Source organism: Melanaphis sacchari, unplaced genomic scaffold (genome assembly GCF_002803265.2).
Source record: "Melanaphis sacchari strain LSU unplaced genomic scaffold, SCAv2.0 Contig85_pilon_pilon, whole genome shotgun sequence".
Taxonomy (NCBI): Eukaryota; Metazoa; Arthropoda; class Insecta; order Hemiptera; family Aphididae; genus Melanaphis; species Melanaphis sacchari.
The window spans coordinates 1,683,234-1,827,412 of record NW_020271605.1 but is presented as its reverse complement, the minus strand read 5'-3'; the positions used below and the strand labels follow the sequence as shown (position 1 = coordinate 1,827,412).

The 144,179-nt window shown below is 25.7% G+C and overlaps 5 protein-coding genes across 11 annotated transcripts; 3 read left to right on the top strand and 2 right to left on the bottom strand.

Moving 5' to 3' along the window:
* The first annotated feature begins 38,534 nt into the window (after nt 1–38,534).
* Nucleotides 38,535–42,521, top strand: LOC112602224 (protein SDA1 homolog). Its single transcript, XM_025350181.1, has 13 exons — nt 38,535–38,807; nt 38,880–39,083; nt 39,162–39,344; nt 39,417–39,482; nt 39,554–39,730; nt 39,798–39,896; nt 39,983–40,217; nt 40,509–40,644; nt 40,714–40,888; nt 40,962–41,485; nt 41,546–41,630; nt 41,688–41,843; nt 42,435–42,521. The coding sequence occupies exons 1-13, from the start codon at nt 38,721–38,723 to the stop codon at nt 42,477–42,479; spliced, it is 2,172 nt and encodes a 723-aa protein (XP_025205966.1). The 5' UTR covers nt 38,535–38,720; the 3' UTR covers nt 42,480–42,521.
* Nucleotides 42,522–43,918: 1,397 nt separating this feature from the next.
* Nucleotides 43,919–56,883, bottom strand: LOC112602279 (protein FAM151B). Of its 4 annotated transcripts, none has more exons than XM_025350269.1 (5): nt 56,709–56,883; nt 56,484–56,555; nt 48,560–48,798; nt 44,493–44,658; nt 43,919–44,338 (listed from the first exon to the last, which is right to left on the bottom strand). In XM_025350269.1, the coding sequence occupies exons 1-5, from the start codon at nt 56,773–56,775 to the stop codon at nt 43,956–43,958; spliced, it is 927 nt and encodes a 308-aa protein (XP_025206054.1). In that variant the 5' UTR covers nt 56,776–56,883; the 3' UTR covers nt 43,919–43,955. The 4 variants fall into 4 exon arrangements, with proteins under 4 accessions (XP_025206054.1, XP_025206057.1, XP_025206053.1 ...); XM_025350272.1 differs by lacking the exons at nt 56,484–56,555; nt 56,709–56,883 and adding exons at nt 52,764–52,841; nt 52,940–53,013; XM_025350268.1 differs by lacking the exons at nt 56,484–56,555; nt 56,709–56,883 and adding an exon at nt 52,940–53,206.
* An 8,762-nt stretch (nt 56,884–65,645) lies between these two features.
* On the top strand, nt 65,646–77,161 carry LOC112602241 (lipase 1-like). The gene is made up of 8 exons (XM_025350205.1): nt 65,646–65,806; nt 66,933–67,113; nt 67,191–67,305; nt 69,621–69,867; nt 70,945–71,103; nt 73,560–73,644; nt 75,859–76,001; nt 76,914–77,161. Exons 1-8 carry the CDS (start codon nt 65,711–65,713, stop codon nt 77,106–77,108), a joined length of 1,221 nt encoding a protein of 406 aa, XP_025205990.1. The 5' UTR covers nt 65,646–65,710; the 3' UTR covers nt 77,109–77,161.
* Nucleotides 77,162–77,667: 506 nt separating this feature from the next.
* LOC112602237 (protein cereblon-like) lies at nt 77,668–87,262 on the bottom strand. The gene is made up of 11 exons (XM_025350201.1): nt 86,810–87,262; nt 86,604–86,736; nt 85,494–85,546; nt 85,337–85,383; nt 83,891–84,090; nt 83,690–83,830; nt 79,999–80,115; nt 79,813–79,919; nt 78,411–78,562; nt 78,147–78,355; nt 77,668–78,074 (listed from the first exon to the last, which is right to left on the bottom strand). The coding sequence occupies exons 2-11, from the start codon at nt 86,723–86,725 to the stop codon at nt 77,870–77,872; spliced, it is 1,353 nt and encodes a 450-aa protein (XP_025205986.1). The 5' UTR covers nt 86,726–86,736; nt 86,810–87,262; the 3' UTR covers nt 77,668–77,869.
* Nucleotides 87,263–87,622: 360 nt separating this feature from the next.
* LOC112602289 (nurim) lies at nt 87,623–97,631 on the top strand. Of its 4 annotated transcripts, none has more exons than XM_025350288.1 (6): nt 87,623–88,088; nt 88,234–88,477; nt 94,264–94,400; nt 94,533–94,673; nt 97,131–97,264; nt 97,352–97,631. In XM_025350288.1, exons 2-6 carry the CDS (start codon nt 88,288–88,290, stop codon nt 97,506–97,508), a joined length of 759 nt encoding a protein of 252 aa, XP_025206073.1. In that variant the 5' UTR covers nt 87,623–88,088; nt 88,234–88,287; the 3' UTR covers nt 97,509–97,631. The 4 variants fall into 4 exon arrangements, with proteins under 4 accessions (XP_025206073.1, XP_025206071.1, XP_025206072.1 ...); XM_025350286.1 differs by having other exon boundaries at nt 87,624–87,807; nt 94,264–94,424; nt 94,512–94,673; XM_025350287.1 differs by having other exon boundaries at nt 87,624–88,088; nt 94,264–94,424.
* Nucleotides 97,632–144,179: the final 46,548 nt, after the last annotated feature.

Here is a 144,179-nt window from a genome sequence, read left to right as displayed (position 1 = left end):
ATCTGTAACACTATGTATATTTTAATTTATAATGCTGCTTACATAATATAGAAGTCAGTGTCGAGCTGAGAGCGGTTTAAATAGACATCCGAGGGTTTACCCACTATGAATATCTATAGAAACTTTTTAATTGAATTAACGATTTATTACTCCAATTTTATTATTCGGTTACCGCTTACTAATGTTCAGTTTATTTTCGGGAAATTGACTTTTCAATTAGTTTACTTTGCAATAAAACGCATTAAACAAGGAAATGTTTAAATTGAATTAAAATGGAGCTTAGGACAGTTCAATTAAAATACAAAAATATGGTACTCATTTTATGCACGAGTATACTATAAAATACCTACCACATATGATCCATGAATTAAAAAAGCTATTATTTTAAGCGGTTAAAACTTATATTGATTTTATAAGTAAAGCATCAAAAAATAATTCATCGTATTTATTGTTATTCATTATCTGAAAATTCAAATTCAAATTTTTTCTGTAGGTTCTAGGTTACATTTTTTTTAAAAATAACAAAAATACTTGTATATTACATAAACCATTAATGTATTTTCTATTGCCAATAATTTTAATTTATTGATAAGTATAACTTATCTTACGTTTTATTTTCTATATATTCTGAATTCTTATGTATTATAAATATTTACTACCTATACATCAAATTTCAAAATATGTATTCATAAAATAGCCGATTGGCGTTTATAAATAAATAAATAATCATTAATAAAAACAATAATTATATTTTTAATGATTATAATATTCACGTTAATTAGTTTAAGATACACGTGCTACATTTTTCATAAATTTAATTATTTACGTAATTTTACATAAATATATTTTTAATTCTGAAAAACTTTTTTTTTTTAATTTATGCAATTTGAAACTTTTTGAGATTCATTACTAACCTAAAAACGTTAATTGCATTTTGTCTAATTAGTATCTAGGTAGCATTAAATATGCTATTCATAATTTGTTCTAATTAACATAAAAAATCAAATTAAAATAATAATCTTAATGAATAAATACACACTACATTTTATATTTCTAAAAAAAGTAGAATATGATGTTTTTATTTTTTTCATAAAAACTGATGGAAATAAAAGTGAAATTTTATGTCTTTGAACTTAAAACTATTGATATTGCCGCATTGATTAAAATATTACTTATAAATTATTAAAATAAAACAATCATAACTTTAAAATAAGTTTAAAAAAAAATAGTTCATGAAAGGTTTAAATAATGTTTTTATCTACACATATTTACGTACCTACTTACATACCTACTGTAATAACTAAATTATTAACATTAAAATCTTATTTTTACATGGTACATCTTATTTTTTGTTATGATATTTTTTTTTTACCAAACAACTATCACCCCTTCTTTTTTTGAAACGACCACCAAGGACGATCACGTAAATAGACGCTTTTAACAAATTCAAATTATTAGGGTGCTGTGCATACAGGACCACCCCTGTGGATTTACCAAGCAATACTTTTAAGCAGAATTTGCTAAAAAAAAAAAAAAAAATAATAAGCCACCAATAACCACTGTATGCATTACTTAGGCAATAACTATATATGTTTAGTCAACGACATTTTTCGATTTAAAAAATAATAAAAAGTAATAATTACCAGAAATAAAAAAATAAGCCATTAAATACATAATAACATAGTAGATGATTGGGTCCTATATACTTTGGTTATGTTGAATCAGCAGCTGACTAGAAAATTGAACTGTTCCTGTCTATAATTTATTATTAATACTGAATTGTATATTATGTAATATGTATAATACGAAATACAAAACGTTTTTCTAAACGGCCGCATTACTTGATACAATTGTGAAGTAAGTATTTTGTTAAAGGAATCCGTTGATTCAACAAGTATCAAGTATCAATAAACATTGTATTACATTAAACTTTAAGAGTTGTATCACTTATGTAATTAATGAATGTCAAATATAATTATATTAAAAACGAAATTTAAGGTGCTCATAAGTCATATTTAATGCATTAAATATGTGTTTTTAATATTAAAATATAAATAATAAATTTGAATTCATCTATGACTATGATTAATACTTAAGTAATTTAGCCAATTTGTTTAAGTTATTATTTTTAACACGTATAAAGCAAACTCATAATATTTCTCGCAGACTATATCATTAAATAAATTTATCTTAAACAATAATTTTTAAAACAGTTTTTGTTCATACTGTTTTATAAAATATTTCATATGTCTATTATTTATTTAACAAACATATTATTATTTTATTAGCTATTACTAATCTAAATCAGTGAATAATTCTATGTGTTTAACATTTTATTAACGTATAATTAATCATAATTTAGAATTTAACAAGCATGAAAAAATATTTAAAATTATTTTATGAATGGCAAATTTATTATCCAATTAATAATAATATCATAAAAAATTCAAAAATAACCATAATTTAATCTAACTATATCTGACTTATATAAATATATTTACATGTAATATGAACATTTATCTAATTCACTTTTAATTTGCAAACATAGTATTACAAAGAATATTTGTTAATTCCTTACATTCATATTTATTATAAGTTAATATACCAGCTATTATTATAATTACTTATTTTACCCTATTATAATATAATTTAAATTTATTTATTTTTAAGTATTCTGATAAAATAATCTTGCCAACCTTGGTACATAATTAAATATTTATAATCGCTTAAATTTGATGATTAATAGCATTTAATTAATAATTTAACGCAAATATATACGATGATCAATATCATGCATTATAAGTTATACCTAACATTAATAATAATAATGGTTATAGCAATGTATAAATGTATGCGATTACATTGACTGAAGTATAAAATATAAATATCGTTTGATTGCCATTTGCCATTCCCTTTTGTACAATTTATTATTTTTTTTTCGTATTCCTGTTATTAGCTATCTTCACCCAATATCAAATTTGAAACTTCTTCAATACTGCTCGCTAACTTTCATTATAAATATATTTAACTCCTAATTTGTTTTATTATAAATGATAAACTCTTTTCTGACAATCATACTACATTGTAAATATTTGGTGAATAATTTATTGTACATTTTCAATCTTCAATTTACGAGTCGTAAGATATATCAATATCAATACAGACCTATAATATATAAATATAATGTTGTGATTATTAAATTCATTTTAATTTAATTAAAATGTTATGCTCAGTGATTATATAATCATTATTTTATTAGAAAATATTAGATTTAATAATGTTAACTAAATAATATGAACAGGTATATTTTATTATTTTAAAATCTAATTTAATAATAATTATAAGATTTTATTGTGTGATTTTTGTTTTCAGCAATTATTATTTACTTATTTTTAACGGCTTAATCTAATGGATCATATTGTATTACAAATTTATGCTTTATCAATTATTATCAATATTGGATAAATGCATTTTTTTTCATATAACAATATAAATAAGTAAACAATATGTTACAATTTATTAATATTTTTCAAACTAGTATCATTATCGTTTTTTGCTGATTTGGTAGTCATTTTACTGTACCTATCTGTTCAACATGCCCACTGAATTATTTGATTATAGCTATAATAGGTAGTGATAGTATACAACTACGGCGTACAAAACTACAAAGTTCGTTTGCCGTATATTATTTTGCAGTCCTGGAATTTATGTTGTACCTAAATGATTTTGAATACGATTTCTAATATTTTTTTATATTTAAATATATTTTTGTAATATGGTGGCGTAAAATTAATACCATAAAACGTATCCAACTATTATAATTTATACCTATTGACGTTATGTATTGATTAATATAATATCAAGGGAAATACTTAAATAAAAATATTTGGATGCGAATATTTTTCATAACATTAACTGACAAAATTAAGAGTAAGTATTCGAGTATACTGGTAAATAATTACTTACTTAGATTTCGTTTAAATTTTTACTTTATCACGGAAAAAAAATTATAGTTGTTACAACCACATAAATGATTAACCCAACCATAATCTCAGGTTAATATAGTGACACAATAAATGTATAGTTGGAAATACTAAAATGAATTAGTTGAATCTACATGGTTGGAATAACTATAAAATAGTAGTTAAAAATGCAACTATAAAATTATAGTTAAAATTTTAACTATAATGAATAGTAGAATTAACCAGTTATTATAGTTAAAATAACTATATTTTTGTGGTTAAAAAGTATCTGCAAAAATATGAAAAAAATGCAAAAACTAAACTGTTTCGAGTTTGGGAATTGAACTTGGACTAGGTGTCCCTAAACCCTATAAGAGTCCTACGCCTTAACCTACCTAACTACCTATCAGATTAGTCAGATAGGGCGAAATTAATTATTTAAGCAAATTAATTTTTTTTTTAAATCTTAATATTTTTATTTTATCATTCAACTTTTAATTTGTTTTTGTGTTTAAGATTAAACAAATAATTAAAAATATAAATAGTACATATTAGGTAGTTGATTTAGCATCAAATGTATTAATAATAAAATATTCAAAAAAAATAATAAAAATACAAATCATACATTTACACATCTGATCGCAAAAGCAGATGCAGACGCAAACACAGGTCACAAACGAATGACGATGACAATATTGTAAACTTATAATAATGCTTATAAGTTGTAATAATAATGTAGCAAGTCCTGGAACTTCTTTAAACACGTCATGTATATGTTTATACAAAATCAAAAATCACGATTATTGGGAAGATTGTAAAATCATGGAATTCGATTTAATAGCGAGTACTCTAGATTATTTGAAATTACATATCCGTACGTGTAAACGATTAACCCTTTTTTACGAATATCGTTTAATTGGAACTATATAAGTAGGCATTAGATATAAACACGCAAATTCACTATAATATGCCATTTAGATACTAAAATATATAATAATAATTAATAATACATCATGAAGTACCTATGCAAGCTATCTTTCCTTGAATTAGCTATCACATGTGTAACGTGACAAAAGTTATTCGAAATGTTCAAATGTTTTTAATTGTATTTAAACCAAATTTTAATCATTTGACATTTCATAAGTCTTATTATTATTTGTACAAAATTCTAACTTTTGAATTAGGCGGGAAAGTTGCGCCATGGTTATGGTTACTATAACTGTTTAATATTTGTACACCAACCATTTCATATGGTTATATTTGAATTACTAGTTTATATAGTTGCAATAACTATAAAGCAAGTTGGTTTGACTATAATTGTTCAACTAATTCATTTTAGTATTTTTAACTAAACATATTGTTTGACACAACTAAATTATTTATTACACCAACTAGAAACTATCTAACTATTTACTATAACTAAATTTTTTTTTTCCGTGATGATATGGCGTCAACAAAATTGTTTTCATATGATAATATCTTATACTATGCAAGGAATTTGTGTTATTTTTTTTTTTTTTGATTTATGAGCTGTCATATCTTACCATATTTCGAATTTCAAAGGCGAAATACTTCTGCGTTCATTATTAAACACCATACGTCTTGGTGTACGAGTACGAACTATTTTCTACAATGTATTTACTATCTTGTGTTATTCCCATTATATACATGACAATCAACAAAAAGGGAACGATCGATACAGGAAATGAATCTGACACTACTCTAGTACTGTACGCGCATAACCTTTTGGATTTTTATTTTTTATAGTTCATTTATATTCACATAGGTAATGTATAATTAATTTTATATTTATAAAATTAATTTATTGATACGTTATATTAATAAATTTTAACCAGAATTTTGGTTATATTCTTATAAATTATACCGAATAAAATATGTATAATATTAATATATTCCAAACAATTGAATAATAAAAACAAAATTGTAACGATATTTGAATCTGTATCCCGGAAGGCGGAATACTTCATGCATCACACACATTACATGTTATATACAAATACATAATGTATGTATATGCGTTAATAGTTTGCTTTGTTTATTCGTCATTCATTATTTGATACAGAAAACCGTCATACTGCTGGAGACCCCGTAGTGCCTTAAGATTACATCAGTTAAAACATAAACAGACAAATACAATATCATATAAAATGTAGTATAGGTTATCAATATTACGCTGTCGGTCATACACAATGCACGTTAAGGTACCGACCGATTTAGATGTGGGTTTACATATCATCTTGGCCGCCAGGTAACATTTCTTACCCGTTGTAAGTAATTATCATCTTTATTTCGGTAAAGGATCGAAATGAATTTTTTGGGTTACGACATGATGGCAATTTAGAGCTTCTAACCAGCTCTGGCCGGTAGTCAGCCACCGCCGCGAGGGCTCTACAATATCTATAAATTGCATTGAAAATAAATTGCACCTCGTTAAATGATTTTTAAACGGACTCAGTGTGCGGCGGTGGTACGGTGTATAATCATCGGTGTTTATTGTTATTAACCGGACGTATTACACGATGCTCCCGGTTTCTAATAACAAGCTTTGTATAATTGAAACATATATATATGTTTAAGAGAAAAATTAGTGTCTTGTTAAAAAACGTTTAGCGCAGAAAATCCCTGTGTGCGTCGGCTGTAATATTAAACCACGTAGGATACTGCAATTACGGTTGCAGGTCATAAAATAATAGGTTACAAAAATTAACTTTCTTCCTCTGTAATAGGTATAAAATATGTACAGTAGGTATACATTCGTGTGCAGTAGTAATGTGCGTCTGTGTCCGCGGTATGTTTGTGATGGCGTGTCTCTCTGTTTATAATAATATATATTTGCTAGTGAGTTTCTCTCAATAACAATTTTTCCGACACACCTGGTATCGCGGAGACACACATATTGCTATTCAAAACGTTTTTCTTATTATTATATAGAAAAATATGCGCGCAAAGCAATAAATAACATTATGTCTGCGCGCGACAATACACCCCTCAAGCGGTATCAATGACGATGGTGGTTTGAAAAATCAATTTTTATATTATTTTACAAATATACGCCTTCCCTTTAGTTGTTGTGGTTTTTTTATGTATATAATATAGCACGTATTGAACAATCGAATTGTCACGCCACCCTCGTCGAAGAATTCCGTACATAAAATCACGATACGCATAAATTATATTTTATGTATTATATTATAATATAAGAAATAAGCAGCATTATTGGCACCGAAGATAACCTTATTTGGTACACGAAGAATCGAGTTTTCGAAAAATAGCTTTTTAAAATTTTCATGGGTTATTTGAAAAACTAACCACTCATACATAGAATATAAATTGAAAAAATAAGTAACCTGTTCTCGCATCAAATCGTTATTTTTTAATAGGAAAAACTAAAACATAAACATGATTAAAATATCATAGACAATATTATAATATACATGATATGTTTAATATCATTAATATCTATGTATAAAAATGTATATAATTAATTTAATTGATTTGTTTATGGGTTACCTAATGCTAATCTGCATATAATCATAGATAGCTAATCGTTATTTATTTTAAATATAAAAAATAAAATCATTAATTAAGGATGCACGTTTATATGACAAAATGTACGATATGTAATATTTTATGTCTACACATATCTTAAAAATCTTAAACTCTGAGCTCCAGTTTAATTGTTATATATATTATTTCAATGGTAAAAATATAATAATTTACTAATTTTTCATAGAATTACCTGTGGCTCGCGGGATTTTTAAATCATTGCACTTATGTAGGTAATATTGTGTATGTTATGCTCCCGTCATTTATACATACGATCTAATTTATATTGAATACACCGATTTCATTCTTACTCGTACATGAGTCAGAACCATGGACGGATTAAAAGTATGTCCATTATCTATCGATGGACATAATATATTGTACGAGGTCGATACATATGGTGCAGATTCGTTAAAACACGCGCGATGGCGTAAATATTATAATAATTTATAATATACAATCGTGAAATCTCACAGTCGTCTAGTTGAAACGAACGAAAGGACACGACGGCGGTGTGCCCACAACAAATACTATGATTGCTGAGACAGGTGACGCGCGCGCGCGTAGTTATTAAAACACTAATATTATTTGTCACGCAGAACACAGAGGTCGCCATCGAGAAATAAAGACATGATGTTATTTGATAGGGTCCCGCCCGATGTCCGACTATACTATAATAGTGGTGACAGTGTGTCACACACTGTTGTGCAAGTTTTACATTCGCGGTCCTGCGATATTAATATGCGACGGAAAAAAATAAATAAAAACGAGTAAATCCGGTAAACGTGCTGGCAACGAATACGTCGTAAATCGTCGTGGACACCAATCGCCGTGCACCAGTCAAGTTGTAAATATTATTTATTTTTTTTTTCTTGTCCTCGTATTGCGGTCGATTGATTAAGTCATTTGAATGAAATTCGATTATTATGACTTAATTCGATCGTTGGCACAAAGCCCTGCCCACGCTCACACCGTTTACTGCGAGATTATTGTAATCAGCCGAAAAATATTCAAACACATAGGTAGGTACTCACCTGTCAATAATATTTTTTTGGCTATTGCGTTCAGACAACTGTCCGCAGCAACTTTATCGATACACACATAGAATTATTATCATTTAACGTGTACAATAGACGTACGAACTTGATTTTTAATACGTTATGCTTTAAGCCACATTAAATAATATTAAAATATTTGCCGGTTTATTTTCAAATCGTATCGTGTGTTCCACCAAACAGTAATAATACGTATAAACACACATTAGGTTAGATAATTTTCCATAGTTATTATTGTGTGATAGTGATGCAACTATAACACACCCTTCAAATAATTTATAAAAATGTAACATAAACCTATAATCTATGTAAAAGCATATTACTACAACCCTAGTACATTTATTAATGTATCACTTTACAGTATACATATAGATATTTATAGAATAAACATCCGTTGAATAGTGGCATAGTATTATGGTTACATACTTCGAGTATACTTGTTTCTATATATATAAAAATGGAGCCAAAAATGTATAACAATTCATCAATTGAGAACGGCTGGGCCGATTTGGCTCAAATTTTTTTTAAGTTATTCGTAATTAATTACCAGGGGAAGGTTTTTACGGAAAAAATTTTGGAAAGTCTGTGGGATCAATTTAGAATTTTCATGTTTTTCGCACGGTCAGCTGTACGTTGCCAGTTCGCGTGTTGGCAAACCGTCTTTGTTGTTTGTGCCAGAAAACAAAACGAAAAACATTGTTTATCATATTGCACTCAACTGATTTCTGTTTCAATTCAAAAAAATCAATAAATAAATTCTTGAACTATATGTTTTATTACCACTCTAAAGTTTATCAGAAGGCGTTAAGTTCGCCGGGTCCACTTAATATTTAAAATAAAATTTTGACAAAACAACGTTTTCCGGGTCAGCTAGTATCCTATAAATGTTCAACCATATAACTATCACAATTAATTATAATTTATAATACAAGTATTAGCCATTTAGATGATATAATATTAATATGATCATTATCAATTCTAATCTATGAGAATATCTATTTTACATTAAATGAATAAAATTACAAGTTATAACCGTGAAGCATTTAGAATTTCCTCATCGACGATCTTCCGTTCAAAGCGATTTTTTTTTTTATTTTTGTGTTCATATAGGGGTAAACTAATTACTTATTTGCAATGCCAAATACATATTTATGTATATAATATTACACATTTTCTGTGGTAGTGAAACGCAAAGACGGAAAACGGCTGAGAAAAATTGGAGTGAATTAATTACTTACACTCGATGGTTTTGTACAGTTTTTAATCGTCGTTAACAAAATATACATATAATATACGAGAAACGACTTGGCTCGTGTCACCGCACGCAGTCATAATATTGTGATTAATGCTCGAGCATACGACGTTTCCGTGCATTATTTCTTGCGGCACTCGTTAATATAAACTGCTTCACTGTTGTTCCAAGAAATGTCAAAAATTATCTTTAGTAGCTCTTTGGCATTATATTACTACACAAGACTGAAGACAGAAAACTTGTCAGCACTGTTCTCTTGTTCCGGAAAATAGCGGAAGCCTAATTAACGTTGGCCGCAACTCAAAGGATAATAAATATTAATCAATCTATTTTTTTCCAAATAATTCTAGTTTTATTTTGTACTTATATTTTTAATAAAATATTGTTAATAATAACGCTTTAAAACATTTTCATTGGATAAACATAATTAATTTAAAATAAATATAAACATTCTTTTAAAATCAATATCGGTGGAAAATTATTTCGCAATATATTCTCAATTTAAATTGATTAGTATACTTGTAAAAATGGTACTATTCAATTTCAAAAATATTAATATTTTGTAACATTAAATGTCTAACAGATGACCCAAAAACGTATTTTGATTATGTATAAATAAAAAAAATATTTCAATTAGCAGTATACAGATTTATTTAATATAATAAAAGTAAGTTATGAAAGAAAATTGTATTAAGGTCTCTGAATAAAGTTTAAAATACATAAAAGTTGTAAATTATACTTCAAATAAATAATAGCGTTGATAAAATACTTTAACAAATTGTATATACAACAAAAGCTGCTTTCATTTCATTCTGCAAAACCACTTAGGAACATTATAAAAGTTTAGTAAATAATCGCATTTGACATAATTTAAAAATAAAATACTACCTATACACTTTAATACAAATCTAATAATAAATAATACATTTACTGCCATTTGGTTTTCTTATTTCTGTGTTGTTTTATTTTTTCACTTTCAATATTTCCTTAATTTTATTTATGTGTTATATAGAATAAAATATACGTATTTTTAAACACGTTTTTATTTGCCATAATTCAAAGTCGTAATAAAAAATATTTTATCTCAAAGAAAATGTGCTTCTTTTATGGTCTCACGTATTGTACCTACGTATAATGCGTATCTCCAATATAATAATAAAAGATAAAGCTTTTCTTGGAAACCTTTGGAAAATAATAAAATGTATTTATTAATATAGAAAGATACTTACTAGCTGTATCTTGTTATAATTTAGTAGGGATTGTGGCATCGTTCCAAACAGCTTTCTGTGACGTTTAATTTTAACTTTTAAGTTTTGCGTCTATACACAATATACCTACATAAATTATATATGATGTATATTATATACACACACTAAAGTGTAATTATTTAAATAATATTCTAATATATATACATTTCATAGAATAAGCGTAACCAATATCTAACGATATAAAATTTAAACATTTAAAGGCATTGAAAATAATAATAAAATATAAAAATATAATAGTTTTTGATAATATCGTTTCATAAGGGTTAAAAAAGACATTTTTCACACGTTTTAAACCATTTATTTTATACCTACGATATTCGAATAGAAAATAAAAACTGATAAGAAACCGCATCATGCGATATTTCAATGTCATGTTATTTTATTACGATGATATTATCAGCTGCGATTATAAATTACCTACATACCTAGTTTAATGCGTTATAAAATGACAACATTTCATAATCATGTGTACCTATCGCTCAAATATCCACATTGACTGTATAATATAGATTATCACTGTTTAACATCGGCTTTGAAACAATAATAAATTATTATATTTATGTGAATGAACGACAAAATGTAATGAAAATCGGATAATACCCAAATCGGTTGATTGAATCGGTAAACGGTGAAGTCCAGCGTGGATGAGCGATACGATATGACGCCGTGTCGTCGTTTCGGGAGCGCCCAAATAACCACCGCCGAACATGACGTACACATATAAATATAACATCTACTTAATACTTGTGCTAGCTATAAAATTATACATCAAGTGTATAATGTAACATTGCCGCCGTCGCCGCCACATCCACTCGGACGTTCCACGCAATTACACCCGAAAACTGGCGCAGCCTAAATACGATTATTATTATAACGCCGTCGGTATATAATGTATATTTTAATACGACGGTGATGTCGGCGAAGGTGTGAAAACCAGCCTAATAAAATAGGAAAATAATAAGAGAAGACGAAAAAAAAATAACACTTCAGATAATGATTATTATCGCTTCGCGGAGATGGCATGTACATTGTACATATATTATTATATTATATAAATAGGTGTGTACATATATATATATATATATATTATATAAAACACATATCATACAGCCTATATAATATAATAATATACGATAGAGTGGATAATTACTGTTGTTATGTGCGCGTCGTTGTTTTTCGACAGAGATTGTGTAGGAGGTGTGGTGGCCGCGGCAGTGGCGCGTCTGCAACGGGCCTAGTTATATTGTTTTTATTAGTCTTTGGCGTTAAGGTGTGAAATAATGGGTGTCGGGCTAGTTGTAAACCTATACATAACAACGGCACACAAATTATTGTGAATCTCGTTTGTCCGTGTGGTGCACACCGACAGCGCTCGTTGATCTGCTAACGAGATCTCTATATAAATACACGTAGCCACGTAGGTATACACTCGTACGTAATATAATATTATACACAGGTGCAAACACAAAATCTGTACTGACCTAACCTGTAATTCGTATTGTATGCTGCGACCATCCCTGCTCGTCGCCACCCACGCCTACATTGGGAATGAATATAAAATATTGTTTTACCTCCGATATAATATCTACTTTAATGCGACTGTTGTAGTACTTAGTAATATTATTTATTAACTACGATGATAATAATAATAGTAATACAGTACTCAATTTAGAATACGTCAATACTTGGATACTTGGTCCAAATAAAGGCTCGTTGAAAACACATCTCATTGTTACTACACAAACACATTTTTTTACGTTATTGTTAGCACATCATACTAATTAAACACCGTTTACAACTCCCTAGACATATTGTATACTTAAAGTTCAACACTAATTTTTGTTACCAATTTTTGACTACCAAGATGCAAAATTTTTCAATTCCTCAAGTAGAAAAATTAAAGTTGAAATATTATGATTGTGACTCGTGGTATTCACAGGAATATTAAAATGTATCCATGCACTGTTAAATTATATTATAACAAATTATAGCATGAATACTATGCTGCTGATACACGATCAGCAGTTGTTGTCCTGATAACAATGGTAGTTATTAATTATACACCTTTTGTTCAAACTTCAATTACAAGTTAACAATGATGAATATTTGGTATTGAATATCACTTGTTTTAGTGTGTGACATTTAATGTGCTTTAAAAAAAAAAAAAAAAAAAAATAATAAAAAATTGAGTAACAATGGCGAACGGTAATAGTGTTTTGATATTTTGGTGTCAAAGCGCATTTATGAATAAATGTTTATTTATTTTATAGACTTACAGTCATCATTAATTAATTCTTGAAATATTTTTTTATAGATAAATATAAAATAAATTCCAATTAAAATAATATATTATTATTATTTATGAGTCATAGTTACCTTGTACAGTTTTATTATTTTATAAATATATGAGTAATTACATTGTATAATCTATAACCAACCACATTTATTTCATAAATAAAATTAACAAACAACAGTAATACAATGACGCAAATATATTATACAATAACGCACTTTATTATTTATTAATAAGTAATAACACTAAAAATAATTATAATTATCCTAATCTAATGCATAAATGATAAACATTGAACTAAATGTAGTTTTAGTACCAATATAAATACACCTCATCAATACTATCTGCATAAATTACCAATTATTCACCTCTTACTAGTTCTATCTTTCAGAGTATCCATTTAGAAATTTTAAATCCAATAATATTATGTTTTTATGTTTATAAATTATTGGTAATACATATATAAACAAAATAAGTTAGTATTTTAAATATTTTAGTAAAGTATTGTATTTTATTGTGATTATACAATATTATAAAATAATAAAGTTGACAGTATTAAGATTAAATTGTAAATGTTCTAAAAATTATTTATTATTCTTACTTAAATAATAATTATTCAAACTTCTGGATTTTTTTAGTTTTTTAATTACCTGAGAAATATTATTTTGTCATAAAATGAGATCTACGTATAAATGTACAACATTTCAAATATCTTTGTTATTACTATCCAAAATTAGATTAATAAATAAATAATATTTTTGTTACTAAATTAATATTACCCAATATAAAATTTATAACCACAATAATAATAATTAGGTATTGTTAAAAATGTGTAATATTCACGGTTTAAGATTCAAGAAAATAGTAATAAAATATAGCTATCGATTTTTTTGTTAGTGCTTTGTTTTTTTATTATTATAAATATCATAAATTTTATTTATAGTCAAAAGATTTTAAATGTACTAATAAAAATGTATAGGTTATCTATAAAATAATATATGGCATATACACTATAGTATTTAAACATACATATAAGTAAATATTTGTTATACTTACTATAAACAACAGTGTTAGATTTAAATTTTTTTTTTAAATTTTGTTTTTACCATGATTTATCTTTGCTTTTAAATGTATACCGTTCTTACTTTCTTACCCGTACGGGTCGATCGAAACAAATAAGACCGCCCGCAGGGAGAACCAAAAGGAACCTTGCACCGCCCTGTGATTTAAAAAATATACATGTGATACATATATCACATATTTAATAAAAAAATAAAAAATATTCTCAAGATTTGATTTAAACTGATGTAGAATAAAGCATAAATTTCAAATTAAAATTGAGAATCAAAATAAGATCACAGTGATTATAATTTATAACGATAAATATGAATTTTGATCTTGCCCCGGAAGATGTGAACCCAAGGAAACAAGGCAAACACCTAAAACAGGATTTTTAAATTTTGTGTTTTTTTTTTTAATCTATTTTCTACAGTGAAACATAATATTATATAATAAAATATCAAAAGTAGATCTTATAATAACACGATGAATGTGTAATTATAAAATAGAGCACATAACACATTTAAATTAAATACACGCTCCCAGCATTTTCAAAACGAGTTTTGTAGAATTTTCATTTTTTTCCTCTTGCCCTAAAAATAACTACATGAACAATTACATTTTTAAGGTAATACATCAATATAGAAGATATTATGTGTCATTTTATATGGATACTCATATTTTGTGTATACCTTATATTATGCAGTTCATATAGCATATAGTATATTATTTATTATTTAGTTATTCTTATGTCGTATACACAAGGTTATAACAATACATCATAGATAAAATGATAGAAAAAATCCGTGCAATTTACTTTGAAGGTAATATCTATAATATTAGCAATATTACATACGTATATTATATTACATATCTATTACATATCAAGAAAATTAATTAACTGTTCAAATAAATATCAGCCACCCATAATGTGATTTCGATATTTGTGCTTTGGACCGTCTATAGATAACTCGTATTAATACCTTCCTCAAATACTCCATGTTCATAATATATTATTTAAATTTATTTATACATGTTGTGTATATTACGTATTTCGTTACGTACAAATGGTCGATTTTTGTTGAAGAGACGACTGATTTTGCTTTGACAGCACCATCATAGGACAACCGAGCTAACAGAACTATAGTATGAAAATAACTATTATTATTGTTATAATTCAGATTATACGTCACTGTGGTTATTGGTCAGCTATAATGGCAAACACCATTGATGAAATTTCATCTGGATGATTCGACGTCGGTCATTGAAAAATGTAATCGTGTATCAACGGCCGTGGCAAACGATCGTTTAACTACATTTTTTATAGCTAATTTTTGTGATGTCATAAGGCTGCAATAGTGTAACAAAACGACGATGCCGACAAAAGGACAGATATATAGATATTGCCGGTAATCAGGTACATAATATTAAAAGCGTAATATAAAACGATAATTTCGTTTGAAAAAAATACCTAGAACGGGAGTACAACGAATGTTTCAGTATGTGTATAAATTAATTTAATTCTGCCAAAGTTGATTTTTACGCGTTTATAATTTTTTTTTTCTCGTATATAAATTGTTACAAACACGCATGTTAGCCGGGTGGCAAACGAAAAAAAAATTTATATACAAAAATGTTCACCAAAACAAATAGCTAATGGCTAATAAATTTGTTGCATAAACCGTTGAGTTAAGCCAATTGAGTGGAACCGAATACCTATTGCGATTTTCCTTGAACATTCAGTGCGGCATACTGTGTCATGTGTGTCTGCGCGTGCCGCGTAGGTACTACGTACACTTTATGATATGCTGCTACAGTATACGTATAGATATTATAATATACATTTTATGTAGTATGTAGTTATAGGTATATAATACATTATACGCGCATTGGTGCAATCGCGGTCTCCCCAAAACTGATCCGGTTTGGCGAACGACAACATTTTATATAATAAAAAATCCGTATGGGCCGTACAGAAAACAGTATATTAATATATATTCTCAAAATTGTACTAGTTTTACAGCCGCGCATTTCATTGACATTTTATTAGAGACGGATTTCTTTTATACGGGGTAACGATGATTATGTTCCTGAGAAACGAGTTGTAAAACTATAAAAGCATTTTTCAAGTGTTGCATTTGGAATCGTCTCATTATAATAACAATATAATATTATCGTGAAGGCGTCTGTATAATATGAGAGAATTGAAAATTAATTGAGTGTTACACTATAGTTGTGTTAGCCGAGAACCGAGGGGCACGACAAATAATGGACTATACGGAGAGGATTTGGTTAATTTTAAAGTTTGAAACCCTATAGTGACTGCAGCTGAAACATGTTTCGAAAAATAATTTCACGCTGAGAGTTGAACCAGAAGTGTATTTATTTAGTAGAATAGTAAGGGTGACAAATTTGAACGATTTTTATTTAGTTGTGTTATAAATTAAAATTAGAATCTGAAGGCACTTAAAAAAAAAATGTATAATAGTAATATTATGTAACGAAAATACGAGTAACGTATTTATATTTTGCACCTTAGATCATTCGTATATATCACATTATTACGGGAGGTGAAATACCTTAATTTCACCTTAGTCTAACTTTAATCTTAGTCTTCAAACTTTGACCACTCTAAAAGTTTCAACTTGCCCTTCCACCATTTCATATGATTATATATTTACAACGACATGAAGATGTAATAAACCAGTGTATAAATTATATTATGTTCATTGTATATAAAGTATATATAGTCTTATACAAGGCTAGCAAACGTTATAATAACGTTATATTTGACAAAAAACAATTGAGATTTGTAAAATAATTATAACAAAAAACGAAAAACATAAATAATTAAGTAATACAAAACAAAAAATAACGATTAAAAAAATGTATAATATATCATCAAACAAAACATAACACGAAACGTTATACATAGTATATCATTAATTATTGGAATTTTTTAAGAATTCTCTTATAAAATAATTAATTAATTTCCTATTATTTAATAGTTATAATTTATAAAATATATAAAAAATTGTAATTCTGAATAACGATAAACGCAAACGTTGAATAACGTTTAAATTCTGAATAACGATAAACTCAAAATTTGTATAACGTTTTAATTTATTGTAAATAACGTAAAACAAATTTTTTTTTCAAATGGAAGCCCTTGTCTTATATTATATTATTAACTTACTATTAATGTATTATACTATAAAAACAATCGACTTTAATATAAATAATTATTTAGATTATTCTATTTATTAATAATTACAGTAATTACACTATTTAGACCATATATAATAATCAATAAACATAAAATAACAATACGAAATCAAAATATCAATAGTTATAATGAGATAAGAAAAAAATTAAGTACGTTTTAATGTTTTATCCAATACATATTGGTTTTATTTATATATTTTCAATTCTCAGTAAATAATTTCATTAAGACACTATACGTTTTTTTTCGATTTAAAACTTAACCATGAAAACGAAGTATAGGTACCTAAAAGTATAAAGTATAAATTATTGGGATGTATACAATAATATTTTATAGATATTTTTTAGATTTATTCTTTAATAGGTAACCAGATTACAATGATCTACGAATTCCTACGACTAATCCCATATAAATGATAAATATACGTCCTTTTACGAAGCCCAATATAATAGACACAAATATTTTTAACAGGCCTTTTACTTGATTTTTTTATATATAAGGAACTATAGGTAGTAAATAATAAATTATATTAATTTCTCGTTAACTCGGAATTCGTTTTTATATGTGAACACAATCATTTTATCTTGAATTAAATAAAAGGAGAAAGAGGTGGTGAAAGAAAGATGGCTGTTAATCATATTATTTTATTTACCCTAGTCGGAATTTAATCCAATATAGTATTTTAAGCGTATTTAAAATGTAAATATAATATTTCATCCCAGAAGGATCTCCGTTAACTTAAACACTACTTCCTCCGGCTATATGTTTATGACGGAGATTGCGTTGAACTTTAAGTGACTGTATACGGTGTGTACGCGACAAGTAGTGGAGTAAGTATAATATTACATGTTTTTCATACCTATTTATCGTCATTCATCAATAACGTAATTATTTTATAAAACAGTTAACAGTTTATTGGTGTATAGATATACTATGGATGATTTTATAATTGTTATTTGTTTGAAATTTATTTGTTAATCGATAAGGAGTTAAAAAATATCATATCTAAGTAGAATCAGCATTTGTAAGTCTATTTATTATAATTTATATTTATGTGGAAAAATATAAATTATTTTTAATTTTATTTATAGTGAAAACTGAAAAGTAAAAAATTTGAAATTAATAATGAAATATACTTCATTTTTGTTATTATTGGTTATAAAATGCTTCTATTAAAACTATATAAGTCAGATAATCTATACATTTCTCTCTAGCTGCAATATTTCTTCAAGGTTTTATTCTACCGGCTAATGTGCGCATTATTCGGAAATCGTGCACGATAACCGATTCTAACTTAAGCCAAAACAAAGGTACACGAATCACAATTTATACATTCGATTTATGACTGCAATTACACATGCTTCAAGAAACTTTTAAGCCAAGTTTACTACCATAAAAGTTTTTCTTTTTCTGGTAACAAAAAAAGCGTATATTTTGGTTTCACTTGATAGTGTTTAACTTTGCTTAAAAATAAAATATTTTACAAGACAATATTAAATAAACCTATTCTTACTAATCTGATCATCATTTAAATATCTAATACCTCATTCGTGGTTTTACAATTGTATCTTATATTACTGTCAAAACACTAGTACTTTATTCATAGATCATAATTAATTATTGATAATATTTAAACTATTTAATAAAATTAACTGTTCCTATATGATTTTAATTATTTTTAAATATATAGGTTATTTAATGTATAGTTAATTAATAATTTGTTTAAATAATAAATGTTGTAACTCTTTTTATAGGATTTGCAAGTTGTAACAGTAAACTTAAAAATATATTTAGTATACATTTTATGTTTAAGTTGAATTATATTTGATTTAATAATCTAAAAAACATTTATAAATTATCCACATATTTTTGTGAATATGCATCTCAATTCGAGCAAAATAAAACATTCCAATTATACTTTAATATATTCTATCTCTAATATCCATTAACAATCAAAATTGTTAAATCGTAGAGCACAAAAGGAAGTAGCTAACACGTCAAAACTATTTCACATACAATGGCATGATAAAGCACTTAACTGTTCCTTAATGAGAAAATTGAATAATGGGCGTACAAATGTTTTGTCCAAGTTACTTTCACAAAAGATATTCATGTCAACAGAACACTTAGCAGTTGTATTGTTGAGTGGGTTGAATTTCAAACTTTCTGACGATTGTTTTTAATTTCAGCATTAAATTCAAGTAAACATGAATAGAGCCAAAGCTAAGTGTCAGTATCAATAAATATAAGTAAATCAATAAATTTCAATTACGTAATTAATTAGATATATACCTATATATAAACTATAATATAGTATTATATATTTGTTTTACCCTATTTTTATGATACGAGTAAATTAAAAAATCACTTTTTAATATCTATTAATAATTTATAATAATGATTATTGCTTATTAATATTGTAATTTATTATTTATTTATTTTTAGAATACTTACTATTTATCTCTATAATAAGTAAATATAAGAACCTATTCACAAAATAATCATAATAACAATATAATGATACCATGGGTAGGCTATCCTTTGTCAAAATTATTTCAATTTTCAAAGTAAATCTTATTTAATTCATCTGAACTATTATTAAGAGATTTCAACATCAGCGTCTTATAAATCATATCAAAAGTTATCGCACAGTACGTCAGTACCAGTGAGGATAGATGAGAAACAACAGACTGGTGGTACTGCGTAATTGTTTGTGAAATTTAGCGTCATAATTGTCGGCTAGTTGCTCAACTGTTTCTATTTTTAAAATTTGAAAAAATTAAAATCATTTAATGATCATATAGTGAGTTTTTGAAAGATGCAGTACGTACATACAGTTTTTCAGTCTATAGACTTTATAGATTGTCTATACATTGCGGCTGAAATATTATAGAGATTAAATATATTTTTTCTCCGATACTTATGAAATTAAGAAGGGTTGTAAGAACAGATAAAATTATGATAACTGGATCTATTTCTGAAACCAGTATTATTATACGTATTGTCTATATAAGTTACTACAGTTGTATTTGCTGTTTTTGAAATAGCTGATACCGAATAAATTGGAGAAAGATTGTTCCCTTGAAAAACCCTTACATAATATTATATATATATATATCAAGAAATAAGAGAAGATCGAGTTACTTTGCCTGACGTAAACAGGACTCGGTTACAAAGATTAGAATGAATAATAATTAAACAGTATAGTTTTGTAAAGAATTATTTTAATTTATAGATAATGCTTTCATACTAGGCTTGATCAAACGCCCAAGAAAAATCAAGAAAAGCTCCGTGACAATATATTATTTTCAAATGAGATTGTGTCTAAGAATCAGTGGATTTGGTGTATTAATGAGTAGTTTGTCTTGATGCCAAATAATTGTGAGTGGTAGTATTATATTATAGAAATACATAATTAGTCTGATTTTAAGTTCTTAATTTAAATATATTATAGAAAGTAGGTGTATTATATTAACGGTCTATGAGTAAACGATACATTTATTTTTTGTAAAAAAAATGTTGTATATTTAAATAATATAATTCATAAAATTGTAATAATTAGTAATTAAAAATAGTAATGTTTTTTATTCACAAATCTAAGTATTTTTCAATATAACAGTGTCTAACAGATTTAAGTTTATTTCAATGAGTCGATTGCTAAAATCATTCTATTTTTAATGACTATGATAAATTCGTAAATTTCTCAATATTTTACTACTATATTAAAATGTAGACGATTTATAGTAATTATTGCAATGTAGTTAAAAATCATTTTTTTTTTCTATTTTTTTAATTTTAAAATCATTTATTATTTATTTACAATTTATAAAATTAGTGTACAAAAAATAATTTTACGAATTTTAAATTGTTTCTGACTGTTCTAAGTGTATTTGACTTTAAGGTATATGTGAATTGAACATAAAACCGTAATTGCGTGTTTAAATCATTCAATGTTAAAAAAATTTCTATTATTTTTCAAAAAGAATTTTATACATTAATTTAATTTAATTCACGAACAACGAACAAAATATTATTATGATTATAACTATTGTATAAGCTCGATCTTTGATTAAGATGTCTTTGTGGCATTTTATATTTTTGAAATTGTATCGTTTTACATTTTATTGGCCATTTATACATACTCATGTGGCTAAATAAATTACAAAACTTAAATAATATTTTAATAATGGTTTTAAAAATTCGATTTCAATACATGTGTGTATTGTATACAAATTGTACTTATGCCTTTATACACGTAAAACTACTGATTTAGTAGATAAATATAACTTATTCATTACTCAGAAAAATGTGAAAATTATTTCTGGAGAAATACTTAAAATGTTATAAAATTTAGATTTTCAGATAGTACCCAAGTATGACAAATTCATATTTTATATATAATCAACAAACCTGTAATATTTTAATTAAATTATTAATAAAGTAAGTACTTAAAATTATAATATACATTCCTATGCTTAAATTCAAATAAAATATAAACCATAATAAAAATAATATTATAACAAGAAAATAATAAGAAAAATTAAATATAAAAAATTGTTTCAATACTATATTTAATAAATTATATTATGTATAAACCTACTTTAATTTAGGATAAACTTAATATCTAAAAATTATTTTTTCTATAAATTGTTAAACATCATGTACTCATGCAAGTTATTTGTGTGAAAATATGCAATATTGTAAATATTTTTTATTGCTAGTATTTTCTGTTTTTGTTTTAAGAATTCAATGCCAATCACGCAATTACTTTTTCGTTTTTTGTGTTTTTGAATTAAAACCATTAGCTGACAGAAAGGAAGTCAGTAAAATTGTGTGTTTATACAAAATTATTAATTCCAATATAGATTCTTCAGTGTTATTGAAAAATATTAATTTCTTTATCCATCCTCTCCTCGGAACTTTAACCATTTCTATTTCTCTTATATTCTCTTTTGTCATGCACGATACATATTATTTAATGCAAAATCTTTCTTACAGATTGATAAAATCAACGAAAATCCATCTTTCCTCATTTGATCTATTATTATTACTGTTATAAGTGTTTTTAGTACTACTAAATTAATAATTATTTTTTATTAATATTACTTTCTTAATATTATTATAATGTCTCAATATTGTTTTCTTTATATTTTTTTTATTATTGATTTTTACAAATATAAGAAAATATCTAAATCTTTAGTTTTCTGTTAAGCTATAACATCTTTTGAATAATTGTGATAATCCTGTAACATAGTGTATAATGAATAGACTGATTGATTTATAGACTGTGTTTATCATTACACGTTGCAACTTGCATGAATCAGTGGTGTTTTTATACTTTTACTGTAATTATAATTTGTTATTTTAACAACCATTTGTTTAGTTGTTTGTTATATTAAAAATTAATATTAACAATAATAATAATAATACCAAAGACGTGTGTGTAGTTATAGTTTGTGCTTGGTACAGTATTTTATTATACAGACACACATTACTAATGCGTATATTCGAAATTTTAATGATAAGAGACACTACCTACCGTGTAATATAAATGTGATCAATAAATCTTACAAGTTACAACCCCAAGTAATATCATTAATAATATAGGTACTTTCTGTGTAAATGCCGCTGATTCACTATAATATTATAATTGTTTTCAAATCTTTGCTTTGTTTTATTTTTATTTTTCCAGCTTTGTCTTAGAGTTTTAATTATTTTCATTGCCTCCAATCACCATTAATCTAAAACAAAACTGGTTTTAACCTAAAACAAAACGGCGGCATTTCTGTCATTTAGAACAGTTATTTTAGTCTAATATTGGTATTATTATTATTATTATTATTATTAAGTACTTAAACATATTTTATTCCTTTAATATATATCTAAGATGTAGCCATGTAGGTAAGTACTAGGCGTTTGCGATAATTAAACGAATTATTATTATGTTTTGGTATTTTTAAATGGAACAGTAAAAAATTGAATATATTTAATATATATATATATATATATATATATATATATATTAATTACAACTCGGGATAATACGTAATTACACGTTGCGTTAATGTTTAATCAATAAATAACGTGATTCGTGGCCACCAGTAATTAGGGATGTGGATTAAGTTATATATCACGGGACATTAAAATTAAGACCGAATAGGCGAGAACAACGGGTCATTAAAATAGGTTATTCATATTATTGATTATGGTAAAGTTATATTTTGAACGCAGTCGGAGGAAATTGAAACACACAGTCATAATTTATTACTTTGTATAATATTATTAATACTTACATAACACTTTATGTTTATGTTTTTTTTTTCACATGGATAATCGTATTTTTGCCCTTAAGGCTGCTATTAAATGCACAATATGTACGCGTGCACAGTAGTTCCGATTACACACGCAGTCACAACTCTGAAGCGAATCTGCGTATATACGTAACCAGATTATTAAATTACAAAAATATACATCCTTTTCAAAATAATACCTAACATACCTATTATTCTATAAAATTCAATATTCAAACATTTTTGGCCTTATACTTTATTTAATTGGCTAAACATTGTTTATAAAAATTAATCATCGTAACATCGTAGTGTGTAATTTCAACATTTGTTTATAATAATTTAATGATATATTATTAGACACTATTGCACTAAATGTATTTAGTATTTTATAAATACAAAGGACTATTTTAATATCAAGATGAAAACTCACTTTGAACATAGAGCAGAGAACTACAATAGTCTACACAATTGTCATATGGATATTTAACAATAATGCGTAAATTCACTTATAATATTTTAAACCTACTATGAATTTTAACCCTGCTCTCAGATATAACAATAATATCTCTAAATAAATATGTGTGTAGTGTATAATCTCAAGTTTCGTTGTAATATTGTATGTTGTGAAAAAACACACCCGTAAATTTTTAAAATAGAAAAATATTTCAATATGGTAAGCATTTTTTCAATATTAAAATATCATAATCTTTTAAATGATGATAATGTTATACCAACTACATTCTCTTTATTTGAATAAAAATAAAAATGTATTATATAAATATTACATATTATAGTGATTTGATATATATACTCTGCAGTACCTAGAAAGTATTATTATTGATGATTTATTTATTGCATCAGGCATTTTAAAATTCTAAACTTATAAATGAAAATAAGTATGATACCTATACTTTTTAATTTATTATACAATAAAATGGAAAAAATAATATTTAAATTATTGGTATTAAATCAAAATTAAATAATTCTTATTGTTTATTTTAAATTATTAATAATTACCATAAGTCACATTTACTTACCGTGGTAATTAAATAGCTGAAATTAAATTATTAGTTAATAATTTAATTTAAATACCGGCACTCTTAACTTCTAGCTGACAAACACATGTGACGGCATAATTTTATCGTCGAATAATATTGATAAACATTAACTATTTTTACATGAATTTAGTAAAACACAAAAAAATTAAAGTGCTTAAATATAGTACATTAATAATGTTTCGACTGGAAAACAGTTGTTAGTTAGGTACTTAGGTTAGGTATTATATATCGCTAACAAGCGATATTTTACGTATATTAGGTAAGTGAACAACAAAATATTGGAGAATTACATTTTAAAAATATCATTAAGTGCTCGGCATAGCGTCTTCGACTGCTATAATAAAAAATATTTGGATATATCCTTTTACCGCAAATCGCAACAGACTATTTCTACAATAATGATACTGGCCGAACAATCTAAAATACGATCGCTGTTGTAAAAAAATTGCTAAAATGAAAAAAGTTAATATTTTAATTACTTTCGTAGAAACCTTATAAATTGTTTTAAATTTAATAAATTAACAGTTAATACAAATAAAATATTTAATAAAGAGTAGTAATTTTATTATTAATTATATATTTATTATTCAGTTTCATTGTCATTTAAAATAATATATAAATATTAAGCTTTTCATTTCTTCCTTTTTAGCCGGACATGCACCACATACCTAACTTGTCCTGAGTTACACATGCCACTATCAAATTAACTATTGAGAAATCTCTAAATTCTTATCCAAAGATTTTATTATTTGAATTTATTAAAAAAAATAAAAATATTTTAATTTTAAGTTAAATAAACTATAAGCAAATCGAAGTTGTAGGCAATAAGGAATTATGTTTATGAGATTGATATTATATCAAGTGATATACAAGTATCTTGCACCGACCTCTATCGGACGCAAACTGTATTTTCGGTATATTCTAAACGTTTCTATTATTTACAAGTTACGTTAACGTTTGGGCGTGACTAGATATATTATGTGCACTATACTTATTTCCTATGAACCACGCCCAAGTGTTTCAATTATATAAATGTAATTTTATTGATGGAAGAAGAGAATATTTGACATTTAAAAAATGAAATACATCTGTTTCCGTGTTATAACTAATAAGAAAAAAAATCGGGTTATTTTCACAAAATGTAATAGTTCTAAACGTATACTAGACATGCACTCCAAATTAATTAAACATTTAAATGAATATTTAATCACCTTCAATAATGTTTTACAATTATTTACCTAGGTACCAAATGTTATGTTTTATTTTTTATTTTTTTATAAAATATATCGATTATTGAGTATAAATATTAATTGGTTTAATGGTTTTTCACTTCCTTTAGAAAAATATAAAATATAAAAATAATATCAAGAATTCAAGAGTATTATAACATAATCATTCTCAATAAGTAGCCATTAATACTTTCATTAAATTTTCTGTTTGTATTGTAAGATACAATAACAACTTTTAATACAATTTTCAAGCTATGATTGCTTATATTTAAATATACACATTTGACAAAGTATATTTATAAAATCTAAACGATACGTTATGATTATTTAATAGCTATTATAAAATATAATAGAATTTATATTTTTTAAATATAATTTTAATTTTAATACTGAAATTATTTGGACAGCTACAGGATTAATTTTTAAATTTAAATACATAATAAATTACAAATTCAACTTCAAAGAGTTATTTATTTCAGTAAAAAAATTAAAAACTCTCAATAATATTGTAATACCTACTGTAGTACTACTGCTGTAAGTAATAGTATCAATAGCATGATACCTATTGTGTAATCACTGCATGTGTTATGTAGTCGACTCATATTGTGGCACTTTAGTAGGCTGGTACCAGAGCAATACCAGTGAAAAAGCCAAATTACTGAAAATATTGTAAGTTTTCAATTTTCAGTTCCAGGAGTTTTAAAATTGAACGTAAAGCTATTTTAGGTCTTATATTATAAACGTAAAATACACGTACAAAATATTGGAAATGTTCGGTTTTGAGACAAATATATTTATACTATTTGAATAAATTATAAATTTTAAAAGTTTCATCGAGATTTCCATATAAATTATGATATTATATAATGCACATGCCATACTAAAATGTAGGTATACTCTATTATAATTTACATAGATTAAAACGATCGCAAGTCTGATATTCGAATTCAATGGCAATAAAATGAAAAACAACAATTTAGTTATACATTCACCTGTATGTTATGTTCCATTTGAGCAATAATATTATTAAACGATATAATAATTTAACGATAATATATGTGAACATTACAATGATATAAAATACTTAATAGTTTGGACACCTATGTAGATTATATATATATTAGACACAATTCGGATGACCATTTAACAGGATATAAAGTTGTTGAACTCTTTAGTGTGGCGATAAATTTAGATTTACACAAAAACCAGATTCATTATGTCCAAAATCATTTCCGCCAAAAGCGACAACTTGTTTTATCCTTCATATCTTCCATTAAAAGTTCTAAATGGATTAATCATATATATATATATATATATATATATCTTTCCATTAAAATAAAACAGAAATCAATCGCTGACCACCCAGCGTAAAATCAACATTTTTCTCTTCTTCAATATTTCTTTTATTTAAACTATTGTTTATATGAATTCAATTATTCGCTATTAAAAAACACGCTATTTATTCAGAAAGCCGTTGTATAATATTATATTGCACTATCTTGAATTCATGCATTTATTATTATCAACTATTGAAATATTTACTAATTTACCGTAAAAATTTGTAATTAGAAAACAACTATTTATAATGAACGACATATTAAATTTTCAAATTTTAGCTATAAAAATTGAACATTTATAATCTTTAACTAGAAAAATGTGATTTTATGAACTTTGTCGAGTTATAACTTAAATTATTCAATTTACACTAACTTTTTGTTTTATTTCCAATAATTAAACTTTTAAGGAATCTTATTTAATCAAATTCTCAAACCTTGTAAAATATGTGATAAATAAATAAATTAAAAATATTATGAACTTCATGCTTCAAAACAACGTGTAATTTGTTTGCAAAATCAGAGTCTAAAGGAAGAACTTACAAAGAGCAATTAAGTTAACAAGGTTTTTACTAGCATAAAAAAAAATTAAGACTTAAAATATCTATAAAAAACACGAAAAACGCCAAAATATTTTTTAAATTATTTCAAATCTAGTAAGTATAATTTTAAATACTTCGCAAAAATGTCAAGCCTCTAGCTACGTTTATTTATTCTTGAATTACAATAGTCTGATGTCTAGTTTAATTATATACTTATACTTAAGTACATGTTAGATTTAAAATACATATTATCCGTTATCAAATAATACTTGAAAAAATAAATTCATAATTGGATTTGTTTTATTTAGCTTCATACAACTACAGCTGCAGTCACTCCACTCCATGAATTTAAAATTATATGATGGTGAGGAATTTTTTAGTAATAAAATCCTTTTAAAGCCATTAATGGCATTAATAAGACTACCTGCTTCTAATGGTATCGTAAAGATGTTAATAATAATAATAATAAATAATAATGGTGTTCGACGTTATCTACTTAGCCAATTAACATTAACACCGACGATGAACCATCTAATTAAGAATTATTTTTTTCTTATTGCTTTTAGTAGAAATAGTAAAGTTGTTTTCGGTGAATAATTATTTAACCAAAAATTTGCTTCTCTATGATCAAACATATAATTATCTACATTAATTAGACCTGCACTATTGATCATAATATATAAAATAAAGGAATTTACTTCCCTAAAATAGGATAATATACTATATTATATTATACAAGTTCACATGATAATTATTAATATAGATCAATATAGCATAAGTAACAATATAAATAATTTGTATTATATTATGTATTTTATAAACGATTATATCTTTAAATGAAGTTTTCATTTTAACGTTTAGATACGTGTTGACTTCCGTATGGTAATATTTGGTAAAATTAAATCCAGACTATTTCCAAATTTTTCGAAAATTTCACATAAAAATATTAAGAAAATAAATAAATACTGGCTATTATAAAACTTTAATACATACTATCTTTAATTTTAGTATTTGAACTTAAAATTCTAGCTGATCCGTGCAAATATTAAAACCCATGGCCAGGACTACTGTTCAGCATATTCCACCATCAATAACGACGCAGCAAGCAGTAATAGACGTATAGCAATTAACAGCTGTCAAAATTGTGAGCACGTGGTAGGACCGAACCTTTCTTTCAATATAAAAACTATACATTATTTCAAATACTCAAATATTACTTTATACCCACTAAACAAGAGGGTTTTCATTAAATAAATTTGCTAAACTTTTTTACCTGCCTAAAATATGGTTATAAATTTATAATTAATCTGTTGGTTGTGAAATAGACTATACTTGTACGTGGAGACCAAATCAAAATCAAAATAATTATTACCTATTAGATCCCTCCTTAATAAATTTCCAAGTTTATCAAATACTTTACTAGTTAGTACCAGCTGTTACTAAGTAGGTACTTATCAATATTTTGATAAATTTTAATATTGTTAGGAATATAACAAGAAATCTACAATATTTATGTTTTATTTAACTGTATTACTGTTGATTAATTATTGTAAAACTTAATAGTCAATGAATAAAAAAAAATCTTTTTGTGTTATTAAAATAAATAGTTTTATACCTTGGTATATTATAACCACTTGTATACTATTATAATTTATAAGTTATAAATATCGTCTTAGAAACACGAAGTTAATAAAAAAAATCAAAATTAAAATTAAAATCAATAATCGCTGTTCCTAAATTTCTATCAATCAATTCAATAAATAATAATATTAATATTATTTTGAACTAAAATTTAGTGTCTAATGATTTAAAAATTAATTAAAAACCTGCTAATTTCAATGTTCTATCATTGTAAAAAAAAATTAATTTTGTTCGGATTATAATAAGATATTAGTTCTCAGTTTATCAATAATTAGTAATTATACAATAATAATTAATAACATTATGTTAGATATAATAGTATGTCTTGTGATATAACTTCGAAATTTGACAACCAAAAGAATTTAAAAAATTATGAAATATGTCTTATAACGGCACGAAATATGAATGGCAATATTATTGCAATCATCACTGTCGCAACGAGCCCACCCACACCGGTAGCATCCGTCTACACGAACCCGACATCCGGTGACGGATGACGAGGAGCCCGGACGCGGGCAATTATTGGCAAATTCGATTGCGATCATAAATCGCATTGCACTCGCTTTGCAACGCCGTACGATCAAAATATAGGTACCGTCGTCGAGCAGCCGTCGGTCACGATCGTGTTACCTACACGTGCTTATTTCAGTGTGTTTCGTATGGTGTGTGTGCGAGAACATTTATCTACTTGTATTAAGCTATTAGTTTAGATTGTTTTTCATCGCCGTCGCGTTTAAGGAGGTCGTGACCGACCGCCGCCGTAATCATAATTTTATTTTTTACGTATTTCTTACCCATCCATCATTTTCGCACGTAATGTGTTACAATAATTATCGCCCGCAGACCTAATTTTGTCGAGTTGGTTTTTTTTTTTTATTATTATTATTTTTCGCCCAACGTGATATTATCTCAAAAAGCTAATTCGATGTCGGACGTCTAACGCCTGTGTTATTATATGTAACAGCAAACGTTTTCGCGACCAAGCAGCAGCAGATAAACCGCCACTCTAACGACTATACCTGTGTATATATATTATACGTATTCGTATTATACATAAATATATAAACTATAAGACTACGATTACAACGATGAGGGCGGTGGTAGGTATTATATATAATAATAATACGCAGAGCCTCGGGGCCAATACCAGAGATCAAGTTTTCACTGTCCGTTAAAGAAAATTTTTTTTTATTTTTATTACCTCTACGTCTCTCTCTATACATCTCTCTCATTCCTTAGACTCCGACACCTTTAGACACCGTCCAAAATGATTACATGCTCGTGCATACACACACTCGCACACATTCACAGCCCCGCTCCCGGTATCTACCCATATCATTTAATAGTACCTATGTGTGTAGCCGGGGTAAAAAAATGTTAGTATACTTACATACGTGAAGTATTTAGGCCTACCGCGTGGTGATCAAAGATCAAACATAAACGCGAGAGACAACGGATTATATATAAATATAATACAAAATGTTACACAAAATTCACGCGCGTGTGATGCGTGGTAATGGGTTACGGCCGTTACGTAGCCGGTGGTTGTTTTTCGATATAGTATTATGACATTAAATATGTTATTATATACTATGAGATTTGAATGTTAAATATACAGGTAGAAGTGTGCACGCGTTAAGATCCTATACGTGAAACTGTCAAGTGACATGAAGACGTTGTAATGACGTAGAGCTCATAAACATAAAGCAGACTTTTTGAGAGATTCGAGAACGAGTTTGAATGCATCTCACATATATAGTAATGATAAATTATTTAAATAAATATAAAATTCAAAACAACAAATAAACCATTTAAGTCCGAGCATGCATATACAAATATAAAGATAATCTCGATTGAAATCTAAAAAAAACTCACTAGTCACTACCTTTTGTTGTGACAATAACGTATATATTAGTCATTATATTCAAGATTGTAGGTAGATACACTTAATATTTAAAATAAAGCATAATAATATATAATAGTATAACTGAATAATATAAAATTTAAAACATATTTATATAAACATAAAGATTAATACCTACAATGTTTTATCATCGTCTATAAATTATAATACATTAATATCATATAGACGTTTATTATATACACACTAGACTACAGCCCAAAGCCTGAAATACATAGTGGGATGTATGAATTTCTAAAATGTGTTGATAAAAAAAGAAAACAACACGTCTTAATATTAGATTAAACTACAAGTTTCATGAAATTACAAAATAAATGATTATTGGACAGAATTGACAATTTATCATAAATTCATTACTTACAAAAAATATTAAATAAATGTATATTTCAAATCACAGTTACCACCTTGGGTAATAATATAAATTTGTTACTTAGCACCGACTAAGTTCTTATAATTTATGGTAACCGGCAAGTAGATCCATTTTATGTACTTATCATATTACTATTTTTTCCTACATCTGACTTCTGAGTCTTATTTCATAAGTAATTTGCACCGAATGAGGAATGACTATATTTGTGTTATTTGTTTTAAGTTGCGTATTAATGACAATTTAATGTTATATCTTAGTGTAATTATACTAAAAAACATAATATATGAAGGCTATCAAAAAACTATAGTAATTGAAAAGTTTTTTCTAAAAGGATCACAAAATCACACTTACTGATATATCTTAATAGCCATTTTTTAGTAAGTTATCAGTCTAGTGTCTACACAGAAAAAAATCCTAAATGTGATTATTTGAAAATCCAATAAAAAAAAATTTTAGAATATTATAAAAATTCGGATAGTGTATACAAGCATTACTTTTATTATTGCTCTTTTATTATTTATTATATTGTGTTAATGTCTAATAATATACAGGAATAGAGTAATACAAATAGGTACCTAACTAATAATAAAATTACAAATCCATAATATTAAAATACTGTTGAAATATCAGTTTATATAAACAGAATATGGACAAATTCAACATAAATACATCATTTACTTGCTAAATACTGAATGGTATGCTTTTATTATATCAGTATATAGAGACTAAGTTAGCATTCAAATAATAAAAGTTGTTTATTATTTTACTAGAATAAATCCATTAAACGTAATGGGTAAAACGTCATCCATTGAGGATTTTCCTCATATTGTCGAATGTCTCTACAAAACAATTGAATCCAAATGTAAATTTCCCCCGTAGTTTCATTAATTACTTTATAATACTAATGTAACATTAAATGTGTACCAGGTATCTTTATGAAAATTTCACTGAATCTAACCATGCACTGTATAATTATGATTCACTATAATTAGGATTTAGTTTTCAAACGCTTGGAATCCAAAAATAATAATTATAATATTTTAAAATATTATAAAAGATACTATTTTAACATTTTTATTTTTTATTATTTTAGTTACTATGTTAAAATAAAAAACTATAAATATCTTCATTATTCTTGCATATAAAATAAGCAAATATAGGTACAATATACAGTTGGATTCTAAATATTTATAGACTATCAAGCTACATTCTGTTGTTCAAATACAACATTTTCATATTAATGTTAAGATTATCTATTATGTTTTTAGGTCTAAGTTGATATAAGTTTATTATTTATATGAATAAATAATAAAATAATTAAATTTCAATACATAATATGTCATACTTGACATTTTTATTACTTGTTCAAATAATCAAACAAAATGTTCATAGTTATCTAAGTAAATCGATTTAAAATTAAAATAAATATATTAAATATGTATGAAATTAATTTTTTCTTATTGATTTATGAATATTTAAATGCACATATATATACAAATAAAAGTATAAAAATAAAAATATTTAAATTATATTTATTTCATCACGTTAATAATGCATTTTAGTTATTTATACAGTAGATAATTTATTAACGAATAATTTTTAACCAGTATTGAGATTTTGATAATAGATATGATTTTACGTTTATATATTTATTATATCAAGATTTGCATTTTAAGCACTTAATTTTTAAAGACTTAATTTACTCTTAGAAGTATTTTACTAAATTTATTACATTACATAAACTACTCGTTTATTGTATTTATCGTCGTGCACTTGAATATTATTATGTACAATAATGTGAATTGTATAAAAGTCTATCATAATTTAAACGTATATAAAAAGTTTGTAATGGTAATTCAAGATTCTTATATCAATAAAAGTTTGAAAAATGAATTGTATTAACTGTTAATTTTTGTATACCTATAATATGCTATAACGGTGTAGAACAATTGAATTTAAAAAAAAAAATTAACTAGGTAATAACAGTATAATACACATAAATCGAAATTCGAACGAGTATATTATGAGTAATATATGTATTTATATAACTTTATAAATATCTAAAATTTAAGTTAGCGGAGTGGAGTGGTACAAGGTTACTCCATTCATTCAAAAAAGTAAAAAAAAATATAACGATAAAAAATTTTAAAAGATATATATGTATATTGAATGTTGTTTTATTTCGGCTAAAAATGATGTGAAAAAAAATTTTTCAAAAATATTAATAATTTTTTTAAATGTTGTTCAATGAAAGAACCATCTAGTATACGTACACTAAATATAGGGATACAGTGTATTAGTTAATATATGTAATTATACTAATTACCTACTGTCTAGTTTAAGGTAGCTATATCATAAGGGTTTGTTTTGTAGAGGTTTATAGGCTATATGAAACTGCATTATAGATAAACCTTAAAAACCCCATGGAATTAAAAAACCTCAAAAACGCAATACAAATAATTAATGAAATATTTTTATAAAATATCAAGTTTTATCATTATAACATATCATTATACTACCCGACTCTGACGGTAAAAAAAATAAAATAAACAAAATATAAAAAAACAGCGTTTAGTGTATTTCATTTTGAGTGTATGTGTAAACACATTGTGTATACAATATACATATTTCAGTTTACTGAAAAGTTGATGCAGTCTACTTCGTTTTCTGGTGAAATTTGACCGAAATTGATAATCTATGCTTAATTTTATAATTTTATAACTCCAGCTTCTTCAGAACATATTTAATGATCAAAAAATACGCATTTTTACTGCTGGTAGTAAATTTAGGTACATTGCATATTGTACACGCAATACTTACTTAGAAAAATTATAATTTTTAAAGTTGTTATAGTCTCTAGTTAGAATTTTTTAATAAAAATGACCAATATGGTTTGGTAAAGATATTGTGCTTTTTTTGAAATTGAGATTTTTTTTTATAAGCACTTATTCATATTTACATGCATATTGATATTTTAGTTAAACATTTTTAAATGTTTTAATTTTTAACATAGTGCTTGAATTAAATTAACAAATGTTTTATATTCTAAAGCTTTAAGTTTACCATAAAATGTGCTCATTTCAGTATTATTATTTTACTTATTAAATTTATATAGTTTTTATTAAATACATGCATGTATCATGTATTTAATCTATATGTTAGCAGCAATATGTATAATATTGGTATTTAAAAAAATGACTATATGAACTTTATATAATACCAATTACAGCCGGCAATCCATAAAATTGTTTAAATTACCTACCTAAGCATATTATATGAAATGCCAAACAATATATAAGTAATGAATTAAATTCATGTTATATCATTAAATTATATTTTTATTTACGATAAATTGCCATTCAAGAAGCAACTAAATCTAAAAAAAAACTTTATTAAATGTTCATGTTCAACAAGATGTCAAAATAAACAATATAAGTGTTTAAAAAATAAAATGCATTGCAAATATTGCAATTTAAAATTTCGTCCTAATTTACACTGTTGTAATAAATAAATTAAACTACTTTTAATTAACCTGAAAATATAACATATATTTATTTTTTTTATTAATAATAAAATACTTTTAATAATATTTATTTTGCCTCAAAGAAATATAAAATAAATTCAAAAAGTGTATATTGTACTTTTTCTTTATAAATACCTATACATTCTAATTTATTTCTATATTTTCTAGAATAATATAAAAGTAATAATAAATTATAATCGTTTACTATACACATAAATTTTACAAATTAATTATTTTTTATGCATTTCTATAAATTATATATAATAATAATAAATTGGTAGGTACTCACATACTCACACTTTGATAAACAGCCTCGAGACGAATCCTTAGAGGTTATGACGGTTGTGTTAAGATATGTTATTTCTTTCATAATAAACAACTACCAACATAAACCTTTATATCACACACAAAAGCTTGATCTATTAAATACTAACATTGCACGACTTAATAAATATATACGACCTATTGTAGGTATTAAGGTTCAAACATGTTTTGGCAGTGACAAAAATTTGGTTCTTAGTCAGGTGCGATTCAAATTTTGTAAAGTTGCAAATATTTATTAGATCATCCTCTAGAGAACAGAGTTAGAAATACCTTTTTCAATGCTATATATGATTAAACAAACATTTCATAAAAACGAATATTTGAAAAGTATTATTATATTGTCAAAAACTACTTACACTATGAAAATGTGAATATTCGATTCTCTAGAGGTAATATTGAGATATGTTATTACTATTTTAGTATTCGACTACAAACATACACCTTTCAACCGCACATAAAAGCTTGATCTATCAAATACCAACATTACATGACCAAATTTATTCATACAACCTGTTGCATTACAGTTCAAACATATCTCAACAGTGACAAAAGTGTGGGATTTAAATTCTATAAAGTTGTAAATATTTATTAGAACATGCTCTAGAGAACGGTAGGAAAGTTTTTTAGAAATACTTATTTCAACACTATATATGATTGAAATTGAACAAACATTTCATAAATACGAATATTTGTATAGTATTAGAATATGATTAACGAATAAAATAAATTATCTCTATAACTTACAGCTTTAACAATGTCACAATAATGATTTATTGTTTGATCATTTTCAAGTATAATATAAAATATGTTAATATGTATTAACGTAAAGTCTGTTATAAAGACTATTAATTTTAAAAAATTCTAAAATTTAATATTAGTGAATAGTAGTTATTGTGTAATTTGCATTTAATCACGATTAATGATTATAGATAATATTTTCCAAAATCAAACCGCTCAATATCGCATACAATGGTATGTGTCAATAACGCACAATTTTATCTAAAATCAAATTATCTTTTAGAACTATGCACCAGTTATCATATTTAATAAAAATTATAAGTAATGAATTTAATTTAATAAAATATCTGAGAACACTAAGATATAAATTTATTTATTTCCAAATATAATCTACTATACATTCTTTATTTTATGTTATTATGCATTAAATTATTTTTAAGTAGGTACAGTTATTTTAATTAAAATAATAATTATAAGATACCATGTATTGAATTATTTTCACGACAATTTGTTTAGTTAATTTATGTTTAATTTTTTAACTGTCAATCAAAGTGCGATTTTAAACAATGCTTGTCGAATTTAAGCGAACATAAATCTACGTGCACTATCGACACAATCGTGGATTTTCACTTTAGATTTTTAATTTAACAATATGTACAGTAATAATGTAGGTATGTCGTATGTACCAACCAAAATACCAAATTATGAACGTATAATATTATTTAAAAATGTAATGATCCACGGTTGTGAATCGACTAATTTTACACTTGGAATACTACCTATTTTCAAATCATGAAATTGAGATCCTCTACATAATTTTTCTTAATTCGTGTACTAATGTGTAATTTGGATGTACTGTTACAAAATACTAATAGTAATATTAATAGCTATAAAGTAAGAAACTATTTTTATAAGAAATTTTATAATATAAAAACATTTTCAGTGTTTACTAACGTTATCTAGTCAATGCGATATTATTTTTATAGCTTATGTAGTTTGTCAATAGAGTGCAGTACACACGAAATCCTTATTTTGAAACCCGATATAACGATAAAAGACCAAAATAAGACTACTTTTTTGTAAAAATTCATGTTTTTTCTTAACTGTTTATGTGTTTTTATCGGTAATTTTGAAAAATAATGTTACATTTTTCATTTTGACCTCCCTCAAGTATAAACAAAATTTAATTTGATATTCATCTACAAAGTCCTCTAATATCATTTTAAAATCAATACATATTTATGGATTCGTTCAGAATCTAAAATACGTACCATATGCCCATACAATATATTATTTATTTTATATTATACAAATGTACTGAAAAACTACCTATGTTTTCTGTTTTTCCTTCTTTTTCAACTCATAGGCATGGTATGGAGCTAGAATAATAAATATATTCAAATATGTGTTTATATATATAAATAACATTTAGTATTTTAAAATAGGTAAAAACTTTTAGGTATTCTGATAAATTTAAAACACAAGGTATATAACTGTCTTATGTTGGTTATCTATAATATTATTATTGTATAATAATATATATTAAAATTTAATGAGTATAAATATTGAGTTAAAATAATAGTGTTTTTTAAAAAATACTTAAATTACATCACTGAAAAGTAGGTACACATGTCACATACCTATTATCGTTACTACTTAACTGTCTTAACTAATTAAAATATTAATATTATAAATATTATTTGAATTTGAGTTGGGAAATAAAAAAATTTAAATTTGGGATGTTTTTTTATTATTACGTTGGTGTCACAGTGGTGGCAACAACAGTTGGTAATAACTTTGGATTATCATATCTCAGGTCCTTATCATTTTTCGGACAAGTGCTTATCACCCTGGGATATCATTGATATCAGTATATCACCACATGGCGTATTTATATTTTATTTCCCTGTCTCTAGTGACCGCCGAATAATTACCCTTATTTCTATATTATTCTGTGCTGTTCCTGTTAACCGTTTTTTCCTGTCTAGTGTTCTAGTGTCATACTAATCTATAACTAGTGTATTGTACATGGATTCATATCGGACTTGTTGATAACTACTTGGAATACAAAATGGTACGGCACAATAATCAGTTGCCAAATAATTTACCGCAACTCCAGAATCTTATAAAAAGAGATCCCGCATCGTATAAGGATGAAGTAAATTTAAAACAATTCACTAACTATTATTAATAATTTTGTGTTTGATATTTAAAACTTAAACATTTTTAGTTCCTTCAACAACAACGCCATTATAAGTCTTTATTGGCAGTTTTCACGTTGCGTCCAACAGATTTCAATAAAAGTCTCGATGAACTGGTAATGTTTATGGCTCAGGTAGCGCATTGCTATCCTGGTGAACTGGCCACCTTTGCACAAGAGCTTACAGATATGTTACAGACTCATGGACCTGTTCTAGATAAGGATATGCGAATGGTAATTGTTAATAATGACACAATTTTAAAATTAAAATATACAATCATAATGTTAATGTTAATGTATTTATATTATTAGACATTTTGCCGAGCTTTAATATTGTTACGTAACAAGCGATTATTGACACCAACAGATTTGCTTTCTCTATTTTTTGGATTACTCAGATCACAGGATAAAGAATTAAGAAAATTTTTAGAATCGCATATAGTTTCTGATATTAAAAACTTAAATTCAAAACATAAAGATGCCAAATTAAATCGGGTAAGTGTTTTAAAAATTACTAAAGTTATAAGCAAATGTAGAATATATTTATTTTTTTTTATTTTTTGTTAGAATCTTCAAAACTTCATGTACACCATGCTTAAAGATAACAATGCTAAAGCAGCTAAAATGTCTTTAGTAAGTATAAAATAAATTCTATAAGTAGAAAATTAAATATTTATATGATATAATATTTTTTTCTAATTAAGGGTATAATGGTTGATTTGTACAAAAAAAATATTTGGAGAGATACAAAAACAGTCAATGTAATATCAACAGGTTGTTTTTCAAAAATTACTAAAGTCATGGTTGCTGCATTAAAATTTTTTGTAACCGTGGATGCTAATGATTCTTCAGATGATAGTGATTCGTCAAGTTCAGATGATGTAATTATTTACCAAATAATACATTGTATTGTTTCTTAAAATACTAACATTTTTTAAATTATTTAAGGATACGCCAAATACTAGAGAAGTAATTATGGCTAATAAAGTGAGCAAAACAACAAGAAAAAGAACAAAAAATTTAAAAAAAGTTAAAAGATTAGTTGAGGTACGTATCTTTTTTAATTACTAAAAATAATTATTTATTTGTATTTATATAAATGTATTCTGAAAAATAATTTTATTGAATTTCAGAAAAATAAAAAAAAGAAGAAACAATCACAATCATCTAATTTTGCGGCTTTGACTTTAATACATGATCCTCAAGGGTTTGCAGAAAAATTATTCCATCAGTTAGAAAAAAGGCATGAACGGTTTGAAGTAAAAATGTTGACGTTAGACGTAGTGTCACGTTTAATTGGCTTACACCAATTAATAATTTTCAATTTTTACCCTTATATCCAAAGGTTTTTACAACCTCATCAAAAAGGTTATTATATAAGTTTTGTCTTTCTATTAAATATTTAATCATTTTTTTTTTTTTGTTATTAATCAATAAATATGTATTAGTTTTAATTTATGTAACTAAATTAGTTATGTTAAGTTGTATCTTTAACTTATTTTGATATTTTTACTGAAGTAGGCAAATTCCACATTATATATTGTTGTATTTATAGTTTATGAATGCACGTGTAAGATACAATTAAAATGTTAACTAATGAAAGTCATAATATTAGATAAAATATTAATACTGTAATAATTTAATCTAAAATTTCTTTAGAGGTAGTACGAATGATGCAATTTGTTGCTCAAGCATCACACGAGATTGTTCCACCTGATGTCTTAGAACCTGTGTTACGTGCATTAGTAAATAATTTTGTCACAGAAAGAAATTCATCTGATGTTATGGCAATTGGGTAAGGTTTGCATATTTAGTAATTAATTTTTATAATAGCAAAAAATATACATAAAATTGTGTTTCTTAGGTTAAATGCGATTCGTGAAATGTGTTCAAGAGCACCCTTAGTTATGACTGAAGATTTACTAAGAGATCTTGCTCAATACAAGAATTATCGTGAGCGTAGTGTCATGATGGCAGCTAAGTCATTAATACATGTTTATAGATCTTCTATGCCACATTTATTACATAAAAAAGATAGAGTAATTTTTTATTTTTTTTGGTGGTTGCATTATATTTATATTATTTAATTATGATTGTTATTTTATTATTCAGGGAAGACCTACTGAAGCATCATTGGAAATAGTGGCAAGAAAATATGGTGAAGTAGATGCAAAAGAGTTTGTACCTGGTGCTGAAATACTTCTCGAAACAGAAAATAATGAGTCTTGTGATGATTCTGATGAGTCAGGCGATGAATGGGTGAATGTTAGTCATTCAGAGGACGAAATCAGTGATGATGAGAATATAGATGGTGAAGATGAAGATATTGATGATAGTGATGGTGATAATGATGATGATAATGATGATATTGAAAGTAACTCTGATACTGAGGGAATAAATGACAATGATCAAAGTATTTCTACACAGAACTCAACAACAAACACAGTTACAAAAAAAAAGAAAGTAATATCTAAAAAAGAACAATTAGCTGAAAAGAAAGAAAAAGCAGCACAAGTTAGTTCAATGAGGATTTTATCTGATGAAGATTTTAAACGAATTGAAATAGCACAATTAAGCAAACAGATGACTTCTGCTAAAAATCGAAAAAGACCAGCTGAACCTGAAGAAACATCTAGGTAATAAGCATTTTTAAAATATATTAAATATATAATGAATTTTTATTTTATGTTTTTCAGGGGAGAATTAGTAAGGCTTAAAGATATTGAAAATATTTATAAAAAAAGAAAACATGATAAACAAACAAGAATAGACTCTATAAAGGTACCAATAAATTTATATTTAAATAAATCAAGTATTTAAACATTTTATTAATTGTAGAAAGGACAAGAGGGTAGAGAAAAGTTTGGATACAAGGATGGGCGTTTAAATCCATTTTCTAGTAAGACAAACAGAGAAAAAAAGAAAACCAAAAATTTCATGATGATTAAACACAAGGCAAAAGGAAAAGTGAAGAAATCTTTTAAGGACAAACAGGTAACTTATAAGTTTAAAAAAAAAATCAATATATTTTATTTTTAATAATTATAATAGCTTAAATTCATGTTAGTGATTATTTTAATTATTAGTTAAAACTTTTAAAAATAAATAAATAATATCCATAAGAATTAATTTTTTATTTTAGGTTAGAGGATTCCAAACTTTTTTGATTAACGTATCCTCAAAAATAAAAACCAATAATCATACCTCTCTTGAATAATTGAAACATTTTTTTATTAGTGTATAGTGTATACAATATCTATATTTGCTCCTTATAGTATGGGAATTGTTGGTTTAGGATATTGACTCAAATGTGATGTCTACAACAGTTAAGAATATAATAATATTCTGTAATTGTATCAATAAAATCTAATGCATTTATCACATTTAAAAAATTAATTAAAAAAATAAAAATAGTGAAAGTTTATAGATTTAGGTATAAAGATTTTACTTCACTTTTTAAAAGTTAATTTAATATAGAAATAAAAAAATACTAATTGAAGGTATTTTTGTTTCTTATTATTTATTTATATTCCTATATTTTTTAGATTTTTAAAATTTAAATAAAACAAAGATTATTTTTTTCAGATTGCATTACGAAATCATTTGACCAAGTTGAAGAAAATGAAATAATCAAATTAATTATATTTGAGTTACATGTATTCAAAAGTGTGAATAAAATACAAGATAACCAATTGAAATATGAATTTTTATTTATTCGATGTGTATTGCCTATATTATTTAATTATTAATTTATCAAAACAAGTTAAACAGTTTTGTTTACTTAATTAGATAGGTTAATTAAATAAATATTGTCTATAATATTATTAAGAGACAATTATCAAACTATTACACAAATTTTAATAGCTTGTGTAGATCTTCATGTATTCTAAAATAATGTTGTACTAATATATAGTATAACTTATGTTTAATTGTGTACATATTATTAGTTAAAATGAGCAATAATCAATATTTTCAATGATTAATTTGGAATGTAGATATGTATTTGTTCTATATTGAGTATTTAAGAAATTACATGACATATTATTATATTCAGTTTTATGTGTATATTAGCAAAACTTATTGGAGTTAGATATTACTGTACATAAATAGTACAGGTACCTAACAAATTTGTTTCTCAAATGCAAGCCCTGATTAAAATCAGAATTTGAACGAGTAATTTTTTATTTATTGATTTATTGATTTTACTTTATTAACTTAGGTTAATATAGGTTCAAAATAATTGATAATGTACTTAAGAGATTTGTAGGCTATGAAAATTTTAAAATTCTAGTGATTAATATTAATCTATCAATACTATACCACCATGGTGCCTTTTGTACAATCGTGTGATTTTTGTTTAAACTGAAATATTCGTCTCCTTGTTCTAGACTTCTTAAAATCATTCCATGTTTGACAGTGAATTTTGATAACAATTTTACATAATATAATTATGCTATCGACTAATCGAATACCTACCTACCTATTAAGTATTAATCATAGTTTAGGTAGTCATTTAAAATAAATAATAAAATCAATTATTTTTACACACATATAAGATACCTAGTCCATAATTTGTATTAAATACATATTTTGATAAAAGTAGGTACCTAAAGTAATAATTGTTAAAAAAAAAAATAATAATAATAAAAACCAATATTTAATCTCAACGGTATTCTGAATTATATTGACTAATGTTTGGTTATAATTGGACTAATAATTGTACCCTTTCGGCGTAGATACCTTACCAGTAATCTGTTTAAGAGAACATTTTTTAATCACCATTAGAGGTAGGACCTTTCTACGTCCTATCACATAAACCTATGTCTACCCTCCTCAGGCCAGGGCTCAACCATATAATTTTGAGGCAATTGTCATTTGTCTCGCACTCTCTTTGTACTCCCACTGATCCTAGCTACATTATGCATATTATTTTTAATTATAGATAGGTAGGTAACACCTACCTATAATATTAATATTGTTAAGAAGACTAAAAGGTTCTATAATGTTAAAATAATAAAATACATTTATTTATTTTTAATTTATATAGTATTTTTAAAATCGATTTTTATTTTACCTAATTATTAATTAGTAAGTATGGAAAAAGTTTTAAAATAATACGTTTATTAGCGCAAGCAATGACGCCAGGAACAAAGACTGGAAGCCAGTAATATTGTTCGCTATACTATTAATACTGGTTGAATACGTTTCGAAAAAAATCTTGGACATTTCTTCAGGTAAATCCAGGTACACTCGATTTACTCCAACGGTATTTATCAGCTGTACAAGATTTGGATAATTGATGATATCTTTAGGATCACTACACCAGACAGTTAGAGTTGAACCAACCGGCGATGTCTCCAATAAATATTGAAGTTCCGATATCGAATTGACTGCAAACGACGCTCGTACCGCGTAAGTCACAGGTTTCATGTATTTGTTTTTAAACAGTACGTCTACCATATCATTAATGTAATGCTCCGAATACTTGTCTGAAAAGTATATAATTTGGGTTTATCGTCATCGGCTATAGTAAACACGTTATCCATGCTGGTATGCTTATATTATCACAGATTAAATGAAACATTTACCTATTAAATATTAATTTAATCTATGCTTATTGGTATAATAAAAACGATTATATACCGTTATCATTGCGTTGAGTAGTCCAGCCTAACGATAAAATTGAATCTGGAAAACTTGTGGACGATACTTTAAGGAAAGTATCTGCGTCTACTCCAGGACTGTTTCCTGGACCGGGACCACGTAAGATATCTGCATTCAACCAAGGCAAACGATTTGGAGGCGAATCCTAGTTAAACCATAAATAGGTAATTAGTAATTATTAATTACCCACTATACATTACGTATTATGTATAGGTATACGATAAGGTCTTGAAATCTAAAACCGTGGTAATCCGATTGAACTTAATAATAACTATCATACCACTTTATTTAAACGCAAATTTTCCTGCTTTAAGTTTAATTTACATGAAAATTGATTAAAGTCATAGGTAATCATAACGAACCCTTTAACCAATCCCGTTCACACCAACGAGACCCTACTATAGTAATAATTGTATTATTGTTGTTGTTAATTTATTTATCATACTATCAAAGTATTTATAATATAGTATTATTATAATTATTGTATGAAAATGTAATAAAATAAGAACGCTTTTGTATTTGTACACCTAAACCGTGGCTAATACTTAAATATGTTAATTATGTTTGTGTACCACAAAGGCTCCTACGGGGATGGCGGTTGGCCTTAAATGATGATGATGAGAAAATATTATAAAAAAAAGAAAATAACACCCAGAGATTTATCTCGATAATAACTATAATAATAAGGTGACCCGTAAAAAGGACGGGTCACCAAAAATAAATATAATAAATATAAACAAAATCTGTTTTAGGCACCGTCGTGCTATAATATTATATACCTATATTAGAAATATTGATGTACTAAATTAATAGCAATAGTAAAAAATAGGGCGCCCAAACAATATGACAAGAATTAGTAATAATAATCGGTATACGAAACACAAATAATAATAATAACAATAATAATAAATCATGGATATCAGTGATATCACCTATAATTCAGGGGTCGGCAATTAAATTCTACGGAGGTCCAGAAAATCAAAAAAAAAAAATTTCGAGGGCCGGTAAAAACTAAATAGGTGTACTCAGATATTAGTTAATAATTATTGTGTTATCGCAACTGTTATTGTAAATAGCAATAAACGATATAAACACCATCGTGTAACCTCTAAATACATCATAAAATAGATAAAATATATTATATTATGTGTGGAAAAAAAATAAATATTTTTCGTGGTCCAATTATTTTTCCTTCGCGGGCCGTCTATCGCCGACCACTGAGTCCTATATCAACGACTTGGATCTCGAACAACGTGATCGCGTGAAAATCTCCGCTGGAACAACGGTATGGACTATTATACTGTTTGATGCCAATTCTCGATATTTACGCCCACGTGAAATATAATAGGTATATATATATATATGTCGTATCCACATAGTGAAACCACTCATTTCATAAACTGGATATCCAGATAGTGAAATTCGTCCAGATCGTGAATTTTGACGAAAATACATTTATATGGACATCCATTTCATGAAATGGACAATACCTATATCGTGTTCTTTGTGTACCTAATTATTATTTTATTATATTTATAATGGTTCATAAACTATCGTTGTACGTTTATACATAATATTATATTTTATTATATAAATAATTATATTTTAACAAAAATATTTTTATTTTATTTTTCACGATTGATTATGACATTGACTGTTACAAAGCATACTTTTCAATATCAATAAAGATAATAATGCTTTATCCGTGATCTATATTATATGAGGCTGTTAGAGAGATATCAAATTTAATTTCGGTAATCAAGCCCGGATCAAGAGCTTCAAAGGTCCAGGGGCCAATACATGGTTGTGGGCCCCCGTCAATAAAAACAATTCTTTAAAATTATAAAATTATACAATTATTAACAAATTTAAACATTTTTATTTAAATAAGATAACGATTGACGAGGATAAAAATATTAAAAAAATATTATATTTTTATTAAAATATATATTTACACATAAAATTAAGTTTTGTTTATGTAAACATGTTTAGTCGGTAGGTATCTGAATTATAAGTATCCGTGACCGAGACAGTCACATAACAAATTTTCCAAAATTTATTTTTAAATACAGTAATATCAAAATATATGCCTATTCCCAACAAACACAAATCTGGCTATGGCGCTATTTTTCCCCACTTACCATACTATTAGTGGTAAACACGGTCGACCGCGGGCCCCATCGACTGTTAGCTCAAACAAGAAAAAAATAAAAATATTTTTGTAGGTACTATAAAAAGTACAAATTATCACTTAATGTAATTTTAAACCGAGAAAACTACGGGCCCTTAACACGCGTGGGCCCCGGGGACTTGGCCCCTCCTGCCAACCCTTAATCCGGGCTTGTCGGTAATTCCACATCTGATATGAATGTTTCTTTATCAAATATTCGGATGACAATTAACGGATACCTATGTAACTCCTAAGTTGTTCAAAAAATAACATTTAGTGAGTGTTTGTGTATAACACAGTTACTATTGTGTTTGCAGTTTATACGTGTACCTATTTATTATTTCATACAGCAACTTTTAATAAAATTGGAAGAAAAGAACGTATTTTATGAAAAGCTAGATGAATATTATAAATTGAAATCTAAAAAAAAAAAAACCGTTCCCTAAATATGCTCAATTACAGATGATTGCTGAAATAGAAATGGCTAAAATGAAAACGTAAGTAATAAGTAATATTAAGTGTTATAAAATATTCATGAGATTAACTATAATTACAATATTTAACTAAGTGCCTATATTTCTCTATTGTTCTATTACCTAACAAAATAGTTAATTGATTAACTTAAAAATACCTTAAACGGCTTAAACTTTACGTACATTTTTTCCTTATTAAAATAAAATAAAATAAAAATATTTTTGTTAAAATATAATTATTTATACAATAAAATATAATATACGTATAAATGTATAATGATTGTGTTTATGAACCATTGTAAAATAAAATAATAATTACACAAAGGACACGATAAAGGTATGAAATTGATGTCCGTTTCATGAAACGGATGTCCATATAATGTATTTTCGTCAAAATTCACGATCTGGACGAATTTCACTATCTGGATATCCAGTTCATGAAATTAGTGGTTTCACTATGTGGATGCGACATATATATATATATATATTTTAATGTATGCGCGGCAAGAGCGACGTGCGCGACGGATACAACGACGGCACAAAAGTTATATAATATAAAATAATTGCGCAACGACTTGAAAGGTCAAAGCCCTTGTTAGATGCAAAAACACACGACGCAACCGGCGCAAGAGTTAACGGCACGCGCGGGCCAAAAGTTAACGGCAACGTCTCGACGATGTCGAACGAGACCAGCGAGTGAGTTCCCTTTGGACAGTGGTGGTCAAAGACGCCTATGCCATATATAGACAAGAGGGGAGGAGGGCGACGATAAAGTCGTCGAGCTTATCGCACGCAAACGATAATCATAGTATATCTTTCGAACAGTCTGTGTAATGTGTATTATAAGTATACCTATTGTATTTATATAAATACAATCATCGGTTATACAATAATTTATTCTATAATAATTAACAGTTCAATGAATTTTCACGAAACCAATTTTTATATATCGTGCCAAAATTATTATACACGCTAAGAACATCTCAATAATAATTTAGCGATAAAAATTTAAATTATGCATTTCAATTGACAATGTAGTAACAACTTTAATTTTTATAAAACATGTTTAATGATTAATTAAATTACTGTAAAATTAGTGTTTGACGTATCAGTCTTTATACGCTCATTTATCTTTGCTGTATCTTACCGGTTTTTTTTTTTTTTTTTTTAGTTATTAAACTAAACTATTGACAATAAAACATCGTTAACGTGTTTAAGCGTTGAACTATTCATCGATGATTTTTTTTTTATTTTTTTTTTTATATGTATATAAAGTTTTCCTGACACGGTCGTCTAAACTTAATAATATTAATTATTGTTGTTATTAATATGGTCAATACTAAAATAAAACAAGAATAAATAACTAATTACGCGATGCTACAATCCTATTAAAAAATACCTACTTTATAAGCGTTTTCAATGACTGGCAAGGCTAGTTTAAATGCTTCAGTTGATTTAAAATCAAGCTTTATAATTTTATTTGTATTGTTCCATGCATCTAAAAATTCTTTAAGACTCAAGTCTGATGTTATTGAAGGAGGATGACCCATTATTGGTATTCGGTCAGTTTTCTCCGCTTGTGTTTGAGGTTCATCAATCAAATGACCAGTAATAACATCAGCTTCTATCATTGTGAATTCACCTGTAGACAATATTTCAAGTTCATTTATTTATTTATTATTAGACAGTCATTTTTTTTTTTTGCATCTATCAAATATGAAAAAGTTAACTATGTTTGAGGTTTGTTTTATAAATTGACGATTTTTTTTTATACAAACAATTTTATTTTTATTCCTTCAGTTGTGAGTTGAATAATTTATGTAATTATGAAAAATATATGCTTCAAAATGTTATTTTTATTATGTTATAATTAATTATTTTAGTAAATTTCTTTAATATTAATAATTAAAAAATTATCCAACAATACTATTTTATTTAAATTAGTATTAAAATTAAATTAAATATTTATAAAAAACAAACTGTTAAGTATATATTATTATATATAATATCCACCAAATATTTAATTTAAGTTATAACTTATAACAATACAGTATTTATATTTTATACTTATATGTTTAAAAATCATAGTTATTTTTACAAAGAAAAAAAACGAAAACTAGGTACCATTTAGATGTGAAATTCAAAATACGTGTGTTACAATGTTATATTATTATGATATCATTACGTCATAACTCATAACATAATAAAATCATTATTACGTAATGTTGTATTGTAAAATAAATAATATATACAGGATAATTGATCAAGCGTACTCATTATTTTTTTCCAAATAATAAAAACATTTATTATTTTAAATGTGCTCAAATTTTAATTTTTTGGATTTCCAAATATATCAACTTAAAGTCTATGTATTCTTAAATACTTAAATTTTGAATACTTATTAAGAAAGGCATACTGTTTCAACAAACTGACTTTTTCTTAAAAATTAGAACCACCCGTTCTTACTATAAATAAATTGTTAAGCAAATTATATTTTTTATATAAATGTTAGTAAAAAAATGTATTTATAAATAAGTCAACTTTTTAAATTACCTATAATTATAATTTAAGATAGTTAACGAAAATACTCGTATTTCAATAATATTTTTTATTGTAATAATATAGATTTAATAATTAATCTAATAGTGACAAATTATTCGCTTTAAATGTAAATACAGTTATTTCATTTCAGAAGGGGGTTTTTTTAAAGCGAATTGAAATATTATCTAAAATTAATTATAATTAGTAATGGAAACATATTTTCTGATATGGGATGTCTTATATGGGCATGAAAAAATTATTTAAATATATCTCATAGCCTCGGGGAATTGACATATTATTATATTAAGTAATTCAACTAAATCTATACAAATTAAAGTTATCTTATTCTTATATTTATTGCCAATAAGAATTTAAAAACATTTTTCCAGTTTCTATGTATTATCACAGTTTTGGTAGCAGGTATCTAATAATATATTGTAAATTGTAATTATTGCATTCAAATAATATAATGTTCATATAAAATAAATATTCCTGATTAATAGAATTGTGTTATTAATAAACCACTTGTAATGTATTTTCTTAGAAATATTTTTCTGATTATTTTAAATAAAATTAAGGTAATTTCAAGGTATTGATTTAACTACACAAGTGGTAGTAATAATAATAAATACAATTGTTGGTATATATGGTTATCAGTTATCATTAGAGCTCGGATTTATATGTATTTATATAACCAAAATATGTGCATGCTAAAAAATTCAAAATATGTATTATCCTAATTAATTATTTAAAATTTAATCATGTCTTTTGGAATCTTAATGAAAAAATTATGCTAAAAAATTAATAAATATTAGTAGCTAAATAATAATTTAAAAAACAAAAAAATGATTATCTTGATTTCAATTTATAATAGTACAGGCACTTTTTAATTTTAAAATTTTAAAAATTGTCGATTTTGTTGTAAAAATACTGAATACTGACTTAAAGATCTTATTTTTTTTTAACTGATGATGTTATTGGACAATAATGCATGTTGACTACGTGTCATAAAAGTAGCATGGGCGCTATTCAATGTTATTCGACTTTGAGTACTAATTATATTAGACATTGGTTAGATTTGATAAAATTTATTTCGATTGGTAATTAACAAGACGAGTAATTATTTATGATTGTCGATCGTTGATTAGCGCAGAGCTTGTAAGTGACATCAAAAATATGACGTCCTGTCAACGGTGTCGATGCGATATTGTACTACCCTAATCGTAAATTATTGATTTACTTATGAGACGTTCTCAACAATTCTGTATTTTGCAGAAAACATGTTGAATACATCAGAAAGGTTAGGTTTTATTGACAAAATTATCTGAAAATGTGAGAGAAAAAATGAAAAACGTAAAAAAATGTATAAATGATAAATATGAAAAAATATGTAAAATTAAATATAACTATTTTATCAATAAAAATTGTGAAACAAATTAACTATATTTGTTAAAATCAATTTATCACGTCCCAGAAAAAATAAGTTGGCATTTACGTATAAATCCAAGCTTAACCCCAACCAGCTCATCAGGGACCTATTTCTACACCAGCACTACCTGGAAATCCAATTAGACGACTCAAGCAGAACTGGTGCCGTGACTTAAAAAATGTATAAATTGTTTAAATTGAATGTTATTTATAAACTGTAAGTAATAAATTGTAAATGTTATTGTAAAGCCACTAGGTGTCTCTAATGAGAGATTTCCTACCTGTTATCATTAGTTCATAGTTTTTCTTTCTTTTCACCATAATTATTACTTATTGTACACCTCTGTATTGATTGTAATATTTCAAAATAGAGTCATATTTAAAAAAAAAAAAATCCAAGCTTTAGTTATATCATTAATACATTCGATTTTTCAATAAACTCAATTTTTTTGTAATGACTACCACAGGTTAACGTGTTTTTATTTTACGATAATTTTTTAATTTGCTAGCCAACAAAATTTAAAATGGTCTGACCAAAAAAACGTAGGTACTTTGTAAAGTTTATAGGTTATTTATTTTTTACGTTACATAAAATTTTATATAATTATTTCCTAAGTATAATTTGGGTTTCACATATTTGCTCCTTTGCTAAATTGTCATAGTCAACACTCAGTGGAAAAGTCACGATAATTAAATTTTCATTTTATGATAAATCCGTTTTTCACACCTAAAATTTAAGTGGGAAAAATTCAAAATAATCGTGATTAAAGATAGGTTAGTATTACATTTTTAGATTTTCATTACTTAAGCGTAAAATATTTCTAGGGAATAAATCGCTCTGTACACCTACATTCGACTATTTGTGTTGTGTTATGTTGTAAATCACATATTATATTGGCATTGTAATCGATAGTACTTAGGTATGTTTTGTAGGTATATTCAAACAAGAAAACGCGCACGATAGAAAAATAAACAACGAGACGCGTTAGCTTCGCTGCTGTATCGTATATACAGAGCGTTTATTCGTCAGTGAATGTAATTAAAAACCATTTGGCGTTTTGGTTTTAATACGTTTTGAGTGTTTTTGTGATATTTTAATGTTTAGATTGTATAAACATATTACAGCAATAATTTTGTCATCTCTCAAAACCCCTCGATATAATATGTCAACGAGTTTAATTGTATAACTATCGTGACATTAATAACTTAAGAAGGTGTGGAGAGGCCAAAATCTTTCTACACAAAATTCAAACCAACCAATAACATACACAAAAAGCTATTAATATTTTACTATTGGAAGCCTATCCTCCAAATACTTCGTCGCACCAATAATCAACTACCTACCCGTAAGTATACTTATAGCTATATAGTATCAACCTCGGAAAAAACCACGAAATATCGGCTTTTGATTTCACTCAATGACTGATGACCTAGATCGTTCTCGAAGTTATAATAGTACGTGCGGAATATCCGGACACACTCTGTATATGTGTGTACACAATATTATATCATTATTTTTAAGCACGGGGCCCGGGCGGGTGTGTAAACAGTGTACGAACAAATCGTCACAAAACGTTTTACCGACGATCGATACGGAAACGACGATTACCTAAAATAGGAAAATTAGTGTAGCGATACCTGTAGCGCCGTCAACTGTGCAGTTTTCGTTTTAGCCCGCCAACTCGATTGCTCCGCGACACGATACGTATTGCACACCTTACCTCCCCCCCAAAGATATAATATAATATTATAATAATAATTATTATACGTAACAATAATATATTACAACACCAATAACCGAACGTAACACGTACAAGACTGCGGCGATGAAGCCTCCGGACCGGATGTGGTTGATATTGTTGGCGCTGCAGCAGTGCGTCGCGGCGTTTGCAGTGTCCGGCTCCGTGGACGAGTTCCAGTGCGCGTGCGGTCACAACGCGGCGAACCACGTGCGGGCGGCGCGCGACACGCTGGTCGGCCGCCGGGATGTGGCGGCGGCCGTGGAACTGGCGGCCGGTTACGGGCCGCTGGTACGCGCATGCTGCTCAGGCCAGCAGCCGCCGGAACCGACGGCCCGGTGGCTGTGGTGTTCGACCTGTACGCCAGCGGGCGCGCCGTCACGCGGCGACGGCCGCGCCCCTCGAAGCGCTCGTCCGGTGGGTCCGCGCCGACCACGTCGGCCGCGAGTTGAACCGGTACCTGGCCATCTGCAAGGCGCGAGGCGTGGGCGGCGAGTCGCCGCCGTGGAGCGATCAGCTGTCGTTCGAGAAGTACGTGCTGAACGTGACGGCCATCGCGGCAGCGGCCGGAACTGCTCAGGACGGCGGCGGCGTGCGCGAGAGGACCTTCGCGCCGCGCAGTCTGTACCTCACGACGTGGCCGCCGACGACGGCGCGCTGACCGCTAACGGCGTGGGATGCCCGGCGGGCGTCGACTGGCGGTCGGCCGCCGAACGGTTGTCGGCCGTGTACCGCGCGGCCGTCCGCAAATGGGTGCTCGGCACCCGAGAACTGGTCGTCTATCAGAAGAAGTTCGTGGCCGCCGTGCTGGTCACCCTGATGGGTCACTTGCTCGTGCACGTCGAACACTGTCGGGCCCATCGGCTGCTGGCCACGGTCCAACCGACCAGCGACGTCGCCGCGGCCCGTGCGAACACCAACGCCGTGGCCACAGTCGCCGCCGCCGCAGCCGCCGTCGTTTCCGGTTCCGCTTCCGCCGACGACGGCAACGTGCGTCTGAACGTCGACGACGCGGTACCGGTTGGCGAGTACGAACTGATGTGGATGTCGGTGAGCGCGCTACTGGACAAGTACAAGTCGTACTTGGCACTGCAGGCCCCGGAAAAGTCGTGTTACCGGACGCTGGCCGAGGTGGCCGCCAACCCGGCGCGCGACGACCGCGGGTTCCGGTCGGCGAGGCGCGCCATCGAGACGTGCATGGCCGAGTTGGGTGCCGGTCTGTTCGGCCCGGCGGCCACGAACTGGAAGGCTGAAGCAGAGCAGGCCGTCGCGGACGAGCCGCAGACGCTCATCGAGCTGATCGCTCTGGTCGACAACAATATTAGCGCCGCCGAAAAGTACCTGGAGAACGTTCGCCACCTGTTGTCTAACGTCGATTTTAACATAGTCAACAAATTTATGAGGAGCACGCACATCTGGCTGTCATGATTCGTGGCGGTTGCAATCGTCGTTATTTACCTAATGTTATATTATACGACACGTTGATACAATAATATTAGTAAAACCAATCACAGGGTAATACGATATTTTATTAAACGGTGGTTTTGTTGCACATTTACACACTGCTGCGGTGTGTCGATAAATTATACCGAAAACGAAATTACTTCGACTTGCACAGGACATTTGTATATTTCTTAATATTATCATTTATACATACAATAGCTATCGTTCGATAATGATTTGTATTATACCTAAACGTATTATACGTTGCTTGTTTATTTTTTCAAACTTTTTTTTTAATCGACAATTTGACGATACGTATACAAGTACCTATATATTATAAATATTTTGAATATTTTGTGGCAAGTGACGATAAGTTTCTAAGAAAAAGGAAACGATTTTTACCAGTCCATATCCAAATGATAAATCTTATTATATTTAATTTATAATTATATTTGTGTGAGGTTTTCACGAAAAAATGTTTAAAAATAAATGTGTAATTATCTGAAAATTTTATTTTGTTTTAACTTCATTAATTCTTAAACCCCGATTTTATCGTAAGTATTTATAAATATTCACGTTTACACTGTCATACTGGTAGATCCGCATGGATTATAATAATATATCGCGATGTATTTCGGAATGGTATCACTGAATACCAACTTAACCCACAAATCACAACTCATTGGTCACTACCAAGTACAGTAAAACCTTTCTATAACGGAATCGTTTAGGACCAATATTTTTTCCGTTATAAAGAGTTTTCCGTCATAGAGAGGTAGGAAATTATATATTATTTACACCGGGACTATTGACATTTTCCGTTATAAGGAGGATTCCGTTTAATAGAGGATCCGTTATAAAGAGGTTTTACTGTATACTCATCACTACTTCTTATTGTAAATCTTAGTATACCTAGCAGATTGTTGTTTATCGAAATAAAAATATTTATTTTTCCTTTATTTATTTTGAAGTATGCAAATTGTAGGTACCTATAATAATATTTTCATAATCAAAATATGGGACGAGAGAAGGATCAGACATGGTGTTGATAATGCGTGGATACAAAGCTACCTACACAAGACCTGTGATTCAAATCTGTTTTTTAGTATATGTTTAACTGTCTAAATAGGTATGTAAATAAATTATTTTAATTTAAATAACAAATAACGTCATAAAATTTAGGTACTTAATAATGTAGGCCGACAGATCATTTCCGCTCTGAATCGTTTTTCATATGCAATGATATATTATCATTGAATTCAAATTTAATACATCCAAAAATTTGACCGACTGGACGCTTAATTTACAGTAGAGCTGTATACCCACTTGTGCACCTTTTTATCTTTTAATCGATGTTTAATGTTAATTAAAATTATGTTATTAATACAGATAAGACTTAATACTATATTACTATACTATAATACAATTTATATTATGTATTTATTTATATTTATTATTATTATTTAGTAGTAATCATTACTCATTATTTGCAATACAAGCTGCATAATCTTGCAGGAGATAAGTTAATCAAAGCTATAATTAAGTATAATATCTAATCTGTAATATATTATTGTTTTATTTTTTTAATAAAAAAAAAAAATATTATAAATAATTTATAATACCTCATTACTGTTTTATATTTTTATTATACCTACTTATTTTTTTTTATTAGACTCAAAAAAAATCACCTTTTACTTTTATACAATTACTAGTTATATTTAGATACAAATTAAAATTTCAAAATTTATATTTTGTTTTAATCATTATTTAAATATCTAACTGATTAACAAATGATATGTATTATTTTTGATTATTCTAATAGATTTTAATACTCAAATTAGAATTAATGACATTTTTATAATATAAATAATCAAAATAAATATCGTCAATAAAAACAGAGTATTTAAAATAATAATGATAAATTTATTTAAGGTAGTTATTCTTTTTTTATGATTATATCTAATATAGTTTTATATGTTTTACACTATTACGATTATCTTATTTTGGGGTGAATAAAATTTAAAAATATTTTACATTTTCAAATGTCTAATAGCAAATTAAATAAATTATTGAAGAATACTAATGCGAAACACTTGAATAAATAGTTTCCACTTCCCACAACGATCATAGTTAATTTAAGTAGTAGTTCTTAAAATACAGGCTAAAATAGACTTACTTGTCAAGGCCCTCTGTAGCTTGGCCTTGGAATTAACTGCATGATCCCAGGTGGCCGTTATCAAACTCGTTTCTGCAAAAAAAAAAAAAAAACCACCGATCAAAACAATTGTATAAAACAGGATTTCCGAGGTCTTTGCCCATCTCTGCTTAGTACACAATAAATAGTATTTTTATGTTTTTTATATCTATTAAATACACATGTTCGTACGGTCAATGTACTTACGGCCTGTCTGCGTGTCGAACATCTGCATTACTACTCCCAAGATAAAATCGAATAGCGTCAAGTTCATCTGAAATTTCAAGAAGGTCTACGTGAAATACCGTTCGGTAGACTTGCCATTAGGACGTACACTGACGTTATTTTTATTTATCGTCTCGGTAACCAAGACAAATGTCTAGAACAGTGACGCCCACCCTTTTTCCTTTGGTTGGCCACATTAGTCAAATATTACATAATATGTTGGACACCAATAATACAAACAAAAATAAGAGAACACAAAAAAAGGAAATGAAATATCTTGGAAATAATAATTATTGTACTTTTATGAATCTTATTTTAATTTAAAAATGTATGGTAGATCGCGGATTAGGTATCACTGAAATAGTTCTATGTAGATATTGTAAAGGCGCGTGCGCATACGTTTTGTAGTAATGCGTTACGTGTAACTTCTAATCATTAATGGACTTAAATTGTTAAAGATAATCTAAGTTTTCCTTTTGTAAATTTACATTTTGATAAATAATTAAAATTTTTTTTTTATATAATTATTTATCCTTTTGTGACAATTTACATACTATAAAAACATCCAAATCATTGGTAAAATATTTTATTTGTAGGAGGAATTTGTTTTTTTTTTTTGTTAATAATAAACAATATAATTACATATGAGGAAAGGAAAAATAAACATACATTTATTTATAGTTAGTATTTTTAAACATTTTCATTTTTTATGCCACAAACTGAAAAGGTTATTTTCATGTAACACATTTTTCAGTAGATCATTTAAAAAAGAGGCTCAACTTTTAAAGTCTTATTCCTTTATTATATAATACAATATAATACGGTAAAGTCAATTTGACCTGTGGCTATAATGTAACCTTCAAAGGTATCCCGTGTCGATTGCAATAATATTATAATACTGACCACGTTGCACGCAGATTCGAGCGATACCCGTTTGCGTACATTAACCCCTTCTAGCAACTCGTTTGCGCACATGAATTTTTGATACCTACGTTTAAATAACCTAAACGTAGAACGGCATAACACATTTGTGTATATAAACTATGGAAAAAGTCTATTAAAACTAAAAAAAAAATTGACAACAAAATAGTCGTGTCTTGTAATTGTCATATATTCAATTAAAATAGGCATTATATAGAAATATATAATAACTCAACAAGTAGCCGAATTATCACTGAAAAAAATTATAGCTTATTAGCTTGATTATACTCTTTTCAATTAATATATGTATCTTAACAAAGTTTTTAAGATAAATGGTATCATTATATTGCATTAAATATAGTAAGTTACTGTTACAATATTAGTCTATGTTATGAATGAGATTTAATAGTTGTAAGCAAATGAGTTAGTAAAATTTTTTATTAGCTGGTTTTTACGCTTTTTAAGGTATGCAAACGAGCTACAAGTTTACAGGTAAAAAACTGTATACTGCGTGAAAACGAGAATCATCGGTAGATTTTAGATTTGGCGGAGTGCCGATCGATATACCATACATAGATATTAAATTCGTATAATATAATGTACAGATATGAAATAGTATTGTACACACGCGACCTCATGTCGACGATGTTTGTGTATGCGTCAAAGGGCAATGGCCCGTTCTCGGTGTCTAGGTGATACATAATAATAATAGTTATTATTAGTACAATTATTGTTGTGTATACCTACGATTTATAAAATGGCGGTTCCAATGGGTTTTCTTAAAACAAATCCACCGAACCATAAAAGTATAAAAATATTCGAAAACTTTAAATAATATTTTTTGAAAGCGCGTTGTATGTTAAGTTCGGGCTATATTAAACTGGGAAAACAAACGATAATTCTTAAATTTTCTTCTTATATAGAAAACGTTAAAAAACAATCACAGAATACAACGCGTACTGTGTATTTTATATTTTAAGTATATAGTACTCAAGGACAGCTTAATAATGATACGATAAACGGCTAAAAACCCAACGATTAGTGTCGGTTAACGATTAGTACCATTTAAAAAAAAAAAATCAATATCTATAACATAGTGAACTGAAATTATTCGCATACAACGGCTTCAGTCCGAAGTTGTTGCAAATCATTCAAAAGTCTAAAGTTCAAACTTATCGATTATCAATGATGTGTTTAATATAATGTAATATTATTTTAATCAAGCTCGACAAATGTATAGATTTGATTTGTTTATATCATAATCATATAGGTACCAATGTGTAATACATCGTTAACATAGATTCTAAGAATATTTAGGTATTTGAATCAAAATAATTTAATAATGATTTTTGTAGAAACTGTCAAGTATCAATGTACTTATTCCTTACATTCTAAGTGTTACCTGTATCAAATAAATCTATAGAGGACGTCGAACTTTTCGTGATGACGTCTATCTTTCATTATTAATGTATATATTATTATTTTATAATTTGACATAATGTGTATATAACATAATTAATTCTATAACTCGTTTAAAATGTGAAATTATTACTTAATGACCACACAGCGTGAATCTACTGTAACGTCCCCTCTTCACCGAGTAGTCACGGACCTTACGTTCGCTATACCGGTGGAGTTATGTTTTTATTAACGTGGTCTTGGGGAATCGACCACGGTGTGTGATATTAATATATTAGAGATCAAGGTTACCTTATTCAAGTAATGCACAGTATTAAATGTATAACGTATATTAGGTTTAACAGATAATTTATAATTAATATATTATATAGAATACGGGTTACCGATCGGGTAGATTTTGACAAGCCGTAAGTGTGGATTGAGGGTGGTCGCACGGATCGTACAGGAGTCTTCTTCACAGTCTGTCTCTACTCCGTGTCGCACATACTCTCTCTATACGTATTGGTAATAGTTATATACCCCACACTGTTGTCTAAAAGCCTTAGGTCAGCAGTCAGCCCCACTTGCTATTCCTCACACTCAGCATTTTAGCAAAATGTGCCCTACCTAAGGAATAATGTACGATGTCAATAAACGGCAATAATTGTTACACTACGTAGGTAACTATATAATATTATTCGCGGACGTAGTTAGACTATAATATAATTTGAATCTGATTGTGTCGATTGTGATCGTTATAAATTACACAGATAAAGAGCCTTTTATTATTTATAAATTATAATCAAAACCCGGCGATTAACTAGTGAAAAATAAAAAATTGTAAAATGCCAAATGTACCGCTGATTAATAACAAAGGATTTTCAATTATTAAGTAACGGATATTTAATATTTACAGCAGATAATGTATAACTTCATTCTTGAAGGTTGTGTTGTAGTAATATCGATGTATTTTTCTTTGATATTTCTTTATGATGATTTATCATGAAATATAATATGACATTTTATTAAAATTATATTACTTTTAATTTTTGTACATCGTACATGCATACATAATAATCAACTAAATGCGTATTATACGTAAATATCGATTATAGTGAAAACAATTCTAATTTTGGTTTTACATCCCGTAACAAATTTAAATTATTAAAAGTGTAAATTTGATTATTATTAAGCAGGTACTGCTATCGAATTAAGATTAAAATTGAATATATTATTGAAATGTCATAAACAAATAAATATCTAATTTTAAGTTTGGATGTGGTAATTATTAAAAATATGACAGATACCGTTTTAATTTATTACAAAATTTCGATTTATTTTTAAACTTATACGGTTTTATTCAATTCAATTCTGTTTTATTATTTTTCATTGCAGACTTTAGTTAATAACTAATATAAAATATTGGAGTAGGTAAATTGTGTCACTGAAAAAGGTCACACATATACTATGTAAATTCCATGTTGGTGTATTCTGTTTATTTTCACTCAGCAAAACAATTTAAAATTTTCATTAAATTGCATGCAAAGTGGTTCATATATTAGATAGAAAAAATTCAAGAGACAAAAACCGAAAAAAAAAATTGTAACAAGAAATATAATATATGAGGCTATACTAAAACAAATACAATAATATTGTAAAAACGAAAGTACTTGTTTAAACTTTGTACGAGAGTTATCAAATAAATTTGTTTCTAGTTTCTTAATTACTGATTTTTAAAAACAAACAACAAACAGTAAAACCAATATTAATTTAATTATATTGGCAAGCTCAAGATTGAAAAATAGGATTGAAAATATTGATTTTATAAAAATATCCATGTGCGTAATTTACGTATAAGTACAAAATGTTTAGACTGCAATTTATACAAAAAATTTAAAATGCTACGGAATTTATGGTGACCATTTATATAAGGAGTAGTACCTATATAAATATATAATGTACCTATATATTATACGATCATGATGAAATACAATCGCCTCTTACAAAGTCGATACTACTATGCAATCAGTGGCGGCGTGAACTTATTATTTCAATGACGCAGTCAACAATTTTCAACACCCATCTACCTACGTTTTATATCAACACCAAAATAAAAAAAAAATATGAAACACTAAAAATAGTTGGAGAATTATATAATTGTTTTAAATATATAGGTATATAATACGCGTGTACATATAAATAATAATAATAATATAATAGGTACATATATTATAGATCGCTTATAAAGTCAACTTTCAACACACACCAATAACCCACCCACCCACCATTTCTTCCGTGACGCAGCTGCATCAAATTAACTCCGTTCACGCCGCCACTGTATGCAATAACAATGTCACATGTTAAATTATATCGTGAGGATTGAAACCTCGTCATACATTTTCCTAACAAGCAATCTGATGGAGCTTTGCTCGACCCTCCTGTTAGCTACTTATTTTTATTAGTTTATTACTTTAATTATACAAGATAATAATTTGTATTCTATTATTATTTTCTTTTATTATCACAAATTGATACTCGTTTCAAGTTTTTTAAGGTAAATTTAAAGTCAAATATTTTATTAAAAAATATTTTTATTTTTTTTTTTTGTCGATCTTAAAAACAACTTGGCAGCAAATTTTATTAGTTACAGACTACAGTTACTAATTATTAGTTTAAATTAGCTAAATTATTTACAATATGTCATATTACAATTATAATAATTAGATTATATTTTGTTAATCAATTTAGTTGATTTTAAGAAGTTCAAAATTTTTTCGTTTTGTTCAGATAGGTTGAAGTGTAGTATAGAGGTTTTCTATTAAAATGAGGTTTAGTTAATTTTTTTCATATCGCTGACATAAGTTTAACAAGTTTTTAAAAAGATATAGGTACATAATAATATACCGAATTTTAATTTTTACTGAATAAGGCCTGCAATTAGAATTATCCGTGACGAAATAGATTAATAAGCAACTATAAAACACAATATAAATACACTAAATTATTCATAGAACTGAAACATTAAACTAGTAAAATTTATAAAATTTCTTATGAAATTATTACTATTTCTGTGATATCGCTGGTATTGGCGTTAAAATATATGCTGATTATGTGCAGTATTTTACTGTGCAATGTGAATTTGTGAAAATAGTGAAAAATTGTGAGAATGTGAAAGTTCGAAGATTAATTTATCTTATGCGGGCTATAAGAATAATTCTGTGATTGTATAGCATTTATATATAATTTGTTTCACGTATGAATTATGAAATACAGTTATAATCGGTTTTTAAAATGCATGTTTTTATACTTGATTTTTGTACATTTAAGTAATTTGGAATCTTTAATATAATGTTTGTACCAAAATATCATAGAACAAATTATTATATGCTTTCAAACAAATTTCTCATAGCTGTTACATACTTATTTTAATTGATAAAACAGTAATATTAGTATTATTAATTGAGAAATGTTAACATAGCTATGTACGTAATGTATAAATTAAATGTTACTAACTAAACCAAAAAGAAAACATTTACATTGCATACCATTACAAACTATGATATGATAAATATTATATATAATTTATAACATTTGTATATCTGTATTTATTACCTGTAGGGTGTAATGTCATAATTTATTAGTATGATGATATAGTATGTTATTATTATATCAAAATATTAGTAAGTGACGATATGTTAAATGAAACCGTTATTACTTATATTATTTATTATCATTTAATTAATTTAATTGATTAAAAAACTAACAAGTTACTTAGGTTAGGTAGGTACTTATATTAGATTTATACTACTGTTCAATAGCTGGTACTATAATCATGCGTGAATTGCTTAATTTTTTATGGTTTATTTTTATTTTTTGTCTATACGTTTTAGGGTTTGTGGTGTTGTGAATTACGGTAAATATTATATAAATTATATATATATATATAATAACATTAGTTTTTTTAAATTTATATATAAGTAATAACTATGAATATATCTAACATTTTTCGAATTAAAATATGAACTCCTATTATGCAATTTCCATCTCTTGTTATTTTATTCATTTTTAAACTATATGTTTATTGATGAAGTATCTTGTCAATTATTCAACTCGATTAACTATTTAATTAAATATATTAGGCTGTAAAATATGAAATTATTGAAACATTTTATCAAAAAGATTTTATGTAAGCAATATTCTAGTCGTAATGATCAAAGTGTCCATTACAAATTTTAATTTATTGATTTCACTTAATATTATAACAAAAATACCAAATAATAGTAATTATATACCTATTTATATATTATAACGTGTCATGTTGATTAATTAATTAATTTTAAACGATTATAACTAAACAATATTTATACCGCCAACTACCAAGGTTGAACTACTAGGTCTAAAATGCATTCAACTAGGGCATTATAAAGATTTTACTTCTCACTTTGATAAAGTATTTAATACTCGTAAATACAAATACATACCTACTATCTAGTTACCTTTTATGGTTCACATTGTTGTGTGTAAGTTAATACACAACTCATTTTGAGGGGAGGGAACTGTTATATCAACATATTTGGGTTGCTATCCGCATATTACTACAAGGTTATAAGCTATCACAAAAATATCTTATTTATTTGCACTTTTCAAGTTTTACTTAGGTATATTGTACAATTGTTGCTTACGTGTAAAAATAGTGTTAATATTATCTGTTATGATAAAAAGAAAAAAAAGTTGATTGTCTAAGATAGTTATAATGTACCTAATAAAAATCTTTAGTTCTTCTATGATATTGTGTTCTATTCTTCTATAGTTCGTTTGATTTTTACAATAATGTTATTTTGGTCAAGTTACACAAATTGGCAATTGTTAAAATTTAAAAATAAAATTAATTAATACTATGTTTTTGACAAAAGTTAATATTATACTAACTTGTTTGTGAAGTTTATATTTGAAGTTGATTATACATTTATACTGAAAACATTTACAGACAGCGCAGGCATTTGAGGTTAAGCTATATAATAGCGTCATAAAAATATTATTTTCGTATAACTTATTATGGTAAAATTTACTGTGATTAGTTTATCGTTATGGTTATGATATTTACTAGTGTAAAAGGTAGGTTATCAAAATATATAAATTATTTATTTTGTACATGTATTGCATTTATACATTGTATTGAAAAATATTTTGTTTTCCATATAATACAAAGTGATTCAACATTTATGTTACATATATTTTATCATATATATATATCCATAATAGAAAAAAAAATTAGTATAAAAGTTTTTTTATTTAGAAATATCAAAAATGATTAGTAATTTTTATATTTTTTTACAATCATAATGTAAATAATTTTCCCGAAGTATTTGAATACACAAACATCGAATTTCAATGAGTATAGTTTATGAGTTATAAGTATTTTAAATTTAGATTAACTAAGTAGCGAACAAAATTTTGCGGAATATCCGTATCACTCTACTCCAATTTTTTTAAATTTAAATATTTATAACTCATAAACTACTCGTATGAAATTTATATGTATCTGAATACTCCGAATACTCTCTTTATATTAAGATTATAAAAAATGTATAGGTTCCCATTTGAATTTTATATGTTGATCTCTAAATCCTCTTATCCCCTGAAATATTATACAAAATATAAATATTACTATAAGTACCTAATCATTTTAGATATGTCTAAATAAAAAAAATATTTGTTTAAAATATTTTTCTCAGCATTAATATTTATACAATAAAATGACTGTAACATACATTTTGAATTAAGTTGTATATAATGAAAAAAAAAACAAATTATCATATTTAAAAAATGTATTTAAGATTTTAATATACACTCTCATATTAATACGTTATCATATAATAAAAATTGTGTAAAAGTAACGTATTCTTCAATATATTACTCAACAATAAGAAGAACATGATTTAAGTTTTATTGTAACATTAAGGTTTTTATCCCATTCATTTTTAGTGAAATATTTAATATATAAATATATTAAATATTTAAAAACATTTAATTTATAACATGTAAATTAATAATAAAAAAAACTCATCTTATGATTAAGTACTTGTAAAAATGTTAGTTAATTCAACTTATTTTAGCATCGCTTTACATAAAGCAAATTAATTATTTTAAAGCTTAAAAAAATGATGATATTATTTATAGTGATAGGTATACTCATGGACTAATAACTATTTTAGTATTTACATAATGCTTTGAAAATAAACCTACTATAAATAATACCTACGTACATGGTCAGTTGATTAATGAAAGTATATATAGGTACCCACCTGATTACATAATTTCAACCTGAAAACCGATAGTAGATAATAAATTATAATCTGATATAGTAATATGATGCTCGACGATTATAATAATAATAATAAAATAAGGGGAATAAATGGAAAAGATCTTATAGAATTCGAAACACTCAACAGTGCAAGAAAGGGATAGTACCTATGGCTGTAGACGATGCATTTTAAACTGCTCCCACCGTCAAAGTCTCGGATCAGTCGGATCCACTCTGTAGATTATTCCAAAAACATGATTACGATCACACAGCTGAATAATACTACGATTCAAGTTATAATATAATAATAGAGTGTGTCTGTGCGAGTACGTGTGTTACCCGCGTTAGCATCGCATGTGCGATGGTGCCATATCCATCGGCTAGTGCGGTTGTCGCGGGTTTTTTGACGTTTTACTCATTGATTGTTCGAGGATCAGCCTTCGGCGTCTTGAGTACAGTGAGTGACAATATACGTTGAAATTATTTTAAAAATAAATACTTGTTTCTTTAAGAGTATTAATGTTTTAAATATATACATATTTATACTTTTTCTTACATATTTTCAAGTCATTACAAAACGACATTTAAAAAATAAAAAAATGAAAATATTTTCATGATTTTTTTTAATTTTTTTCTTTCTATGTATGACAGCATATCTTTTTAATTTATTAGTACTTTTCATTATGAAAATAAATATTTTCTGAAATTTTAAAGCATGAAAACCGAATTTTAAACTAGTATTTAATTAATTACAATTTATAAATTATAGATATGTATTAAAATGTATACCTATTTGAGCGAGGAATGAACAGATATATTTTGAAAGACTTGGGGTACACTTCACACCACTCATATAAGCTTTAAATACTTATAGGTATTATAACTATAATATTAAAAACTCGTTCGAAATTTTGGTTACATTGAAATTCTCAGCAAAATATTCTACCACGGATTAGTGAATAAAAAATATACGAGTATGCTATTATTATATATCAGAGAAGTAAAAAACATAACAATGTCCATAAATGTTATTTTGTGATGACTTCAAACTAAGTGAAAAAAAGTTCCATAAACGTTAATACTTGTATGTTAGTATCAACTTTTAAAAATTTAAAATAATCATTTTATTCATATACCTATTGTATTACCTATGTCATGAAAATATATAATTCATAACTATGTATATTTACTTTCTTTATACGCTCAATAATATTAAAGCTGGTTAAATGCGATAATTTTTATCATTTGTTATAAGTATAATCTTATATTATACATAATAATTAACGATCTTATTATTATAATTTCTATTCGCTGATCGCCATTCACCGGTATATAAATAAAAAAAAACCATGTTATTGTGGTGAAGCAATATGTATACTATAAAAGACAAGTAAAAACATATTTATACATTAAAGTATACTTGAAAAGATACAGTTTGTAATGATTTTTAGGTTAAAATAAATAAATTCGTTCCAACGAACTCGATTAAAGTTCTATACGCTTAGTACATTATTTTAAAATATCTACTACTCAACATGATTGTAAATAATATTGTAAATACTATTGTTGATAATTTTTTGTAGGGTCAACTCATTGAAAACCATGGTCATCAATCGCATAGTAAGCATTCAGTAATAACCGAAGATGGATATTTAATTAATTTATTTCGTATCAAAGGCCGCGGTGGCCCACCATTTTTGCTTCTTCATGCATTTATGGGAGCATCCGACCAATGGTTACTAAGAGATAAAAATCTCGATTTACGTAAGTAGCACTAGAAGTAGTATAATATTAGAGTGTTTCTTAAAAACTAAAATGTAATTCTGTCTTGGTTTTTGCAGCCTCAATTTTAGTCAACAATGGTTACGACGTATGGTTGGGTAATTTTAGAGGGAACCTATATTCTAAGAACCACACACACCTCAATATATCTGATCCAGAATATTGGAAATTTAGGTAAATTAAAAAAATATCACTATGTATACATAGTAATAACTAGTAATATTATAAATGAAAATAAATTCCTAAGTAATAAGTACAATAATAAATAGAAACTATTATATTCGAATCGCATATCATTCATAACTATACCTTTTGGCTATTTCATATTTGCTTGTATAGATCGCAAAATGCGTGTAAATAATACGTCTTCCAAGTTCATTAATTTTTGATTTGAAATGATGTTATAATAGTTATTGATTATATAATTGGTCGATTTATTACTCTTTTTCATATAGATATGTATCTCACAAATATTCGAGCATGTTGCTTAAAAAGTTCAAAAAGTTTTTTGATTATCTATTACATTATTCTCTTTAGTTAACAGTTGTATAAAACGTTGCAGATATTAGGTAACTAAATATACATATAACGATGTGATAATAATAGGTATGATAGGTATGTTTGTAATCTGTATTATATATAGTAAGTACCCATAAAAATGATAGATGTGCTTATGCTGGGGTATATCCATTTTTTGTCAGAAAACTGGTTCTCAGTACAATAATTCCCACATACTTAACTAATATACTTTTTTGTTTGCTATTCTTTAATTTTATCCTGTATATAATTTAAGTAGGTATATTTTTTTTTTTTTTTATACATTTCGCTATTTTTTGTTCCCTGTTTTTTCAAACTAATATATAATGTGATACTGAATATGTTCAGTAGAATCTATTATTTTCTTAAAATTAAATTTAAAAAAAATGTTATGTTCTTATTTATTATCAATTTTTTTTAAATCTCAGTACGTCAGAACATAATTTACGTAAGTTTCAAAAATTTCTTAGCCTCAATTTAACAAGTGTATAATTAACCTTTCCCCGGAAGTGTAATTTACGTACTCCAATTTTGTGCATACGCTAAACCAGGGATCTCCAAACTATGGCCCGCTAAACGACGGCAAATAATCTAAAATATGTATAGTTTGCAAAGTCATTTTCGCGCACACGTGCAGCAATTATCAGCTGTATCGGCTGTATCATAATTTATGAGCTGTAATTTATAAATTACATGTGTTCACACATTTTGGCCCGCTAAGAGCTTTTTTTTTATTTTATGTGGCCCTTGGATAAAAAAAAAAATTTGGAGATCCCTGTGCTAAACGGCCATTATATAAATTATAATTAATTAGTGGAACACATTTTACTTTGTATAGTTAAGTATATACCACTTTAATGCTGCATGACACGAGTGTTTGGTTTTAGTATATGATACAGTATGTATGTACATTAATATATGTATTATGTTTAACTGACAAGTGTAGTATGAACAAATAATTAACGAACATGGTATCGAAATGTGCATGGTTACATAATGATAACATAATTATGTATGTATTACGATTTACGTTCCACATTAGTAGTGGACCCTGGAGAATAATTAGTTTGATTTGTTCTCCACCCTATACCAATCCTTCACTCGACTCGTTACTGAAATTATGCCAATAATAATGAGTGCGCGTTTAATGATAACGAATATTTAAATTTAATTTTACACATAGGTACCAATTTATTTATTTATCTATAGTACACATGGAAACAGGCGTACCTATAGAATATACTGAACACTGTATAAACTTTATACAGTACTCAGTATATTATATATTTATATTATAAAGCATCTAATAGAAATAGTAACTGCCAGAATATGTAATTAATTACTCGTATACTTAATGTATTTTATTTAAAACAGCACTATGACACAGGTAATTAATTATATTTATTGTAGTGATTTCTTGTTTTACTTAAACAGTTGCTATTTTTTAATAATATGATTTACGATTATAACATCGTGACTTTTTTACATTTGTGTTTTAATTTTGAAAATGCGATACTTTTAGATCCATTTTCACGACTTGAATAAGTATTGACGTAATACAATTGGTCATCAGTAATCACTGAATGACTCGTGCAATTATTGGCTCAATATTTTGGTGAAAATAGACCTCTGCAGCGATTGTGATCAGTGGACTAAACTTGCCATATAACTATGAACTAACCATTAACTTAAGCTCGTTTTTAATAAATATATCATGGTATCGCGTACATAAATTAAATTTAATAATTCGAAATTACAAGAGGGGTAAAAATAAATTCGACTTATGCTTTTTTGAGTTATTATGCTGGCACTTCACGTAAAACTCGTGAGCATTGCAAGGGGGACTAGAAAAGTATATTTTCATTATATTAATGTTTTTCATTCATAACAATTTCATTGTATCTACACAATATTTATTTACACAATTATCGTAATAAATTTTTTTCTCGTAGTATTGATGAATGGGCATATTACGATGTCCCGGCGATGATGGATTACGTGTGCAACAATACTGAATACGATAAAATGTACATAGTGACGTACTCGTTGAGCAGTGCCATTTTGTTTGCCACCGCATCTGCAAGACCTGAGTACAACGATAAAATCATTGTCAGCTATCATATGGCCCCATTCTTGGCGTTCACCAAAATCCAATCTCTTCTGTTACGGATAGGCATACAGTTCGGAGAATTTTATTTGGTAAGTCATTTATTTGTGTCTATTTTTTCGGTTTCTCGACAGTGATATTTTATATGCATAAAATGGTGATCCTTTTAAGTTTTAACACACAACACTCATAATATTATTATTCCAATCAGTTTTATTTTTTTTTCTTGATACGTCTAAGTAAGGTTTAAACTTTTGCGTGTTAATTTTTAAAGTTACTTACAGTAAATACCGTTAAGTTCCCAATGCTATTTAATTATATCATAATTATTGTACTTGTGTTAAGAGGACTTCATACAAGTTTGTCGTCGTCTCTGCAGAAGTACATAAATATCAAATTTACGTTCAACAGACCATGTTTAGCAACTACTAACTATCGATTGTATTAATATTATTATAATATGTGAAAAGAGGACAAACGACTTAGTGAAACAAAAAGAAACTTTAGGATGATTTATTTTGAAGAGTAGAATTAATATATTCATCAATTGGATATTTCAAAAATAACAAGTAAACTTCAACTCTTCTATTTATACTAAAGAGATAAGACTGAGTTTTATGCATCATTATTGGTATTGGTAGTTGTGCGGAATAAATTATGTAAAGCTTAAAAATTATCTTTGAACTCGTTTTTTTGGGATAAATATCCTCTGAGGTAATGGAGTTCCAGATTAGTGAAGCAGAAAATTAGAAATATTCTTACAAATGTCTTCAGAGCTTTATAACATATTGTTTAAATGCGGAAGTGAAAGTCAAATTAAAGGCTAAATCTTTTTTGCTATTTATCAACCCAAGGCTTAAATTATTGATGACATACATGAAATTTATGGTAGACCGACACCTTTAGTGACAATGAAATTCGTCAGTACCTACCTATTAAATTATAATCCAATTGAATTAAATTAATAGTAACCAAAGAATTTAATACATTTTTCAATGACTGATTGTATTTATAATTTATAAAATCTATTCTTATTGCCAAAATTTTATTTTGACTGACAATTTATGGTTGATACGTTGTATGATAATATTTTTGTATTAACGTTTTATAAGTTTGAATGATAGTACCTATAATATAATAATTATATATTGCACGCCATTATTTTGCAGGCAATATCGCGGAGCACCAAGAATCACGAATTGTTTCCAAGAAACCAATGGTCAATGAATTCTATATCGCTATTCTGTAATAAAAAATCAATTTTTTTAAAAGCATGTGTAACTTTGCTGTCTGAATTTTTCGGATTCGATACTTCTGGAAACTCTACAGTAAGTACCTATTTCTTAAGTTATAATTTTTCGCAGACTATATACGTCAAATTTATGTAATTAAATAATTGTGTATTAATTGTATATTATTTGGTCGATGTACGTGGGTATAATCAGGAAAATCATTATTCATTATTTTTCAAAAGATAAAGAAAAATATTTCAAAAATGTGAAAAATCAAATATTTTGATAATGAAAACTGCGTAGTAGAACAATTTTTTTTTATTTAACGGCGCGTAATAATAACCACCAAATGTACAAATTGCATGCACACATTTTATTATTATATGCTATCTACCACTAAGTCGTTAATCTTACCTACTATTTATCAGCAAATTATTATTTATAATATATAATTGTTCTAAAAAAGCTTTGATTTACTTCTTAAAATGCATTAATTTCCTCTATATAAATATGTCAGAATGTTAGATGCCAACTGAAATACAAATTACAATATACCTAATAGTGGTGATCAGTTTATGTACTTGAGTTAGGTAAAAGCAAATTGTAATATGTTCGAAGTTTTTTAAATTAAATAAAAACAGTGCCCGTGTTATAACTTATAAGTAAAAACCGGATTTTTATGCAGCTAATACTTAAAAAACGTTCAAATTTAAGTGTTAAAATGTGCACTATTGTTCAAAAACAATATTTTCATTATAGCCTATAGGTACTTCAAATTTTATTTTTAATAATATTATTATTTATTAGTTGACATTTTTTATACTAAAATATAAAATTAAAAAAATTTAATTTAATTTAAATAAAATAATAATTAACTGACAATAGGTATGCGTATATATTGTATAACTAACTTTACAATATTTGATTAATATTTATAATCATTTACATTTCCAAGTTTTTTTCCATTAAGTTATATCCAATTTTTGGCATTTTAAATCAAATGATATCAAGTACCTAATACACGAGTTGACTACGGATGCAGCAAATAGACTGGTATCGAACTGTATTTGTGTATATTATATCGATAATTTATCGACTATTGTAATACCTACCTACCAATAGTCATTATCTTAATTACGTCATATTATATCAGTAAAATAAATTTATAATTATACTATTATATATAACGTAGATCATACAGCAAAAATAATTGTACAAAAGTACTATTTAGCAAATTTTTATAAAAAAAAACCCAAAATGTGCAATTTTGTGTAAAAACCCCAAAACATGCAATTTTGTTTAACATAAAACTTTCTTTAATCTGTATCTCTTGATTTGGATTTGTAGCTTATTTTTATAGAATTTAGGACACGCCATAAAAAGACACGATTGCACGGAAATCTGGTTTTTACTTATAGGTATATGAGTTACTAAAGAAAATATAAATAATAATACAATTTTATAATGATGAATTATAAACCTATCAACAATAAAAAAAGATAATTTTCTGGGAATTGAGGGGTAAACCGGAAGGGATGTAGTAAAACTTTTAAATGTTTAATATAAGTTTTTTTTTAATTCCTATGCTTACTGTATAATCCTAGAAAATGTTGAAGGGAGAGAATGGTGAACCTTTAACTGCTTAGGTACAACATTGGCGGTGATATTAAATTAAGTCTTAGGTAAATATTGAATTGAGTCTCACTTTTACTTTTGGGTTATTAGAGTTAAGCACGATTAATATTTGATCCAATAGTTGAGTTCCTTCTGCTATTAAGCGTTATTTAGGATACATCAAGTGGAACTTGCCTGAGAAGCATCCTGAAAAATCAAAAATGTGCGTGCTGCTTGCTTACACACTGTTTTTTTTTTTTAAATTTTAAATAGTAATAATAATAAGAAAAAATAAACTAATTAAAAAAATATAAAACTAATAAAAGAAATAATTATTGGGTGTATTAATGTATATTTATAATAATTAATAATGTACAAATTTAAATAGTTGTTGGTAAAAAATTAAATGATACTGATTTTAAAAAGTCAAATCTACAAATTTATTTATTTTTATATTTATTCATTTGCTTCGCAAACATTTTTGCTAATCCAATGTTTCATTACATGGTTTTATTGCTTTTCTTCGTAATTTTGTATTAGTATTTGATTGTATTCCTAGTATAGTGTCAACAAAAATCATAATATTTGGACGTCTCTAATAAAAATATATAGGTATATAATTTTGCTTAATTTATTTCAGGCTATAAAAATAATTATTATTTTATATTATTATTATCTTATCTATATGGACTCAAAAGATACCTATTTAGATAATAAATTGGACTCTATTCAAAAACATAAAAGTAGGATGGACTCAATTCATTATTATCCGACATTGAATAGGTACTAATTATATTTGACATTGGTTAGGTTTGACAGAATTCATTTCAGTAGGTAGGTAGTTAGCAAGACGAGTAACTATTTTTCATTATCCATGCGACATCCAGTCATTAACACTTCAAACACATTAATAACTATATGGTTTTATGTAATTTCAGAAAGATCTAGATTTTAAATTGACTTATTCAAGGGCGGGCGTATCGTTGAATAGTATAGACCATTTGCTTCAAATGATTAAAGCCAGTAAGTATAGATAATAATAAATAAAAATATTAACTTAAGTATACTTTACGCGTACCGTTAAACTGTAGGTAAGTTGCTTCAGCAGCTTAGAAAACACATATTTTGATTTTCACACCGTAATTATGAAATGTTATGACACTATATAGTTAAATAACACTTTAATATTTAGAATAAAGTTTCCTAGTTTTGAGATTCATCGTTTAAAATATGTAGATTCTATAGTCTATACTGATGTTTTATACAGAGAATTTAATAACTCGTATTTAGGGTTATGATTTATATGTATTTTTAAAACCAAAATATTTATATATGTGCTAAAATTTTAAAACATGTATTACCTACCTATTCTAATTTATTATCTAGTGGAATTTTAATATATTAATGACAAAATATGAAAAAATATGTAAAATCAAATATGGCTCATTTTATCAAAAATGTTGTGAAACGAATTAACCACTTGCCAAAGTTAATTTATCGTACCATAGTGAAAATATGTATTTATACTTAAGTCCGAGATTTACCTGTATTAAATCAATAATTACAAATATTACAATCATTTTTGCTTACGATAATGGCTCTTCCTAGTGGAAAATTAGATTTTACAAAATAATTCAGCTCGAATGCTCCATTTTTGACACTTGTAACTAGAATAAATTGATTCAGCTGATTTATACAAAATAAAATAAAAAGTTGAAAGACCTGTATAGAATAAATTTGATTAATTTTTCGCTATAGATCTAGAATTCTAGATTTTTTTTTTTATGGGTACATTTCTCTTTCCGTGTTTGTTTTTTTCGTAATTTCGATTAAAATTTTATAATTAAACCAACTCATAACTTCTAAGTAATCCTATTTTACTGTATTAATTATACTAAACCAATCATTAATCATGTTAAAACGACACATATTATATATAAGTAGGTAAATAAATTTCATGTATTTTTAAAATAAATTGAACTGCATGTCATTCAAATTACCATAATTTATGAATTATGAGGTTATGACCAATTAATAATAAAAGAGGTGTTTAGGGACTTTTAATTGTGTATGCCATTAAGTCCATATAATATACCCTAAGTTCAAACCAATATAATATCAGTAATCATATATTGATTTTATTATAAGCAATTTTAACTTAGAAGATTAATTTTATTTATTGTAATAAATTATTGAAAAATACAATATCTGCCTAACATTGATAAATATCCCTCTTTAAAATTGCATGAACCGATGATACCTATGGTATGTGACATTCACGAAAAATATCCTTATTATACTAAATTTAAAACTAAACGTCACGAGCATAACCCTTCTTTTATTAGAACGAATTTATTGAATTAGTTTGGAGAAGTTGATGCCGCAACTTTATTTTACTTAATCATCATTATTATTATTACCACGGGATGTATCTATTGCAATCTGTACCTAATAATAAAAAGTTTATATATAACACTCATGAAGTATCTAGATAGTCATGAGATACTAAGACTAGTAAATACATAATATTTAAGTTTGAATTAAAAATATTCATCTGAATCTTTGTAAATAAAATATTTGCTTAGAATAATAATCCAAAATCGTAACGTTTAAATTAAAATATAAAACAAATCGATTACAATATTAATAAAATTAATATATTTTATTATTTTATGAAAAATTATGTATAAACAAGTCCCCATGATTAAAAGCACAGTGCGAGAAGGGTGTATTTTTTTAAGGAGGGGTACTAATTTTATACTTGAAGCATAGAAATTCAAAATGTTCTATTGTCAAATTACTGATTTTTCGGGAGAAGCGGTTTTCTGTATTTCCTTTTTTATAATCGATGTAGGTTTATTGAAACCCAATCAATGTTATGTAAAAAAAATAAAATAAAAATATTAATTGTCAAAGTAAAAACTTTATTTTTTGAAATTTCAAAATGTACGTTTTGCAATAATTAATAATTGGTGCTATTTTTTTTAACACGAAGATGTCATAACACAAATGTTTTAAATTTACTGATCATGTAAAACAGAGAATTAAATAACAATCAAACCATTTAAAATATCATAAAAGTATAGATATATATCGTTAATATATTATATGAAGTTACTTAAAAGTTAATACTAACAGCTATACCTATAATATTGTTCTGACGTGGCATTATGAATTTCCCTACATACGTAGGTATAATAATCGTGGTATTAATGAAATTTCATTACGAATTTACAGAAAAATTTCAACATTACGATTTAGGACATAATAAGAATTTGGAAAAATATGGACAAACCAAGCCGCCGGAATATGATCTGCGAAAAGTCACGTCACCCGTTGTATTGTATCACAGCAAGAACGACAGGGTAGTAGACAGTGGTGTAAGTCGTCAATTGAATTATATATTTATTTTATTTTAAGTGCCTTCTGGTTAATACTAGTTTAAAGTTGAATTTGATGAACATAAAAACACATTGCTGTTATAAAACAGTCTGACTAATATCGTCAGTCTTTATTAGATTGGCGAAAAACAACGTACCAACAATAACTTCCTACTTTTGAACTGGATTGAATGAAATAAATATTGAAAAAGAGTGAGCATGTTTTTAAGTCCCTAAGCCACGGATCGCGGTACATAATAGTATATGTAAAATGTATATACCTACCTTCAAGTAGGTGGTAGATGTTGAAGGTGTATAAAACATCGGAAAATAAAAAAACGCTATAAACAGTTTTTATTTGTTCAGTAGATAATACCTCGGTTCATAATAAGCCAAAAAAATAAGAGAAATTTATGACAATTTTTTAAATTTATTATAGTTTCTAATTTTGTCCAAAGTAAGCGTAGGAACAAAAGATTACCTTATTATTATCGATGATTTAACTTTAGTCTTGTTCATTAACTACATTGAATAATTATAAATAGGTAATTCTGTAAGACTCAAAATATATCAGACTTTAAAGAGATAATATTTTTATATCATCGAAACCATAACATTATGTTAGAGCAGCTATATGCGAATGCTTCGCCATGAAATACGATATTTGTCAAAAGGAGTGTAACAATTGACTGGATCGAAAACTGTTATTGCTCAGTTTGATTATAATATTTAAGATAGTTGAAGAAATGAAATTAATTTAAAAAAATAGTACTTTTAAATTATTATTTTTGTATACATTTAGAACAAAAGCACTGATTCACTCTAACATTTTCTAAACATAATCAAACCTGTAAACAAATTATGATCTTATTTATAACTAAGTAACTAATGTTTGATTTTATTGTGTTTTAGACCATACATAAGCTGATTTCGGTTCTACCAAAAGTCTACCGATCAATAATAATTCCTAATGATAAATTCGGTCATATAGATTATGCATTTAATTTAAATGCTAAAACATTTGTATTTGATTCGGTTATTAACATTGCAAGACAATTTAGAATCGCTCCCAGCCGTTCTCAGTATGGTTATTATTATTATTATTGATAATATTTAACTAAATCTTTTAATTATTTTCAATTGTACTTTTTTGTTTTAAAACTTTGTACAATCATGTGTTTTTAATGAATTATACCAAAGTATATATTATAGTATATTATTTTATTTTAATAATATTATAAATAATTATGATATAAGATTTATAATATAACAAAGTATTAATAAAATATTTATTGGGTTAGTCGAGCTATCGACATTATATCATGTACATTGTTTCAAATAATTAACAACTCAATAATATTTTAATTACTTATATATTAGGTACATTCATCTTTAATTCAAAAATACAGGAATAGCTTGTTTATTGTAATATATATTATATAATTATAGCAATATCACAACTATTCATATTGGTCATGATTTTAAATTTCTTTGACATACTATCGACTGCAGTATTATCAATAATTATATTTTATTAATTTTTATAGAAAATACTATCATACAAAAGTAATTAAAAAGTAAAAACATAATTATACAGATTATTTTAATTTTATTAGATTTCTGTTTTTTCTCAAAAACACGGTTTTGCTAGTATCTAATAATATAATATTATGTTCTGTTTAGCTGTCTTACAATTTAAATAATAATTTAAAATAATTTAAGATTCAATAAATAAGTGAAATATTGAAGAGTATGTATAGCAGAAAATATATACACATATATATATATTTAAGGCATTATTACATACTTTATACTTACATAAAAATAATATAATACATAGTAAAAAATGAAATAATTTAAAACATTTCTTAAAGCGTCACTGTCTCTCCACCATTGATTTGATCATATCTTACCAAAGTAATTCTAGGTACTAAGTAGTCTTTAGCAGATGTTATGGCTTTTAAACATAACCCATAAAATAATTTTGGCTTTAATGACAATTCACCATTAACCAAATATCTCCAGCCCAAATGGTTACGACAGTTTGGGCATAAAATGATTGTCCAAACATACCTGCAGAAAAATTAATTATTATAGTAATGAGTAACAAAAAAATAAATAATTAAAACAAAGAATTTATTATACCCAGGGAACCAGCTGCATTCAGAAGACGGAATTCCAATTGATAACGCATTTAAATCCTGGTGCAGTTCAGTTACTGTAATCATGTCATGAATTATCCCCCAAGAGTTACAAAAAGTACCTTGTGGTCCTTCAGGGGACATTGGAAATACACTGCTCATATTGCAAACTACAATACCACATCGAGCACACATGAATTTTTGCAATGATTGCTAGAATAAAATAGCATAAGTCTATATTTTCTCTACTTTCTAAACTATTTCTTACAGTCTTATTCCAATACTTTAGTTCATATTGAAGTCGTTGGTTTGTTGACTCGATACCAAGCAATTCGCTTACTTGCTCTGGAGTGAATATACCAAGTCTTGCTACTTGAAATGACAACAAATTTGGATCATCTGAGATGTTTACATCTTTATCTTTAAAATATAATACATAAATACTTAAATATTAGTGGTTCAAACCTTTTTTTTTTTTATTAAGTATAATATGTTTTAATGTAATTTATATTAAAAATGATTTAATCTTCATTGTTTTTTAAGTATAATGAATTAATTATTTTAAAATTGAATGCAAAATACACAACATATAGTATAAGAAGCTGCTAAGTAAAAAAAAAATAAGTAGCAGTGGCATGATAGTCTATATTTTTTCAGAGCAGGAATTGCCATTAAAACCGTGTAAATAATAAATATTGATGTTTTTATCAGACAGGATTACTAAATATTTATTGAATTAATTAATATTCAGTAAATTATGTAGATAATACTTTTGTGAAGATCATTGACATCATATTTTAGAAATTAAGTTATAAAAAAAACATGCAAAATTTTTATTGAAAAATTAAATTAAAACCGGTAATTATGGTAGTGGATTTATTTATTATTGCGCAGACTAGTCTTTAACTCAATTTTGTGTATGCAGTATAAGGTTATGTACAATGGGCAGGAAAAAAGAACTGTTAATTATCAATAGTGGTACCCGCCTTGTTTTTGAATATCAGAATACCAGAATCATTACATCACAATAATTACATAAGTTTAATAAAAAAATCAAATCTTTGGGTTAGATGTAATGACTACTTCTAATAAAGAAAGATGGCCTCATAGTGGCAAAGACATTTATAATAAAATCCTCAAAAAACAAAACTAAAAATATGTAATGAGGTATTGGTTATAAAAATTGGTAATACCAAAATAAAAATACTTTGTCAAACTTTATATAAACAATTTCTAAGTAAGAAATGACTCAGCTTTTTATAAAATCTTTAAGCACTTTAATGAAGTAATATTATAAATAAAAGCTAAGTAAATTGAATTAAACTACATTTATTTTATGTCAATTATTTATTTTACATAACAAAAAATAAGACGAGCAAAATAATTAAATGGAGTAAGAACTCTACAATTAATTAAAAGTATAATAATTAACACTTCTATACTTTTCAAAATCATTCTTCACCAAGGAAATAAATTGATACAAAATAAGCATATTTTAATTAAATTTACACAACATTCAATCACAATATCACTTCTTAACAGTGCTTGAAGATCTAATAAATAACTTATTATTTTTTTTTCACTAAATCATTTTTTACACAGAGTTTAATAAAATGTTTTTGTTGTTAAATGATATATTATTAAAAAAACAGTTGATAGTTTAGTCTTACATAACATTTTAACTTTTTTGGTGAGGCGAGATGCCAATTCATAAACATCAAACTGTTTATAAACCCAATATGGCCATTGAGTTTGCTGCATGTCTCTCTTACGGCATCTAACAAAATATATACATACAAAATATTAATGTTAATTTGGTAAAATTCATATTTTTCACTATTGTAAAAATGTATTACATTTCACCAAGATTCAAATGACGTTTCTTTGGATGTAAGCACAATTTATTATACGGATAAGATAATGTAGTATCTGGTATAATTTTGATTTCAGCCAAAGCAAGTGATTTTTCATGACTAGAAAAAAAAAGGAAAATTATAATTACACTAAATGATCATATTTATGTGCTGACTTAGATAAAATTCACATTTATCAAATTGAATTAAGACCTGAACCATCATTTAAATATTGATTAAACTTGAAAGGTAGTTATTCATGATGAGTAATTAAAAATATGTGTGAAGAAAAAAATTGTATAAATAATTTTGTACTTCAGTTATTACAGAATCAAGGTAAGGGCAGAGCATAGCATTTTTGAATCCGTAAATATTGCCGCGCGGGAAATAGTCTCATCAAACGGGTTTATATTGTTCTGTGCTTATAATAGGGTTTATGCCTTACAGAGTAATATTATTCTATACAATACAAGTTATTTTATAAGTATGATTATTCATATGATTGCATTTATTGTTTCCAATTAAAAATACACCTTAAACTACTTGCTTACATACTTAAATACTTAAAATAAACATATATATACATAAATAAATAATACTGAAATGAAAAATAAAAATAAAAAACTAAAATTTTTGTTGTGACTTGATGTTATCAGTGTACATCAAATGTTATTATTTATTATCATTAATTTACTATTGGTTTTATTTCACACTGTCATCTGTAGATCTACAGCTTGTGGTTTGTATTATTCTACGTTATACTTTTGAACTTCTCATATATTATAATATTATAATACACTATGTCCGAGAAAAAAGTATGTATTGTAAATATTGTTATGTACCAAAATGTGAAAGTACATCTATTAAAACACCAGATAAATTATTTCTATCAGTACCTAAAGATAAAAAAAAAAGAATATTATGGTGTAAAGTTGCTGGAAGAGCTGATATTGAAAGACCTAATAATCATTATTACTGTTGTGAAAATCACTTTAATGTAAGTATATACCTTATTCTTAATGAACTTATAATATATTTTTTTCATGAAAAATTCTGCAAGTACCTATTACTTATTTACCTAGTAAATAATTTTCTTAATTTCAATGGACAAAATACAATTTACATAATACAAATACAACTTATTTAACAAATTATTTCTAGTTACTTTATTATTTTTATTATAGCTAGAAGATGATCTAGTCAACTATATTCGATTTAAAATCATGGACCTATCTAATGTGAAACACCTTAAATTAAAGCCAAATATTATTCCCCATAAGTTTGACTGCCAGACTGACTGTAAACAAATTACCAACACATTACCAACTAGAGTAGTCTATAAAAAAAGAGCAAGGCGTGATTTGGTTAAAATAGCAGTAAATAATACACCTGAATATAATATTAGTAAGTGTTATAATCATAAAGTAATAATATAGTTGTACTTAATATGTATATACAATGATATACATGATTAGTTTTTTTCATTGTGAACTAGGTATCTAATAGTTTCTAGTTTTCTATTATTAATTTGAATATAAAGCAACCTATATTTTTACTAACTATTTTAAAGCACATTCTGCCTAGTTAAAAAAAAAAAAAGTATTAAGTAAACATAACTGGTGCATGATAAACATTACTCAGTATTTAACTTATTTCTAAACATTGTGTGTATATATATATATCATAAACTATACAAGATACAAGATTATGTTCACTAAAATACTATATATTTATATTTTATGTATACTTGAAGTTATATATAAAATTTATTTTATTTGTATCAGATAACTCAAATGAAGTAAATGATTTCATTAATTATTTGACTCCATCAGAACCACTATCAAAAGAAGTCAGAGTCCAAATCAATATAATTAAAAATACATGTACAATAAATAAACCAAAACCTTCCACTCGGTCAAAATCTTCCCAATGTGATTTAGGATTAGCATTGACTAAAATTATTTCATCTGTTAAGTTTGGCTCAATTAAACATAAAGAGTTTGATGAAAATAGTGAATTGGAATCAACTTTAAATTCTTTTCTTTCAAATTGTGACAGTCTATCAAATGTATCTTGTTCAAGTTCTCAAAGTTATATTGAAAAATTTTTTATTGAAGATGAGTCAAATAAATATAAGAAACTTAGTTATGAAGTAATGTGTTACCATATTCAAAATAACCCTAAACATTATATAGGTCTAACCCATGAATGGTTTGAACATGGTTTTATTACTTTACTAAGTTCAAATTCTAAAATTTCTGAAAGAGATATACTTTTAACTTTAACCAAAATTCGATGGAATGACTCTTTTAGTAGATTAGATGATATATTTGGTGCTTCAGAAAGTTATAGTTGTCGTATTTTTTGTAAAACTATTAAACTAATTGTTGGTTATTTTAAAGAATTTATTTACTGGCCAAACAAAGATGCAATCATTAAATTATTTCCTATCCCATTTCGCTATAGATATTCAAACACTCAAGCCATTATTGATTGTCTTGAAATTGAAATTCCTAAATCCTCTGACTCGGTTCAACAGTCATTAACTTGGTCAGATTATAAAAAATGTAATACTCTTAAATACCTTATATCTTGTACGCCTGATGGATTTATACATTTTAAATCAGAAGGGTATGGAGGTAGATGTAGGATGTAATACTAGTAGAGAAATGTGGATTATTAGACTTGGTTCCAGAAAATTCTGATGTTATAGATGATAGAGGATTCAAAAATATTTATCATATGTTATCATTAAGAAAATGTAAAAAGATTCTCATAAGCGCGACCACTAAGGGGAAAAGCTACACTGGATATTGATGTCATGCGTAGGCCATGCCCACTAAAAACGTACGCGTACCTTTTTAAGTCCAATAACTCAGTCAATTTTAATTTTTAATAAAAATTAAAAAATACAGATATTTTTATTTACTGTCTGTAAGAGATTTAAGTAATAATAAAAAATATGTTCAGGTCCTAATTATATAATGATGTTATGTGCAAGTATTTGGTCCTTATTTTTTTCATTCTTTTTTAGATCAAATTATAAATAAAATGTATGTAGATTTTTCTTTCTTTAAAAAAAAAAAAGAATTTTGAGTCAACTTTAATGGTTGCTATTTATTGTTAACATAATTTTAGAAATTACAAAGCAGAGTACATAATTTTTATAAATATATTTTTTTTTGAAGTTAAAGAAAATAGCTTAGCTGTCAACTTGTGTGCAGGAGTAGGCTTAACAATACAACCAGAATACAGGTGGTTAATTCAGTGGGAACAACAAACAAGTAATGCTTGATCAATGTCTGGTGAAAACTAGATGCTACTAGTTTGTTTTATTAACGTCAGTATCATAGTATATTATATTATTTAATATAATATAATATAAATTATCTTCATTAAAATATAATGTCTCTATACCAATGGTTCCTATACTTTTTTCCATCGCAGAACATAATTATTAGTTATTATAAGACACGGTACACTTTGGATAAATATTATCTACTTTCTAAATAAAAGTGGTTTATAACTTATATATATATATATATATATATGTATACTAAGTTCAAGTTGTTGCAGCACACCTTTTGGGAAACACTGCTCTATACAAAGCTATTTTACAATAACTTCGACTGCAGTATGTAAAAACATTATATAATGTTGAAGTTTTTGAAAATAATTAATAATTATCAGTTACCTTTGTGGGAATGGATTAATTTGTAAAATTTCAAAACGTTGATGGCCCATAGCTTTAATTTGAAATGATTCAGTAGTTTCTATATTATCAGAATGTTCATAAACTTCAGCAATTGTTCCAAATGTACGCTTGTTTTTATTACTAATAAAACATAACAATGATATAATATTTTATACAAATAATTAATTATTTATAGCTTACAATTTGTAACAAACTCCAAATGAACGATTACGGAACATGACATACTTTAAAAGATGCTTAATATCTGAAGAACGAGCTACAATTGGCAGAATTTGTCCAGGTAACAAATTTAATCTTAAAAAAATAAGTGGAATTGTATGAATAACACCTTCTTCATACACTGTGCGTCCAGTAGCTTCAAGAAGTCCATCTCCTAAGTACTAAAAAAATATACAATAATAAGTTATAAAACTATACAATCACATTGATGCACTAGTTTTATATCTTAAATAAGTTTTTTACATTAACATGTTTTCTGTGTATCATATTTGTAGATTTACACTTGTCCATGTGTTGGAAATATTGGGTTTATTTAAAAAAAAAAATAAAACTTGAAAACTCATATGTTAAAATATTAATGTACGATTTGAATATGTTGAAAATTAACCTTATTGGAGACATTAACAAAAAATGTATACTTCAATTGCAACACAGTCCAAGTTATATTACATTGATTAAGTTACATTAGTTACACGGCATATCATACAGATAATTGAGATAATTGGAGTCATTTGGTACAAGTAAATAATGTTAAATATTAAATTTATGTTGCATACAGAGGATGAATGTGTTAAAGGAAATAATATTACATAGAACAGAGGTTGCCAAATTCTTTATGGCACGACTCATTTAAGAAATTATTTAAATTTTGGTGATCCACAATAACATAATGAGTGTAGCTAGTTTTTTTATTTGATGACTATTTTTTTTTGCTTTTTTGATTTCAATCACCATATTATATCTAAAAAACTATATTATTTAAAAATATAATGTGACCCGCGACCCACTAAAAATATGATCGTGATCCATAGTTTGGGAACCTCTGATATAGAGGGTAAAAATAATAAATTAGTAGTTTGTAAAGGGCTTAGATTGCTTATGAAATTTCAAAAAAACAATAGTACAGAATGTAGGATTTTATTACATATAATATGATTAGATAATATTGACACAGGCAATATAAAAAGAGTAAAAAAAAAAAAAAAATATTCACAATATAATTTCTAGAATTATATAGCTTGTATGAATATATTGGTGCTGTAATATAGATTAGCTAACTATGTTTAATTATTATGTGCAACTAATCATTGTTTTTTATAAGTGATAGATTAGTTCTGGAATTTAGGTTTGTATAATACCAGTTTGATTGTTATCATTTAAAATAATTTAAGTACTAATAAATAATTTCATATATTAAGATTAATTTTAATTTAACTGTTAGTGTCTATTTATTTCAAAAAATTAACTAATCTGAAAGGGTGTTTAACTACTGATCAATAGATTTTATGCCTGTAATAGTATACTGTGCAATTTACATAACATTAAGCTTTGAATAAAAACATTTATTTTTTTTTTAAATGCCTAGCTATTACTGTTTTTAATGATAGACAATGAATGTTAAATCACCTGATGTGCTGCAGTTAAGCTTCGGTCATATGGTGTTGATTCTGGATCTAAATGTAATCAGAAATATGGGTTATTTTATATTTTCAAGAAATTTAGATGTATAGTAAATAATAAATTTATGTTAAAAAATATTATATCAAATATATTTTATACTTACAAACAAAATATGTTTCATGTATAAAAGCATCATTTATTATTTGTACATTAGATCTAGAATAAAAATTTTAATTAAATTCAATACAATTAGGTACTTATTAATTTTTGTTATTTAAAAAAAAACTGTTTTAATACTAAAATATTTGTAATATAAACACTATAAATTGAAACTGAAGTTGAATACATCAAAAGTAGTTTGTTTTAACCTAAAAATTATGTTAGAAAGTTAAATTTTAATAAAGTATAAATACTAATATAAAAGTGTAGGTGGTGTTTACATTTTGATAATTTTAGTTCACTTATTAAAAAAAAAAAAAAAAAAAAAAAATATAAGGGATTTCTTGACAGTAAAATTATTCTTGGTTAGTCCTGTAAAATAATTATTGATTTTAAAGTACCTAGTCTATTTATTAAACATGAAATAGCTTTAATAACCCATATAAAATTTTAATTTTGGGTTTAGAATCACTATTGACAGATCAAAATGGATCGGAAAGTCAGGGTTATTTATTTTAAATAAGAGAGTATACTCTCGAATTTAGTTATATGAAAACATAGCATCAATATCAATATTAATACTGTTAAAGCCATTAATTAACTAATAATATTAAAATTTACCTTTTTTTTATAAAGAGTAAAACTATTATTAATATATAATTTTTAGAATCAAATTTAAATTAAAAAATAATGTTGATATAAATGATAAAAGCTGAAGGTGAATTTATAGAGTTGAGCAAACTTTAAAAGTTGAAAGGAAGCAATTTAAGCAATTAGGTATTTAAAGTTAATCACAATTCATCAGAGGTAAAATACAAAATTTATTTTTAGCTATGTACTTTATCCAGAATTATAACTCAAGAACGAAATATTTACTATTGAACATCTCCAAAATCAAAGTCTTTAGAATGCTCTCATCACTACATACTACATAGACATTCAGGAGAGTAGTTACTCCTCTAAGGAGGAACCTAATATTAAACATTCAGTTCGGATAATCAATAATAATGTTATGTTCACAAAATTTGTTGAATTACTTGTCAAACGTCTAATTAAACTCACGAGTACGATAGAAAAATTGAATACTCGACTTATGACTAGAAATAACACTCACTCATTGCCATTGGTCCTGTTATTTATTGAAAAGTTGCGGATAATATCTTGGTGTATGAAGTCTTGGGATTCAGATAAATTGTCTATATCAATTTCGTATTCAGAGATTTCGGAATCGGACATATTGACTACGTCTGCAAACAACGAAAAGAAACGACTGTCAACATCCAGTTAATTAATAGTTAATTTAATACGTTAAATAGATACCTATTGTGTAATCGGTATCTTTCGTATAATTTTCGTCGTTGTTTGACGTTTGTACACTGGTAATGAAAAGTATTAAACGAAAACAATCAACAATATAAATACAAAATAATTATTTATAATAATATTATAAGATAATGAGCATGATCATAATAACAAATAGCAATAATAAACAAGCCAGAAAAATATTACAGTATCAAACTATCAAATATTGTGGAGTAGAATAACCACGGAATAACCTGAAAGTATACTTCAGAGTGAGCACTCAAAACTCTTTCGGTTCATTGGAAAATCAGTGTGTCCATTAATTTATCAAAAATAAAAAATTATTTTTATCTAGTCACACTAATTTGCTAATGCTTACATATTATGTTTTTAATAATCTGTAAAATTTTTGGAATAACAGTCTCGCTTAAAAAACGAAATAATGAGAAACATATTTTTACTGGCAGCACTGATATTCCAATCTGTATGCCATAAGAACCCGTGTTAAACTCAAAAAGTGTCCTTTCTGGTTGTTCTGTGGAATAACTTTGGTATATGATAATATTTTCACGGCTGTGGCGCTGGAGTAAGTTCTGAATATCACCCAACAATGTTAGTATCGATTTGCATCAACTTCGACAACGAATATTTAATATTTACTGGCATGAAGTCAGTGACGAGATGACTCGACGTGCCTACATAGTACGTATATAGAATATAGACATATAGTTTAATAACTATAATAATAATAGTATAATACACTATATTACTATAAGTATAAGGCATAAGCTATAACGGCTGAAGCAGTAAAGCATAAGCCATAAGATATGTATGTTGAATACTTGAATTTTATCTATGAAAATATCTATTTAGCAACGTTATATCATTTTAAATCATGGTGATTTAGTGACGATGACGACCGATGTCCGATACAGTACCTACCTCGTGTCCTCGTATAGTGTCGGTAATATAGATTATATTATAATCTGTGGTAATACACTCGAGTTCTCAATTTAGTAAGTTAAATAAAATTCTTGTAGGTTATTCGATAGTCCAAAAGTAGTACGTTATAACTATAACTGATAATATTTCATTTTAAATTTATAAATTTTTAATATCTACTATATTTTTGTACGGTTAAGTAGTTGAAGTTGACGCTTATAAGTTAAATTATAAAACTCGAAACCGTTATTATTACGAATTTGTATAATTATTAATACCTACGCCGATTTTATAGAAATATTCTAAGGATAACCTAAACGTTTTTAATCCAGTCGACGCCTGGCCCTGGCAGACGGTACTTATAACTATTGTCTATTCTAATAATAAATAATAATAATTAATTATATAGCTTCGAGATGGATAAACAATACTTAAAAACACATTAATGCAATACATTAATTGGCTATTGTTTAAACATCACGGTATAATATTGATTATAGATTCAGTGTATTATACGTAGAAATATCTCACGTAAAATAGTTCAATTGGTTCAAATGGTTTATGTGTGGCGGACAATGGATACGACATTTCGAGGACGCGGTAATGGTTACAAGTCGATCGCAATGATTGCTGTGATAGCTGGTGTTTACGTTTCGATTGTGTCTGTCTTGCGTTTCGGCCATTTCTTAGCCGGTTTCAACACTTCACCGTCGTCCAATAATGATTTATTACCTACCGTCTCTCGTAAGTCGCGTGAATCCAAAAAAATAAGGATGAGATTTAATATAGAAACTTAAGTGTCAATTATTAATGGTAATAGATGTATAATTACTATAATTTTAAATTTAATAGTTGGAAAATAATATTCAAACTGGGTATTTATAATCTATATCAGGGGTGGCTAACATGAATAGGTCGTCGGCCATATAGACAAATACAATTATACCAAGAAATAAAATGTTTATAGATACATTTTATATAAATAGATAATTGTTTATAATCAAACACCTAATCTAATACTTTAATTTTATTAAAAAGACGCGAGCCGCATCTGACAATGACGAAAGCTAATGTGGCTCGCGAGCCGCAAGTTGGCTACTTATGATCTATACCAGCGGTCGCCAACCTTTTGGACTTCACAAACTACTTAATCCATAACTCTAAATTTTACGGACCACTTATATTCTTTAACAAATAAGTCTTGAACATCAAATTTAAAAAAATTGAATTAACGCATATCTTATAAAATATCAATAAAGAGTTTTTTTTTGTTTACAACAAAATTATTTAAGTTAGTTTTACTGTTTTTGATAACAAAAAATAAAAAATTAAATAAAAGTTAAAATGAAGAATGGATTTGAATTATTAGTGTTCTTAGTTCGTATTACGATAGCAAATTAGGTCTATTTATTTTATATGTGATAATAATGACATTATTATTACTCGTTTATTTTTATTTGTCATAAACTGAACTTACATATAATTACATTATATAATACTTTTGTATATTACGATTAAAAACACAACATTACAAATAATGTTCTAATTTTTCTGTGAATTACCAAATTTTTATCGTGGACCACCGGTTAGTGACCGCTGATCTATATCATGGTGCGAATTTAAAGCACTGCGAACTACGGTCTATGGACTATGGAGGGTGGCAAAATTATATTGAATGTTTATTTTGTTTTTATGTAAAATTTATTACATCATTTCAACATATTAAACAGTGTATTTAGATTTTGTATTCGTTTATTTTTAGTAAAGTAATATTAATTTTGTTTTCCCAGGAACTCGTCAATGACGACAATGGTTATGCTTTATTCTAGCTTATCTAATAGTTTATAGATAATAGATATAATACATTTTACGTTATATAAACATTCGCTTTATAAAAATCGTAATCGGTATGGATTCATCAGTGTTCACGTATACTCAATATTGTAATATTATAACGTTCATGTTTTGACAATTCGATTCTAAGGTTTATCCGTTTATATAATTGAATTAGTTGGTAGTTATCACTTATCAGTCCGCCAATATGTATGTGTAAATTATTAATTCTTAAAGTTTTTCTTGCATACATTTTTTACTTTATGAAAATGAGTAGTAAGTGAATTTCTTATGCCATAAGAGCGGCAAATTTTTAAATTCCATTGAATTCAATTTTAAAATATTAGGCGCTCCTTATATTTCAACGAATTTCGCTAATAATTGCCCTTATTTTTTTTTATCTTAGTCATTTCTGATTAACTCATTATTAACTTTTTGATATTTAAAAGGTAACTTAAAACTTTTAATTACATTATCTGAAGTACAATAATATTTCTCTTTAAACATTTTATGTAAGCATCTATTTTTTATCTTGATAAATTTTCAAAGTTAAGATGAAATGTGCAATTTTTAATTCAAAATGTGTGCATGATATATAATATAGTATCTTAGATATTTTACAGAAAAAAAAATGTTCATATTAAGATTTATAATGATTTCCAGTAATTTTATCAGTAATTAAATGTAGAAATGTCAATAATATTAAAGTTAGGTACTGTATTAAACAATCATTTACCTATAAGTACGTAAATAGTTAATACTCATGCATACGTTTTTAGTGGATATTTGTTAGTAATAAATGTTTAAACGTGATTTAATTTAAATGCTTAAAAGATTACTAGATATTTATTTATTACCAGCAGTACACTTGTACACTCACTCACTGATGCAGGAGAGTTTTAGATAACCTATTGAATAATGCACCCACCGTCATTACACAATACTCATTACCTTTTAAAGTTACCCACCACGATGGTACTTGGTTTAAGTAGGCGTGCATGTAGATAAATATATTTTTCAATTGAACTATTGTCTATTTTTAAAAGTAATATTACCAAAAAATGTTTTTATTATTACTAATCGTTTTATTATAATTCTATGGAAATGGAAAATTAAAATAATTAGGAAATGAATTTCATCGATTGATCAAATTAAAAAAATTACAAGTTATTCTTTTAATATTTCATATTACAATATAATTTATAATTACGATTTAGTAATCATAAATTCATATTCTGTTAATATGTAATTCGGTTATTAATAATGTAATAAATAATTTTAGTTAAAAGTTAAAATAAAATCTAATATATTTTATTTCCAACTTACCCGTGTCTCATATTATAGTGATATTTGTAATATTATAATATTCTAATACTATAACAAATAATAAATATTATGTAATTAATAAATCAATTGTTAAACTATGTGCCTATTTATAGTATATCGTACACTGAATATTTATAACTGTAAAAGAATATAATTACGATAATGTGTTGAAAAAATTCTTGAGGAAGTTGTAAATTCCACCGGTACGTATTTTCGAACGGATGAGGTTCATCAAGATTTTGTTTTTGAACCAAAATATGTCGATAATTTTATTTATTTAATCTTTATTTTTTTCAATTAACTACTAACTAGTGATCACTATTAATTATTATGTTTATTTTTTAAATTTGTGCATAAAAAGATATTAGTATCTAAGTATAATTTGTATAAATAATAAATCTGTACATAAATTATGTAAGTTCTTATTACCTATATAATATTCATTTTATTTCCAGTAAAAAAAAAAAAAAAAAAACAGTAGAATTTACATAATTTAGTTTAGCATCAATTCAATTGATTATAACATCAAAGTAATGTGTGCCCATGTCAAATAGCTACTTATAAATTATAAAATATTCGGTGTAAATGGTTTTGTAATTGATAAATAAGTTTTTATAGTAAATAGTAAATATCAATTAAAGTTAGGTACCTGGTAGATTATAAACTTAAAAAAAAAACAATGTTATTGAGATTTTATAATAATTTTTTGTCCTGGTATCTTTTATGTATTATAAATTGGTAGTATATATACGATTTTTTTGTAGCCTCTTGACAGTCTTGACGCAGTGGAATCAGATAGGTAGTGGAACTGTATCAGTGTACGACCTCCGTAATTCTTTAGACGTTTATTTTTATAAACCTTTATTAACAGGAAAAATAAAATTTTTAATGTAAACATATATTTAATTGATTTATAAAATATAGAACTGTTTTAATTATAGTTTTAAATAAATTAAAGCTATGTAAAGTAATGCAGAAATTAATATAATTGATACATATTACATTTTATAATACAGAAACAGAATAATTGTATATAACCATTAAAATGTCTTATATAATATTAAATAAACAAACACAAGTTGTTATCTCTGTTACAAGTTATTGGAATTGACTCTGTAGTTTTTAATTAGTAGACCATATTTCTGTATGATAAGTATAATTCATATTTAATAAAATCATAATTTATACATGGGCGGAAATTCGCTGAAGTAATTACTAATTAAAATTATATTATTATAAGTTATAATTTGTAACCCAACAAGACATAATATTATCATGTACCGCTGTGAAAACGTATCTTATATTTGTATATACATAGTTACCTATCTACCCGATGATTCATGAGAAACACTTCACGGAGTTGGAAGTTATGAAATGAAAAGCATAGTAAAAGTATACTGTTCCTACAAAACACAGCAATAAATTTTTGTTGATAGGTGCTTTCGTTTTTTCTGTAAAACTTTATTTTACCGTATGTGTAAGTGTAATATTAGGTTACGCATATATACATGCACGACTTTTTGAATTGTAGATACATAGTCTTGAAGAATAGGAATTGAATTTATTTGATTTTTTTGTTTGGAATTGTATAATAAATAATATTTAATATTGATAATAAACCAAAAATTGTTTAGAAAAAAATTATTATTATTATTTTTTTAATAAAACGAGATAATAATTTATGTATTGTCAAGTTGTTATAGCTATAATAATTATAAATAGTTAAAATATTAGTTCTTTTATCTTAACTCTTTAAACATAAATAGGCTTGTATATACGATTGTAAATCATCAAATAGTTACTTATTTTAGTTTATGGAATATAGTTTAAAATTAAAGTATAAAGCTTTGTGTCGTGTTGAAATATTGCATGTATACACTTCTAAACTAATTTTATGCGCATATGTGATCTACTTAATGTTTATTTAATACGTGTAACTTGTAATAAATAATAAAACTTTTATGATATCTATAATAGTTTAAATAGTGTTTTAATATTTTTACATTTATCTGTTTAATTTTTTAGATTCCGAGTGGAACAAATAACAATGAATGTTGTATTTGTATTATAATGATGTGTGTTTTTTGTATAAGTGTTTGAAAATATTTTTTAAAGTAGAAAAAGACTAATAATCTTCAACTTTGAGTGAGGATTTTTGTAAAAGTAGAAATGTCACTGTACTTTATAAGGTTATATGGTAGATAAACAGGACTATTCAAAAAATACAATTTTTTGGAAAAATTTATACAAAAACCAATTATCGCGTGGACTCGACATTTTAATTAAATATTTAAATTAACATTTATTGGACTTGATACAATTTGAAAATATTTTGAGTCTTTTTGAGCTATTTATAAATATTTGAAATGTTAGGCTGTTTAAATTATTATTTTACTTATGTTTATGTATGGTACAATTTTTATTTGCGCGTAAAAAGCTTGAAATATAAAGTTTCCTTACAAGGTTCCTCACAAGATTTTCTTAAAAATTTAAGCAGTTTAGTGGTTTAAAGCCACATTAATTTTTTACTAGAGTTTGATATTCAAACGTCGATAAAATTCGTCAAAATCATGAATTATTTTTCGTAGATTTAACAGCTAACATAGTGTATACATTATCTCTTTTAAAAAAACGTCTTTGCTCAGAATTGTTTTATATAATGATTTATCATTGAAATTAAATTTAATACATCTATTAAAGTGGTTTATTATATGACTAAGTACACATAATACACTTTTTTTTATAGTAGAGGAACTATTCCAGTTCTTTTTAAAATTAAATATTTCACAATTATTCTAATCACGCATTCAGTTTCAATATTAAGAGGACGTGATACCTGCAGTTATCTTCGTCTTACAAATGCGTAACAGCAAATTTTACGTTCAGCAGATCACACTTTGCTCTGTTAGTTTAAAAATTAGAGTGAATTGACCTCTTATAAAATTTAAAAATAAAAATATTATTTAGACGACCTCATGGACTTTCGAATAATATATATTTTAATTTTGATGCGAGTTATAAATATTTTAAAATTGTAAATTTTTATATATCTTAAAATACTTATAACTCGCTTCAAAATTAAAATATAGTCAAAAGTCCACGAGGTCGTCTAAATAATATTTTTATTTTTAAATTTTATAAGAGGTCAATTTTCTCTAATTTTTAAACTAACGGAACAAAACGTGATCTGCTGAGCGTAAGATTTTCCATGTTATGCACTTGTAAGACAGAGACAACACATGCGGGTATCACGTCCTCTTAATTACTGTTATGTGTATTTTTTGTTTTTAATTTCGTTTATTTGTTAATGGTGTATGTTTATAATAATATAACATATTATTTATATATGTTAAAAAAAAATTTTTTTTTAGGTATTCATTTTAGGATAGTTACGAACTGGACACTTGCATCTTGTTATTTATATTTACCCTCGATAATTGAGATTGGCATTGAAAGAATTGGCAACTTATGTGGATTACCCGATTGTTATTTCAAATTTACTAGAATTGTATTGCTTTCATCTATTTTAAACGTAATATCTAATGAATAATAAACTATAAACATTTTTTTTTATTGTTACCCAGTAATATTGAGTTAATTATAATCATTTATTTTTAAGGGTGTTATTGAATTTTGGCAGGAAGTTCCTGAGATATGTTTATGGAATCTGAACAAAAATTATGCTGAAAATATACACTTTTATTTGCATTGTTCTATGTGGATTATATCATTTATGATTATGTTAGCAATTGATGTTACTGAGATAACAGGACTCAAACCGGTAAAGTTAATTATTTGATTTACAGTTAAATTAAAGTATACTTGTAAATTGATTTAATTTAATCATTTGAAAACTATTTGACATTTATGTTTTTTTAATGATTTTAATTTTCTTCAAAAATTACGTTATTTAATTTATTACTTTTTTGTTCTTGTTGTCATATCTTCTCAGGTTGTACTAGTACATATTTGTACATTCTTATACTCACTTGTCACTATCTTCATAAAGTTTAAAACAACCTTTCAATTTTAAAATATTTCTATTAATACATTTTATAGGTAAAAAAACTACGCTAGTATTTTAATTGCTTAAAAAAAGATTATATAAAATTTTGTGAGTTATAAAAAAAAATTTTCATAGTAATTATTTTTATTTAAAAAAATATGTTTTACATGGTTTTGACGTTTGAAGTAGGTACTTATATTTATATAACTTTTATTATTATTTTCGGGTTATTTTTATAATATAAATTTTTAAGGGTATTAAAATTTGTGAAGACCTATATTTTGAATTACATTATCTGAAATAAAATAATTTTATAGGTACATTTTTTGTTGTATAAATATTAAGTATTGTGGGAATATAATTTTATTTATTTTGAAGTTCTAGTAAAAAATCTACCGATTTAAATTAAATTAATTTCGTTTTTTTTTTAGAATATTATTTTTTTTATGATAAGTATTGTGCAATTTTTTAAACAATTACAGAAAAATCTGATTTTTGATAAATATAATTATAATTTAACTTTTTAATTTAATTTGAGTGTTTTTATTATTTGTACAAAGTTTTAATTTAAATTAATATGATACTATTTAAGCACATTTTACATAACTATTAAGCTCTTGTATAGTGTAATTATAACTGCATTTTTAAAACGTTCACGTATTCTAATGTTTTATGTATAGGTCTTCGAATAAATTATAATTATAGAAGTTTTAGAGATAGCATTAATTAATATAATTGTAGGTAATATAAACTTTTTGTTGTTCTTATGAACGTAACTTAAGACAGTAAAAATAATTATTAACAATATGCAAGAAATACACATTTTTAATTTGATTTCGTTAATAAAAAAAAAAAAAAAAAAAAAAAACAAGAAATATTCAGATTAGAAAAGTATATTCATCTAAATTTGTGATTTATTTACTATTTAATTTATGTTTTTAAATTTGGATAGTATATTTTAAATTACGAATGTCTAACTATAACATATTTTACATCTTTACTCATTTAAATTACATTTTTTGTGACAATTTATGTTATTTAACTTCAATGATTTTTTTTTTAAAAGTTATATAAACCAAATATTCATAAATTAAATGTTGGTTTTATAATTATTTTTATATCTCGTGTAAGATACTCACTGTAAAAGATAGCATTGCTGTAAATGAAAAATAATGATCAGAATATTGTTATACTTACTGATTCGCTTAGGGTTCTTTGTCGATGTGTTCTACTGGTCTGTCGGTATTATATAGTATAATAGCATGAGCGTCCCCAGACATTTTCTAGAGGGGGGGGGAAATTAATTTTAAAAAATAAATGATGATTTTTTTTGTGCATTTTATTTATAGTATATTATTATGTTTCCGTCGTTATTACATTAAATTTTTAAACTGAGTTCCGAAATTTAAAATTCAAAGGGGGGGGGGGGTAAGTGCCTTGTCTTACTCCTCCCACTGGACGTCTATGTATAAAATGTAGTTATAAATAATTATATCTCATTTAACTAATTTTCTTTAAATTATTTTAAACATTTAAGGTATGCACACTACACAAGTACCTACCTATAATCTTATTACGTTCATAAAATATTTTAAAATATTGGTATGAAATATTTCATAAGTTTACATATATGGTTATTAATTACTATTCATATCCTAAAATTTCATGATTTTCTGAATTGAGAATAATACAGTTCTCATAATAATAGTACCTAATAATACCTTATATTTTAAAAATATAATACGAGTCTTACACTTTAATGGTAACTAGTTAATTTAAAAATAAATCAAATAGATAATTTAAAGAATTTGTATTATGTTTATTATAATATAGTTACAATTTTTCTATTATTAAAGTATTTTAACTTAAAAAAAGTTAAAAAAAAGTGTTGAAACTTTTTTAATTAGGCTAAAATTATTAAAAAAAATTAATATTTACTTAATAGAAAGAATATAAGTACCGAGTTTGAAAAATATAATTTAAAATGCTTTAGATCATATATATAATATACACTCGTAATTATAACTTTTTTTCTTTAGTGGTATTTTACTGTTGATTATCCATAGGTATATTTAAACAAATTTTGCGGTCAAAAAAAATATTAGTTTATTTTAAATTGAATATAATGTTTGTATTGATTATCTTCATAAGTAAATTTAAATAAAATTTACAGTAAAATATTTGCCATGGAATTTTGAGTTAATAGTCTTATAATTGTTACATTTTCCACAGATTTTTTATTATCATTTAATGAATGAAAATGTTTGCTCATTGAAATCTCAGCAATTTCATCGATTTTTATCAAATATGGGATTTCCAGGATCCTCATGTCTTTTAATTATTTTATGGTCTCAAAAATTAATGAGGTACGTTAAATTGTGTAGCTACGAGATATATCATGTAATATTATTGGATCACATAACATTTGTTTTAAGCTTAATATTTTGTTACAGCTTTGATAGGTTGTTATTGGCTGTAATTTGGACTTTAGGAATATTATCTTGTAATCAGTCAGATGATAAAGATATTAAATACGTTGCCAGACAAATCGAGAAAAAAAAGGCATGGATGTATTATTCAGAGAAAATATCGGTTTCACCGTTGAAATAAAACGTTTTATTAATTAGCAAATATTTGAAATTCTATATATGTATATAAAATATATTATTGTTTTCAGTATATTGATTTTTATTCGTGAAATATATTATAACTTGTAAACTTATAGAAACACAGTTGCAGATTTCTCTGTTTAAAATGTTTTATGTTATAGTTGAATTAATATTATTGTTAGTAGAAAATATAGTAATTTAATTTGTTTTAAAACAGTTTATTATGTAATATAATCTGTGCAACCAAAAATTTATTTTGTTAGAATTTATAAATAAAAAACATTTATATGTTTTTGATTAAATAACTATTTCTAATATTGTTTCTTTCTAATAATTGAAAACCTAACAAGTAATAACATTTTATTACTCTTCTACAAGTTTTACCATGGAAAACTATTCATTCTGTTCCCAGTCCCCATTTGCTGGTTCTGAAGTACGAAAAATAGTGGATATCAAAAGATGACGTTTTTCAGAAATACTGTGATTGCAGGGAGGGGGTTACGTAATCGTGTTGTTTATATCTATTTGGCGATATCTTATAGTTACTGTTTGTGCCGCGGTGACGATTATAATATATTTTGTTAGTTAGTGTCAAAATACTATTTATGCAGTGTGGAGGTACACTTTGACTAGCGCGGTGGTTAGGTTGGGTGTAGTGTTCTCATCCGTCGGTGATGATACCTTTGCTTACTATTTCGGTATTTGACATTTTTATTATATTATATTAGGCTAACATTAACTTTTAAACTCACTTTCCCACGACTAAGTTTATGTAACGTTAATCGACCTGCAAGTGTTAAAATATCAATCGGTTCGCATTCTGCTTGTTATAATGCATATTATGTAAAGCTTATTAAATTATCCTGCAGTTGTCTATACATTGTAAGTATATCAGATATGGTTCGAAAGAGCTGTGTGGTTTAGTTGGTTTACTGAGACGGAGTGATTCTTATAGGTTTTTTTTATTTTTTTACTTTACGCGTCATTAGAAATATATTACCATAGAACATTATATGATAACACTTCAAAAATTATTCTATCATCTATCTCCTACAGTTATTATTCTGAATACATATTCATGTGACATGTGTTTTTACATTTATTAGAGAATTTGAATAAACATTTCTCTTAACATTTTAGAGGCACTCTGGTGTTTGATATACTTTATTATAATAATGTAGTTGCGCGCATATGAAAACTACCTGTTGATTACCATGATATTTACAAATATAAACCGTTGTAGAAATTAAATATGTCTATTTAAAAATATTTTTTTTTTGTTTGTGCTTGAAAAATCATTTGAACGTACATTGTTCGTATACCTGTAATAAACAGATACTGGATAAGTTGGAATCACAGGTAAATTTATTATTCTACTATGTATATATTATAGCACACAGATATAATTGGTATAAATATATTATATTAGATGTACATAATATACACAGTTTTGGGTGAGCGTTATTTGAAATTGAAGTGTTTAATGGAAATTTGGTAACCCTCGTAATTACAATTAAAGTAATTAAGCGCCTCTACCTATTTTATATATATATATTAATGCTTGCACGACTTTGAAATTAACAGATATCACCACGCGAAAAGGGATAATAGCTTGTTTTAACGGACCACTACTGGCTATTAAAGAGTTCGTTGAGCCATCAGCCGCATAATATAGTTTTGATTTTATTTTGTGTGCTTATTCGATTTCATTAGATCTAACAGTAACCAACGATGATTGCTGGAGTTTTCAATTTAGACTTTCAATTTGATGGGGAGTTAATATGATAACCGGAAATGAATGTGAATATTTTATAACAGCGTTTTAAGACTAGCAGTACAAATTTTAATGAGTTTATAGTTTTTATTTAATTTATAAAAGCTCATATTTTTCTTACTTTGTTTTTCGACTCTTAACTGTCATTTGTCATCAAACTATATATACGTAGTGATCAATTTTTTACTTTTTCATTAGAAACTTCTGTCAATAATTTTGCAAAACTCAGTTATAAAGAGTATAAAAAAAGAATTACAGGCACATATACTATACATATAACTATGATATATATTTATTATCAATTTTTAAATTAAAATATTGATAAGAAAAAAAATGTGCTTGGATATTAGTTAAAATACATTTGTCAGTTCTTTTTGTTACACTATAACTATATCCATAACTCAAAAATATTTAAGCCGAATTAATTTTTATTTTCCTTGAAATTCGAGTGATCGAAACTCTACTATATAACTGTATGAAAATAATAATTTGTATTTGTCAATAAAAAATAATTATTCAATATAATATGTACATTAAAAAATAAAAACACTTAAATTTATTCTGTTGAATTTTCTATACTTACACTATAGTTCTTGCATCAATCTTTTCTTTTTAAAACATATGTGATATTTGTGTGATTTTTATATTTCCCTTTTTCATTGATGTGTGACGTGTTAGTTACAATATAACAAAGTTTTGTTCACATAAAGTTATTTTTGTTCGATTTATTTATTTATGAATCACTGCCGCTAAAATTAAAATTAAAAAACATTATGTCATAAATTCATAAATAATATATATATATATATCTATTGTTTTGGTGTTTAAATAAATTATATTTAATATATTTATTATTTAGTAATTGTATGATAATAATTTTGATCAATTTTGACGTAAAGTTTTTTTATTTTATTTATATTTTACATTTACGTTTGTTTTGTATCAAACATCGTACAATATAAGTAAACCCTAATTTACATTGGCGTGTGCACAGACCTTGCTAGTAAGGGTGGGCAGAATTTAAGGTTTCACTATTCCTGTCAATTATTATTTTATTTTTATATAGATAATTTCAAGCTGTAAGATTACCTAATAAACTTATACATCAAAATTAAAAAAAAAAATTAAGGTCGCAGGAGTGACAGCTGCCCATTGTGTTCTCCTGTGTGCACGTTGATAATAATTCATTAGATAGTCGGTAAAATTTAGGATTTTGTGTTTCCTTACACCGTTTTAAGGGGTTCACATAAAAATCGGCATTGAAAAAAAAGTCATTTACAATTAAGTCGTTCTTAACCATAATTTTTGACACAAATATTTTTTTAAATAATTTGTTATTCATCAATTTTTAATAATGTATTTTGTTAATACTATAAACTTAATAATTGGTCTTTATCTTTCATTTGCAAATTGTTTTCTTTTAAAGATTGGTTTTTGTTAAAACTATTAGCGAATAGTATTTTTATCTTATTAAGTCAAATTGTTACACCAACGTGTATACGAGCATTTATTATATTAACAAAAATAGTTTTTGTTTTATGGAAAAAGTATTTTAAAATATTGTATATTGTGTGAAGACAATTATTGACTGGCTGTTGTGTTAAACATTAATTGTCACTAATATGATAATTAGATTAATACGTTGAATAAGCTAGTTCATTACATTGTTCAATTTTATTTATGGATATTACGAGTTTCTTATTCATTGATAATTAGTACTTATTTATAAAAATGAAAATCTGGGTGATAAAATTAATAACTGTTGTACGTTATAAGAAAATGTCATTAAAAAAAAAAAACAATTGAGTTTATGTCAACAATGATCAATATTGGTTATTACGAAAAAAATAGTGGTAATTATTTTAAGTTACTTGTCATTTACATTTTACCTGATGATCGTTATATACACATGTTTACTTAATTGTTTGTTTTATATGTCCAGATTGTTATAAAAATATCGAGTTAAGTATTTGACAAATATTAATTTGAAATTTTAATTATAAAACGATTTAAGCCTTAAGTAAAAAATTAATTTAAGATAATAATTTTATTTTTATTATCAATAAAATATAATTTTGATAAATTATTTCACATTCATTCTGTAATACTAAATTGTATGATAATTTCAATATATAATTTTTTTATTTTTTTTACGCAGATTTTGTATTTTAAATGTGCTTTATGTGTAAATCTACAAAATAATTTTGAGATTACTAATTTTGTACAAGGTGAATTATGGAGAGAAAATATTAAGTTATATTCGGGAAAACTATACCTTAAAAACTTTACAGATGTTTTTGAAATAAACAATCCTCTTGGGTCCAATTCTTTAAAACATATCTGTAACTTGTATGTTGTATTGTTGTATTCTCATATTTATCAGTGAAAGAATCCAGGCAAGAAAATATTTTTTATGCTGCAATAATCAAGACTAGAGATTTAAAAGATTTTTGCGATGAAAAATGTTTTAAATGTCTTAAAGAAGAGTTGAAATATCTAGAATTAAATGACATAGCTATTGACCGTGGTAATAATGAATTTTATTGTTAATCTTCTAACAATGATTAAAAATCTTATTTCTTCATATAATGCAATCTGGAAATTTCTTCTTAACTTAGTAAAAATGATAGATGTATTACTTTGTTTTAAAAATTGACAGTGTAACATAAACATTTTATAGAGTGTAAAATAAAAGATCATAATTTAAAATATTTATATTTATTTAATGACACACTTAAATCAAAATTTTATAATTTGAAATATTACCCTCAAAGACAGCCGAGACGTAGAAAATAGTTGTGTTTTAAGTTTGAGCAGAAACCAACAGCTTAAAATTTATTTATATTGAGTAATCATATTATGAAAAAGCATATTTCTTACATTAGTTAAAAGATATGAGGCAAAATTTGCATTTCAGCTCTTAAAAGTAAAAAAAATTGATTGATAGGTACTTTTAATTTTAATAAAAAGCATCTAGTCAAGAGTAAATTTTAAAATCTTATTAATAAATTACAAAAGGTTCTTGACAATTTTATCATTGTAAGAAATTAAATATTAAAATGTCTGTACAAAATAAAAACACCTATAATTATAAGTTAACTATCAGAAAAATGAATAGTCATAATACATATTTTGAGCACACAATATTTTGATGATGAATTGATGAATTATATTAATGAACAATCATCACCAAGCCCAAAAGTAATTGAAGTAAACGAATTTTTGGAAATAAAAATAATAATAATATACAAATAATATTTGACAAACAAATATAATTTAAACAGGCAAAATTAAGATCATATTGCTATCCCAATGGAATCTTGAACACTTGGCTGAAGTTTTACATTGGTATATATTTTTCAATAGTTTAACCTGTATAACTATAGTTCAATCAATTGGAAGTTGATCAGACAGCAAGATTCCAATAGTTGTTCATTATCGTCTTTTATTTATTGACTTGCCAATCTAAACTCGATAAGACTTATGTCGTTTGAAAGATCGCTTTCTCCCGACAACTGTGTAATAATCAATTATTATGTTGAGTCACATTCTTAATGATACATCAAGAGAAAAGGGAATTGTCAACTGCTACAATAAGTTTTTCTACTTTGTTTAAAGATCAGAGATCTATAGTAATATCTTTGATAGCCAAAAATTATGAAAAAAAGGAAATCAAGACGTTTCCAGCTAATAGTTGGAAAAACAAATTTCCAGTTGAGAATTTGGTAATATATAACTGAACTTGGACTCTTGGGTTTATACTTAATACTGCGGTGTTTTTCTTTTTTAGGAATATTTTAGAACTACATAGAGAGGACGACTTTACAATAAGTTTTACAACGTTTTTTTAAAAGTGATTTCAAGACCACTTAAGAATGAGTAGAGAAAAAAGTTCTGTTAGTTACCTAGAAAAATTCTCCAGATATGTTCAAAATTTAGGTTAGTTATTTAATGTGGTTTATTTTTAGAGCTAGAAACTGAAGCATATTGCTTCTTTAAAACTTTAAAGTTTGATGATTTGAGTGCAGAGAATTTGACTTCATGTGGAAATATTGTTATTAATATCGCCTTAAATTTATTAAAAGTAATAAGTCTAAAAAATAACGGAAAAATGGTAATTTTATAAAATATCTAGTGGTTATCGACTAGTCAATTTTGTACTAGATAGTTAAATACCTAAATATTGTTTTTTTTTTAAATTTATCATTTTATAAATTGACATAGACTTTAAGGCAGTATTTGGTAAACTAGATGATACTATTCTTAATAAATTGGAATGGTCTTTATTGAAAATCATATTAAAAACAAGAATGAAAATAAATATTTTTACATTAACAAAGAGCATTGAATTGCCAGAAAGTAAGTTAAAATTATATTTTACATAATCATTCATCCATGTCTTTTTCCCTAAAAATTTATTAACTATTCAAATGTGTCAAATACCTAATAACATTAAATTTAAATATAGTATAAAATGAAAATAATAACATTTTATGAATTAAATTATAAATTACAAAACATAAAAATATTTATTTTTTTGGCTTTGTTATTAAACAATGAAAACAATATTGTAACAAGTTATGTTTTTTTTAAACTAATATAGTCATAAAAATTTCATGTGATATGTTTAATATAATAAATATTACAAACGGTTCTATATATATAAAAAAAAAAAAATGATTATTAAGCATTTTTTTTATAATTTGGATATTATTTATATCAATAACTTAATGATATGAAGAGGTTAATTATTAAAACAAATTATTTTAAATCTTTATTTTTTTCTTTTTTAGATAAACGGGATGATTTTCTTATACGAATTCTCCACGTTTATTTTGTACCAACTAACAAAGTTATTCGGATGAATCCAGTACCCGGCGAAAAAGGTACTGTAAAATTCATAATCAAAGACTTCTAGGAATTTGCTTTTTGTTGGTGAAACACAACAATTCATTGAAGTTTACTTTGTGCATATTAAAAAACCTAAAGTTTCAGTTCAGCCTTTATTCTTTTATATAAGAACATATATTTTTTCAATAACAGACATCTTTCTATACCTAGAAGGCTATCTCTAAAAGTTAAAAAGTTATCAAAAGTATTGGAAATTTGTTTTAAATGTATAAATTTATTTGACTTTAAGTTTCCAGAGAAATCTATTATATTATATTATTTATTTATAAAATAATTTTTATAAAATTTTAAATGTACTTTAAAAGTTTTTCCAAGGTCTATATTATGTTACAATACTTAGAAAAAAATTGTAATTAAGATTATTCATACATAATACCAGCAGATATTCTGTATACTCGTATTTATTAGGTATAAAATAAATATATAATAAACATTTTATAAAGTCATTAGTTATAATAATTTTATTTTTAATTTAAATGCATATAGTGTTATTAATTAATTAAGATTACTATAAAACTATACTAATTTATTCTTTTATCTATGTACCTATTTTCTGTTATATTTTTTTACAGTTTTCTTTTTCAAACAACAGTAAAAAAATAATTTTTTTTCTGTTTATGTACTTTTTTCATTTTTTTTTTTTTTATTATTTAATCATATAAATTAATAGAACAAATTTAAAATATAAAAATTATCATATAAGTAGTAAATGTTGCATCAATATTATTAGTATGGAAAAAATCAACAATAAAAAAAAAATAGATATACAGTAGAACCTCGATTATGCGAACCTATATTATACGAACCCTCTATTATTCGAACTACAATTAACGTATCCGAACGTTAAAACTTGTTAAAGCATTCAATAGTCGAATTAATACTTTTTTCAAAAAAATATAATAAACATAGCATATGTTTCTATGTGTATATAATGTATTTCTAATAATGTAATGTAGGTATGTAATTTTCATAAAATATTAATAATAATAATAACAATAAATATGTAATATAAAATATTTGACTGTGTTTTAAAAATGTATTTATTGTGTTTTTTTTTTCGTCGGACGGTTCAAATTTGGAGGTTACAATTTTGGACCGTAAAACCTTGAACTGTATAAATCTAGAATTTAAAATTTTGAAATTTAATTCGTAAACATTTTAGAAGTTGAAAAAAGATGGTAATTATTTGAAATTTTAAATTTCTATAAGTAACGATGAAAACGTTTGCAACATTGAAATTCGTAAAAATTCATTGTAATCATATTGTATTTGATATCTTCAATTTTTTTTTTTTTTAATTGTAGCATAATTTTATGTACTTCTGTTGCTAGCAATTTGCACTACTATAGTAATAGGTTTAACTATTTGTTGGAATGTATTTTGATACATCTTTAATCTTATATTAGTTATTAGCTCGAATTAAAATTAATAGTAAATTTTGAACAAGACGTGTTTATTTTTTATAGTAATAGTTGTATTAGATATCGCAGTATAATAAAATTTCAGATTTATGAAATTGCATTGAGGAGAATGATTGTTAAAAATTTTCCTTCAACAACAATTTATAGATGACTATATTTTTATTTCATGTTTTGTGTCAAATTAAAAATATTTTTGGTGTAAGAATTTGCCGTTTAAATAAAAAAAAAATGTTTATTTGCTTTAAGAATATGTAACGTAAGTTGAAAAAATTAGGGTATTTATAAAGAATGAACCAATGGTTAATTAAATGCTCTGGATATTATTATATTAATGGTGATTCCTTTGCTTCCCGCTTGACGAATCGAAGATGGATTTATTGCATTAAAACTTTATGCTGAAGCACGCAATGTTGACTTGCATACGGTTTTTGATTAGTATAAATGGTAATTTCATTTTCAATAATTATTAATTCTTACCATATTTTATATAATTTAGTTAATGACTTTTAATAAGTTAAAAAAATAGACAATCTAAATTTTATTATATTTGCGTGTTTATAAAAATATGTTTAAAATCTAATTCTTCCATCCAATTTCTTCACCCTTATTAAAAGGAGTCGTTGAAAATATAGTTAACTAAGTCAACTAAAGAAACTTTAAATATAGGTTGTAAACCAAAATTTAAACATAATTGTTTATTGAATGACATTAACAATTGACAATAATAGTTTTTAGTTAGTAATATTAATTAGTATGATTACTTATATACCTACCTTATGTACTTATTACTAGGTAATAACTTTGTATTAAAGACTAACTTTTCAAGTTTCTTGCATTTTATATATAGAGATTTTTAGGTAAAACTTTCTGATATAACTAAAAATCATATTTCTTTTGAATTTGTATTTATTATATTATTAGTTAACGTCAATCAATTTATTTCATAAAATTGTGTAAAGTAAATTCAAATTATCCAAAAAAGCTGAATCAGTTGTGGAAAACTGTCGAGTTCTTTATTGTAATACGAAAACTAAGTATTTAGGAACATTTTGTAAGTAAAATAGCGAGTCGCCAACTACGTTAAAGTAGAGTTAATATAACATTCCTATTAATATGTTCGAATAATTTTAAAATAAAATAGATTGGGTTAAAAAAAAGGAAAATAATTGGGCATAATGTGGGATGTTGTTTGGATATAGTCACTGAATGATGCTGCGGTCAAGCACCGCCTGGCGTTGCTAGTTCCCGGATGGGTAACTACCCGAGTTTTTTTTGTGATGATCCATGTCCCACATATGCAAACACGCGTTCTAAAAAAAAAACATACCGTTTCGTACCCTACTTTGCAACAAAAAGATCTCACTGCCAATGGCCGTAGTTGCCGAGGCTTAATTAAAAAAAAAAATGATAAAAAAATAAATAAATGGAAAAATATTTTTATTATTAATAGATTTATTTTTGCTTAAGAGAGTAGTTCTCATTCTGTACATTGCACCAATAATATGATTAAACATTATGGTTATATTGTACATACGTAATACGCGTTTGTAGGCAATAGGTATATATTCAAAATGTTTTTTGGTAAAATTTATTTTTTGTTTTTTTAACAGCCGATTGTCATTTTTTTGCATATTGACCAACGTTTATACTCTCTATACTTATATATTTATACCAAGAATTAAATATGATGTGGTTCGTTGGATCGCAGCAATCGTAATCGCAAGTATAAAGTTCAAGCATTGTAGAGCAACGCCAACGCTTGTTTCTATCAATCGCCACTCTGGGACGCAAACTTCAGACAGTGCGTCTTGTTCGATTCTCCCACCTTATCCGATCACGGATAGATGAATTGAGTCAGCTGCGACCTATATGACAAGCAGGACCGTGACGACGACGACCACTGACCATTGCGAACGACAGAATATAATTCATGTTAGTACTTCGGATCAATAAGATTTGATATTATTATTGTACACTTATTTTTGTATTTGGTGTCTGTGTTTTATCTTCAGTTTTCAGTTTCCTGTAATACCAATTTTTACTGAACAACGACTGAAGTCCTCGCAATCCGCGTCAAACGTCAATAAATTGATGCTAAACATCAGTCGACGCATTCATAACATGATTTTTGTCGAAATCTTGGCAAATTTTAGATTCGTTAACGAATAACGGAGCATCTTAATTATACACGAATCGAGCGTGAGAAATATATATATATATATATATACATATGTAGCATGTATAGGTTGCAGAGAAAATTGTTTTTCCTTTACGTGGTGGTGTTTAATATTTTAGTGTTTTAATATTATTCCATAAATTTATGTTTTTGTTACAGGGCGTTATTTGAGTTTACAGAAACAAATTAATTAATATGCACTATTTTAATTAATTAATGCGTAAAAAAAAAAAATTAAACATGTATGCATATGTGGTTGTACTATCTGTAATAAGTTAAAAATAGGGTAAATAATGAGTTATATTAACAAAGTAATATAATACAATTATATTTTAGAATTACCAATTTATGTAAATAAAATCTAATTTAATACTATACATACTTACTTGTCTTAATACTTTTAGCTCATATCTGTTTAGTCACTTCATATGACAATTTATCAGGGAGTGAATACGAGAGTTTTTCTTTTTTTTTTATCTAATATAAAACATAGTTATTTATAGTTTTTGCAAAATGTATATTTTTTACCTTTTGTATTATTTGTAATTCGCACTGCTATTTTTTTCATTGTATGGTTTTTTATAGAAATAGATCAGTGTAATTTTTATAAATAATAAGGCAGATAAGGTAAATTAATATTGGACTTTTAATGAGTAAAACGAATTGTTATAAGTTATAACTTATAATTAATACGTAGAGCATAAATCGAATAAAAGTATATACAATCGTTAGATGTACTATGAAATGAGCGACTGAACTCCGTTTTACATGTATTAGTGATTTTTATATGCATTTGGTTTAAAATGTCGTCTTTGAACATAATCAAATAATTGTAAATCGTGGCATGACTCAAACATCTGTATATTTTATGCGTGACAATAATTATTAACGGGTATTTTTTTGTGATATGGTATTTAGTTTATTTTCTTAAGTCTTAATATAATCTAATATAAATATAAAATTAAATGTAATTTATAATGACATTATAATAATTGTTATTATATATATATTATGTTTATAATTATACATCGTTAGTTGTTGCATATACGAAGTAAGTAGCATTGTAACGCATATTATACTTAAAAATAATAATAATAACAAAAAACACCAGTTGGCGTCCTTTTTTGCACCATAATATTTTGATTTATTTGAGTTAGATTTCCATATTGTCTGTTGGGAAAAGTACGCTTTTGGAAAATTCAACATCGAAAGGTTAGCACATTGAGAAGACAAAACCTTTTGTAATTTCGTTTTGTCACGGTCAACAGAGAGGGTAATTCGATGCTATCTGTGTGTATATAGTTGAACATCTTGTCTCATGGGGACTTCAACGTGAAGCCCGTGATGGGTGAAGAGAGAAGTGTCTTATTAAGATACACTCAATGAAAATATTTGCATAGTATTCATTGAGAGAAAATAATACTTATTGTAGGTCATAACATAAAATGATTCTATTATAAATAGTATAATTCTAATTACCAACTGTTCAAAAACAAATATTTTTTATAGAGTATCCAACAAACTATATATTGTTAGGCAATTATTAACTGACATTAATCAGAAATGAAATCATATATGAAATTATTTATTTTTATTCAATCGGTAGATTTTTTTTTCTATTCGATTTGTATTAATTAATTCATAATTATTACCATCGATAATTACAAGTCACTATCATAAATTATCATTTAACTATAGGTAATTTTGTTTATAATATTTCAAACTTTTACGTACTTATCTACTCATACTGATACATATATAAATAATAATAAATAGGAGTACCATTAACTATCAAATATTACACAAATTGATGTAGGTAATTTAAAATTAAAATATGCCTAGACAATAATCGTAATCGTATGAGATCTTATATGGAAAATGGACCCGATTTAATATGTGTTTTAACGTCTGTATAAAATTAGCAAACAGTCATATCAAAAACTTGTATTGACTAAACCTAAGTCGATTATTATGAATATATGATAAGTATTTATTATACAAGAAAATAGGTTTTAAAATATTTTTTAATTTTTTAAACTAAATAGGAAATTTAATATTATAAAGAACGCACATTTCTACGTTGTTCTGGTTACGATTGATGCCTTGAAGTTTGAGTGTGGAACGTAATAATTCAAATTGACGAGTAAGAAAATGTATTTTCAACGCTTAAATAAAATATTTTGATATCTTTACCATTCTGGTTTACTTCAAAAACAGTATTGTCCGTCGACGCTTACTCCTCTCCTCAGATTCTATCTTAAATGGATTGAATATTTCTTAAAATATACGTAATTTTCGATTGGCTGAGTTCTCATTTAGCGAAGTGGCTGTACCAACCGAAAAGTGTTCTTCTCCTTATACTTCCGTGTCTCCTTGACACCAAGTTCCGTAAAGTGGAAAATTAATGGTACGGTAATTTTGTTAGTGTCCACTTGGTGCTAAAAGCTTTTCTAGTTTTAGTTATTTTTATTTTTTGTGACGAAATATGATATAGGAGGACGGCAAATAAATAAAATCTCCAAAGAAATGTCTAAGAGCTTTGTTCGTATAAAATATAACACCGAATGTAAAACATATTTCGTTGAAATGCATAAGTATACATACAATTTTTAGCTATATGTATATAACTATATAATCGACTAATATGTCTTGTAAAATCACATGTTATATAACGTATAAACTTATAATTTGAATAATTTTTACTATATTTGAATGAATAGGTTAAGAGAATTATGTTTGTTATTAAGACGGAGATGACACATCCGGGATATGACATCTTCTTAATGATCGTAAGTATCTAATTGTTATTTGTCGTTTTTATACGTAGAATCATATTACATTAACTGTTTTGTTTAAAAATGTATTATTTTTAATTATATAGGCTCGGTTTTCAAACATTTCTTTATGGCAAAAGTTAATCAAAAGTTCCCGAAACTTAAGACGTGAGTCATATTGGTCCGTTTTGTCAAATTACATAGGTCATTTTTCTAAGACACTGTATAAATTTTACTTCCAACTAAAAATATTGTAAAACAATAGCAGTTTTTTGTATTTGTTTTTATGTTCATAATTTGTATAGATGACATAAGTAATTAACAGAACGAATATATTAATAAAAAAAAAATTAAATAAGTTATGATTAAATTAATTTTAGTTATTACTTTTTTTTATTTTTCACATTTCTATGATTAAATATTAAGATGTTTGTGTTCTAATGCGATTATACCGAAATTATTAAAATTAATGCGTAACTTTTATGAAACTGAATGAAAGCAGTGATTTTCCATCTTTGTCTATTATCCAAACACACAGACAGCAAAAAATTCTAGTTGTGTTTCAATTCCAACGTATCGATTGATCTAGGAAAGTTTTAAGAATTCTAAGAAAAGATTTAAATTTGCTGTAATAGATCAACTTTAAATCAACTTTTTAAAATTTTGATTTTATCTTAAATCCTAAACACATTATACAAAATAGAAAGAACAAAAAATTAAAATATTTTAATATTTTGAGAAGTTAAATTAAAAGTTTTGAGAAGGTTCATACCTATTCTTAGAATTCTTAACACTTTCAGTAGATCAATCGATATGTTGGAATAAAAACACGTCTAAATACCTATGCTGCCAATTATTAGATAAAAACGGAAAATCATCTACTCGCAATTATATTACATTGTGTAGTACTTTGGTATTTGAAATAAAACTTTCAATATAGTTTATGGGTTTTAAATATTATCAATTTTACTCATTCTTTAAAAAGTAAATACTCATAAAAATATGTCTGGTTATTAAAACATATTGAAAATTAAAGTTAATTTTTCAATCATTTGTATAGATTTTCAAAATCTACTTTAAGTTACACATATTCGATTTTTAGGTTTTTCAAAAGTTATTATACTTATTTTATATAGATTACTCAAATTATTGAATATTTAATCTTTATACTTAGGCCAATTCTATATGATTATGGAAGTATAAGTTGATGAAGTATAGAAAACTTAGTTAGGTACTTTTTGGAAATGATTATAAGTAAAGGAAAATATCGTCCAGATCTACACGATTGGCGTTTATTATATCGATATAAATGTTATATAATATACTTCTATGAAAAATGTGTTCGGCGAGTGATTAATTATAGTGCTTTAGAATATATATCTAAAGTTTAAAGTTAATTTTAAAAATATTTTAAAAATATTATTTGTGGATGCGGGAATTGACATTTAAAATATTTGGAATAACGTTGGTCGTATTTGTAGATTTTTTATTTCAAATAAACTTGTAATGCGATTAGAATACTTTAAAACTGTTGGATATTTTTCATATAATATTTTTTACGCGTATGCAACCATGTATTTACTTGTCTTATGTGCGATATGTGTTTTTTTTGCATTCAAACACACATAAAAAAAGAAATACATTATAGGTTGTGTTCTAAGACGATTATGCAGAGTAAAAATAGAACGTTGTTCGTACCAGAAGTCATTGGGGTTTTCAAGCGAAAGATTTAACCACATTATTTTAAATTACTGCCGTATACTTAGCTAGGACATCCATGGCGAATACATCGGATAAAACATTTATCTCGCTGTCGAACCGTCGATAAAGTGCAAAGTATTGGTGGCGATTTGTCGACGGCCATAAAGAAGATGATGATGATGATGATGATGATGATGATTATTATGTCGATATCGTCAAGGAATACCCTTGTAATAGAGTTGTTTTAAACTTTTTTTTTTGCATAATATTATCTGTCATTGAAAAATACAAATTCAAAAAGAACATTTTTTTAGCCGTCAAAGCAAAATCCAGAAAATCGCCACACCGTTATTTTTTGATCACATTAGGAGTGTAGAACACTACGATCAACAATTTATTTACTGGATTTTTTTTATACTACTTTTGTACAGTAGGTAAAGGTCGAATTTCGACTACATTTGTTTTTCAGAAAGTTATCGAAGATAAATTTATCATATTTTATTTTATGGTGCACGATTGACACGGTAATTCATTGATAATTTGTTTACGCAGTCAATGTATTTTATGAGACGATTTTATCTAATTAGTGTTTGTTGATTTTATTATACATGTTTATATTTGTATTAGACTAATGTCTAGTAGTTAGTGATAATTAAAGCACATTGATAATTAAAATAAAATATGTCAAATATGCATATTATGCATAATATGTGTGTTGAACCTTAGTTTTTTTTTGTTTATTTATTCTTAATATATTGAGTATATAGGCGTTAAAAGGAAGTTTGTATTCATTGATCAATTTCCCTAACTGAAAAAAAGAAAACGAATACCTACCAAAGTTGCTTAAAAGAAAAATCTAGCAGTAACAATTATAATTGTTGGTTAGGTATAACGGTATAAAATAAAATTGGTCATTAAAAAACATTATAATTTTTATGGCCATATTTTAATAAGTGTTATGGACTATACTTTCAACATATTTTAAATAATTTATTGACTACCTAAAATCGAACTAGTAATTATAAATTCTACAAACATAATTTTACATACTTACTCTATATATTATGTAATAAATGTTATATTATATTGCAATAAATCATGTATTTATTTGTAACACTATTGTTATTAATTAATTTGTATTAATTTGAATTTGTACGGGCTTATAGAAAATCTTTTTATATTTTTATTGATAAAAATAACTACTACATTTTAGTACAGAAGTATTGTAATTTATTATATTTAATAAACTAACTTAATTGGTAAGTTTTCAAATAATAAAATTCATTGATGTTGGTCTTCTGCTACAAAATTTATAAACTAAATTAAAAGAAACTGAGGGTTTTATAAATAATTAAAAAAATAATATAAATAATTATCTTGGTATACAGTTATAGTAAAATAATTGTATTTATATTTAAAACTGACATTTATATTTTATATCATTTTAGAAAATAGATGTTTTTTTATTAATACATTATTTTTTTCTAAGTTTTAAATTCAGATAAATGTACCCATGTATTGATTTTGTAATATGTGTGATTCTTTTGTGTGTGTGTATACATGATAAATAGTAGAAAAATGCTTTGATTTTTAATATTGACGCTGGTTTTTAATTCTAAATTGGATTTTACTAGTTTTTTTTTTAATAGGTCAAAATTTAAATTATCAATTTTTTTTTCCAAAATTATTCTGAAAAAAAAAGTATAACGAATAATACAAAACTAGTTTTTGACAAAATATTTCAGATTTTGTTTTTTGATAAAAATGAAAAATTATTAATTTTAGATAATTAAAATATTCACCAAATATTAAAATTAATATTTTCTTTAAATGATATAATTTAATTTTAAATTATATTTCAAAATATCTTTAACTATTTTAATGCTTTTTATAGATATTTGTTATTTCTGAATTTTTAATTTTTTTAATCATTGTCGTTTAATATAATTTGCTGGGTAAAAAGCTTGAAAATTGAAAAATTGAATAAAGTTACTTATAAACTGTACATGCATTACTAAAATAATATTAGAAATATAAAGTGTCAATATTTTTTATAAGCTTTTAAAATTAAAATTTTTAAAATTTAATTATTTTTTTTCCGTTAATAATTTATAGTGTTTAATTTTTATAGCTAAGACTTAAAAATCAAATACTAGGTTCCTTATAAATTAATAAGTTAATGAAACTAAAACCAAAAACAAATGCATAAACCTGGTTTTTTTTTTTATAAAATTTTGAAATTTGATATTTATTAAAGATAAACGACTTAGGTTATTAACTTTTATGTTTATTATTATATTGTTTATACATAATAAAATTTTCAAAGCATTTAGTATAATTTTAATCCATTGCCTGTTTTTCGTTTTTACGAGTATAGTGTTACTAATAAAAAAATTAATCACTTTAATATTTTTTAATACCAATTCATTTTTATAATATGATATATTTTATGAGTTAACACACAATCTCCGTTCAAAATAATTTTTGTTATTTAATAATTTATCATTGAATTATAATATAACATATCCATTACATAGTGATCTATTTTATGATGAGTTACACTCGACTTCTATTATACCGAAGATTCATTACCTACTTTCCTCCTTAATTTTTCACGAACTTTTAAGAAAAATAATGAAAATGTATCTACCAAACGAAATCTTTTTTTTTTAATAAAAATAAAAGGGAAGAGTAGATAAGTGTTTTGCTGTATCTATACAGTAGTTTTCTAGAGCATATCGTCATTGAGTAAATTACTGTAATATATATGTCAAATATTAATTCAATGATAAATGATTGCATTCGAAAAACAATGTTAAGTAAAGACAGTCTGTCAGCCTATATTAATAAATACATTTTATGGTATATTTATATTGATATTAAAATAATTTATTTTATTAATAGTACGATAAGTTGTTGAGTAGTGTTTCCCAAAGGATGTGCCGTGAAATTTGAAAGGTGTGCTGCGAAAAGTTGAACTTTATATACATATATATATATATAAACCATTTATAATTGGAAAGTAGATAATATTTAAAATTATAAAATTGTTTTTCACGAGTTAGTAAAGAAAAGAACATAATATATGTTAGTATTATTATACGTGGCAATTAAATTGTAGATTTTTCGAAAGATATATATTATTTTCTCGGATAAAAACTGGGAAGTTTTGAAGTAGTATGGGCGAATAATATTTCGTGATTATCTCATAACGGGTTGACAAAGTCTTACTTACGTGTTAGTCAAACTTTTTTGATTTCGCATGAGCTTGCAAAGAGTGGTGGTGTCTTTAAACGAAGACCTAACGACTCGTGCACTGTGCGTACACAGAATTATACTCTGATGATTAAAATATATAATTTATTAAGATTTTATCTAACATTTAAATTTTATAAAATTCAATAAATCTAATTTGTTGAGTTTGTTTCTTACTAGTATAATTAAGTATAACGATAAAATAACATATTATTATAATTTATACAAATTATATAGCTTAAAAAAATCATTAATCTTCAAATAATCAAATTTTAATTCATGGTTAGCATGATTGGTTTTATGATAATTATTTTTTACGATTCCCTTTTTTTTTATAGTACCTACAATAATTGTATTTGTTTAAAAGTAAATAATATCATCGTATTAATATTTTATTATAAATATCAACAAATTTAATGAATGTATTTACATATTTTTAAACTATAGATATTATAATATTTACAAACATCAATTACCGGTCTATTGTATTGTCATTTTTTACTCAACATGGGAAGTTATATACGGTACATAAGTTGCGAACGAACATTATCTACTCACAGAATACAAGCGATGTCACCAAATAACGATGTTGGCGTATCATAAAATTCATAAACCACTTTTCCATTGGCATATTTCCCAACATACGACGAATGCAAGGCCAACAGTTTAATTGTACGTTTTAGATAAGCTGAATGTGATTTATTCGCATCTAAATATTTAATAAGAATGTAATAGTAGAACGAACAAAATTCGTTATGTGTTGAAACAAAAAAAAATTTAATTTATTAAGTATATTATATAATATAAACATATATGTAAGAATGCAAAATGTCACGTAAAAAGGTTTAATCAAATATAAGTGATTATTGTAACAAATTATTAAGTGTTTGTTGAAAATAAGTATTTATGAATTACAATTCAATCGAATAAAAATTAATTAATAAATCGATTTTTACGTTTATAAATATTTTTTATTTTTACTTAACGTTTGCGCTGTATTTTGTACATTTTTACTACACGAAGACATTACATTTTGATAATATATAGTATCTTCATAATACTAGTAACAACAAGATAATAGCTTATAAATAATGACTAGATTCTATTGAGACACTAAAACATATTTTTCGATCTAGACATTCCTTTCTATAATGCTTCTTCAATCATGAATGATTGCTGAGGATTTTACATCGCTTATTATTTATTTGAAAAAAAAAATAAATAAAAACGTGTTGTAGGTACTTATTCATATCTAATAGACCGTTGGATAGGTCGAAAAGAAAGAAGAAATCAATTATTGTTAGTTTTTAATTACATATTTTTTTTTTTAAATTTATGTTGAGTCTCATTACTAAGAGACAATTTAAATTGAAAACACTCATCAAATTATTACAAAAAGCCACGTTGAATAAATTACGTGGTAGATTAAAAAAGTCTTAACCAAAAGCAGTAATGTCTTAGCTGATCAAGGTGGGGAAATTTTCAGTACTTTGAAAAATATCTATAGGCGCGTGGAGTGGCATGGAGCAAGAAATGCCGGAACATATTTTTTTTCCTCAATGTTTTAATAACTAATCCAGTTGTTTTATAGTTTTACACTAAATTAATTTTTTTTTCTAAAACCCGGTAGTTGGGATATTAATCAACTAATTCGTTTAAAATAAAAAAAAAAAATAAACTTTTGAAACTAATTATTAAGGTTAAAGCTTCATTGCACTTTATTTTGCCTTGTGTACTACTTGCTAAAATATTTCGTGGTATACAGATTAACCCTTGTACGCGCTACACCGTTTACACCGGAGTTATTTTAATGAATTCGCTTGGACACTGTTATGTAAATTTATATGAACTCATTATTGATTCAGCTATGGAATATAATGCGATTTGTAGGAGCATATAATAAACAAAACCGAACACAGAGAACAATATCCAATACAAATACTGAAATACGTATTCGTCAACATTTTATAGATTAGTATTAGGCGTTCTACTGCAGAATGTCAATATGGAACGAAGCAATCGTTTCGTACATCACGGAGCGCAGCAGGATGAACATATATATAATCACATAATGTCTGAGTCTGCAGCAATACGTAGATTTATGTCCCCTAATAACGTCTGTCCGTGTAAGAGAAACGACAAATAATTGTTTTAACTGAACAATAAACGTATTTTATCGACTGCACGTCTCGCGTTAACGTATTTGTCTAATAAATAAATCGTTAATATAAGAATCATTGTACTGGACGGAGGGATATGCGGGATTAACGTATAAAACAAAATCGTTTAAATCCGTCTGAATCTGGGTTTTCAAGATTACTAAGTCGATGTCTGAACAGATTAATGTAAACGTCTTGACGGGCAAGACTCGCCTGTAATTAAATTAATATATTTTTCGATTATTTGAAACGATCACTGACAAAAATAGTTTTGACTGTGTCATGAGCGTTTGATTATTTAGAAATAACAATGTGGTTTATAATCTGATGTCCAAAGACTGTGTGATAGGAGGTGTAGAATATGTTGATATTACAAATAAAATTATAATGTGGTATCACCTATTAAAAATACAAGCGCGTATATTGAATTCAAATTGATTAGGAATACGCTTATATTATTGTAGCCGTTAAATTATATTAAATTTTTTAGCATTTAGCAATAGCAAACCATAAAGTATAATTCTGCTAGTAGTTACCATATAAAACGGATTGTGGCATTAATTATCTTTAATATTATTAATTGAGAATTGGAAAAGGTATACGTATATCTATAATAACGTTGAACGGTTACTTCGATAAGTAATTTTGATTACATTAATAATCATGGTTTTTAATTATAACCCACGTACATTTTTAATGTATTAAAATATACGAGATAGGACGAATATCGGAGAAATTGATTGTTTCAAGTATAACTTATAAGGTTTAGACAACAGTTACTATCTCTTTGGTTTTAAAAAATAAGCCAATAAACCATGTAAACAGATAATCATTTTTTTAAGACACTAAAGCATGATGGTTTCAAAATTGTCGTAAATACATCCAAGTTATTGAAGTATGAAAGTATGACTGAATTCATTTGAAGTTTTTTTTTTTATTCAGTGTCACTCAAAATTAGACGTTATTACGTTCGATACGGATCAGTTGTCTAGCCTGCAGTAGAACACGAATAAGGTTATCCCAAGGGATATTATGGTCTACGATTTCATTTGTTGCTTGCCAAGACAAGATGTATGGGATACATAGTGTACCTACAACTTTATTAACATGGTGAGGTTTATACGTGTTCGTAGAGACAAAATTACAATTTTTAACGTCGTGTTTTGTATAATAATTTTTTTAAAGTGAAAATTGAATGTTATTTTGACCATGATGCGGCCGGACCGAAAATACAATATTATTTACTTATTTGTATCATAAATAATATATTTATCAAATAACTTTCATATAGCTATAGATGACATGTAAATTATATTGTTATTATATAAATATGATGTAAATTTAAAATGTGTTCGTTTTATGTTTTTATTTTTTTGTTTCTAATCCCACGAGAATTAATTAGATTAAATTTAAATTCATAATACCATAACAAAACAAAGTTCCTTTTTTTTTTTATTTTTATTTTGTACACAATTCGTAAAAAATAGGGAGACTGGGAAAAATAATATATTCGACATTTAACTTTAAATACGCTCTCATGAATAATTTGGAGTTAAAACCTTTTAGTTTTGAGCTATGACTTATATTATGTTGGTTAATAACTAATACAATATTCGTAAAGTTTCTCTTATAAAGTTGGGGTTTGTACTGTTGGTAGTTTAATTTTAGTGAAGTAGAAGTGTATTATATAGGTATATGCAGTTTCCGCCTTATAGAAAATTATTTTTTACAATAAAAATAAATTGCTTTATATTCAAAATTTCATATTTTAGCATATAGTTAACGTTCGTAAGCTTCCGACTTATATTATTGTTATTTCTATTTCTTTTAATAAAGCACTGGTAATCACGAATCGTGTGACCAGCTTAGTAAATATTTCAGATTTGTATGCATAAGATATACTATTATTATTGGTAATGATATGAATGACAAATTGCATTACTTTAGACATTGCATTTTAACAAGCCGTTTTTTTGTAAATACTAATCAATTACAAATCGTTGTGATAAACATTTAACCTAGTATACCGGAATAGTGGTTGTGAATATACATTTTCCTGAGAAAATTTGAGAAAACTTAAATGCGTGAGGAGCAATGTCGTATAAGATTCAGCTGGCTGTCGAGTTCACGCGGCGGCCGTTCGTGTACCTATTATAGTGTACGCAGAAAGAATTTGTTTCACTCGTCTCGGGCGGCAGACGCCGCAGACGTTTATTTTGGAAAACGCGTGCGGTATAAATTATAACTGACAGGCGGACGATTATTTTCGTAGGGAAAATATCCAGGTGAAAAGGGCAGACGGGCTGAAAAACCAGCCGGAATAAAACGCGAGTAAATATGTATGTATAATATAATATATACACACACTATTAAATATAAATTATATTATACTATGTGCGTATAGGTAATACATATTATATAGATAATTGGGTAAAACGCTAAGGTATCGATCTGTATCATAGTGCTATATATACATAATACATATTATATTTGTTTATCATACATGGCAACATGATAATCTTGTGCATTTTCAATGCAAACACATGTCATTCTTAAAAATCCAGTTGTACCGTATTATAAATAAAAAAATATAAACTTGTTTGTGCAGAGTGCATCGTGTCCTCTGGGGCTGCAGTAAATGCTGAAATGAGACGGACTATCGACAGAGAATAACAATTGTTGTTCCGGTGATGTGGAGATGGTGGTATCCTCTGGTCAACCTTTAATTTTGTTCTATTTCATCTAAAGCTTAAAACAAAAACCGTTAATGCTTGAGTAAGCTTAATTTTTGTTGAATAAAAATTTCTTGAACTTTACTTTAAATTTGAAATTGTCAAAAAATTATTAACTGCATACATATTATACTTCATACATATCCAATGGTTTTAATTGTAAAAAATATGTTTAAATAATTATTTTAAATTAGTAATTCTAAATGTATATGTATATGTCTATTTTTTTTTTAAATCAATATAATAAGACTAATATTGACGTATCTAGATGTCGTCAATATATATATTTAAATAATTTTTTTCTATATACTTTTAAATTCTGAGTGAACTGATAAATGTATTGAGTTTATAATGGTGTGTGTATTTCTTTTTTTTTTTTTTATCAATATTGCAGATTTTTGTTCGATTTTCTAAATGGTAACATAGATTCCTTCTAGTTACTTTCTATGGTCGGTTTTAACTTTAATAATCGTTGTACAAGGTCAAACAATTTTTTATTCGATCCATTTTATAATAACAACTACAGTTCCTCTTCGCTTTTTCCGGTAGTTCTTGCTTTACGTAACATATTATTAATCAGAAATTTTTTTTTTATGTCAGGCAATGTTTCTAAGTAAAATGTTTACTAATGATATTAAAAGTTTTGACTTCAATAATTTATAAATTTATTATTATTACTGTCAAATTTTGTTTATTTGTAATCATTATTATTATTTTTTTTCGATATACTTTAATTATGCTATTTTTTATGTATGAGTATGTGGTTACTGTTCAAATGTTATTTTCCATAAAATGACATCACTTATTGTACTATTATTCTGAAATTTTTTTACCCATTTGTATATAAAGAACTACTTCGAGTTGCAATATTGTAAATTTTGATATGTGTATAAAAATAATTTTGTATAATAAATTATTAATTGATGTACGAATTTCGAAATTTTTACGTTATAAAATACATACATTTTTAAAGAATAATTTAAAAAATATATATTTGAATTTTAAAACAAGTCCGCATGATATATAACGATGGTATCAACGACCAGTAATGACATGGGGGTGTTTAAAAGAAGGTTCTATATAGGCGGAAAATACCTATAAATCTGCCACTAGGGATACGGTATATATTATATTATAAGTGATCGTCCTTTTACACTATATCATAAGTTATTGTTTAGAGGGCAATTGACAGTTCGACGATGGGCAAAGGAGTTTAGTGATAGTTTTGACAGTTCGTTTTCACCAACTAACTTCACGAAAACGTGACGAGGCGCCGTTGCTTGGTTCGTTGGGACATTTGGTCAAGACCTATACCATTTTCGATCAAGTTTAATAATGAAAACGACAGTGAGAATAATAATAATAATAGAATATCAAATAATTAGATACCCAAAATTATCTTAAAAATATTATAATACCTAGAAATAATAGTTAAGTTAGAATTTGATTGACAAAACAACTACTTAACCATAATAATAATTAAATTAACTCCAAAAACTGAAATTCGTCTAAAACTTTTTATTGAAAAATCGTAAGAAATTGAAAATTATTTATTATAATAATATAGAATACTATCGCACAAGCCAGTAATAGTCATGTTTTATGGAATATTAAATAGACCAAAATATTACCTATTCATATATTTAGAATTTAGATTTGAATTTTTTGGTCTCTTTTATATTCTACATTGAAGATGTAAGGTCTATAGTTTATTTATTTTCAAACTTTTTCAATCAAATAAAAATACAATTTAATTAATTTTTTTCTGGAATACAGTTATACGTGAAACTATGCACTTTTAATTAGTGTTAACGATATTCTACAATTATATTATGTCTCATTCAATAATAGTTACTACTAACTTTTATAATAATAAAAATTATAATCGTTATTGGCTATTAATTCAAAAAATTTAAAATGTTCTTATTTAGTGCTGTAATTTATAAAAGTTTCATTTAATAGAAACTGACAACGTTTTTTCATAGTAAATAATAATACGTACTAATAATAGGTGATATTTTAGTAATTTTTTATCGCATAGCTGTAAGTGTGATTAAATGAAAAAAAATATTCCAAGTTCGATATTTGGGAAGCTAGTTCATTCTAAACGAAATGTGTTTAAAGAATAGTATTCATATATAGTGGTTATTAGATTATTATATAATAATTATTTATGTTAGTTGATTATATATAAGTACAATAATATCATAAAATATTATGTAAACGTTGCAATTTACCAAAATTCACTGGTCATAGTATAAATACAGTTTGTATATACAATAGTATATTTGTATGGGTTTCTATAACTATAAATTTGGATTTACAATGTGGCAGATCATGCTGTTACTGTGGGTTGAGTATATTTTCATTATTTATTTAATAACGATGGTCATCTATTTATGAATCATTTTCATCTGTGTAGTCGCTCGGGCTGAAAACTTATTCCCTTATAATAATAAGGGTAATAATCTGATTGGTACATTTTGTGGGTCAACTAATGTTGTACGATTTTGCCAATAGAATAATTTACGTGTATAAATTTGTAAGTTATAGATGTGCTAAATAATTTTTTATAGTAAAGTTTAAAAGGACCAATGACCAAGGAGAGTATCAACGATTTTTAAAGACAAGTTGGTTGTATATCTACGTGTAATAGTATAACCGGATAATAGTGTAACGAGTCCTAGAAGGAATTCAATCATTAAAATGTAATTACTCATAAGTTAGTTAAGGTATTTAGTTTATAATAAATAATTATGTATATATGTACAGGTTATATAATTAAGATAACCTGTATTTAAAGCTAACGACCGAATTATTCTAATATTCTTAGGCTTATCTCCTAAGCCTCATCAAATAAAGGAAACTACTACTCCATCAAAGGAAAACGGGTGCTGACGTTATATCTATATATTATTCTCGTTATATATCACACCGTGTGTTTAATTACCTAGATGATTTTATCATGCTTAAAACATCATTGTTTGATTTTTTTAGTTGTTTTAACCTAAGCGTAAGGAACATTTTGAAAAATATTCAAAGTTCTACTTTTATTACAACTAACCATTTTAAAGCTACCTTTTCTTATGTTTTCATCAGTTTTTTTTGTGGTAAAAATGTATTACTTTATATTTATTATAAAATATTAATATACAATAGATGTTATTTTTAATGATTTACTCTATTGATTATTTAATTCTAAACACCTTTTTACTAATTAAATAATAATATTCCTTATTTTAGTTTTAAATTTAAAATTAAGCTGAGAGAATTTAACTAAAAAAAAAAAAAATGTTGAACAAATTCTTATACTAGTTATATTTCTATGGCAAAGTACTGTATCTACATTTTAGTTCAATCATGGTATTATAGCACAAAAAAACTAGCTTATATTAATATTGATCAAATACTTTGATTTGGTATCGACGACTGTTACGGTAAGTCTATATTCTATAAATATAGCAATACAATAATTTTAAACCCTTGGGCAATCGAGTTGAATAGATGAGAAGATAAAGGAACTTATGTATATATGCTCAAGAGGATTTATATTTTCAGTTTATTTAAAGTATTCTCAAAGTTTATTAGGCACATTGTTTGCATATCTTCGTGAGAGACAATATTATTGCCATTGAATTCATAATGAATCGAAGAAGTGAATTGCCTGGGGAACAAAACATTTAATTGTATAAAATTAATTTGAATAATGCATTTTTTGTAACTTAATGTACGTTATTAGTCAATTAAAAAAACTTTATTGAATAAATTAATTTCATCTCCGTGGTTTTTAACTCATGTACAATTTACAGGTCAACAAATTTAAATTATGTTAATTATTTGGTTTTTAACAATAAATATGTGCTAGTTATTAATACCGTAAAATGGTAAAATAATAAACAATTACATTATTAACAAAAAGAGGGCTGTAAGTAAACGTTATGCTATATAATTACAGGTATCGAGCATGATGGTAATTGTAATGGAATAGTTAAATTTGAATTTAATAAACGATCACTGCATGTAAAAATGTATGTTAAAAACTCATTATGTGTAAAAATTCCATTTTTCCATAATTTTTTCAATCGTTTTCTTTAGTTATTTTGAAAAATATTGGGAGATTTTAATTTTCAAAAATATCAACTAGATCCAATTTGCTACTAAAATCCTCACTTAAAGTTGAAAATCCAATTAATTTTCTTGAAACAATTTTGTATAAATAATATATACAAATAAAAAGAGAAAAAAAATCATCATTATAAATTCAATATATCACTTCTCCTTTCAGAATCTAATATATTGGTCTAAGAAACTTTAAACTTGCAACTTTTACTTATAATAATTGTTAATGTACAAGAAATTTTCAAAATACTTCGACAAATTTGAAACCAATTGTACTTATTTACTTTTTTCTACTGTATGCCACTATTCATTTATAAGTTAAAAAAATTACAATAATAGATTACATATGCACGAAGTTTTTGACAAAACATATTTTAATCTATCGAAGTTATGATAGAAAATAAATTGGTAATCGTAATATATATATATAATTTGTAAAAATATCTTTAGAAAATGAGTCTGTCTTTGTTCAAAATGGTTTTTTCATTATCCATAGATATGCAATGATTGAATTAAATTTTAACACATCAATTATAGTGACCTACCTACTCAATGAGAAGGAAAAATTGAAACTTACTATATAGTAAAGTGGCTTCCTTGTTTTTTCAAATCATTCATTTTTAATGGTATTTAATATTTATGACTGTTCTGAATACAATACACATTTATGAAAATACGAAAATTATAGCGCAAAAATTAATTGTACATGGTTTACGGTTAACTTTTGTAACGAATTATAAGATTATTCCGTTGTAGACATTTAAACTTTTGTTGGTGGGATTTATAAGTGAACAATTTATAAAACATTAATACTTTATAAATGCACATTGCACGCGTATTAAATATTTTCATTTTGTAGTGATTTGAAATTAAATTGTAACTTAAAAATTATTTCTTTGTTATGACTTATAAGTAAAATAAAATGTGAACCATTGAATGAAAAAGTAATATTAAAAGCACAGAATATAATCGTTGCCCAAGCTTCACATTTGTTGTCATAGAATTTTTATTAAATGAGTACGTTAATTCTAGTTTTAAATTTTATTCAATGTGCAAATACGTATATACTACGGATTTCGAAATTTGATTTTATCAGTTTAATTAATTTTAATATTTTACAAATAGGTTTTTTTCGAACGATTAAAAATATGCTTATTGTCTTTAATAAATCGGAAAATAGTTTAATATACAACAGTATACGTGTATAATATTGTCCTTTGAAACAACCCAAACTATCAAATTTTTATTAAATTTAGAGACGATATTTATGGGATAAAATATACTTATTTCAATATGATGGTCAAATGGTGTGGTGGTGAATCTCGGGATGTACAATTTATTCATTATTACTTACCACATGGTATACCTTTATTCAGCATACTGGTCTTTATGCTTATTGAGTGGACAGACATTGGTAACCTATGTGAACTTAAACTTTATATTACATAGAAAACTATAGCATATGCATGCACAAAGTTTCTGTTTATTAAACTTTCATCATTCCTGTAACTTTGATTTGAGAACCCTATCAGATATGCATTGATATGATTTTCGAGAAAAATATATTCTAGATTAAAATAACTTATTATATTGTATTATATAGCAATGAATACTATAATTAATAATTTTAGAAAATTATAGATTATCGCAAATTATTAGTGAATAGAGCGCCTTAGGGGATTTATTGCAAATTAAAAAAAATTGATTATAATAATATATATTCTAAAAAATCAATAAGAAATTATTCCTTGATTATTATTAATAACTATGATATACCTACTTCTTTTCAGATTTATCTTGAGTTAATAAATGTAATTATTATATTTTATTACTATCTGTCATCACCGTAATAAAATAACATATATTAATTTTATTTTTTCTTAAGCATTTTAAATATATTTTTGTTTATGGAAATAACTTTGATGTTTGATAGAACCATTTCATTCAAATATGTGTCGCGTTTGTCTTGAAAATTAAAATATTTTATTTTTTAACATATACTTGTAGAAAAATTAAAAGGATAAAAGTACATTTTATATCTTAAAGATTATAATGACGTGTAGATATGTACGATAGTCGATAATTTGTTTGACATCATTTGTTACTTTCATCAACGATTTATTCTAAGTGTACATTTTTTTTAAATACTTCAAACCTATGATGACTTATAATATATGAAAAATAAAATTTATTGTGTGTAGGCTTACGAACAAGGCCGCCCGCAGAAATTTTTCTCAGGGGGGCCAGCGAAAAATAATACACTTACCATAAATTCTGTTTTTTATATCACAGCGTAAAAAAATGATTTATTTATTTTAATATTGCAAGTGTCACCTTATCAGTTATCAGTCCTCCTTATTGCCCTTCAAGACGCTATATAAAATGCAAATAAATGCAATAAAAATTAGGAAATATCCTAATTAGCGGGGGGGGGGGCTCCCCCTCTGCGGGTGGCCGTGCTTATGTATAAATAATAATAATGACTTTTTCATATTTTTCCAAAAACACTTAACACGTCATGCAATTAAATGTTCTTTTTAGGTATGATTTAATGTACAGTAAAGTAACAATTGACAGCTCTGTGAATTTGAGTCATACAGATCTTAAACCTATATGATTTTTTTTTTTTGTTGTAGAGGTTAATGGAACTATAGAACTATAAAAACTTTTAGGAGCTGATCGTTTTATATTTTATTTTTGTGAACATATATAAAAAAAAGTTGAACACATTAAAAATTTGAACGAGAAATCCTCAAAACTTCGTGCGATTGTAAAACTGTATTACACTTTGTCGATTTTGTATACCTTTTAAAAGTATGCACCATAAGTTCGTTTGATGTATATATGTATCACACACACACACACACACACACACATATATATATATATATATATATTATTGTTATTTTTATTATTATTTTTATTGGATTTGTGTAGTTTGTTCGTTCGACCAAGAAAAACACTCCATCATCATATCATCATCATCATCAGGAATAAAGCTCATTTGAAGGGCGAATAGAAGACTTTTGGAAAACTAACTAATAACTAAAATCGATGTCCTATATATACAAATATGTATACGTTATATACGTGTATGTATGTTTAATAATACTTAATGTGCAGCGTCACCTTTTATTATCTGTGTTATAAAAGTACTTAGGTGAGTATAGTTTTAAAAGTGATATTTATAATGGTATAATGACATTATTCATCGTTGTTTGTTGATAATAATTTGAATGAATTGTTATTAACTGTAGTAGCGTAATTACATTTAGTACATTTTACTGTTTTTAGTATGATTCTGTTAAAAGTCTTTTACTAAAAACTAAGAAGTTTGAAAAATATGGAAAAATATTTTACTTTATTTATCAATAAGCATAATTTTAATTCAAGATGGTTTTAAATAGCATATTGTGAGATTGTCATTTTAAAAATTTAATTGAAACTTATTCTTATTATTGTTAGAATTGTTGTGTGTATAAGCTTTGTTACTATTTAATTTTTACCAAATATCGATAACAAATTTATAGTTAGATTTATAGTTATATACATATAACAGTTATGTGCAGCCTTAAGAACTTTAAACTTAGTTTTTTAGAGAATAGACTGACTTTTGCTCTTAGTTGTTTATATACAATATACATACTAATAATTCATGTGTCAATATTTAGTAGGTTGCTTGGAATTAAAATTTAATTTACAAGTACAAAATATTTGTGTTTAAATAGACTTTTTTCAAATATAATTCAATGTTTAGAAGAAAAAAAAAATTAAGTGTATAACAAATTTTTATTATGTTATTATAGTTCTAAAACCTATTTTATAATTATTACATATAATAGTTAACGTATAAAATTATTTCAAAGCTTTGTATAGGAATAGTGACTGTATGTCTGAATAAATATTTTTACATTTTTTAATTAAATATAAATTTTTGAAATATAAAACAAGGGTAACCAACATGCGGCTTGTGAGCCACATATGGCTTTCGTCATTGTCAGATATATTTTGCGTCTTATTTATAAAATCAAAATCTATTTGTTATAATTAATTTTAATTTTTAAGGTGAACATTTATAATAAATTATCAAATTATATAAATTGTATATGTAAACTTTTTGGCTCTTGGTATCATTTTATTTATCAACGTTGCTCGTAAATTTATTCATGTTTGCCACCTCTGTTAAAAAAATATATATTTTATAAAGTTGAATTTAAATATGTTCCTATTTTCATTATATGAGTACTAATTTTATCAATTATATTTATCTTATAAATTATGGTAATCAAAAATAATAAGTTTGTTTACGTGTTAAATTAATGACGGTGTAATGACTAATTATTTTCATTTTTATTTTTGTTTCCTTCACGAGATACATATTTCAATATCAAAATACCAAGATATTTTAAATTTAGAAATTAATAAGCTTAGATATTAGAGAACGATATTAAGTTTATAAGAGTGTTGATAAATTTAAATTTAAGTTATATATTCTTGATAATAAATTAATATATTTATAAATTAAAGAGAGATTAACATTAAACAATTGAATTAGTATGAATTAACTACTAAGAAATCACTTAACCAAGTTGAAAATTGAATACATACACACACACACACACACACACATACGTACATCAGTGTAAAACCAGTATATTTATCGCTCTGCTTTACATTTTAAAGAGCATCATATTTTTCCAAAATTTTCAAATTCAATATTTGAATTTTATAATTAATTTGAAAATTAAATGGGCTGGTATTAAATTATGTTTGTTCTAAACTAAATATTTATGTTATAGTTTCAGTTGAAGTAACACTTCTCCCTACACACCATTAAATTTTTTTTTATTAAAATAAGCAAATTTACTTACATTTTTTAACTTGAAAAATTATAAATTGGTATCTATATTGGCTATATTTATTTATTTTTAATGAAAAGAATATTGTGAATTTAAAATTATCCCTTAATATGGTACGTGTGTGGAGAATTCGTAAAAAAGTACGCACCACCATTGCTTATAGGCACTTTATAATATGAATTTATTTGTTATTATTTAGATAATTTTGTCTCCCGACTGAGTTCATTAATGTTAATATAAATTCATTATATTTATTTATGATATCCATGTAGACAAAAGAAATCTTAGTTTATTGTAAATTGTAATATAATGTGTACAATATAACAATTGTTAAGAGATTAAAGCTAAATACACGCAGAAATAAATACAATTATTTATGTCATCTTTGATAAAGTTTTTCAAAAATAAAATTACAATGACAAATTATATATCTACTTAACTATTTAAGTTATAGTAAAAAAATCATGTTGTAAAGACTCAATTTTAATTTAAAATGTATTTTTGATTTTGAATAATATGCATTAAACATGTTTTGAAAGAAATAAAAAAGTGAAACTTTAAAGCTATTCTATGTTGATGGTTTAATTTGTATTGTTTATGATTTATATTAATAACAGCAATGCAAAATTCAAGGATCTCACAAATATCTAATTTTATTGGCCCCGAAGTTTATAATTCTCATGATTCATAAGTCATAAGAATCCACTCAAAAGAAAATTTATCAAATTATCAAAACTAGTAATTTCTCAGGTAATTTCAAAAGTAGAATAAATAAATTAGCCTAATGAAAATGTCTTCTTCTAACAGTTTGTTTTATGAAGATTTATTGATGTTTGGGTGAATTGCTTGAGTAAAGTATGAAACGTGTCAGAAGGTTGAATTTTGGTTTAAAAATTAGGTATATTTTATAATTTATGACTGCTGCCAAGTAGGTAATTATTTAAACGCAGTTTTAGTGATAATGTAGAAGGCTAATGAGTAATTACTGATAAAATAGCTAACTTGAGGTTATTAATAAGATTCACTGTTGACTTCGTATAATTGTTAAGTTTTATTTATTGTTATAAGATTAATAATAATTATTCATAATATTGTTATAATGTATCGATTAACATTTCAAAAAAATACTGAATATTTTAATGTGCAAAATAATAAAAAAAAATCATTGCAATTTAATTTTATTATAATGATTATTTTAGAAAAGGTTCAAAAAATTTCTATCTAATCAGTAAAATGTAAAATAAGTTATTGTTTATTTTAGATATTATGTTTCATCAAGAAAATTATTTTTTTGATAATTTTAATATTTTTATCTTGGTTTATTATGAATCAGCATTTGAATAAGATGCTAGTATTTTAAAAGAATTTGAATGTGTGGCTATAGTGTTTTTGTTTTTCCCAGGAGAATTTCAAATGGTGGTTGGACAACTTACAATACACAGAGATCTATTGTATTGCAGATGGGATATATATATGTTATAAGAGTATATATTATTACTAGGTTGTTCTTAAAAAGGTCATATGTAGAGAATGCTTTCGTGACTGTTTATGTATGCATGAGCACATGATACACGGGTCTTACTCAATAACACTGCTAATACATATTCTTTCCTTCTTATTTCTGCTCATTTTTATTTAATTTTTTCATAAATTGTTTTTTTTTTTTTTTTTAACTGTACAAGTAGTTAAATATTTCATATTAGTTTCTAGAAATAGTTCGTTGTGTTTTACTAAGTTTTGAATGAATTTGATTTCTTAGTTGAATATAAGTCCAAATTACAGTTTTACGTTAAGCTAAAGTGGCAATATGACCACATTTTATTGAATACACTTTATTTATCACTAAGAATTATATATGATTCAATTATATTATTACGATTGTAAAAAAGAATCAGTCGAATATAATATAGATGTCGTTTTAAAACGAAATTTTATAATGGAACTTATGAATACTGGAAGTTAGATGGTTAGGTATTTTAGTGGTTATGACATTTATTTTCCATTTAATGATTGCAATGATTTGACAATACTCACAGGTCAATGAACACTATCTATATAATGCATAATACATTTTTCAGTAGAGAGTAAATAGTATTTTTATTTATTTTTAATATATTTACATTTTTGCACAGTTTTTTGGTAGATTTTTATCGTACTAAATGACCCTTTAATAAATTATCAACTTAAATATTATAATATTTTCTTATCTAAAATCATTTAAAATTTAAATATATTAAATATCTCCATATTCCCTTATTAATAGTCATACATAAATTCATATACATAGTACCTATGTATCATGAGTAAGGACAAATACATCATGCATCATTTATTTAGAGCCTAAAATATATATTTTGACACGAGAAGACTATTGTTGCACGTATCATGAATGTTGTAAGGCACGTTATTTTCTTTCAATCACGCAAAATGAAGAAAAAAAGTCTTGAACGTTTTAATGAACAATAAAAAAAAATAATAAAACTGCATAGCAAGTCCAATAAAATATAGTACGACTATGGTATACATTTTCAATATGAAGATAGAATATAAGAATAGCATATCTTCCATATTATTATTAATTTAAAAATTCTTCTGAATTTAGCATTATTTATTACTTTCGTTTCAAACAAGGCACGTAATACAATTTAATTTAAAATCATCTACATCAGTCGACACTTTAATGTTTTTATTATGGCGTTGATGTGATAGGAAACATTTTTGATGGACACAAATTAGTTTTTTTTACAGATGTAATTAATATTGATTGATATATAATCAATAGCAAAGCATCACGATTAATGTTTTTCAAATTGCAATCTACGTTTTATTTAATAATTTAATAGTTTTTATGCAATCGAGAAAGTAATACATAATTAATAAACACATTGAAAACGATCAATAAAATTTAATAAAATGAGTGTTTATTTAGAAATTTGTAGAAAAAATACAATTTTCTTATTCGTTTTATGTATTATTTCCTGAGTTCTTGGTTAATTTTCGTGGTAAAATAAATGCGAAGAAACAATATATCGTATTTTCGGAAGTTTGTGTCTGGTGTATGATGAACAATGAATGAGTAAAAATTAAATAAAAGGTTCAAAACGCATATATAATTTAAAATGGTTGAAATCTCTAGAGAACGGTTTGGGTGTATATTGGATCACATTTGGTTGGAATCTGTTTTGAAATTTTCAACGGCTTGAATTATTCTCCATTAGATTAGAAATTTATATTGAACAGTGAAAACAATTTTAATACACACATTTATCTTAAATTGAATATGAAAATTTTATAAAATAACCTTTCTATGTTTATATGTATTAAAATATATTAAAATAAATAATAATGAACAATTAGAGAGATATACTCGTATGTATTTTTTCATTTTTTATTATATTCAGTACAATTGTAAATATATTTTATTATGCTGTTGTTGTAAAACTTATTTTATTGTAATAATTTATATGCAATTATATATATCGACTAGCTTATGCTGTAAAAATACGAGGAAATATACATTATTGAAAATAGATAAAATTAAAATTTTTAAATTCTTAAATTCTTAAGCTAAAAATAAAAAATATTGTTGTAATCATTAATTTGTGAATCCATTTAATTATTTTTATGTCAAAATCAAATGTAACTACAGTAAATATGTGTAAAATATATGCCATTAATAGTTAAAATTAACTTTTTTTTTTGAGCTACTATCTAATATTTATAGTATTAAATCATTTATGAAACAAAATTTCAAAATAATACATCAATTTCGTTTATGTAATTAGGTATTTTATAATTTCAAATAATTATTCATACAATCGTTATAAACATAATTGACAAAAAAATGTTATCTCTTTAAATAATTTTTAATTATCGAAAAAAAATCTTAGGTAGATATAGAATTCTATAAAGTATAATTACAATTTCCTATTTTGATTGAAGTGCGATTCAGTTTTAACGATTTTACTAATAACTCTTATGGTAAATTTGATAGAATATAACACTAACTTTATTTTCAAACGAAGTATTATGTAGTGTTACGTATAATCTTTGTTCCTTTGTACGGTTTTATAATACAATAATGAACGTTCGTTAACATGACGCATAGGTTTGTCGCAACTAAACGTTTTCATATCTCGATTTTTAATCATTTCTGGACAAAATTATATTATATTATTACATAATACACTATGGTTTTTCAGTAAAATTTTTTTTTTTTTATTTGTAAACTTCACAGAGAGTGTTTAATATGTTCAATTACTTAGATTTATTATACTACTTATATAATAACTAGTTGCAAACTACTTTTTTCATCAAATAATAATTAATTTTGATTCTTATCTAAATCGAAATCGATTTGAAGAGTTTTTGATTTATTAAATATTGTGTACCCTGAACTTATGCTTTTCATTTAAATAAAAAGTATTGTGTATTTCCATTGGACATGGTTTATAACTGGTAATTTTATACCTGGACTTTTAAGTCTAAGCATTTAAAACAACAATGTATAATATAATATCATGTTTTGGAGAGCCTAAATAATTAGATTATGATGTCCGAGTAGGTCACAACCTCTAGATTGAAAATTGGTGGTATAGTAGTATAATAATATATTATTGTCAGATTACGTTATTGTTTATCTCTCACGAGACGGTGAATTGGAACACAACGTTGTGTGCGTGTTCTATGAATGGTACACCGCCACAGTAGCTATAAATAAAGGATGGAAAATGAACGGGTCTAGATCTCGACTTCGTTTAATCCGTCACAGAATACGAATTCGACGTTAGATTTGTTCGTAACAGGTGTGGTAGGACCACATATATAGGATTATATATTTATTATATATACCTATAATACTTACATGTACCATCGAACACTTATGGTGACCTGAGGCTAAAGACGGATGCTGCAGCCGTCAACGAAATTTGTGTCTGTAGAAATCCAATTGCCATGTGTCCGAAGGCGCTAGGGTTTGTGTGTTCCCATGTGTATAGAATACACGTATTGATTGTCTAAGGGCCAAATACGTCGTTGTGAGTTCGGTTTGAGTTGTTTAAAAGTGTAAAGATAAAAAATAAAAATATTTTCGACCAAAATTTACGTCTGCGTGATTTCTTTACCATACAATTGTAGGTAATTTGATGGTAAGTTGATCGTTTGATCAACATTAATCAACATTAGTTGACAATTTATTTATTTCATAAACTTTTTTTGTGTATCATTACTTATTGATCATTGAAAATTTTTTTATAGGTCTTGTATTGTAAGCCATAAGTGAATAGCCATCTGCAGAGGCTTACATGTAATTCATTGTATTATTGTTTCTAACAAACATATTATTTTGGTAGTTGTAACAATCAATTTTTATCATTTTTATCATTTTTTTTTTTTTAATAAAATAGGTTAGTTTAGGTTTCAAATACAATAATTTGTAATTAAGAAAAATAATTTTAATCATTGTTAAAAATGATACAATGTTTTAGTTTAACTGAAGCAGTCGTTTCTCTTTGATCAATCAAAGTTTCTTTTTAATGATATAATTTACTTTATATTGTAATAAGAATTTATAAAGTATTTTCAAACTTACAATTTGCAATATAATTGCATTATGTTTTCAAGCAAAGACTGTGCATAAAGAATTTAATTTAAAAATCACACCTTAACTATTTTGTAGGTATTCGTTTGAAACGAAGTTTTTTAAAAGTATAATTTTCTCGATAATTTATCAGTTACTAGTACAATTAGAAGCCAAAAAATTATACTTTTATAAAAACCTGAACATTTCTTTTAAAAATTTAATTTAATATTCAATATTATGCATAATACAATTTTTATATTACATTCTCAAATATATTATGATGTAATAAATTATCTTTAATCTCAAAATTATGCATTTCATTTAAAAAACATTTTTTTCAATTTTACGTTTTATGGATCGTAAAAATATTTTTTCCCCATTAAACAATCGCGTATTATAGACTCTTAGTACTTAAATCCATTGTATCCAATAGAAAATAACATGTATTATCATAAAATGTTGACATCTATCTACATAGTTATTATACAAACTAAGTAGGCAAATGAACGATTATTATTCGTGATCGTTGTATATATTTTTCAATGTGTTTGGAACTTTGGAAGTAATTTAAAGGGACTTTGAATGTGTTATATATATATATATATATATTGTGAATAGAGTGAGAAGAGGTGCCTCATGGGACCAAACAAAAATGCCGGACATTATAATATATACCCAAGTTATATGTGCGTGTAAAGTGTCAAGTACGTACACAAACAAATATCCAGCGAGTAAGAGTATAAACACTGACGTAAGAGAGAAATTTTTAATTGAAAAATAAAAGTTTGTATCGCCACAGGTCACTCCTTTAGTAGTAAAAAAATCTCAAGGGTTTAAAATACAGCCTTTAAGAATATTTAAAAATTTTAAAAATCAGATTTTGTTAACTATATTATTGAAGAAGGAAAAAAGGGATGAGCATGTTTGTCATGTATAGTTGTACGTGTATAACAATACGTTGTTAAGAATATAAGTATTATTTGAAACAAAAAAAAAAAAATTAGAAGAAAGTAACTGTTGTGCACTTATAGATAGATTATATATATAGCGTTTGCCTTTTGGCCATCCGAATAGACGAAAAAACCTTAGAAACACAATATACAGTATTTCAAGTATTCGCTATGGACGCTATAAAACGATTTATATGTAACATAATGTGTATAGTTTTAGATAGTCAGCTTGATACAAATTAAAAGTAACAATAAAAACTATACGATGATCTTAATTTTCAACTGAAAAGTTTAAATAAATTCATTCGTTATTCATTATTTTGTAATCAGACGTTTTATACAGAACTTAATGATGGTACAAAATAAATTACAAGTCATATCTTATTTATATGTTTCAAATTAGAGTTATGAAATATTTAAATTTTTCAATTAAAAAAAAAAAATCAAATGAATGTATTGAAAACAAATTTAATAATATTCTTAAATATTCATGAATTAAATATCTTTCTTAATGCTGCATAAATATACTATTTAGACTAAAATAAACATAACATAATATATAACTTTATCTGTATATATTTTATTAATAAATTTAATTTTCAACAATATAGATAGTAAGTTCGGTTAGTAGATTTTTATTTACTAAATAAACTAAGAATTGTGTTACTTTTTTAAGTTGAATTTATTCATTTAGTTAATTTTTAAGATTAAATATATTTTGCATAAAGTGGAAGAAAATTAAACGATAATCTTAAAATACTATGGGTATCTAGAATTTGAGGGCTGAATAAAATGTTAAAATTTTAGTTTAAGAAACTTATAGACCGGAATTTAATTTTTATTTTACTAAAGAGAGTACAAATTATTATTATTATGGATCTATATCAAAGTGAAATTAAAATGAAAAATTTTTAATTCAATATTGTATTTGTAAAGTCAATGCATTTTCAGATTTATTATTTTTGATGGTATATATTTTTGTTGCCTAATATTAAGTTACTAATATTTGTACTACTTACGCCTACATTTATAAAATAGTTTATCAAAGTACACTGTGGAGACTGATTATACGAAGCCGGTCAAAATATTCAAGTGAGTGAATTCGCTGCATCTATGGACAAAGGACGTGAAACCCTCCTGTGTCTCGTCTTTTACAAACAAAAATTTGTTTTCAATGAACTACTGTTTTTGGCTCTACATCGTATTCAAACATCTAATTCGATATGCATGAAGTATAGAACTGTTATATTAATTTCAGGTATATTATAATTTCGTAAATATACTGCATCAAGCATATATTATACTTTACTTCTATTGGGCGACGCGTCGTTTCGCTTCAGTAACTATGTAAAGTGACAAACTTCAAGGTCCAGGTTTGAATGCATACATAAGGTCCATGTGATTTTATGGACGACGGAGTTATTAAATGATTGTTGAAAGATAACACATATTATATATGTGTAATTTATGCTTCTGATGTAGACTTACATGCATTATCTATTGATATGTCTAAACAATGATAGTAGAATTTAATCAATGAAGGGATTGTTAATTGTGACGTAATATAGTTATTAAATTGTACAGTGGTATATATTAACGGTAATTTAAATATTAAGTGAAATGTTTGCAGGTAGTATCAAAACCAAACCAAAAAAAAAAAAAACTAAAAAAAAAATTATTAATATAATATATCATGTAATATGTTATATGTATTGATTTTACAATGACATGAATTTTTTATATGTGTAATATATATACACGATAAGTAGATGAAAAAATGCTTTGATTTTCAACTTTGATAGAGGTTTCGAATAGAATATTGGATTTAGTTTGTATTTTAAAAGGATCAAAATTAAAAATTTCCTCCATTCTGCAAAATAACAGGTAAAAAATAAAAAACTAAGAAAAAACTGTAATTTTTACGGAATTCTAATTTTTAATAAAATATAAGTGGTTTTGTTTTTTTGGTATAACTGACAACAGTTATACATTCAATGTTCATCTGGTACCATTCACAAAATCCGTATTTGTAGCAAAGACCTTTTTGTTGATCATGTTCATTAAAAATAAGTATTGTAATATATTTTCTATGAGCTCAAGTTAACGAGTTTACTTGAAATCTGCAGATCCAGATTTAAAATAATAAAGTGTTAACATTTAAGCTCAAGGATCGTATTAAAATTAAAATATTAAGTTAATATTATTATTTTTTGTATACTTTGTGTATGTATCTTTACTAATTAAAATAAAAAAATATTTTTAAATAAATTGTCCACTATTAAACTTATTTTATAATTTCTTATTTATTGTATTTGAAATTTGAATAATGAATATAATATAATATATGATAAATTGATAAATCTAGAGAACATAAATGAAAAAAAAAATTAAGAAACACTGGTTTAAATTAAAAACAAAATTACTCGAATTTTTCTCTGAATGTTCTAATGATTATTTTAAATAATTTAAATGCATAACATAATTTTCTAAATTGTTGCTTCTTTTTAAGTTATTTATAAATATTTTAAATTTTCTATTTTTTTTTAGTTTTTTTTTTTTGATGAAAAATTAAATTTAAGGTTTTTAATTAGTTACTCATTTACAAAAAATAAAATATCGAACATTTTTTGTCACAATATTTATTTATAAACATTTAAACTTAAAATGTTGATAAATTTTATAAAATTATTCACCTATAAAATAATTATATCTCCTTAAATAATTATTTAGATATTATTTTGTAATTAAAACACGATTAACAGTAGATACTTAATAGTTTTACCGGTTTCAAAATATTTTTAATATTTTTGAAACATTTTTATATATTTTAAGGTTGGTTTTTTTTTTATATAAATTTGAATATAAATTTTTTACTTGGTCAAAAAGCTTAAATATGTAATACAGTATCCCATATTTTATAAATATTATAAAAAAATATTTAAAACAAACAGGCACAATTTTTTTTTATAAGCATTTGAATTTCAAATTTTGACAAAATTTGTCAAAATTATATAGATTTGCAAATATTATTGCAGTTGAACATATTTAAAATATGCAATTTTTATAGGTAATGTTTGAAAATTTAATACAAAGTTTGTCAAAAATAGTTCTTATTAAAACCAAAAATTCTAAAAACTATTGAATCATAATTATTTTAAGTTAAAATTTGGACAAAATTACTTGTTTTGTGATTAATAGAGTAATATTATAATTATAAAATATTTGTTATATTTTTATTATTTTTCAATATAATTTTTCAAGGGAACATAAAACGTTTACGTATAAAATTATATTTTATAAAACAATGATATTTTTAAATGCAATTTTTTCGGTAAAATTAATTTAAATCATTGTATTATAAATAATAATATTAATTACAATACTTAATAGCAATAATATACTTAGTGATGTAGGCTGACAGACAGACCGTTTCAAAATTGTTTTTAGTATACAGTGATATTATATTATTGAATTGAAATTTAACACATCTACCACAATGATCCACTCGATTTGCACTTATCATACAATAGAGTGGTATCCACTCGCCCATTTTTATTAAATGTATCATTAAAATAGAATTTATTTATTTCACTAATTAAAAATGATTTATTATTTGTTAAGTTTGGTTATACAAAAAGCACTAGTGTTAAAATTTAAGTTTTTGAAAACTGTAATATATACCTCCATCAGTTTTCAAGTAAAAAAGTTAAATCTAACTTTTACTTTTAAATTTGAAATTATTTTATTATTTTTTTGAAATCAATTCACTTATTGAGAACAAAATAAAAAATTCTCAACTAGTATAGGAGATATAAAATAATATATTAAACGATGTAATTGTGTTTTTGAGAAAATAAGGATGATTTTTATTTTGTTACCTCCAATCTAAGAATTTACTAATATAATGTCTTGCAGTACATATATTGATATTGTGGGTTGCTTTTAAATTTATGGTTTCATTTTTATATTGCTATTGTTGTAACCATTTTCTGAAGAAACAAAAAATGTTAGCTCAATGAAAATACTCTGAAGAAGAAAATATTCATCATTATTTGTAAAATATTGTTAAAATTTCGTGATTATTATTAGGTCGGATGAGTTACTAGGGTTATTATAACAAGCGTTTGTTTTTTGTTACCTTACAACAAAATCGGGTAGGTATAATAATATTTTCACCATTTACCTAAAGTTTAACGTTAATTAAAAAATAATAAACAACAGAGAAAAAATAATAACATCAGACGGACGGGTTGTATTTGACGTGTATAAAGTATTAAATTTTACACTGAGATGATAGCGAAAGTAAAAAATCCTTTCAGCTAAAGAAATATATAATATTCGTACTTTATACTACCGTAAATTTTGTATGTTTATCTTGTATCATTAGTTTATTTTAAAATACAATATTACATTTTGAATCAAAAGTCGTTTATCCAGGTAGAGTTTGTAAACTTATGTAATATGTGTAATATGGTTCAAGTAGAAAAATATTGGTCATTGTAAACACTAATCGGGAATTTTATATAACTAAATTATAATGCTCGTAATATTTGGGCAATTTAAATTATAAATATTTATTTCTCATATAAACTGGTTATTGTATTTAACCGGTGCAATCATTGTGTATAACATATAGATACATTTATTTAGAAACTTATTATTATGAGACAATTATTTTGATTTGAATTGAAAAAAGTATAATTTAATAATCAGGCAATCTAGACACATTATCAGAATTTATATCTTTGGTAAGATACCAGCATGTCTACTATAGATTGTAGTTTACTATCTTTATGGCGTATTATACTTTGGCGTGTTCAATTTAACGTGTGCGTATTTTCAATTTAAAATGGAAAATAAATTTAACGAAAATTTAAATAATATTTTAAAAGTAGAGAATCATAATAGTACATAATATTTGTAAAAATGAATATGAAAAACATAAAATACATTTGAAAAAAATTCCAAATGATTATAAAATCATAAAAAAGTACTTATGATATTTTTAAAGTCTATTATGTGAAACGAATTGTTATGCCAATAGATGAAGGTAATAAAATTAAGTATTATGTAAATAATGAAGGACTGTTTCATTTTCTGCACGGAACTCATTTGTCAACAGAGCATGGGAGCCGTATTAAAATAGAATGCAAGCTTAATAATAATTACAAAAATAACTAGGGAGACAATTATGTTGTATTTAAATTTGTGCGAATCGTGTCAAAAAAAAAGTTGTATAGTTAAAAAGGGCTTGGTGGTTAAATCATTATATTGATATGCTGGTACAGCCTGATAGTAATTATAAATAATTTATCTTAATCTAAAAAGTTCATTTAACCAAATTTGTGAATTTACGCCTTTTAATTCATAAACATGATGAGAAAATGTCTTATGTGTTATTGGGCGTTTTACCACTTCTGGTGCTCAAGTAACATTATAATATATTGAAAACGGTAGAGAATTTGCCCACAATTTAGTAAAAAAATTATATATAATGTGGAAAGACTTGAAAATAGTACATGGAAAACCTTAACATTCTCAAAGTGAAGCCTCAGTAGAACGCGTCAATCAGAACATCGAGAAAATGTTTGGAACTTAGAAAATAAAACTAAAAAGTGGGGAGAAGGCCTGGAATTCATAAAATAAATAAAAAATTCAGCTTTTTATCATGGCCATTAGTACCGATGATGTACCCAACATTCAGTTATTATTCAAGGGAATAGCTAATTTAGGTTAGGTTAGGTTGTTAGGCTGTTTTCCAGCCTAGGAGATCAATGTTATAACTACTGTACTTGTGGTAAAAATTGCGAAACATAATGGAGATGCAAGTGTAGAGTTTCTAAAATGTTATTCATGTTATAATGGAAATATGTGATAAAATAAATAATTATAAATTCGTTTATTTCAATATTTTGTTTAATTTAATAATTAAACATTTTCTAATGTTAATCAAACGAGTGTATAATAAAATGAGTATTACATATTTTAAACCTAATATTTTTGATTATTATTGAGTTAAAGCTATTATTAATTGTTTACCTTTAGCACTATCAGTATTTTCCATTACATATAAAGTCTAGTCTATGTATATAATTATCTACATGGCTTGAAAAATTCGAGTATTGTACACAATCCCGGTAAGTGTTTATAATGACCATTTCTCTGTTTGGACTGTAACATATATATGTTTTAAGTTGTTTACCTAAAGTTGTCAACTCAGAACGTCAGAACTCAGATAATTTTATATTATTAAAAAATAAAGTCCATTTATCCGTTTATATAAAAATTGGAGATATAATATGTACTTTATGAGGGGTAGTACAACATAAATTGGGCGTACACATTTTGGATACGTTTATTTACCAGGATTATAAAACCAATGTACATGTTGGACTAGTAAAGGTGTACGTTTTAAACTGAAGCGACTATTTTATTACCTTTGGGGTATACCATCCATGTCGACCCATATAAGGTAAATATCTAGCAGGTACTATTTTATACGGCACAAATTAATCTGAAACTAGCCAATGGTTAAAACTTTTTTTTTTACTACCGTTTGTTTGGAAGACTCACAATCGATTTTGTGACATTATGTCAACGTTTTTACGTAAAAGAGCACAATATATCAAGTATCAAGTAGTTTCGATATAAAATCCAAAAATTTACGGAACGCTTTAAGTTGACTATCCCTACTGTCATTTAAATACTATATTATTTACTTGACGCATTTACTACTACTTACTATGATGCATAAATATGGATTGTAAATATATATAAAATTTTATTGCAATAATAATAATAATAATAATAATAATAATAATAATAAAAAACCAAGAGAAATATGTAAATTTTAAATAGATTTAAAACTAAATTTTTTGTGTCGGTATTATACCATTTAATAAATCAGTTATGCACTTGTAATTGTTATTTTTCGTATGCTGTTTATACTAAAAACGATAATATTTTATTTCAATGACAATATAATGTTGTGTATAACAATATTACGTCGTGACAATATTGCAAAATATTATCATTTTTAAGGTAACTTTTATTTATTGACCTTATAATTCGATCTCATTATTATCAATTTTGTAAAAAAAATTTTATCAGAAAAGCGTTCACTGTAATAGTGTATTTGTACTGTTAGTTTCAAATACATCACTGATAAACATAGATCTATGCAAAAAAAGAAAAGAACGAATAGTTGTAGATAGATAAAAAAAAATAATTTTAGTCACTTGAGTGTAATAAAAATTGGTCCAATGTTTACATCCCACACGATTGTATTCAATTTTAGAGACAAATCGAGTTTCTGCAGTCATAAGCAATTTCTGCCATTACATATAAATTATATATTATTATTTGCGTGCGTAGTAAATTGCATATGTGCAGTTTTTTTCATTGTGCATGTTTTCGATCTTATTGTTATTGGGTTATTGAAATCAAGTGGTGTACTAAAGTGCAGTTTGATCGTTTTATTTTTAACAGAATAACTTGGAACATGCAATATCATATGTTTTACATTCATACTCTTATAAAAGATTGTGTTGATTAAGCTTTCCCTTTTGAGAGTGTATCATTTTCTGGTTTTGACATTAGCTGTCTTGGGTCTAGTTTTTGCCAATGTAATTTATTTGCTTTGGGTCGCTTATTCTATCTCTTCAAAAACATCACAAACATTCGTCGATGGAAATTAACAGTAAGAGAATTAAAATATTATGTTTCATATTCATCGGTAACAGTTTTATGCATTGTTATTCGTTTGGAACAATGAAATACGATTCTCATACATTATTATGTATTTATATTTAATACCTACGCATCGAAAGCAATAATGTTTTAATAGGCATGTACACCGGTATCGTAAATAAGAGCTATATAAACAATGGTGTAATCGATAGCTCTTTAACTGTATATATTTAATGCCAATATAGTCTTGGCGTATGAAAATTTAATAATCTTACAAATAAAATGCTTACGGTAGTTATAGATTTAATATTTAAACAATGGAAGGGTACTGATAATAATTTTTTTTTTTTTTTAATTAATATTGTTTTAACTTTAAACTAGCGCTATGGATGTTTTTGCGTTTTAACGATGTCATTTTATTTATTTATAGTTTAAATATCGAGAAAAAAACGTTGTTATTAAATCAATTATAATTATAACTAGTATACCTAATCCGAGTATTAACTAGTCCAGTAGCGTTTTTGATTGTACCACAACAGTTTAACACTATAATATACACAATGTCGAATAG

Bases quoted from the DNA above. Each gene is read 5' to 3' on its own strand.
- LOC112602224 (XM_025350181.1), top strand. From the start codon at position 38,721: ATGGTACGGCACAATAATCAGTTGCCAAATAATTTACCGCAACTCCAG. The intron at 39,345-39,416 runs GTAAGTGTTTTA...ATTTTTTGTTAG, and splicing joins AAGATGCCAAATTAAATCGG to AATCTTCAAAACTTCATGTA. The intron at 39,897-39,982 runs GTACGTATCTTT...ATTGAATTTCAG, and splicing joins AAGTTAAAAGATTAGTTGAG to AAAAATAAAAAAAAGAAGAA.
- LOC112602279 (XM_025350268.1), bottom strand. From the start codon at position 53,165: ATGCGCGTACCAGCGGCCCGTAACCGGCCGCCAGTTCCACGGCCGCCG. The intron at 48,799-52,939 runs GTACGTGTTACG...TATTGTCTACAG, and splicing joins GGCTTCATCGCCGCAGTCTT to GTGAATTCACAATGATAGAA. The intron at 44,659-48,559 runs GTAGGTATTTTT...TGGTTTAACTAG, and splicing joins TCATTGAAAACGCTTATAAA to GATTCGCCTCCAAATCGTTT.
- LOC112602241 (XM_025350205.1), top strand. From the start codon at position 65,711: ATGGTGCCATATCCATCGGCTAGTGCGGTTGTCGCGGGTTTTTTGACG. The intron at 67,114-67,190 runs GTAAGTAGCACT...TGGTTTTTGCAG, and splicing joins AGATAAAAATCTCGATTTAC to CCTCAATTTTAGTCAACAAT. The intron at 71,104-73,559 runs GTAAGTACCTAT...ATGTAATTTCAG, and splicing joins ATACTTCTGGAAACTCTACA to AAAGATCTAGATTTTAAATT.
- LOC112602237 (XM_025350201.1), bottom strand. From the start codon at position 86,725: ATGTCCGATTCCGAAATCTCTGAATACGAAATTGATATAGACAATTTA. The intron at 85,547-86,603 runs GTGAGTGTTATT...TTTTTATTCTAG, and splicing joins AACAGGACCAATGGCAATGA to ATCTAATGTACAAATAATAA. The intron at 80,116-83,689 runs GTAACTGATAAT...TTTTTTTTCTAG, and splicing joins ATTAATCCATTCCCACAAAG to TCATGAAAAATCACTTGCTT.
- LOC112602289 (XM_025350286.1), top strand. From the start codon at position 88,288: ATGGTTTATGTGTGGCGGACAATGGATACGACATTTCGAGGACGCGGT. The intron at 94,674-97,130 runs GTAAAGTTAATT...CATTTTCCACAG, and splicing joins AGATAACAGGACTCAAACCG to ATTTTTTATTATCATTTAAT. The intron at 97,265-97,351 runs GTACGTTAAATT...ATTTTGTTACAG, and splicing joins TGGTCTCAAAAATTAATGAG to CTTTGATAGGTTGTTATTGG.